The 144,179-nt window shown below is 44.1% G+C and overlaps 3 protein-coding genes, 1 long non-coding RNA gene and 1 pseudogene across 5 annotated transcripts; 2 read left to right on the top strand and 3 right to left on the bottom strand.

Annotated features, from left to right (window-relative positions):
- Positions 1-38,931: 38,931 nt before the first annotated feature.
- On the top strand, positions 38,932-61,689 carry LOC147885939 (rhamnogalacturonan I rhamnosyltransferase 1-like). Its single transcript, XM_087396072.1, has 8 exons — positions 38,932-40,638; positions 40,964-41,031; positions 41,130-41,218; positions 48,455-48,620; positions 48,711-49,000; positions 49,079-49,283; positions 60,323-60,480; positions 60,598-61,689. Exons 1-8 carry the CDS (start codon positions 40,221-40,223, stop codon positions 60,815-60,817), a joined length of 1,614 nt encoding a protein of 537 aa, XP_087252198.1. The 5' UTR covers positions 38,932-40,220; the 3' UTR covers positions 60,818-61,689.
- Positions 61,690-74,746: 13,057 nt separating this feature from the next.
- LOC147885937 (uncharacterized) lies at positions 74,747-112,952 on the bottom strand. 2 transcript variants are annotated; one of them, XM_087396648.1, is made up of 4 exons: positions 112,191-112,952; positions 109,427-111,921; positions 92,073-92,230; positions 74,747-74,870 (listed from the first exon to the last, which is right to left on the bottom strand). In XM_087396648.1, exons 1-4 carry the CDS (start codon positions 112,194-112,196, stop codon positions 74,776-74,778), a joined length of 2,754 nt encoding a protein of 917 aa, XP_087252774.1. In that variant the 5' UTR covers positions 112,197-112,952; the 3' UTR covers positions 74,747-74,775. The 2 variants fall into 2 exon arrangements, with proteins under 2 accessions (XP_087252774.1, XP_087252773.1); XM_087396647.1 differs by having other exon boundaries at positions 109,427-112,952.
- Positions 77,512-88,961, bottom strand: LOC147885938 (uncharacterized; annotated as a pseudogene).
- A 14,177-nt stretch (positions 112,953-127,129) lies between the features above and the next one.
- Positions 127,130-128,050, top strand: LOC147885936 (uncharacterized). The gene is made up of 2 exons (XR_015543453.1): positions 127,130-127,460; positions 127,544-128,050. It is a non-coding gene; the product is annotated as an uncharacterized LOC147885936 (long non-coding RNA).
- A 5,731-nt stretch (positions 128,051-133,781) lies between these two features.
- On the bottom strand, positions 133,782-134,180 carry LOC147885935 (uncharacterized). Its single transcript, XM_087396251.1, has one exon. It carries the CDS (start codon positions 134,178-134,180, stop codon positions 133,782-133,784), a length of 399 nt encoding a protein of 132 aa, XP_087252377.1.
- Between the last annotated feature and the right edge of the window lie 9,999 nt (positions 134,181-144,179).

Raw genomic sequence — 144,179 nt, 5'->3', positions numbered from 1 at the left:
ATATGTCTGCGCAAAACCTTTGGCAACCAATCTTGCCTTGTACCTGCTAACAGACCCATCAGCATTGTGCTTTACTTTGTAAACCCACTTGCAGCCAATAGCCTTCTTATCATGAGGCAAAGGCATCAAATCCCAAGTGTGGTTTGCATCCAAGGCAGCCATCTCTTCATCCATAGCTGCTTCCCAATTTTTATGCCCTGCTGCATCCTCAAAACATGTGGGCTCTGGCTCCTCTAGAACCTTGACCATATAAGCATAGTGATGTGCTGTATACCCATCATATCTCAGCCTGTCAACTGGATACTTAATACGAGTGGACCTCCGTACAACTGGATCAGTTGTAGGAGTCTTTAAATCATGCCTGCTTTTCCTTGCACCAGGTGTAACAACAGAAGGAATCCCAAGTTCCTCATCAAGGCTCATTTCAGAGCCGCTTGACTCTCCATCAACATGAGAGCTACCAGCAGACACATCAAACACTGGAGCATGGTCTACTTTTTCTTTTCCCTTATGTGATACCTGCACAACACTATCAGGGCTGCCATGTGACGATTCACTAGATCTCAATCTCCCTGTCCATGCATTAGATCCACTAGTAGAGGACTCTCTGGGTCCACTCAAGGCTTGAGATTGCTGCTCTGCATTTATTGCAGCATTCCCATTTCCTGCATCTGCATCTCCTACCATAACAGTTGGTGCATACCAGTTGCTCATTTCATCAAAAACAACATCTCTGCTCACTTGCATTTTGCAGGTGGAAGGGTTATAACAGCGATACCCTTTCTGGTGCAGAGCATATCCAATAAAGATGCATTTTTCTGCCTTTGGATCCAGCTTTGTTCTCTTCTCATCAGGAACATGAACATAAGCTATGCAACCAAATACCTTCAGAAATATCAGGTTTTTGGCCTGTATACATTTCTTCAGGCGTCATGCCATGGACAGCTGCAGTGGGGGTTCTGTTCATAATATAAACAGCAGTTGCTACTGCTTCAGCCCAAAAATAATCAGGCATGTTTTTCTCATTTAGGATCGCCCGTCCTACTTCTGCAATATGCCTGTTCTTCCTGTGGGGGTTAAAGGTCACTGTGCCTTAACCCCAGTTATGTACAATACTCAAACACATATATAAATGAATGGAAAAGAAGATTAGGGTGGTTCTGCACCCACCAAAACTTGTGTGGCTCTCTGTCTCTCTCTCTCGCTCTCTCTCCTTCTTCCATTCTTGCTTCCGTTGAGAGCACTCTCAACTGGTATCAGAGCCCGGGTGATCTAGCTGAGCGTGCGTGAATGCTTGGAAGCTCAGCAGCTCTGTGGGAGGAAGGAGAAGCTCTGTGGGAAGCTTTGTGGGTGACTTTACTTGCATCCGAGTGTGTAGAGACCTTGGAGGAACCTTTGGAAAAGTCACTTTGGCTTTGCGAAGTGGTTTTGAGAGCCTGTTAAGAGCTTTCAAAGAAAAAGTCGTTTTTTGAGCTTTTCCCTGTTCCGTTCGATGACAGAGACTCCGTATTGACTTGTGGAGGCAACTATTGCTTGCTTTTGGTGTCCACATTACTTCAGGAGCTTGGAAACACCTTCATTCTTGAATCTGAGATCATTTCAGTGGATTTCTGACTCACTGTGTCAATTCCTGCGTTTTTTGCCCGGGTGTTGGAACTCAAGTTTGGAGCAACCATTTGCAGATCTGTCAGTTCCGGTGGACTCAGGAGGTCCTAAAACTTCTATGTTGCTCATCATTCGCACTCCGGTGGAGTTTACAGATAGCTCTGTTTCCAAAAACGTTTTTCAGTCCGTGTGTTGGACCCAGTGATTGAGACCACGGTTTCCAAAACCGTCTGTCCCATTGCGTTCCGGACGCCCAAAAACCCCTACCTGTCAGTTCTTGCGCGATTCGGTGGAGGATTTTCAGAGTTATAAATCTCTGTGTATTCGATTTCGTCTCTCTGTTATGCATTTTTCATACTAAGGTTTTGAAACCTTAGATTTATGCCACATGGCAGTGGATAAGTATTGACTCCCGTTTCTCACTCATCGGTTGAGATTTTGGAGTTCTGGCAGAAGAGAGATATTTGCAGATTTTCTTGCTGAGTCCGATTATGCAATGGCGCCCATGTTTTGAAGCATCTCAGGTTCTATTTTCAGTAGCGCTCATTACCGTGGGACTATGATTTCTTGAGCATACCTTATGCAGATCACTCTGGTTGCAGTTTGAGCAGTGTGCGCTCATTCGTGGTATGCATTGGGTTGCAGTGGATGATTTATAGGCCATTTGGATGCATTGCGGTCCTTGTTGGATGCGCTGATAGGCCCAAATTGCCTTGTGGGATGCTATTTTTTATGGACGCTTTGCACATGGATGCTATTTTAAGCTGAGGGACAGCTTTGACACATTGCAGGTGATGCACTGATAGTGCTATGCTCTCTTGGATGAGATATTATTGATGCATATGCCAGTGGACGGTGTTTATGCTTGAGTCATTTGGCACTTATTGGCATTTTCTTTTGGGCCAGATTTGCTCATATGGATGCATAGTATATGCACATGAGTCAGATGCATCTTTTGATGCTTTGAGCTTTGAGTCTTTTGTGATATTTCAGTCTATTGTGGCATACACATTTGGGTGCACCTGGTATTTGGTGTGATTCTCTCTTGCAGGCACTAGCATTTGGGATTTTGCTTTATTTGCATCATGGCATCCTCTTCCATGTCTGAAAAGGAGTTTTTCAGCATTAAAAAGTTTGATGGGACAAACTTTTCTTTGTGGAAAGAACAAATAAGGGATGTGCTTATTCAAAAGAAGCAGATTAAACCCTTGGCAGGGATTGAAGCTAAGCCTGCAAATATGTCTGAGGATGATTGGAATAAGTTGGATGCATTAGCAAAGTCTACTATTAGACTTCATCTTGCAGAGTCAGTTTATTTCACAGTAGTAAATGAGCAGACTACGGAAGATTTGTGGAAGAAACTGTGTGCCACTTATGAGAAGGAAACTGCCTCTAATAAAGTTTACCTCATGAAGAGGTTGTTTGAGCTGCAGATGAAGGAAGGGGTCTCCATTACTTCTCACTTGAATGAATTCAATATTATTTTCAGCCAGCTTCAGGCTCAGAAAATGAATTTTGATGCGGAGACTAAGGCAATATTTCTCTTATGTTCATTGCCATCCTCATGGGATACCTTCCGTACAGCTGTCAGTAACTCTGCACCTGGTGGAGTACTGAAATTTGATGATGTTGTGGGTAGCTTGTTGGCCGAGGAGATTAGACGGAAGTCTATGGATGGCAACAAGCAGGATGCAGCCTTAAATGTGCAAAGGGGCAGATCACAGTTCAGGGGGAAGTCCCAAGAAAGAGGGAAATCTCGTAGCAAATCCAGGGCACGGAACATTGAGTGTTACCATTGTGGCAAGAAGGGCCATATGAAAAAGGATTGCTACAAGCTGAAAAGAGAGCAAAAGGATAAGAAAAAGAATGCAAATTGGGGTGCAAATCAAAAGGAAGAGAGTCCAAGGGAGGACAAAGGAAAAGTGAAGATCGAGGAGATCAATGCAGTCACACATGATAGTGACAATGATGTTCTCTTCATGTCTAGTTTATCTGCAGAGTTGCTTACCACTTCAGATGATGCATATTCCCAGGATTGGATTTTGGATTCTGGTGCTTCATTCCATGTTACTCCCCATAGGGAATGGTTCTCCACTTATGATAGTGGAAAGACAGGTTGTGTGCATCTTGGAAATGACTATGCATGTGACATAGTGGGAGCAGGTGACATAAAGTTTTCTTTTGCAAATGGGTCTGCATTTGTTTTGAAACATGTGAGACATGTGCCTAAGCTGACCCAGAGTCTTATTTCAGTGGGTCAGCTAGATGATGCTGGTTTTCACACCACTTTTGGCTTTCAAAGTTGGAAAATTCAAAAGGGCTCTATGCTTTTGGCCAGGGGTGCCAAGTGTGGGACTTTGTATCCCTTACATGTATCAGGGGTATTTGATCATGTTGTTGCAATAACCGAGCAGCCAAGCACTTCTTTGTGGCATTGCAGGTTGGGGCACATGAGCCAGAATGGAATGAAACTCTTATGCCGTTTGGGTTATGTATCGCATTTGAGTTTCTCTGATTTTGAATTTTGTGAGCACTGTCTCTATGGGAAGCAGACTAAATCAGCCCATAAAAGAAGGGGAAAGAAAGAGTTTGAAAAGATTGATTTGATGCATTCAGACGGATCTGTGTGGCACACAGTTTCCTTCTCATATGTGACATTCATTGATGATGCAACTAGGAAAGTGTGGGCTTATGCTATAGCTCGGAAGAGTGATGTGTTCCAGGTATTTCAGAAATGGCTGGCCTTGGTTGAGAATCAGTCAGGTAGAACGCTTAAATGCCTACGGACTGACAATGGTGGAGAGTATCTCTCTCATGACTTTCAGCATTTCTGTGATACACGTGGGATTAAGAGGGAGCTCACATCCCCTCGTACTCCAGAGCAAAATCCAGTTGCAGAAAAGATGAACCGTACCATTCAAGAAAGGTTGCAATGCATGCTTTCCAATGCAAGTCTTTCTGGTGGTTTTTGGGCTGAGGCAATGAAGACTGCAGTGCATGTGATCAATAGATCACCTAGTAAGAGTTTGGATGGTGGTATTCCTGAAGAGGCATGGAGTGGCAAGAAGCCCTCTTACTCTCATTTGCGTATATTTGGGTGTGAGGCATATGCACATGTGCCAAAAGAGCTTCGAAAGAAGCTAGATCCTAAGTCTAGGAAATGCATCTTTCTGGGTTATGGTGAAAGTGGAGAGATGGGCTATCGTCTCTGGGATCCGGAAGCAAAGAAGATCATACGCAGCCATGATGTGGTCTTCAATGAGAAGAAGATGCATAAGGCACCCATGAGGGATGTGGAAATGAGGAGAATCACTTTCCAGGATGTGAATCCACCTGCATATGTTGATAGACAGCAAGCTGTCCATGCACCAAATGTGCAAGAAATGGTACAACCAAGTACTCCCACAGGTATACAATCAAGGGTAGATGATGGATCATCTATTGGTGGAAATGATGAGCCAAATGTGGCTGATATGCAAGTGGGACAGCAAGCTGAAATGCCCTTGAGAAGATCATCTAGAGTGTCTAGACCGCCTGATAGGTTTGTTCCAGGGGTAGACTATGTGATGCTTATTGATTGCGGGGAGCCTTCTTGCTACAGAGAGGCTATGATGCGTGAGGATCAACGCAAGTGGGAGTATGCTATGCAATCAGAGATGAGTTCACTTATGAAGAATAAGACTTGGGACTTGGTTTCTTTGCCACATGGAAAGAAAGCATTGCCATGTAAATGGGTCTACAAAATGAAGGGCACAGGTGATGATGTGCCTAGATACAAGGCCCGTTTGGTTGCTAAAGGATTCAAGCAAGAGAAGGGTGTGGACTTTGATGAGATATTCTCTCCGGTTGTGAAGATGACCACACTTAGATGCATGCTTGGACTAGTGGCAGTAGAGGATATGGAGCTTATGCAAATGGATGTCAAGACAGCTTTCTTGCATGGGGATTTGCATGAGGAAATTTACATGGTGCAGCCGAAAGGCTTTGAAGAAAAGGGCAAAGAGCATTTAGTTTGCAAGCTGAAGAAGAGTCTCTATGGTCTTAAGCAAGCACCTAGAGAATAATATCAGAAGTTTGATGCTTTCATTCGGTCCCAGAGTTTTAGAAGGAGTGAAATTGATCACTGCCTCTACACTAAAAGGGCTAAGGATAATAGCCTGATAATCTTGGCACTATATGTGGATGATATGCTATTGGCTAGCAAGAATACTTATGAGCTAGATGCATTAAAGGCCAAGTTGCATGAGGCCTTTGATATGAAGGATTTGGGATTTGCAGGTCATATTCTTGGTATGCGCATCACGCGTGATCGGAGTAGGAAACTCCTTTGGCTTTCACAAAAAGAGTATGTTACAAAAGTATTGCAGCGTTTCAATATGGAGGGGGGGAAGGCAGTGAGTACTCCATTGCCTCCATATGTGAAACTAAGTCATACAGATAGTCCCAAATCAGATGAGGAGAGGGCCATGATGGCCAAGGTTCCTTATGCATCAGCAGTTGGGAGTCTTATGTATGCTATGATAGCTACTAGACCAAACATTGCATTTGCAGTGGGAGTTGTTAGCCGGTATATGGCTAATCCAGGAAAGAGGCATTGGGAGGCAGTTAAGTGCATCATGAGGTACATGAAGGGTACCAAGGAGATGTGCATTTGCTTTGGTAAAGGATACATGCGTGTACTTGGGTACACAGATTCAAACTATGCAGGGCATGTGGATAGTAGGAGATCCACTTCTGGTTATGTGTTCACCTTTGTAGGTGGTGCAGTGTCGTGGATGTCTCGCGCACAGAAGTGCGTGGCTTTGTCTACCACAGAGGCTGAGTATGTTGCAGCCACAGAGGGTTGCAAGGAGGCTATATGGCTTGATCGGCTAGTGGGAGATTTGGGGATTCATACAGGTGTACCGACATTGCATAGTGATTCCATGAGTGCTATTCAGCTAGCACGGAATCCGATCTTTCATGCAAAGACCAAACACATTGAGGTCAGGTACCATTTCATCAGGGAGGTACTTGAGGACAAGCGCATAGAGCTTGTCAAGGTTCATACAGATGATAACCCTGCAGATATGCTGATGAAGAGTCTACCCAGTCAGCGGTTTGAGTATTGTCGTGTATTGATGGGCATTGGATAGTATGCTCACTAGTTGTTCTCTCTTAAAGGCACATTGTCCTTTAAGTGGGAGGTTGTGGGGGTTAAAGGTCACTGTGCCTTAACCCCAGTTATGTACAATACTCAAACACATATATAAATGAATGAAAAAGAAGATTAGGGTGGTTCTGCACCCACCAAAACTTGTGTGGCTCTCTGTCTCTCTCTCTCGCTCTCTCTCCTTCTTCCATTCTTGCTTCCGTTGAGAGCACTCTCACTTCCTTTCTGCAACCCCATTCTGTTGAGGGGTAGACCTGCATGAGTACTTCCTTTGAATTCCCTGTTCTTTCAGATATTCACAAAATTCTTCTGAAAAGTACTCTCCCCCTCCATCAAATCTTAGCACTTTAATATGCACACCTTTCTCTTTTTCAACCATGGCCTTAAAAGCCTTGAAATGGCTGAACACTTCACTTTTGTGCTTCATAAAATAAATCCACACCTTCCTAGTGTAGTCATCAATAAACGTCACATAATAATGGCATCCACCAATAGAAGCAGCTTTGGTTGTCCAAACATCTGAATGGATCACTTCCAAAGGTCTTCTGCTCACCTTAGCATTTTTGGGAAATGCATGTCTGGCCTGCTTACCCATTTGGCATGCTTCACATACCTTTTGCATTCCCTCAACTCTGAATTTAGGCAAACCTGCAACAATGTTTTTCGTTTGCATAGATTTCAGCCTTTGTATATTCACATGCCCAATGCGCTTGTGCCATATCTCAGTATCTGCAATGACACCTCTCCCATGCGCAAACATAGCAGCTTTCACCTCAGGCATATCAACATCCAAGGTGAACATTCTGCCATTTTTGTTGCCTTTCGCAACCAAGCGGCACTTATTTTTCAAGTCCTCAACAAAGCATCCATCAGGATTAAATCTAACCTGCAGACTTTGCTCAACCATCTGGCCAACTGAAACCAGGTTCTTAGTGATTTTTGGAACATGAAGTACATCTGCCAAGTACTTCATTTTGCCATCCTGCATAGGCAATGGCACTTTACCAACCTGCGTAATTGGGTGCGCAGTATCATCACCTGTTTCAACATAACCTGGCTTATCCAAATTTCTAACATCATGAAACCACTCACCATGACTGGTCATGTGGTTAGAGGCACCTGAATCAACATACCAAACATCATTGCAAGCTGCAGCATCTCCTGACATGGAGTTAACCATATGCTGCATCACAAAAAGGTGCTCATTTCTGTCGTCACCATGCCCACTTGATGATGCATAGTTGCTTTGCTGCAACTTCCCACTTTTGATGTCATTCTGCTTTTTATAGCATGTATTCTCCTTGTGTCCAGGCTTTCCACAATAATAGCATTCTGTGCTGCTATTTCCTTTGCCATGAACCACGGCCTCTTTGGCTCCCCTGCCTCTAGAACTACCACGTCCTCCTCCATAGGACTGGTTTTCTTGTTGTTCCTGTTGGTTCTGATTTCCTGCACGGCCACCAAAACGGCCTCTTCCTCTACCCCTGCCTCTACCTGTATTCGAGTAGAAAGCAGTCTCTTGAGAAGTTGAGGTGGCTGAACCACCATTCCTTTGCTCTTCACTCAGCAAGAGAGCAATAAGTTCCTGAAAATCAGGAAATGTTTCACGGACTCCAATGGATGTCCGAAACTGTGCATAATCTTTCCCAAGACCATTCAAGGTCACGGACACTAAGTCCTCATCATCAACAGGTGCTCCAATGGAGGCAAGAGAATCTGCAAGGCCTTTCACTTTCAAGGAATACTCATTTATATTCAGATTTTTCCTTTGCACATTGTGCAACTCCTGCTTTAGCTGCATCTTTCGTGCTTTGGTATTTGTGCTATACAGCTTCACCAATGTATCCCATGCCTCCTTAGGTGTCTCTACATCCTGTATATGCACAATCATAGAATCTGAAATGCTAACAGACAGCCAATACAGGCATTTTCTGGCTTTTTCATGCCATTCTTTAAAGGCCTTCAATTCAGTAGGAGTGGGAGCAGCACCCAAAACTGGTTCTGCAGTTTCACCACTGATGTACTCCCAAACTCCCTTTCCCATAAGGAAGTTTGTCATCCTGAACTTCCATGCTTGGAAGTTTTTCTTGTCAAGCTTCTCACTGACAATGGTAGACAGATTCTCAGACATTTTACAAATCACGAATTGCAACAGCAACCTGTAAACACAGCAAATGCCTCACAGGGGCAGATCTGCAACACTGACGAAAGTGGTATTTCACCACACACTCACTTCCTAGTGACGATTTTGCATCAACAGGCAACAGGCATGAATCTGCAACTCCCAATATCTCTGCACACAGGCATACGATGCAATTTTTGTGGCACCTTTCCACCGACTAGCCGCGTGGTGGTCGCACGACAAAAATAGGGCCTTTTTCTGAGTGCCTGCGAAGAACTTCCGCCTTCAAAACGGGCCCCGAAACGGCCTCAAATCAAAAAAATAAAGTCACTGAGGGCTTCGCCCAATCCCGCAGCATATACTGCGCTCTCGCCACACCGCGAAGGGCCTCTCAATCTGAAACAGTGCACTCCTGCACTTCTGACTGTGCTACCTGCAGAGATTTGCTCCCAAACTCGAAATAGGAAAGCAACACTGGTCCTCTTACCAGGACACCACAAACTTGGCTTGCTTTCTTGAGCTCCTTACCACGAACAAGGCTCTGATAGCATGTAAAGAATAAGGGAGAGAGATAGGAGACTCAAGTTCAGCTTTCTTCACAACACACAAAAGAGAGAGGACACAAGGTTGGAGGGTGAAGCCTTTCTTCACTTTTGCATACAACAACAATACAATAGAAGAGGGAAATACCCTATATGTCAAAACCTAGAATACGTGGTTCATATGTGAACCCAAACCAAAAACATACGTGGTAGTCTAACTACACCACGAGTACAACTAACATAGGCGGTGACATAAATGATAGTCATCCAGGAGATATATCGGGGGTAGAGCTTGATATCTCAACAATTTTTGCATACAGATTTATGCCATTCGGCTGATGCAATGCCCCATCTACTTTTCAAAGGGTCATGTACGCCACCTTCAAGGAATTTCTCAACAACTTCCTACAAGTCTTCCTCAATGACTTGTGTGTACACTAAAGAAAAAAGAACCACTTGAAATGCTTTAAAAAAGTACTAAAAAAATGCAAGGAGTATGGAATCTTTTTGAATCCTCTAAAATGCCAATTCTCGATCACATAAGGAGTAGTCTTGGGACACATAGGCTCTCAACATGGGAGTCCAAGTCTTCATGGGCCATGTTGGATACTATAGAAGGTTCATACTGAGGTATGCCATGATTGCAAGACCACTATAGAAGCTCCTAGTCAGCTTCATTTGGACAGACGAATGTGAACAAGCATTCGAAACCCTCAAGTAGATATTGATCACAGCCCTTGTTCTAATGGCACCAAATTGGGATATGGAATTTCATGTATATACTGATGGTTCCAATTATGCAGTAGGGAGTGTGTTATGTCAACCTGGCAAACACAACAAAGACTACCCAATATACTTTGCAAGAAGACAGCTAAATGATGCATAGGTGAATTACACCACAATAGAAAGAGAAGCCTTGGCAATGATCTACAACGTGAATAAATTTTGACACTATCTATTGGCTACTGACTTTATCTTCTACACAGATCATCAAGCCTTATTATATCTTGTGAATCGGCCATGTACTACAAGCCGGATCACTCGATGGATTCTACTACTACAAGAATTCAATTTCAAAATTGTGGTGAGAAAAGGAGCTCGACATTTCATTGCCAATCACATGTCACAACTAAGGACATGAGAAGAGCAGGAAGGAATAGAAGTTGACTACCAGATGCCACATTATTTCACATAGATGTTGTGTGGATAAAAATGAAAAAATGTTTTTCACTTGTTGCATGTTGATGGGTGAGTGCATAGCTATGTACATAGCTATTTGGTAGTAGAAATGAGCTATGGATACTCTCATGAAGGACTCCACATTGATGATATACTTTCTTGAGATGGTAGATACTTCCACAGGGACTTCTGGGAGATAATGAAGTGTAGTGTAGGATCACCAGATAATCCAAAGCATGATATTCAGAGTGTGATGGGGTTTTTTTATGGGATGACATATGCCTTTCATGGTTGTCCCGAGTCCTTTTTGTATGAAGGCATGAGCATTTTTTTGTCATGGCTGTCTTGTAAATCCATTGTGTCAAGATGGTGTTCACCATATGTGGTAGTATGGGCAATATGGCACTAAATGCTGGTGGCATTCATTTGTGTGCACATAGTCAATGATTTGAGCATTAAGGGCCTTGGTATAAAGTTTGAAGGAAGGGTGGGAGAGTGGTGAAAAGGCAAAGATGATGTGGCTGTAATTAAAAAAGCATGCATGAGTTGTGGCTACGTGAGAATGAAGGAGGCGCTTCTGGATGGCAAGGTGGCGGCTGGGCGTCAAAGGACGGGACTGTTGCTAAAAGAGGAGGGTCGTGACTACAGAAGGAGGAGGAGTGGAGTTGAAGAGAGGGAGGGAAGCTTCGCATCGATGAGCGAGCATGGTACGTGGAGCTTGGGCTTCCAGGAGCATTGAAGAAGTGATCATGGGCTCACAAAGAAGGAGGGGGAGCTCAGAGGTAGTGAGGGGGGGAAACCATAGCAGGTGAGCTTGTAGAGGGATTCCGGGCTGACATAGAGGTGTTGCTACTATAGGGCGAGGTGGCAACGGAGGATCTCGCTACTTGGCTGCCTCTCTCTCTGCCTAGAGGAGGTGAAGGAAGGAAGGAGGACAGTTTTGGAGGGAGAGTGTGGACTTCATGTGGAAGAGTTTGAGTCAGTCGGGAGCCAAAAGAAGCCGAGAATGGGAGAAGAAGAGAAAAAGAATGTAGAGGGGCTAGCGCGAGGTCTATGACGGATGTGGAGGCTCGTAGTGGAGAGGAGGGAGCTTTCGGGAGGGCGTTGCTACAAAGCAAGTTGGAGAGCCTTGGACAAGGCAGGTGCTCTGTGAGACAAGAGGGAAGCTGTGATGCCATTGTGCAATCGGGAGTGCCTTGGAGATGGAGGGCATGCTCCATGAGCAAGGGAGAAGTTGCGGTGATGGCTATGATTACTTGATGGGCGACGAGGCTACTGCTTTGCTGGGAATTACGAGAAGTGGCTGGGAAGGATCACGGACAAGGTGGGAGGTAGAAGGTTTGGGAAGGAGCTTGGCAATCATGCAAGGGAGTTACAAAAGAGAGAGGGATACTGGTGACCTTGGAGGGCTCATGAAGCATGGGGCACAGATCTTGCTCGTTGGGGGTGATTACGAGAGGAGAACAAGCTGGAAGTGGAGCCTATGCACGAAAAAAGCACCAAAGCTTTTAACGTGGACAAGAAGGAAGGATTGCGAATTGCAGGAAGGTGGCTTGTAAATGATGGCACAGAAAAAGAGAGAGGGGGGATCTCTACGAAGGAGGTGGAGCGCAGGGAGGATATGGGCAGGCAGGGGTATGAAGTTGATCATGGGGACTGCAGATTGGTAAAAAAGGAGCTCGATGAGCAGGAGAACCAGGGGAGGAGAACCGTAAGCTGGGGGACTTAATGGAGGGTCGCTACTACAGAGAAGGAGAGCTCGGGGGAATATCTTGGGCGACAAAGACCATGAGCTCCATGAACTCCATGAGCAAGAGAGGAGTAGCTACACTTATGATCATCCCATGAAAGAGAAGCGCAACTGCGAGCTGCTTGAAGAAGATCATGAGCTGAAAGCTTGGGAGGTTACTGGCTGTGGCGTGGTTATTGTGTGGTGGGGTGAACCTTGGGTAATAGGATTCCGATAGGAGCTTTGTGAGCTCAGTGAAGGCAGCAAAAGGAGAGCTGCTATGAAGAAGAAGAAGACTGTGATGTAGGGAGCTTGGCTCACCCAAAACTCAAAGAATTCCATTGAGAAGCTCATGGAGAACAGACAGCTTGTATATGAAATTCATAAAATCCTTAAATGGTGGTGCATAGTGAATAGAAGTAGTTGTGGAGAATGCTTGCACAGTTGGTTTCTAAGCCCTAATGAAGTATGGAAAGAGCTGTGCAAAGTGAGGAGGAGGAGCAGGAGGTTGACTAGTACTTGATTCAGTTTGGGAGGTTATGGAGTTTATGGTGTGAAGCTCTTGTGCCAGAGGTGCCTCCTCAGATGATTAAGAAAGACCGCTTCATTTCAGGCCTGAAGCCTTCACTCCGTTTGAAGGTGGAGCTGAGGAATATTCATAGTTTTGAGGATGCAGTCAGAGTGACCAGGGAGGAGTGGAAAGTCAAGAAGTTGAGGCAGCTTGGCATGCAAGAGGAGCCTAAGAATCTGATTGGAAGTCCAGAAATAATAAAGGCTTATGTAGAGAGAGAGCCGGTGTCTGTTCCTGTGCAGGATGATTCCATGAAAAAGGATTTGCATGAAGTTGTGGAGCTGATGAAAACACTCAGCCTAAATTGGATGGAGACTGTAGGAAGAGGCAAAGGCCAGAATAACAGGAAAGAAGTTATGGTTGGAGGAGAAGGAAGTTCAGCTAGTGGAGGGAGAGTACCAGGTTATATGAGCAATGTCCAATGCTGGAATTGTGGGGAGTGGGGACATATCAGCCCTCACTGTGTAAGCCAACCAGAGCAGAGGGAGATGTCTATCCTGTGCAGCAGAGAACAAATGATAGACCAAGTGATTACAGTATGGAGGTGAAAGATCTAAATCAGCTCTGTACCAGTGGTATGAAATGGGAGGATAAGGGGAAAGGAAAGGCAATTAGCCTGATCAGAATGGAGACCACATCAGAGATTATGTCTGCACCCATGCAATGCAATATGAGCTGTAGGTCGGAATTAGAAGAGGAACCTGAGGAGACAGTCACAGACGAAGAGACAGAGAGTGAGACAGAGGAAGAGAGCATCTCATCAGATGAAGAGAGTCATTTGTCTTCACTGTTGAAGAAACCAGATGTTGATGATGTAAGGGAGCTAGAAATCATTACACTTATGAATGGAGTCTTGTCAGTTGCTATGGAGGAGGGTGTTGCTCAACCAGTTCTGTGTGAGGTGGTAGAGGAGAGCTCGAGAGAAGGGGTTGCTACCATAGATGGCAGAAAGGTTGAATGGCAGCTAAGGATAAGTCTATGTGTGTAGTGGTAGATGATGATCATGCTCCAGTGTTGTGTGATGATGTGCATATGATGGCTGAATGTAATCAGTTTGTGGTTGACACTATGATTGTGCATACCAAAGGGGTTGAGATTTTAGGTTCAGCAAGTGAGGAAGAGAGAGGTGAAACTAGCAATGAGGATGAGAGCTCAATCATGTCTGATAGTGATGAAGTTGATGTGGCTATTACTAATAAAGTAAAAGACTTGCAGTTAAAACTTTTAGTTTGGGTGGGACCAGCAAGTGTTGATTGTGTGCATGTGGACTTTGGTGTGTATGATGAAGTTAAGATTCAGTGTTTATAGGATGATGGTGATTCAGATGATGAGCTGGATTGCATTCTTGATGATGCACTGGATGATATATTAGCATTGATCTTTTCGAAAAAGAATGTAAACACCAGTATGCATGTTGAGCTGGATGGCAGTGATAGTGTGGTTGATGATCAGCTGGATGCTTTACTTGATAATACCCTTGTGGATTTTGCACCTGTGGCTGGTAATGACAAGAAAATATGTACTTCTTATGACTGTTCAGAAAATGAGGATATCAGTGAGGACAGGATGCCTAGCAAAGAGTGTGCTGATATGTTTGAGCATTCTTCAGATGGTAATGATGTTTGTTTGCTTCTTGATGATCTTGATAATTCATGTGATGGATTAAGTTTTGTAGCTTCCAAGGTTGAGGAAATAGGGTATGCTGAGAAGTCCCTAACCACATATTATGAGCTGGTTGTGCCCGTGAGATCCATGTGTGAGGTAGTGACCTCAAAAGATATGGCTCATGAGAAGCTGAGCAAGACTCATGGTATAAGTGTGATGGCTAATAGCTAGTGGACTTGTGTGATGTCTTGGAAGGATAAGCTATGGGATCCTAGAGGCTTAGTGAGGATGTGGGTATATGGAAGGAGCTGGTGGCTATATCGATTTGGTATGTTGTTGATTCCTTTTGATCCAGGGGGATGGTGGATTATGCATATCTGGCAATGGAGGGTTCAAAGTTTTCCTTTTGATCTAGGAAAAGAAAAGCAGAGGCATAGTCTACAAGCTTGCTTTGTTTTTGATCCAGGTGGTTTGCTGATGTTTTTCTTTAGCTGCTGGACATGAATGTCACAGCAGAAGAGAAGGGGTTGCTAGAGATGTGTGGATAAAAATGAAAAAATGTTTTTCACTTGCTGCATGTTGATGGGTGAGTGCATAGCTATATACATAGCTAGTTGGTAGTAGAAATGAGCTATGGATACTCTCATGAAGGACTCCACACTGATGATATACTTTCTTGAGATGGTAGATACTTTCACAGGGACTTCTGGGAGAGAATGAAGTGTAGTGTAGGATCACCAGATAATCCAAAGCATGATATTTAGAGTGTGACGGGGTTTTGTTGTGGGATGACGTACGCCTTTCATGGTTGTCCCGAGTCCTTTTTGTATGAAGGCATGAGCATTTTTTTGTCATGGTTGTCTTGTAAATCCATTGTGTCAGGATGGTGTTCACCATATGTGGTAGTATGGGCAGCTGGTGGCATGCATTTGTGTGCACATAGTCAATGATTTGAGCATTAAGGGCCTTGGTATAAAGTTTGAAGGAAGGGTGGGAGAGTGGTGAAAAGGCAAAGATGACATGGCTGTAATTAAAAAAGCATGCATGAGTTGTGGCTACGTGAGAATGAAGGAGGCACTTCTGGATGGCGAGGTGGCAGCTGGGCATCGAAGGACGGGACTGTTACTAAAAGAGGAGGGTCGCAACTACAGAAGGAATAGGAGTGGAGTTGAAGAGAGGGAGGGAAGATTCTTGTCGATGAGCAAGCATGGTACGTGGAGCTTGGGCTTGCAAGAGCATTGAAGAGGTGATCATGGGCTCACAAAGAAGGACGGGAAGCTTAGAGGCAGCGAGGGGGGGAACCATAAGCAGGTGAGCTCATAGAGGGATTCCGGGCTAGCATAGAGGTGTCGCTACTATAGGGCGAGGTGGCAACGGAGGATCTCGCTACTTGGCTGCCTCTCTCTCCGCCGCCTAGAGGAGGTGAAGGAAGGAAGGAGGACAGTTTTGGAGGGAGAGTGTGGACTTCACGTGGAAGAGGATGAGCCAGTCGGGAGGTAGGAGAAGTCGAGAATGGGAGAAGAAGAGAAAAAGAATGTAGAGGGGCTGGTGCGAGGTCTTTGACGGATGTGGAGACTCGTAGTGGAGAGGAGGGAGCTTTCGGGAGGGCATTGCTACAAAGCAAGTTGGAGAGCCTTGGACAAGGCAGGTGCTCTGTGAGACAAGAGGGAAGCTATGATGCTATTGTGCAACCGGGAGTGCCTTGGAGACGGAGGGCATGCTCCATGAGCAAGGGAGATGCTACGATGCTGGCTATGATTACTTGACAGGCAACGAGGCTGTTGCTTTATTGGGAGTTACAAGAAGTGGCTGGGAAGGATCACAGACGAGGTGGGAGGTAGAAGGTTTGGGAAGGAGATTGGCAATCATGCAAGGGAGTTGCAAAAGAGAGAGGGATACTGGTGACCTTGGAGGGCTCATGAAGCGTGGGGCATAGATCTTGCTCGTTGGGGGTGATTACGAGAGGAGAACAAGCTGGAAGTGGGAGCCTATGCACGAAAAAAGCACTAAAGCATTTAATGTGGACAAGAAGGAAGGATTGTGAATTGCAAGAAGGTGGCCTGGTAAATGATGGCACAGAAAAATATAGAGGGGGGATCTCTACGAAGGAGGTGGAGCGCAGGGAGGATATGGGCAGGCGGGGGTATGAAGTTGATCACGGGGACTGCAGATTGGTAAAAAAGGAGCTCGATGAGCAGGAGAACCAGGGGAGGAGAACCGTAAGCTGGGGGACTTAATGGAGGGTTGCTACTATAGAGAAGGAGAGCTCGGGGGAATATCTTGGGCGACAGAGACCATGAGCTCCATGAACTCCGTGAGCAAGAGAGGAGTAGCTACACTTATGATCATCCCATGAAAGAGAAGTGCAACTGCGAGCTGCTTGAAGAAGATGGTGAGCTGAAAGCTTGGGAGGTCACCAGCCAGTAAGGCCTGCTCAGCGCCCAAAGCTCACGGGAAACCAACGACTCGAAGCATTCCTCGCAAGCGATGAAGAAGTAGCAGCAACAACAAGCGACCTCACTGTCAACGAGCTCCAGCCGTGCTCTCCAACAAGCTCCAACGAAGAAGGAGACAGAATCTTCTTAGATTTTGTCAGAATCTACAAGATTTCGGCTGCCCAGGAAGCGACACGTGGTAGCTTTCTCATCCTCACCACAACCTCACCTCAAGAGGGTTGGATAAGGTTGGTCAAGCCAACCCAGGTAAGGTTAAACTGCGATTCACCTAACCTAGTCTAGGTTAGCCAAGGTATGATCAACAAGTTTGCCATGTGGCCACCTTATCTCTGAAGCTGGCACATCATCATCTTATCCAAAGTGCCACATCAGCAGTCCACATTAGCACAGACACATCATTTGCCACATCATCATCTTATCCACAGTGCCACATCAGTAGTCCACATCAGTACTGACATGTCATCAACCACATCAGCAATCCATGTCAGCACAGACACGTCATTTGCCACATTAGTAGTCCATGTCACCTGTGCCATGTCATTAGTGCCATGTCATCAGTGCCACATCACCTTGCTGACATCATCATCTTTGCCACCTCAGTAGTGCCACCTCAGCTATCCAGTCAGCACTGACCTCTGCAAGCATACACAGTGCTCCACAGTCACTACATGTGACCACTCCTGCCACCTCAACACAGGGCTCCACTCGCACACCTCTTGCTAGGCACAATGCCACATCATCACTGCATGTGACTCACAATGACACATCATCATTGAGCACATTTGCACTCCTTTTGCCCCTCCACCTAGATCAAGTTGTATCTCTTGATCTAGGAAGAATTTGAGGGCGCTCCAAAAAGGAAAGTCGCTCATTTTTTTGTGCTCTACATGCTCGTTACATCACGTGCATATTTCGGTGCAAGTTACACTCACATTTGAGCCTCGTCGACAAAACCACTTCCTTCATGCACATTTGCCTCTACATCGACGCATCTAACCCAGCACTTAAAAAGAACAAAAGAAAAGGAATTATTTGATGTTCTTTCATCGATCAACGGTTGGTTTAGATCTAGATCAGAGTAGACTAGATCGCCATAGAGGGGACGCTTTGAATTTCCCCAAGTTGCCAATCTAAGCCATGCCCGAAATTCTCGACTAGTACCTACTCCCATACGCTCACATACGGTTTCACATCATTACATTACCTGAAACCTCACGTTCATCAGTTCAGTGAGCAGACTTTCGAGTTCAGAGGCATTGCAGATTGTTTCAGTGGGCAGATAGCATTTGATTTCACACACACATGCCACCATTGTAAAGCCTATTCGGCTATCTCACGGCATCGTGCACATCATTTCAACCTTGTAAAGCCTCTTGGCTATTCCCGGCATCATTGCCACAAGCCTTGTAATACAGATCAGATTTTATATACTGCAGTTCTATCTTCACCGACGGTATAGAGATTTCACTTGGCATAGTCAGTGTATTTGCAGTTGATTCATACAGAGATTTTCACGACACTTTTGAGTACATTTCTTGCACCATGTCGACTAGCAACCTCAATCTGGAGGCATCTGCTAAGTTAGACAACTCCAATTACAGTACATGGAAATACCGAATGGAGACCATTCTTGTGCTTCAAGACAAATGGGAGTATGTCGATGGGTCTACACCTAGAGCATTGGCCGATCCAGCCACAGGTAGCTCTACTCCATCTATTGTCACAACACCAGCAACGGGATCTACATCTACACAAACAGTTTTCGCACCAGTAGCAGATCCTGCCATTGCCGGAGCTTAAGGAGAATGGGATAAGAAAGACAAGTATGCCTATCATCTAATCAAGTAGAATGTGCAAGATGTCATGCTAGGACAGCTCAACACAGTCAAGACATCAAAAGAAGCATGGGATATGTTCGCAGCTCTCTAGAGTCCAAGAACACATCCAGGATTCTCACCCTGAGAAACCAGATCAACCAGAGTTTTCGCAACAACAGTGAAACTGGTCATGCTTATGTACTCCACATAAAAGACTACAACAATCAACTTGCAGCAGCAGGAGAGACTATGAACCCCGCAGAAATGGTTCAAGTCATTCTGAATGGACTAGGAGAGGGATATGAGAATCTAGTCCAGAGTATTGCCATCCAATGGCAAATTTCGACACTGGAAGAACTTCAGTCAGTTCTACTTGGTGAAGAACTCAAGACTCAGGCAATTCAAGCACGTAAAGGGCATTCTAATGATCAGGCATTCACAGCTTCAAATAGAAGTAGAGGCAGAGGCAGAGGTAGATCATACCAGAAAAGTCATCATCAGCAACAAAATCAAAGTCAGCATCAACATCAGCATTAGCATCATCCTCAGCAACATCAGAATCAGCAAAGAGGAAATCATTCCAACTGAGGAAGATTTCAAGGATGAGGGAATGCATCCACCAATGTGTCAAACATTCAGTGCAACTATTGTCACAAGTTTGGACACTATGAAAGAGATTGCCGCAAGAAGCAGTATGACCAAGGCTGTCAATCGAGGGAATTCCCGAGGTAGAGGAAATCATCATGGTGGACATTCTAGTCACAGTCATTTTGCAATTGAACATAAGAATATGTTTCTTGCAAGCGAGAAATTGCATCAACTGATACAGTGTACCTAGACACTGATTTCAATCCCAAAGAGGATTATAGCTATCAAGTCGACCAAGTGGAACAGGATCCTTGGTACATTGACAGTGGTGCATCATCTCACATGACAAATCATCAGGAATGGTTCACAGAGATGAAACCATTAGAAGGACAGAAAAATGTCATCTACACAACAGACAATACACTGAATCTAGTTCAAGGGACAGGTGTTATCCCTATGAACAATTTCACTGGTACAAAAGGATTAGTGAAAGATGTGCTCTATGTTCCGAAGCTCAGCAAGAACCTTTTGTCAGTAGGTCAAATGACGGAACACAATTACAAAGTCATCTTCGACGATGATGAATGCACTATCAGAGACAAATCCAAAAGATGTAAGCTAGTAGCAAAAGGTGTGAAGGAAGGACGCTTATACAGAATGCTAGCTACAGTACCAGATAAGCATGCCATGTTAGCTCAACCGCAACAGATGCCACCATCTGCAAAACGGCACAAGAGATATGGTCATGTCAACTTCAAGTACTTGTTAGATCTCAAGAATCAGAATATGGCAATTGGGATTCCGAAGCTACAGTTTCTTGGAAAAGTTTGCAAAGCATGCTGCTTTGGCAAACAAAAGCGAACCAACTTTGTCAGAAGTACCTCTCGTGCACGAGGTATTCTTGATTTGATACATATAGATGTATGGGGTTATGCCCAGATCCGTAGCATCAATGGTTCACTTTACTACTTTCAAGAATTCAAAGCCATGGTAGAAAATTAGACAGGCAGAAAGATCAAATTCATGAGATCAAATAGAGGAGGTGAATACATGTCTTTAGCATTCATGAACTTTTGCAAAAATCACGGCATTCAAAGACAATTCACATGTGCAGATACTCCTCAGCAGAATGCAAGAGCTGTAAGGAAGAATGGGACTTCAGCAGACAGTGCTAGAGCAATGCTTAGTGAAAAGCATCTTCCAAATCAGTATTGGGCAGAAGCAATAGCTACAGCAAACTACTTGCTTAATCGGCTTCCTACTGAACCGATACACGGTATGACTCCTTATTCACTGGACACAAGCCACACGTTGGGCATCTCTGCATATTTGGTTGCATAGCATATGCTCACATACATGATGATCATCACAAGAAATTGGATGCGAAGTCACGCAAATGCATCATGGTTGGCTACAGTGAAGAAAGCAAAGCATACAAATTGTATGATCCCATCAACCGCAAAGTCATTGAGATGTAATTTTTGATGAGGAATCAGAATGGAAAACCTCACCTACACAGGATATAGAAGCATCAACTTCACAGTCATGTACAGAACAAGTTGATGAAAAAGAGCAAGAATTGCCAGAAACACCCCAAGCAGAGCCACAGCAGCTCAGAAAGTCTACTAGGGAAAGCAAACCTCTAGCCAGATTGACATATGCTCAGAAAGGCAAAGCAATTCAGGTGGAAACCACCAACTATGCTCTTATGACTACCATCATGGCTACAGAAGAGCCAGTCTATTTTGAAGACACAGTAGACCAGCCAAAATGGCAAACTGCTATGAATGAAGAAATGGATGCTTTGTATAAGAATAATACTTGGGAATTATGCGACCTTCCACCAGGAAAGAAGGCCATAGCAAACAAATGGGTATACAAAGTGAAGTACAATCCAAATGGAAGTATTCAGAGATACAAAGCCAGATTAGTTGCAAAAGGATTTGCACAACAATATGGTCAAGACTATGATGAGACTTATGCTCCAGTAGCAAAGATGGATTCCATACGGTTCTTGATATCACTAGCGACACTCAACAAATGGAATGTGTATCAGCTTAATGTCAAGAATGCATTTCTCAATGGTTATCTAGATGAGGAAGTCTACATGCAACAACCAACAGGTTATGTTGAACCAGGAAAGGAGAATAAGGTTTGCCATCTCAAGAAAAGTCTCTACGGCTTAAAGCAAGCACCCAGAAGTTGGTACAGCAGAATCGACAAGTATTTTGCTGATCTGGGATACATGAAGTCCAATGCAGATCATACTCTCTACTAGAAAGTTCAAGGGGAAGACATTACTATTGCACTTTTGTACGTAGATGATTTGATTGTGACAGGAAGCAAGGATAGCTTCATTAGAAAACTGAAACAAGACTTATCTATAGAGTTCGACATGAAAGATCTTGGACTTATGCACTATTGTCTTGGAATTGATTTCTGGAGAGATTCAGATGGCACATTCTTGAGTCAGCTCAAGTATGTTGATAGTCTCCTGAAGAAGTTTCATATGGAAGATTGCAAAATTGCAGCCACTCCCATGGAACAGAGTTTGAAACTTACTAAAGATTCAAAAAAGCCTATAGTCAATGACAAATACTACAGGCAACTCATTAGATCTCTTATATATGACAATCACACGGCTAGATATTTGTTATGCAGTAAGCTCACTAGCACAATTTATGGCAAATCCAAAACAATCTCATTGGAATGTAGCCAAAAGAGTCTTGAGCTAGCATGAAAAGCTCTCTCTATGATAAATTATTCAAGAATTAGTATTTACATCAAGATTTTCATCTTCAACCAAGTTCATCATTCCAAATAAGTCTATCTCTAGTCCTATCCCTAGGTCTCCTATATCATTCAAATCTATATTTTCCAAAACTAATACCAAATATGGTGATGAAGATGGACTATCTGTGGATCATTCAGAAGATTATGAATCTGTAATTCGAACCTCTTCTCCAATGTTTATGGATCAATCAAAAGGTCTGGTGCCACTAGCATCTTTGTATCAGCTTATTTGTCTTCACAAGTTGATTTACTTTAGGTAGCCACTTGGACCACATGCCACCAAATTGGATTAGAACGGTTGACATGAAAGACCTCCAATATTCAACATTAGCAGGCCATTATTAATTAACATAAAATAAATTCTTCAAAATGAGGTCATGAGCATAATTCATTTCTACACACTTGCTCACATTGTTCAAGAAGAACAAAACTCACTTTCACCTATCTAAAGTTTTGTAAAGTCTATGGCCAAAAGTTCAATTTCTTCTTTCCTCAACATAGCATTGGGACCATTATAGATAACTCCAAACCATTTTACATAAGAAATAAAAATGTTAAATTGTCAAAACCCAATTTCTAAGATATCTTGTATGGTCCCACAATAATCTAACGGTGAGGAAAGAAGACTAGCATGTTAAGTAGTCACGTGACTTTCTTGTATGAAGCTAGCCATGACCCCACAATAAAATGTGGTCCTTCTTGAATCAATGCTTTCCATGTGAAAGTGCCACCCATATGACCACAATTCACTATAGTTCTTCTACTACAATTAAAAAGCTATAAAACAAAGAGCATGCACATTCTAGTGATTCTGGCCATATATGGTCCTTAAGAAACTCACAAAGAGTAAAAACAAAGAGTATGCACATTATAGTAATTGTGGCCATATATGCTCCTTAAGAAAGTCGCAAGTATGGGGGAAATTATAAAGTAAGAAGAGGAAATAGAGATAAAACTCCCTTGCAAACTTCACTCATGATCACTTGCTCTATCCCTATTGTCCACGGCCTATTGTCCATGGCCTGACAAAGAGTTGAATTTTTAGCCAATTATGTGACCTGTCTTTGGGAAGAAGATCAAGGTCCTTTGGGTATTATTGTATTTTTTATCTCATCAAAGTCTATGTCTTGCCATTGCTCTCTTTGTTTTGGCCTCCTCTTCACGTCTTTGAATCACCTTTTGCTAGGGAAAATTCTTGCAATGGCTACTTCATCCATGGAAAGATGCACAATAAAACCTCATCTATACTTAAAATTTCATAGGGTATGCCCCATAAACGCTTGGTTGTGCAAACTAATAAGCCAACTTACAGCCCACAAAGCCCCTTTGGTCTAATCGTTTGATTTATTCCAAGTCAGTAAAAGATGTGCACAAGCAAGTGCACTTGGATTGTCATAATACTTGAGACAAATTGTTTCTTTAGCAAGCCTATAGCTTTGATAGAGTCCACCCTAACTTTTTTGATGCTCGGTTGGGAGAGATCCTTCAAAGAGATTCATTGTTTTCACGTGACAAAATAAGATTGCAACATCATTCATTAAATGCATACCAATATCTCATAAAGGTATATGATGATGGATATGTGGATACCTCATGAGGCCATCTATCTTGTAGATGCCTTTTTTTATGTCTTATAATAAGCATCCTTTCACCACAATTGGAAGTATAAACTATATCCATAAAGGTATGTTCCAATAAAATAAACTATATGTAATCATCAATACGCCATCAATAAGTATTAAGAAAAAAAGAGATCACACCTATAAGAATTTGAAACAGATTATAGTGTTTAGTTCTTTAGGTTTTGGTGAATTTTTCATATTGTAGTCTCTCTTTTTTGGTCCGGAGTATGATTTGTATACCCTTTTGGTGGTTTCTTGTAATACATCTTGCCTTGTACAATCATGCCTCTTCAATGGAATATTCTTAAAACATCTAGCATTATATATTCATGCCCCTTTGTAATACATCTCACATTGTACTATGTTGACTTATAATGGGGTAGAATAGGGTGTTGACTTATAATGGGGTAGAACAGGCCCTTACAAACCCTATTTTCCCCAAAAAAAAACTAGTCACACACATAAGGTTGGTGTCCACTACTTTCACTGACACTCTTAAATGCCCAAATACCAGGCGACCATTGAGGTTGATACTGAGGACTTTAAAAATGTCAAACTTCCTCTCTTTTTCCTATTATTACCATTTCACTTTTGGAAAGGTCACCTCCCCATCTATAAGCCCCATATGAGGAGAGCGTGGGGGAGGGAGACCTAGGGCATGTGCCCAAAAGAAAAGAGAGAGGGAGGGGGCTGCTGCATGGGTAGCACCTCATAGCCCAGAGAGAGGAAAAGGGGTTGCCACATGTGCAGCATATGAGCTGCCACATGGGCAACATAGTAGCCTAGCAGAAGGCTAACAGAGGCGCAACATGTATAGGCTAGAACAGGCCTCTGACAGAGGCGCACGGGGGATGGAATAAAGCTGGCACATGGCATAGCATGGTGGGCCAAAGGGTGCCTACAAAGGGCTGCAAAGGTGGGGGTATTGGGAAGGAAAAGGGCCTGCATGAGGCTCCTACAATGGCAGAAGCAGTAGCCCAAAAGGGCCTGGCAAAGGCCCTTTTATAGCACTGGTTGGACTAGCCAACCTAGTCTGTTTGGCCAGACTCATTGGTACTAGTCAGTAGCCCTTGGGGGCTATAAAAGGAGAGGCCCCACGCCTCATTTCATCATCCAACAAGTCAGCAAACATAGGAGCAGCAAAAACCTGGTCTTTGGGCCTATATCTAGGAGGCAAAGCAGGGCCAAAGTTGCTATAGACTGAGCTCACTTGGGGTTTTAGCCTAGGCTATCTACTAGGGCAGCAAGGCGCTGAGATCTTTAGGCGAAAAGTCTACTTACGCTCTTGGTGGAGCACGTGGGCTTGAGTCTAGAGATAATCGACAGATAGGAGAAGGACCTTGTGGTAAGATCAAAGGACCACACCATCAGTGGGACTCTGGATCTATCTCTTTTGTATTGTGTTCATAGCTTTGGATGAAAATATATTATTTTGGTGTCTTCTATATCTTGATGGTTCATTGTCTATTGATGAGTCTACATAAGTTTAAGAAGTTTGTGATTCCACACCTCACACCACACTGTGTGAGCTCCTAAGCTATTCTATGAGTTTTTCGTTGTGCGTACCCTCTGTTGGTCGATTTCTAACATGGTATCAGAGCCCAAGTAGGAGGCTCACATGTGTGCGAGCCTAAAGGTAGGGACCTTGCTGAAGGACGACCCTGATTCAGCTCTTGGGAATCGACTTCCACTACTGGACAGTGCCCTTGCGAGAAAGAAGGTTACTTAGGTCCAGTTAGGTGCATTCAGAGTACTGGTCTATTAAAGGTTGAGTTTGTTCGACTTTGTTGTGTGGTTTAGCAGTAGTAGAGGTCGATCTCTTCATCCTCTTCAACCATTTCTCTCCCTTCCTCCTCCCCCAAATTTATTTCTTTCACTATCCCTAACATTGGAAAGTCTAGGAAACTGGATGGGTCAAATTACCAGTTTTGGAAGGTGAAGATCTTGAGTCTCGGAAGTTGTGGAAACTGACAATCAGAGTGGAGGCGAAACCAGAGGATATGGTGAACAAGGAGGGGAAAATACTCATGCCTGTAGATGGAGAGGAGCTTGAAGCTTGGGAAGACAAAGATGCTCATGCCCTGGCATTGATCATAAGGACTACAGTGGACTCTGTACTTCCTCACATTCAAATGGCCGACACGTCTGTAGAGGCGTGGACCATTCTAAAGGATTTATACGAGACAGACAACACATCTCGGATCTTGCTTCTTCAGCATCAACTCTACAACCTTGATATGGATGAGGGAGATTTGGTACATGATGATAAAATATGAAGAGGAGAGAGAAGAAGAGTGGAGATGAGGAGAGAGGGCATAGCTAGAGAGCACACCACAAATGACTAAATGTACACTAGATTTTGTTGAAAATGTAGAATATATACAAACCCATTTAGGGTTAGGGTTATGGTTAGGGGATCTAACCCTTTCCTTTATAGCACTTTATTGGGTTAGTGCTATGCACATATGATCACATGATGGTGCTATGCACACATGATCACATGATGTTGAGCGTGAACTCTCAACACCTTCCCTCAAGATCAATATCATGAAGTAGGCCTTCCCTCAAGATGATGATTCTGGGGAATCGAAGAAGGACTGAACATTACATTCCATCACACCCCTTTAATGAGAATGTCCTTCCTCTGCATCAAACCAAGAGCTAGTTGGTGTTTCTCAAAAAGCTCTTTACTGAGTGGTTTGGTAAAGATATCTGCAACATTCTCTTTACTATCACAATGCTACAGTGTGATGTCACCAAGTAACACTCTTTCTCTGATGAAGTTCTCTCTAACATCAATGTGCTTTTTCTTGGAGTGATATACTAGATTCTTGGCCAATGCTTGAGTTGACGATTGATTATCAGAGTATATTGTTGTTAGCTTTGACTCATCAAAGTAATCTGTTTTTGACAATAGTCTTTTGAGCCATATAGCCTCACATGCACCTGTAGTGAGTGCCCTATATTCTGCTTCAGTCGAAGACAAAGAAACTATTGGTTGTTTGTTTGACAACCATGATATCCAAGGAAAAATGCACATCCTTATGTCGATCTCCTAGTCTCATGATCTCCGGCATAGTCACTATCATAGTATCCATGCAACCATGGATGACTTCCTCTATATTCTATCCCAAATTGTCTTATACCTCTGATGTATCTCAAACTCTGTTCCATGGGAGTGGCTGCAATCTTGCAATCTGCCATATGAAACTTCTTCAAGAGACTGTCAATATATTTGAGCTGACTCATAAATGTGCTATTTGAATCTCTCCAGAACTCAATTCCAAGACAATAGTGCATAAGTCCAAGATCTTTCATGTCGAACTCTACAGTTAAGTCTTGTTTTAGTTTTCTGATAAATCTATCCTTGCTTCTTGTCACAATCAGATCATCTACGTACAAAAGTGCAATAGTAATGTCTTCCCCTTGAACTTTGTAGTAGAGAGTATGATCTGCATTGGATTTCATGTATCCCAGATCAGCAAAATTACTTGTCGATTCTGCTGTACCAAATTTTGGGTGCTTGCTTTAAGCCGTAGAGACTCTTCTTGAGATGGCAAACCTTATTCTCTTTTCCTGGTTCAACATAACCTGCTGGTTGTTGCATGTAGACTTCCTTGTCTAGATAACCATTGAGAAATGCATTCTTGACATCCAGCTGGTACACATTCCATCTGCTGAGTGTCACTAGTGATATCAAGAACCATATGGAATCCATCTTTACTATTGGAGCATAAGTCTCATCATAGTCCTGACCATATTGCTGTGTAAATCTTTTTGCAACTAGTCTAGCTTTGTATCTGTGAATACTTCCATCTGGATCGTACTTCACTTTGTATACCCATTTGTTTGCTATGGCCTTATTTCTTGGTGGAAGGTTGCATAATTCCCAAGTATTATTCTTATACAAAGCATCCATTTCTTCATTCATAGCAGTTTGCCATTCTGGCTTGTCTACTGCATCTTTGAAGTACACTAGCTCTTTTGTAGCCATGATGGTAGTCATAAGAGCATAGTTGGTGGTTTCAACCTGAATTGCTTTACCTTTCTAGCATATGTCGATTTGGCTGGAGGTCTGCTTTCCCTAGTAGACCATTTGAGCTACTGTGGCTCTGCTTGGGGTGTTGCTGGCAATTCTTGCTCTTCTTCATCAACCTATTTTGTAGATGACTATGAAATCGGTGCATCTATCTCCTGTGTGTTTGAGGTTTTCCATTTTAATTTTTCATCGAAGGTTACATCTCTAGAGATAATGGCCTTGTGGTTGATGGGATCATACAACTTGTATGCTTTGCTTTCTTCACTGTAGCCAAACATGATGCATTTGCGTGACTTCGCATCCGATTTCCTGCGATGATCATCATGTATGTGGGCATATGCTATGCAACCAAATATGCGGAGATGCTCAATGTATGGCTTGTGTCCAGTGAATGCTTCATAAGGTGTCATACCCTGTATCGGTTCGGTAGGAAGCTGATTAAGCAAATAGTTTACAGTGGCTATTGCTTCTGCCCAATACTGATTCATAAGATGATTTTCACTAAGCGTTGCTCTAGCACTATCTACTAAAGTACCATTCTTCCTTTCAGCTCTTGCATTTTGTTGAGGAGTATCTGCACAAGTGATTTGTCTTCAAATGCCATGACTTCTGCAAAAGTTCATGTATGTTGAAGACACGTATTCACCTCCTCTGTCTAATCTCATGACTTTGATCTTTCTGCCTGTCTGGTTTTCTACCATGCCTTTGAATTCTTGAAATCTGGAAAACACTTCAGATTTCTCTTTCAAAAAGTAGACCCAACAATATCTACTATAGTCATCAATGAAAATCAAGTAGTAAAGTGAACCGTTGATGCTGCGGGTTTGGGCATAATCCCATACATTTGTATGTATCAAATCAAGAATACCTCGTGCATGAGAGGTACTTCTGCCAAAGTTGGTTCACTTTTGTTTACCGAAGTAGCATGCTTTGCAAACTTTTCCAAGGAACTGTAGCTTGGGAATCCCAATTGCCATATTCTGATCCCTGAGATCTAACAAGTACTTGAAATTGACATGACCATATCTCTTGTGCCATTTTGCAAATAGTGGCATTTGTTGTGGTTGAGCTAACATGGCATGCTTCTCTGGTACTGTAGCTAGCATTCTGTACAAACGTCCTTCCTTGACACCTTTTGCTACTAGTTGACATCTTTTGGATTTATCTCTAATAGTGCATTCATCTCTGTCGAAGATGACTCGATAGTTGTGTTGCATGATTTGACCAACTGACAAGAGGTTCTTGCTGAGCTTCAGAACATAGAGTACATCTTTCACCAATCCTTTCATACTAGTGAAATTGTTCATAGGGATAAGACCTGTTTCTTGCACTGGATTCGGTGTATTATCTGTTGTGTAGATGACATTTTTTTGACCTTCTAATGGTTTCATCTCTGTGAACCATTCCTGATGATTTGTCATGTGAGATGATTCACCGCTGTCGATATACCAAGGGTCCTGTTCTACTTGGTTGACTTGATAGCTGAAATCCTCTTTTGGATTGTAATCAGTGTCTAGGTACACTCAGTCTGCATTTCCTCGTTTGCAAGAAACATATTCCCATGTTCATTTGCAAAATGACTGAGACTAGAATGTCCACCACAATGATTTCCTCTGCCATGGAAATTCCCTCGATTACTTTTGGATTGACCGCCTTGGTCATACTGCTTATTGCGGCAATCTCTTTCATAGTGTCCCAACTTATGATAGTAGTTGCACTGGATGTTTGACACATTGATGGATGCATTCCCTCGTCCTTGGAATCTGGCTCGATTGGAATGATTTCCTCTTTGTTGATTCTAATGTTGCTGAGGATGATGCTGATGCTGATGTTGACTTTGTTGATTATGTTGCCTAATGATGACCACTTTTCTGGAATGATCTACCTCTGCCTCTGCTTCTATCTAAAGCTGTGAATGCCTTATCATTAGAATGACCTTTGCATGCTTGAATGGCCTGAGTCCTGAGTTCTTCACCAAGTAAGACACTGGAGCTCTTCCAGTGTCGAAATTTCTCGTTGAATGGCAATACTCTGGACTAGATTCTTGTATCCCTCTCCTAGTCCATTTAGGATGACTTGAACCATTTCTGCTGGATTCACGGTCTCTCCTGCTGCTGCAAGTTTATTGTTGTAGTCTTTAATCCAGAGTACATAAGCATGACCGATTTCGCTGCTGTTGTAGAAACTCTGGTTGATTTGGTTTCTCAGTGTGAGAATCCTAGATGTGTTCTTAGACTCATAGAGAGCTGTGAACATATCCCATGCTTCTTTCGATGTCTTGACGGTGTTGACTGTCCTAGCATGACATCTTGCACATTCTGCTTGATCAAATGATATGCGTACTTATCTTTCTTATCCCATTCTACCTGAGCTCGGGCAATGGCAGGATCTGCTAGAGGTGCGAAAACTGTTTGTGTAGCTAGAGATGCCATTGTAGATCCCATTGCTGGTGCTATGACAACAAGTGGAGTAGAGCTACTAGTGGCTAGATCATCCAATGCTCTAGGTGTAGATCCATCAACATACTCCCATTTGTCATGAAGTATAAGAATGGTCTCCATTCAGTATTTCCATGTGCTGTAATTGGAGTTGTCTAGCTTAGCAAATGCCTCCAGATTGAGGTTGCTAGTCGTAGACATGGTGCAAGAAATGTACTCAAAGTGTTGTGAAAATCACTGTATGAATCGAATACAAAACATGGACTGTGCCAAGTGAAATCTGAACTGTCGGTGAAGATAGAACTGCAATACATAAATGCGATTTGAATTACAAGACTTGTGGCAAATAATGCCGGGAATAGCCAAGAGGCTTTACAAGGCTGAAATGATGTGCACAATGCGGTGAAATAGCCGAATAGGCTTTACAATGATGGCATGTGTGTGTGAAATCAAATGATGTGCTATCTGCCCATTGAACAATCAGCAATGCCTCTGAACACTCTGAAGTCTGCTCACTAAACTGATGAATGTGAGGTTTCATGTAATGTGATGATATGAAACCGTATGTGAGTGTAGGGACTGACTCCGAGTAGGTACTAGTAGAGAATTTCAGGCATGGCTGAGATTGGCAACTTGGGGAGATTCAAAGAGTCCCCTCTACGATGATCTAGTCTACTATGATCTATATCTATACCAACCATCGATCGATGAAAGAACAGCAAATAATTTCTTTTCTTTGGTTCTTTTTAAGTGATGGGTCAGATGCGTCGATGTAGAGGCGGATGTGTGTGTAGGAAGTGGATTTGTCGATGGCAAAGCTCAAAAGTGAGTGATACTTGTGCCAAAATGTGTGCGTGATGTGGATGAGCACGTAGAGCACAAAAAATCGATTGATTTTCCTTTTTAGAGCACCCTCAAATTCTTCTTGGATCAAGAGATACGGCTTGATTTAGGTGGAGGGGCAAAAGGAGTGCAAATGTGCTCAATGATGATGTGGCAATCAAAGGGTCACATGCAGTGACTGTGCTTGGCAAGGGATGTGCCACTGGAGCCCTGTGCCTAGGTGGCACCTGTGTTCACATAAACTGCCTGTGGAGCACTGTGTGCTTGCAAAGGTTCAGTGCCACTTGGTAGATGAGGTGGCAGTGATTGACCTAACCCAGGGTCATGCTGACCCAACCATGGTCAGACTACTAACCTAGGTCTAGTTGACTAACCCAAGGTTAGGTTGACTGGTTGACTTGGTCAATGATGATGTGACTGATGAGTTGGTAGGATGATGTGGCAGGTGATGTGTCATGTATGATGTGGCATGTTCCACATGGATGCTGATGTGGCGTGATGATGTGGACCTGATGATATGGTTGCCACTATGTCAGATGACATGACACGTGGACTTTGATTGATGATGTGGCAAGAGGATAAGGTATGCTGATGTGGGAGTCGACTGCCATGTGGTAGATAAGGTTGTACACATGGCAAAGGATAAGATAGGTGAGGTGGCAGGCTCACAGGGCTGTTGATGTGGCAACTGGATAGGGTTGCCTTGACGTGCCACGTGTACCTAGAGGTTGGAGTGACGAAATCTTTTGGATTCTGTCAGAATCTAGTGAGATTTTATTGATAGAATCTTTTGTAGTGCTGCTGCAGATGTCGACGGGAGCTGTGAGCTCTGTGTGTTGGTCGTTTGCAGAGAAGGCATGAAAGCATTGTGAGCAGGTCGAAGGTCAAGGTGGTGAGGGATCAACTCGCATTAGTTGGTCAGAAGGTGGACTTATGCCATTTGGCCTTGATGGTATTGAGAAGGCTACCTCAAAGTTTCAAAAGCTTTGTAATGACTGTGACAGTAGGATGGAGGACCAAAAGTCTGACTTTTGAGGAGTTGGGTCCAATACTACCATAGGAAGAAGCTAGGGAGAAGCTCTACAATGACAAAGATGACAAGGAGCTACTACTGAAGGATTACGCTAGCAAAGGGAAGGGCAAGCCTAATGGTGGCAAGTCCAAGAAGGATGGCTCTAATGGTGAGGACACTTCCAAGAGGAAGTAGAAGAAGAAGTGCTTCTATTGTGACATGCCAGGTCATTTTGCGAAGGAGTGCAAAAAGAAGAAGGCGGATCAGAAAAACAAGACGAAGGAGTCCGACTCAAATTCAGAGGGTGACACAAAAGCCAAAGCCAATGTGGTAATCAAACAGTTGTTCTTGGTAACATCTCCGTGTGTTACTGAGGTCAGATATGTCAACCTAGAAACCACAGTGATGATGTATGACATTGAGATGTGGGTCGACGAGGAGTCAGATGCCTTTGTGAAGGTGAAGGACAACATGGAGTGCTTGGTATCTTTCTAGGTGCATGGCTATTGATATTGACACGAGGGTGGATTCCATGGAGTGCCCTGGGGTTTCATGTTCAGATGGATGATGTACTTCAGAAGGGGACAATATAGGACACAGGCTATTGGTATATGCCTTGATGAGGTGCATGGTTTGCTTTCAAAGCAAGCACACAAGCAATACGACGATCTGGTATGTACTTGATGTTCTTCATTTGAGCCTTTATAGCATGCTGTTGAGAGAATCTGCTCTTCATTTGTCTCAGGTAATGCGAGATTGGAAGGAATTGGCCTTCTTCGAAGGCAAAAGGGGAAGTGTGGGTGCTTCTTCAAATCTCAGACACAGATTGTTGAAGGTGATGGACAAGGTGTACTGAAGCCAGAAGAGTACCTGCTTGAGAGCTCAGTGAGAGTGCATGGTCCAAGTTATCTAGAGATATTCATTCGTTGCAGACCTTGCCAAAGGAAGGACGGGTTGAAACAGACCCTCAGAGCATGGTGCGTGGAAGACTCCAGGTTGTTCACTCATTATGAGGGGGACAATTGGAAGATCGTTGGTAGCTAGATTGCTTAGTTCAAAGGCAGGAACATGACTAAAGGTGGTGGTGCCAAGGGGTGCTACCAGAGAGTAGAACCAGACCTGGAGGAGCAAGAGCCACTGGATGAAAAGCAAGGAAAAGATTTCGACATCGAATTGTTCCAGATGACTACGACCAAGGAGTTACTGGAGCATCATCATCGACGTGTTGGCATTGGATTGACACGTGTTAGTGAGAGCGGGTGTTGAAAATGTCACCTCCCCATTTGTAAGCCCCCATATGAGGAGAGCGTGGGGGAGGGAGACCTAGGGCATGTGACCAAAAGAAAAGAGAGACGGAGGGGGCTGCCACATGGGCAGCACCTCACAGCCAAGAGAGAGGAAAAGGGGCTGCCATGTGGGTAGCACAACAGCCTAGCAGAAATTGACAAAGGTGCAACATGTACAGGCTAGAATAGGCCTCTAACAGAGGCGCACAGGGGATGGAATAAAGCTGGCACATGGCATAGCATGATGGGCCAAACAGTGCCTACAGAGGGCTGCAAAAGGCAAGGGTATTGGGCAGGCAAAGGGCCTGCAAGAGGTTCCTATAGTGGCATAAGAAGTAGCCCAAAAGGCCCTGGCAAAGGCCCTTTTATAGGGCTGGTTGGACCAGCCAACCTAGTCTATTTTTATAGACCAGTCTGGTTGGCTCTAGTCAACAACCCTTGGGGGCTATAAAAGGAGAGGCCCCAGGCCTCATTTCTTCATCCAGCAAGTCAGCAAACATAGGAGCAGCAGGAGCAACAGAAGCCTGATGTTTGGGCCTACATCCAGGAGGCAAAGGTTGCTGCAAATTGAGCTCACTTGGGGCTGAAGCCTAGGCTGTCTACTAGGGCAGCAAGGTGCTGAGATCTTTGGATGAAAAGTCTACTTATGCTTGTGGTGGAGGATCTACTCTTTTGTATTGTGTCCATAGCTTTGGATGGAAATATATTATTTTGGTGTCTTCTATATCTGGCGGGTTCATTGTCTATTGATGAGTCTGCACATCTATCCTATGCACATAAGTTTAAGAAGTTTGTGATTCCACACCTCACACACCACACTGTGTGAGCTGTTGGGCTATTCTATCAGTCTTCCGCTATGTGTACCCTCTGTTGGTTGATTTCTAACATGTACACCAACGAGTATAGTGAGGATCCCTTTCCAATGTAATTTCGAGCAATATAATGAGGCTTTCACACTTAGAAAAAGAACTCATTTCTATCAAAATTCATATTAAAAAGTGGCTAATACCTCGTAGTGATCTCAAACCTTGTTTTAATTATTTAATCTAAGTTGTGATCTCATGGACTTCTCATGCGTAATAAAAGCAAGGAACCATGTAACCTCGCCATAGATTTGTTATCCGTAAGAGTAAACGGAGGCAGCCTGGGGAGTGCAACTAAAATATACAATTAAAGGATATGGGTTCTCAACATAAGGGATTTTTCGATCTAGTAAATTCACATAAATAAGTATAACTAAATTGGTTTCCTTAATTCATTAAAAAGAATATAAAGGGATAGACCCTGCATATAAGTAGGACTTTAAATATTACCCCTTCAATGCATTTTTATTGTAGGTTTTCGTAGTAATGCTTAACTTATCAAGGAGGCATATGAAAGGGAAATTTCCTAAATATATATTTGAATTTCTAATAATCTAATGCTAAATATGTATTAAATCAATCACCAAACGCTAGTTCTAACCAATGTTGAAAACTTCCCATCATAGTTTATCCTTTCGATATCCTTTCATCTAGTTTTCCATTTTTTTATGATTGGTTTCATTCTTATATTATGACAATGATGCATCACATTAACAAGCTTGGGCTCATATTGATGGAAATGTTAAGTTGCCTAGTACTTGGAACCTAAGGTCAACATTTCCCTCATTTTCAAAATAAGTATGTGCATCATAGTTTGATTTTTGTTCATAAGTGAAACTTTATATGTACAACCAGATGTTGTGGTCTATTTCTTTCTCATCAAAGCGCATATAGGAAATAGAGAAAGTTTGTTTTTTATTTTGGAAAAGTTTCCTAGCAAAGCCACATACACATGTATATATTGGCATGCACATACATGTGAATATGCATGTATATGGCTGTGTTCTTGTACTTTCCTTGCATTTATGGACAAACATATATGGACAAGCAAATTCAAGAACATGTGTAGACATCTAGCACACATACACATTAAATATAGTAGAGCGAACTAATAAAAAATATTGCATTAAGGTACATGTTTGTTAAAGTGATTTGGTTGTATCATTATATAATATGTGCACCGATGACCCCCACTATTCTAATGTATGGTCAACAACCTTACTTATGGCCCTAGATCTCAGCCTTGAGAGACTAGAATGGCCTTACACATAATATGAATGATTGAGGAGAAATATATGAATGATTGAGGAGAAATAGTACCTAGCTATGAAGCTACTACCATCAACATTGGAGAGGGTCAACATGATTAATTCAAGGCATCCAAGGGACTAAGCTCCCTTTTGGATAGAAACATCCTATACATCTGAAGGTGGAAATAATAAAACTGACCACAGCCAATGATTGTGGTTATACATGACTCTCTCAAGTAAGAACATACCACAATCTCTCCACCTCTCAACTTTAGGTAAATAGTGAAAGCTTGGCTAGGAAGTGTAGGAGCATGTTTAAATAGATGCATATGTGTTTGCAAAGCACACAAGTATATCTATCTCATGATAAATAACATACATGCTTTATGTCTTTCATCAATGCTTTATGTCTATTTCATGATATACAGCATACATCCTTTATGTCTTTTGTACTTGTATGAAAGTTGGAGGGAATGATAGTCATAATCAACACTTTGCTTAAAGGAATATACAATCTTAATCAAGTATCAAAATTCATAAGAAGTACATGCTTTTCATGTCTGAGACATGAGATTCTTTAAATGTGAAGATAAGGCTAAGGAAAAACTTGCTTTTATATCTTGAAAAGGAAGGATAATAATATGTATTCAAAGGTGCTTTAGTGATCCATCAATGACAAAGAGCTCATAAGGATAATCGAAATGATACGCGGATTAGCTTGAAGCAAATGCAAATATCAAGCTAGCTCACCTCATTAAAGTGTGTAAATGAATTCACACTTTGAAACGTGGGCAAAAAAGAACAAAGAAGTACAGAAATATACTATAAGGCACTACATACGGACACAAACCTATGCATAAACAATGTGATCCTAAAAGAAGACTTTGGGTATGCCATACTTTTAATTCATAGGAGGAATCTTGTTCTCAAAAGTGACTAATTAATTTGAGGCGAGCTTGTTTGGTTCCTTTGACCCTCGTGATTCACGACAAAGAGGTTTCTGTTGGTATACATAATGATCATTGTGCCTAAGATGTACTTAAAGGCTACAATGAACGCAACCTTTTTTGTTTCTTTTTCCCACACCTCCAAGTGTCTTTCTTTGATGTTCTCATAGGAGAGATCCTAAATAATAGTGATGGTGTTAAAAACTCCCCTTCTACCCATTGGGCTACAAAAGCCCCAATGACATGGTGGGAAAAGGGTTTATATAGGAAAAACTAATTCCCCATGCTAAGTATCATAATGTTTGGTGAAAATGCTAAATACCATAACAATTCAGAAAAAAAGTGGAATTTAAGTTTCAACTCTCAAATGCTTCACAAAGTCCCGTTTCCCACAAAACCATTGACCCTAAGAGCTCACTAAGGTGGGGGCCCACATGCCATCTTACCATTAAATTTTCCATTTCCCACAAAACTACCTTTATTCATAAGGCCTTAAGGGGGGTTTAAGCTTGGCAAGGGCATTGAAAGCGACCAGTAAGTTTATTAAAGAAGTTTGAGATAAGTGAGAGCAAAGGTGGTTCATGGCAAGGTAAGAAATGATGAGGTTAAAGGGGCCACTAAAGAGGTGGGTGCCTTTATAATGTCATCAACCCCCCCAAGGTAAGGCATGTGCCACCTAGTCCTCTTCATGGAAAAAGATGATGTGCCAAGCTCTCATTTTTTGGATGAACAGTGGCACTCACCTGACCTTAGCATTAGCTCTTATATTTTTCTATGTTCCACAAATTTTTCAGAAAGTAAAAAATAAATAAAAATTGGCTCCCTATTACTACTTGATGAACGTGATGGCTTTGGATTTGAATTCCAAATTCGTGAAAGCCATTTTCACCATGGATTAGTGCTAAAAAGTTAGCCCCCTACAATCCAAAGCATGAAAAGGCCACATGCATGTGAATATTATATAAGTTAAAAATATCACTTGAAGGATATATACTGGGGATTTATGACACTCACTATGTAAGAAGTTGAGAGGGCAAAGTCAGAGAAACACTCACGGAGGTAAAGGAAGGATACAAGTATGAGACGATGACCAACGAGAAGAATGTGAAAGTGATGGAAATAGAATTTGAGGGAATCCCACTTTTCCTTTGGTATGTGAGTGGACTGAGTGTGGTGGACAACCAAGAGGTTCCACAAAGATATAGCTAGTTAGGCCATAGCTTATAAAGATATATATAGCTAGTTAGGCCATAGCTTACAAAGAGAGAGAGAGACAGAGATTTTCCATGGCGTAGAAGCATGTTTGGGAATTCGGGAAGGTTTCTGGGTACATGTAAAGGCGTAGAATTTGCCTAGAGTTGTACTTGTGACAGAAGATATATCGATTTGAGTCGCACCGGCTAAGCTTCCAGCGACATTGTCGGCAGGCCCATAGATGCGGCAGAATTAGACTAAGACGAATTCTGTTTCTACAAACTGGTTGATGCACGTCGAAATGCAAATTATGGCAGAACGGATGGTGAGCCTGTCTCAACAACGAATGTGGCCCATGTGAGCGATGAAAGGGGTGAACACTCGAGAGGCAAATTTGCAGAATCCGAAAAGAACTGAAAACCGTGGGCTCAACAGTCAAAGAGCAGCGCAGATCCTTCATTTTCATGTGAACAGCAACCGTCGGACATCAAAATGAAAGCCGTGCGAAGCCGGTGACAATGCGGCAGACAATAGCTTTTTGCTCGAAACGACTACTTAGCACTTTATCACGTCATCAGCATTGAGGAGGGGAAGGGGGTGTTGTGGTAGAATAGAGTGTGCGAGCTCGCCTTCGGTTAAAGTTGGCTGATATAAGAATGATGCAAGAATAGCAGCAAGCAAGAAGAGAGGGGATTCTGGGATGATTCTAACGAATGCTTCATCCGATCTTCTGGGTAGGTGAATTGTAGAGATGATCACGTGGGGGAAAAACCGATTATGAAAGGGAGACGGTGGTAGAAAATCTAGGTAATAAGGAGGAATGAAGCATGCGGATGAAGATTCACGGGAAAGGTCAGAGGTGGTGGAGCGTAATAAGAATAAGAATGCTGTTTCTAGAGGGGGGGTGCTATCTTGTAACGGTGTAGTGAGGAGGGTGTGAAAAGGGACGGGATGGTGGAACGGTTCCAACGGAGAGACCGTAGGCCTGGTCTCTGTATGTAGTGGAATCTGCACGACGAGATTGAAGAGGCTGGGGTTGCTCGGGGGCCAGTGGAGGAGGGGTTGAAGCTTTTCGGTGTGACATCCATAATGAGAGAGGTGCGAAGGCATTCACAACTGGATCCCTACTGTACTGGGCAAATCATGAACGTTGCGGCCTAAAAGCAGAGCCTCAAATTGAACATGCGTCCAGTGGGAAAACAGGAGCAGCAACGACATATTGTCACATATATATAATATAGGAACCGCGTTCAGTCACTTCAGTGGGAAGAAGGAAGAGCCAAGTCAGAGGTGAGCGAGAGAGAGAGAGAAAGAAAAGCAAGCCGGGTCTGGACTCTGGAGATTGCCCTTGCGGAGAAGCAGGGCGTTGCTGGGGGAGGGGGCAAATGGAGGAGAGATGCAGAGAGAGGAGAGTGATCTCTTCAAAGAGAGGCAATTTTCCTGCAATATAGCGAGCAAGCAGCCTTGGCTCTGGCGTAGGGAGCAATAGCAAGCAAGCAGACTTTCTGAGAGAGAGAGAGAGAGAGAGAGAGTTGCCTCGGGTGGCGAGAAAAAGCTCAATGAGCCTAGGAAACACGCATACCCAGATCATTGCTGCAAGAGCGTAGAGAAGGCTACTTTCTTAGAAGGTGAACTGCTTCGCACGCCATCGCCATCGCCATTGCCATCGCATCGCCATACCCCCTGATTGCCATAGCCGGAGCTAGAGTCATCGCCATAGCGAGAGCTGGAGAGGGCTCTCACCATCTCTCTCCCTGGAGCTCTCTACACTCCGTGGAACGTGAAACGCTGCATCGCCATAGGCAGAGCGAAATAGCCAGAGAGCTAGAGCCATCGCCATAGCCAGAGAGCTAGAGTCATCGCCATAGCCAGAGGCTAGAGCTCTACAAGACTAACGACCCCGGTCTGTAGCGCTGCACTACCTGGGGAGTGGACGGCTGCATCCACATTCAAGGAGGGGAGAGGAGGGTTCCCATGAGGGGGTGAATTCTGGCTCAGATTGTGAGAATTGAGGTCTGTGGGGAGAAGAGGGAAGGGCAAGAAGGAAGAGGGGGGGAAGCGGGAGGATGGGGTAACTGAATGTTTGTTATTTGTTAGGGGGAGATGATGATGTAACTGAAAGGGAAGGGGGCGGATCCATCGAAAACGAGAAGCGGAAGTTGATTCATCCTGGCTATGGCGGATCGTCATCCTCATCACAGCACCATGGGAGCTTGGTTCATCCTGGCTATGGCGGACAGATGAAAGCAGCAAAGCTTCCTTCGTCCTCTTCCTTCGTCCTCCTCGTCCTAGCGAAATCTCTGTACAATCTCTGTATGACATCGATAGATTGGACGGAGATTCATCGCCCCAACTACAGAGCAATTCTTTCTTCTCCCGGACCATTATGATGAATCAGGCCAAACCATCTCCGCTCCCAATCACGGAATGGCTCTAGATTGCAGCGATTGATCGCCAAACAATTGCAGAAGAGCAACAAAGCAATAGAGAAGCTTCCTGATCGCCAAAAAATTGGCAGAGCAACAGAACAAATTCGTTGTCGTCGACTTTTTCTTCAAAGGACCACGATGATGAATCAGGCCAAACCATCTCCTCTCCCAACCTGCAAAGCTTCTTCCTGGGAATGGCTCCAGGATGTGGACCTCCATTGCCTGGAAGGCCAACTTTCCGTCGCTGCCACCCGCTCTCGTCCCCCTCTTCCTCCTCCTCCTCCTCCTCGCTCTCGCTTGCACGTCTGGCTCGTCCGTTTGAGCACCAGTATCCTCCTCTGGACTTGCCTCATCCAACTCATGGCCCTTGGCCAACTCTGGCACCCCCGCCTCCTCAAAGCTTGGCCTCCTTGCTTCGATGGCCGTGACTTCTCCTCCCACACCACCACCTCCTCCTCCTCCTCCTCCTCCTCCTCCTCCTCTTCTTCTTCTTCTGATCCCTCCCAACCTCCTCCCTCCCTCCTCTCCTCCCATCTCGCCCCCATTCGCCTTCCCAGTAAGTCATCTCTTTACCATCCTTCCCCGCTTTTTATGAAACCCATTTCAGTACAGCGATCGCACTGCATTTCATTTATCTCCACCAACTTGTTCAGCGATCGCACTGCATTTCGCATCTCCACCAGGTTTTGATATTATCGATGAATTAATCGACGCGCTTAATATCCACCGATATGCTTCGTCCCCAATTATCGCTTCGTCCTCAATTGGCACATGAAGTCAGGGCTCTCCTTAATATTGCAATTGTTAGAACTTGATAATGAAGTTTCATAAAATGGGTTGCGACGCTCATTTTATACCTACATTGTGGTAAATGCACGCAGGGCTTTACAAGAATAACGGCTATCTCTTGGTATCTTGTAATGGAGGGCTCAACCAAATGCGTGCTGCCGTAAGATTCTCGCAGCCAGATTTCGCTGTTGTTGCACGCCAAGCAGCGCTTTGAGATTCTTACTATTCCGTCATCTCATTCTCTGCTTTCCATGGCAGATCTGTGATATGGTTTCAATAGCAAGGCATCTCAATTTGACTCTGGTGATACCGGAGCTTGACAAAACTTCTTTTTGGGCAGACCCAAGGTAACCACTCGAGAGCGGAGATCTCTTTTCTTTCATTGAAGGTTATGTTTACGTTTTCCACTTTGTAAGAGAGTGCATACATCGCTACAATTTGTGATGTTTTGTTTGGGCAACTGGCTTCCTTCTGTTTTGCTGTTACGGTTTTTAATTACACCCTTCGAAAAGAGCCATGGTTGACTAAGGTCCTGCCACGTAAGGGTCAGTTTTCTTACATTCAGTTTATTCATACTTCGCTCTCACACTGTCTAATTTCTTTTCATATTTATCTGGTCGCATACAATCAAACTCCCTTGCGATTGCTTTAGTTTCCTTTATTTTGGATCAAAGGTTCTATTTCTGCTTGAAAATTCAGTCGGTTTTGACCTTTGATGCTTTCTATATGATAAAACTTTTGAGACTGGACATTTAAACTAACAACTCCCATGCTTGTTTGTCTTATCATCAAGTATTGTGGTGCGAAACTCTTTCAAATGTTTATCAGACGTATAATTACAAACATTCTCCACGATCTTGGCATGTTGTAAGTGCCTGTGCTGTGCTGCCAAATGCTTCCAGCTCATGAATGCATTCCAACCAGAAACCAGAAAGGATCGCAAGGCCGCTGAGCTTTCTTTTGCTGGCAATGCTAAATCCCCCGCTGGGAGCTATAATGCTCTTTGATGCATTGCATAACCATACAAGCGTCTATTTACAGTCCTCCACCCTATTTACAGGTTCCCGTCTTGGCAGCACCATCAAAACTCCGAGACTTTCTTAAAGAGTTGCCAACACCCAACAGCAAAATCACCCTGTGCAGATAGGCAAAACAAGTAGGTGTCTTAGACAGACATATTCCCTGCTAACTGTACCATTGGGGCGTTTGGAATATTCAGTGCAATACCATGGCGAAATGTGTGGCTACAGCTAGTTGAACTGGTTTGTATTTTACTTCTATGTGAGGCACAGTCCTTTGAGTCATAGTCATGAAGTATTCATGCCCCTACCAAGGCTGCAAACTCCCGGTCCCTTCTGAGGCATCAAAGGTCTCTGCTTGCAACCTTCACCAAGAGCGGTGTGCTTTCATGCGGAAGCAAAGAACTTGCACAATGTTGAAGGAAAGAACTGAGTATAGCTGAATGTTGCAAGTACAGAAGCTACTACTTTCTTCCAATAGGTATCCTCGTTTATGTTCAGTGTGGCAAGGGGATGCTGAATTTTTGGAGTTTTACAGAGTCTATTTGGCCGATTGGTTGGCTCTCTGTCTGCAAGGAGGCTCTCAATGTCCAGAGATAAATGGCAGCCTAGAGATCGGCACATACAGTCAACTTTTGCTTGACCTACCAGGCTACCAAATGACAATCGAATTAGCAGCTGGTAAGTCAAGTCTAGTTTGTCCCCTTAATATATATTGTGGGCTGAATGTGATCAGGTATGTCATAGATGAGCATAATGTGTGCTTCACTATATTGCTGCCCCAAGCTAGAGGGTGATGTGCCCTAGGAGGAAGGTCAATCAGGCCTTAGGGCCCTCGATAACAGGGATAGTCTTTAGTGACCCCCTCGAGTCGTGTGAAATCAACTGTGGAATGTTCACATCACATTTAAATCTCCCACTAGAAAATGCCATGCTTTTCAATGGAGAAATTCAAATGATCTCTTGGGTGAAAAGGTGGGGATAACCCAATTAAGCTATGGTCAAAGAGGTACCTTTAAAATTGCCTTTCCACTAGGCTACATGAAGATGTTGTAAAAAACATATAATGAAAGGGTTTTTAATACGTATCCTCATAATAAATAGAGGGATGTCCTAATCACTCTTTCCCCCCTCCCCCCTTGCCCTTTCCCACCCCTCCTCTCCTCCCTTTTCCACTAATCAAACATTTTTGAATTCTTTTCATTATGGGGAACCCATCGTGGCCCTCTTCTATGTTTGTCACAAATACTCTCTCTATTAGAAGTATTGGCTGCCAAATGACTTCTAGATCGGTTGCAAGGCAAAACAAGGTTGATAGGTTTGTAGACTCACTATTCTTATTGTGTTTGTAGATTGCTAAATTTGTACAGGTTTCATACAACACACATATGTTTTGCATGCACTCCTTAGATTCCAATGACATGCTTGTGAGTTCTTGTTCCACACATATCTTTGTCCTTATGACACTTTGAAGGGGTCCCAGTCGGGCTAGTTACATTCCATGGTCACTTAAACCTTCATGTAAGAAGAATACCCATAGATAAATCAATAAGAGGAGGGCCCTTTTTGTTTTTAGGGCCTAGTTTCTTCTCTTAATTAATTATTTACTCTCCTCCTCAATTTATCATGTGTCCCTTTTATAGGGCCTTGATGTTTTTCTTTACAACCCCAACTTTGGCTTTCTTTCCGGTAGTGTTTACAATCCAAATGAGCCCTTTTATCGGCTCCTTATTTTCATGCATAAGTACATGCAACTCATCCTCATCTATTGCACTTGGTCCTATTGCCTCCATCAGTACAAAGGGGCCTTGTGCTCTCTCTCTCTCTCTCTCTCTCTCTCTCTTTGTTCATAGCATAGTGAGTGACCTTGTGCTCTCTCTCTCTCTCTCTCTCTCTCTCTCTCTCTCTCTTTGTTCATAGCATAGTGAGTGACTCGAATATAAACATAAGTCCCTGCTAGCCTCTTTTTGGCTAGTTGTGATGACCTAGGCTGCCATGGCTAGGCTGGATTTGTTTGTTGATGGGGGTCTTGAAGGAATGCTGATGGAGCCTCCACTCCAAGCTACTCCTTTTGAGAGCAATGCAAAGCACGAGCCATCCGCAAGTGTCACTCAAGCGGCTCCTAGATTGTTGCAATGTGTTTCCACAAGAGGAAGAGGGAAGGGGGAGAGGAAGAGGGAAGGGGGAGAGGGGAGAAGAGAGGGAGAGGGAGAGGGAAGAGAGAGAGAGAGAGAGAGACAGAGAGAGAGAGGGGAAGGGAAGAGTGAAGGGGGATGGAGTGGCAAACACAAATGCACTACAAGGGAAACAAGAGAACACCCAAATACACTCTTGGAAGAGAAGAGGGAGCTTGGATTCCAAACTTGTGCATACAACAATGAAGACCGAAGTCAACTATTTGGCCTTTTATACAAGTCACCTTTTGAAGGGAGGGCCAATCCTTTTTCTTATACCACTCTCTCTTGAGAGAGCCACCTCTCGACTTAAAGAAACCTCTAACATTCTTAAGGACTTGAAACCACCCATTTTTAATGAGGAAGAGAAAGAACGCAACAAGGATGCAATAAACAAATTCTTGTAAAATATTAAGACTTACATCGACTCGAGAATACCCCTCTTGAAAATCAAGTCATGGAAGCGAGTGTTTCCCTTGGAAATAAGGCTTAGAAATTGTGGATGAGCCTTAGGGAAAATGATAGGATCCCTAGGTATTGGGTTGAATTTGACAAGCCTTCTTAAAGGACTTCAATTATGCCCTATGTTAAACAAGTATCAGTCACTCCCTTCAGCCGTTCTCTAATCTGGTGAGCATGGAGGGAAGGTCTCATAGTCTGATATGTGCCTCAATGAGTTGACGAGTATGCTGTGTCTTGCGCTCTGGTCCTTAGACAACATCTTTTGTGGCCCAGCTGGTCGGTGTTGTCCGACTGGAAAAATTCAATAATCATGCTCTGAGTGAGTCTGGCTGTATACCTGATCATATCTGTGTGTCCTGAGCAAATGCTCTCTTCGTCGGGCAGCCTCATGGATGAAGGTCGCAGGCATGTCTTATCTAGACTGGACAAGAAGCTAGATAGGGTCCAAAACCATCCCTAAAGATATAGTGATAGCGACCTCAAATCTCATAGTATATAGGGCATTTGAAAGTGACCGACTTGATCTCCTGCTGATCACATAAAGTGCAACTGTGACCCTCTCTGGGTATGCGCTCAGCCTGTCCACTCTGAATGTGAGGTCGGTGTGATGAAATACAAAACTGCCTGATTGATATTGCCAAGGGAGTGAGCCTTCTGAGTTTCTTAAAAACTACCCCTCATTAGCAACAATAGCCACATAGAGTGCACATGAGTTCAACCAATGTGTGTGTGTGTGTGAGAGAGAGAGACAGAGAGAGACAGAGAGAGAGAGTATTATGTTAATAGTGTATAGGACAAAACCCCATCAGTCCTAAGGATAGCAAAATGCAGCATGAAAGCAAGGCTAGTAGACTGTAGTGTCTTTTGTTGATGTACCTGATCTTTGACTCTCCCTATGCTAATGTCTTGGCTCAATCTTAAATAGCACGACTACTTAATTTATGTGTGGGACTTAAGCACTATGGCAGCCCTTGCTTAGCAAAGAAACTGACCTTCCATGGTGGGCAATACATGTGTCTTTGGTGAGGGTTTCGCCTTTGATCCTTGAAACTCACATTCGCTGTAGGACTATGCACTTAACCATCTTGTCCTTTTGAAATTGGTCTTCTAAACCTTGCGAGGAGGCTTGTTGGCAAGCATGTCTTGCATGTGGGAGATGTAGCTGGCCACTTCTAAATCCCAAGCAATTTCAGAGGCAACTATTTAGTCTCCAAGAGGAGAATGAGTATGGCATTGCTTCATTGACTCCAGGAAGCTAGCCAAGACTTTTTCTAACAAATTTCCACTTCATTTTCAGTCTCTCATGAGAGGCTGCCCTCTGAAATGGCAAGGGTATAGCAAGTGCATTTAGGATGCATTTCTTTAAACTCGTGTTGTTTGCTTATCTGCATGTATTCTCAAATGCATAGAAAGTGCATCGGCATGCCTTTTATTCCTTTTCCACATCTTTAGACCTTGAAACCCTAACCTACTCATTTTAATAAATGTAGACATCATCTTGAGTTCAATAATTGGACATGCATAGCTCCTCATTGCTACAAGATAGTATAGTCTGTGTTTTACCAAACTTCGGCCACACTATGAACCCGGATCATAATGAAACACCCAACACTAAGTTATTAGTTGGATTTATTGCAATCTTGGGGCAAAATTCACCCTACATTTTGTCAATGTTGCACATGTTGCAGAAGCATAAACTTCAGAGAGAGAGAGAGAGAGAGGCAAGATAACTTCGTTTATAGCATGGAAATGCAGTGCCAACCAGAGGTGTGGGTGAGGATGAAATGGAACACCACGCCCAGCTAGCAAAACCACTGACTAGGTCTGTGACCTGGTTGACTAACCTAGCCAGATCTAGTTGGGTTGACCCAACCTGCTCAGGTTGATTGAGCCGACCCTATTCCGAATCCTGAGTTGGGCATGCTAACTCAGTGAGAAAGAACTAGTTGACTATACCTCTCTCCAGACATGCACTCACATAGAAGCCCTCACTCACCACATGTGAGATGCAATATATTCTAACACCCTCTTTGCACTCATAGTGTGCAAATAGTCTGAAGAAGAAAGCTGAAGAAGATGCAACCATGGACTCTTCAGCACTGCGTGGATCCTCCAAACACAATGCCACCACGAATAGCAAAGAGATTTGTTTGGCTTTGATTTCCCATAAAGGTGCCAAGGTGTTGACCCAACCTGCTCAGGTTGATTGAGCCGACCCTATTCCGAATCCTGAGTTGGGCATGCTAACTCAGTGAGAAAGAACTAGTTGACTATACCTCTCTCCAGACATGCACTCACATAGAAGCCCTCACTCACCACATGTGAGATGCAATATATTCTAACACCCTCTTTGCACTCATAGTGTGCAAATAGTCTGAAGAAGAAAGCTGAAGAAGATGCAACCATGGACTCTTCAGCATTGCGTGGATCCTCCAAACACAATGCCACCACGAATAGCAAAGAGATTTGTTTGGCTTTGATTTCCCATAAAGGTGCCAAGGTGAGCAACATGGTATTAGCCATAACTAAAGATTTTGCCTCAGCCCATGGATTTGTATGTGTGGGTGTGTGGATTTGTATGTGTGAGAGCATATGTTTATACTATGGTCTACACCATTGTTGGGCGCTGATGATGTCGGTGGGGATGTCATAGTAGCTGGTCCCTGCTATGCGTGATGGAGTTTATGGTTTCAACCTTATGAGTGACTATCATGAGATGGAACTGCACTATGTGTTGTGTTTTAGAGGATGAGTTTGGGCATATATAATTAACTGGCCCTCCCGGTATGTCCTCGGCCCGTCTCTTCCCAATGCGTAGTCAGTGTGAGAAAACACAAAACTGAGAGCTTCAGAGAGTGGGAGAGGTGTATTTGTGTGTAGCTTGGTGGATCAATGAAGCCTTTCTCTGACATCTGTAAGATAAGCAATGATCTGTGTAGAAGATGAGCTTTACAAGAAGCTCACTAGCTGTATGAGATTCTCTTGGATAACCTGGTTGGCCTTGAGATAAGTGAGCGCTATACTGAAAGGGTGGCAATCTATCCATACAAGTCCCAGGCTTTGAAGCATCTACATATACGGGCATACCAACACCTCTGATCACCCCCAGCTACTAATGTCAATGATGCAGATAGGGCAAGCTCATTATAGCCTGCGGGGACTAGCTGTGTGGAAAATACGATGAAATGTAAAGGAAGAACTCAAGCATGAGATACACCAGATATCTTCCTAATTATAGTACACGTTTATTTATACTGATGGCATAACCTGACTATTGTTATACATGAATGCCAAATAGGCATACAAAACTGAGCTGAGACTACGCTCTTAACTGCAACTAAGGGAGATGGAGTTACGCTGCTGAGATAGAACACCAAACCTCGTCCATATGCTGCCTGAAATATGCTGCTGGATGCTGGTAGCTGAGTACCCAAGGGAGCCAGGCCCCCTTTTAATAGGGGCTGGAAGGGCCTGTTTTGGCTGACCCAACCAGCCCAAACTGGCCAACCAGCCAGTCGGCTGGTTGGCTGGCTGGTTAACCTCAAACCCCAGACCAATGGACCGACTGGGAGGGGCAAAGGTGTCTTCCTCAGCCATAATCCCTTGCTTGGACATGCCTTTGGGGGCGCCACAAAACCTTGCAAAGACGCTGCGTGGGGTGCTGCAATTTGCTGACAAGGCAGCCAGCTGTCATTGCAACCTGGGCTTGACCCTGGTGTGTGTGCGTGTGTGTGCACGTGAGAGAGAGAGAGCACTAAGTGCACTGTGCAAGTGCTTGATTTATCGGGTGCTTTTCCAATGTAGTTTTATCAAAGATAATAATTGGTTTACCTTCACATTTTAAAGTTTCTTTTGTTATTTGATAGTTTTTTCAAAGATAATAATTGGTTTACCTTCACATTATAAAGTTTCTTTTGTTATTTGACAGCGATTTTGGAGACATTTTTGATGTCAAGCATTTCATAGCATCGTTGCAAGATGAAGTAAGGATAGTGAAGGAGGTTCCAGCAAAGTATCATGAAAAGGTTAGGAAAGGTGAAATAATGTCCATGCCTCCAGTTAGCTGGTCAAATGAATCCTACTATCTAAATCAGGTTAGTATATGCCTTCTTTCATTGTACTTTTGTGAATCGTATGAAATATGGCTCAATTAAATTAATCTAAATTGCTTAAATTCTTTGCAGATATTGCCATTGATAAAAAAGCATAAAGTACTACATTTCAGCAAAACGGATACACGTTTGGCGAACAGTGGTTTACCATTGGAGATGCAGAAGCTACGATGTCACGTCAATTATGAGGCACTTAGATTTACTTCCCAGATTGAAGAGCTAGGTCGAAAATTAGTGAAGATGCTTCAAACAAACGGCCCATTTTTGGTACTTCATTTGAGATATGAAATGGACATGTTGGCATTTTCTGGCTGTACTCATGGGTGTACTGATGCAGAGGCAGAAGAACTTACAAAAATGAGGTTGGATGATGTGTATATCTAATGCTAACTGCAAAGGTCTTCAGCAATGTACCTAGACTGACATGGTTTTATTTCCAGGTATGCGTATCCATGGTGGAAAGAGAAGATTATTGATTCTGAACAGAAGAGATTGGAAGGGTTGTGTCCTCTCACCCCGGAGGAAACTGTTCTTGTTCTAAAAGCATTGGGGTTTGATGAGAAGACACAGATATACATTGCAGCAGGAGAGATTTATGGTAGTGAGAGAAGGATGGCTCCATTGTATGCAGCTTATCCAAATATTGTATGTTCTATCTTCCAACCACCCATAGATGTGTGTGTGTGTGGGAGGTGGGGGGGGGAGGGAAGAGAGAGAGAGAGAGGATATGGTCTGATTTTAAATGATTTACAGTTACAGCAGTGATGCTCCACTAGGATGACATGTTCTCTAGAATAACATGATGGTAGAGTTTGGGGTGGAGAAGGGACCGAGAACTGGCCTATCACCAAATATTGGGGCAAACCAGCCGTGCCCATAATTATAGCTCCCATGAACATTCAATCGATCACCTCAAGGTTTTGTTGCTGCATAGATTTTGCAATGCAGCACATTTCAGCATTGATCAAATGGAAAGGTGAATGCCCAAGTTTCATACTGCCCTTGTTAGAAATGACCCAACAGAGGGTACACACAGCGGAGGACTGACAGTAATGCCCAGGAGCTGACACAATGTGCGTGTGGGGTGTGGAATCACAAACTTCTTTACTTAATGTGCATCACATAGATGTGCAGACTCATCAATAGACAATGAACCAGCCAAATAGAGAAACCACCAAGTCTATATATTTCCGTCCAAAACTATGGACACAATACAAAAGAAATAGATCTAGAGTCCCACCAATGATGTGGTCCTCTGATCTTACCACAAGGTCCTCCTATCTGGTGGCTATCTCTAGACTCGAGCCCGTGTGCTCCACCTCGAGCGTATGTAGACTTTCCGTCTAGTGTTTTCTTCTCCACCTTACTGCCTATGAATCAGCCTAGGTGGGCAGCCCCTGCCAAGCTTTGTTTGCAACACACAGGTCCCTGTTCCACTGCTCCAACCTGCTTGTGAATGGCTGCTCCAGAAGGTATGATGATCTCAGCACCTTGCTGCCCGAGAAGACAGCCAAGGTCCAGCCTCTCCCTAGAGCTAAGTCTGCAGCACCTGTTGCACTCTCTCACCTCCTGTAGATAGGCCCAGAGAGTAGGCTTCCTGCTGCTCCTTTCTGCCCTGGAACTGCTGGCTGCTGGATGATGAATGAGGCCAAGAGCCTCTCCTTAGATAGGCCCTAAGGCCTGCTGAGAAAACCGACTAGTCTGTCCCAATCCTGTAGATAGGCCCAGAGAGTAGGCTTCCTGCTGCTCCTTTCTGCCCTGGAACTGCTGGCTGCTGGATGATGAATGAGGCCAAGAGCCTCTCCTTATATAGGCCCTAAGGCCTGCTGAGAAAACTGACCAGTCTGTCCCAATCTGGGCCGACTGGACAGACCAGGTTGGCTGGCCCAACCAACCTAATTGGCTCAGCCCAACCAGCCCCAATAGGGCCCTTTACTGACCCCACAAAATCGCCCTCCTGGGCTCTCTTTTCCAGGGCTTGCTGGCCCACGATTCTATGCAGGGGCTGAGCCCTTGGCCAGCCCTAGATAGGGCCTGGTTGGCTGGCTTTGCCCAGCCCAACCAGCCCTCCATATGGGCTGCCATGTGCTGCCCCATCCCCCGCCATGTCAGTGCCTGTTCTCTTTGCTGGTTCTGCCCTCTGCCAGGCTCTCTCCAGCCACATATGCAGCGCCGTACTGTTCCGTACATTGCTGATGTCATCGCGCCTTTTACGTGGGACACCCTGCCAACCATGAATGCTCCAGATCTGTCCCAGATCCACACATCCAGGTAATCTCTCTTTGGGCACATCCTGCCCTAGGTCTCCCTCCCCCACGCTCTCCTCATTTGGGGGCTTACAGATGGGGAGGTGACCTTTCCAACACCCCCTCTCACCGACACATCTGGGCTCAATGCCAACACGTTGATGAAGATGCTCCAGTAACACCCTGGTCGTAGTGCTTTGGAATCTTTCGGTGTCGAAATCTTTTCCTGGCTTTTCATCCAGTGGCTCCTACTCCACCAGGTTTGGTTCCGCTTCCGCACACCATCCTGGTACACAGGTCCATCTTTGGTAGCACCTCTTGGCACCACCATCTCCCGTCACATTCCTACCTTCGAACTCGAGCAATCCAGCCGTCATGATCTTCTAGTTGTCCCCCTCATAATGAGTGAACAACCTGGAGTCTTCCAGGCAACCCGTCCTTCTTTTGGCAAGGTCTGCAACAAAAGTACATTTCCAGATAACCTGGACTGCGAACTTTAAATGCACATGACTGAACCTGAGTCACCCTCCTCCTCGCAAGGGCACAATCCTCCAGTCGTGGAAGTTGATTCCCAAGAGCTGTCGTCCTTCAGCAAGGTCCCTGCCTTCAGGCTCCCACACCTGTGAGCCTCCTACTTGGGCTCTGATACCATGTTAGAAATGACCCAACAGAGGGTACACACAGCGGAAGACTGACAGTAATGCCCAGGAGCTCACACAATGTGTGTGTGGGGTGTGGAATCACAAACTTCTTTACTTAATGTGCATCACATAGATGTGCAGACTTATCAATAGACAATGAACCAGCCAAATAGAGAAACCACCAAGTCTATATATTTCCGTCCAAAACTATGGACACAATACAAAAGAAATAGATCCAGAGTCCCACCAATGATGTGGTCCTCTGATCTTACCAAAAGGTCCTCCTCCTATCTGGTGGCTATCTCTAGACTCGAGCCCGCGTGCTCCACCTCGAGTGTCTGTAGACTTTCCGTCTAGTGTGTTCTTCTCCACCTTACTGCCTGTGAATCAGCCTAGGTGGGCAGCCCCTGCCAAGCTTTGTCTGCAGCACACAGGTCTCTGTTCCACTGCTCCAACCTGCTTGTTGCAGCACCTGTTGCACTCTCTCACCTCCTGTAGATAGGCCCAGAGAGTAGGCTTCCTGCTGCTCCTTTCTGCCCTGGAACTGCTGGCTGCTGGATGATGAATGAGGCCAAGAGCCTCTCCTTATCTAGGCCCTAAGGCCTGCTGAGAAAACCGACCAGTCTGTCCCAATCTGGGCCAACTGGACAGACCAGGTTGGCTGGCCCAACCGACCTGGTTGGCTCAGCCCAACCAGCCCCAATAGGGCCCTTTACTGGCCCCACAAAATCGCCCTCCTGGGCTCTCTTTTCCAGGGCTTGCTGGCCCACGATTCTATGTAGGGGCTGAGCCCTTGGCCAGCCCTAGATAGGGCCTGGTTGGCTGGCTTTGCCCAGCCCAACCAGCCCTCCATATGGGCTACCATGTGCTGCCCCATCCCCCGCCATGTCAGCGCCTGTTCTCCCTGCTGGTTCTGCCCTCTGCCAGGCTCTCTCCAGCCACGTATGCAGCACCGTACTGTTCCATACATTGCTGATGTCATCGCGCCTTTTACCAGGGACACCCCGCCAACCATGGATGCTCCAGATCTGTCCCAGATCCACACATCCAGGTAATCTTTCTTTGGGCACATCCTGCCCTAGGTCTCCCTCCCCCACACTCTCCTCATTTGGGGGCTTACAAATGGGGAGGTGACCTTTCCAACAGCCCTTATAGATGTATAGAACTTTATCTGTCAATCGTAGATGTGTTTGCCATCAAAAGGCTATTATACATCTAGGCTACCATCAATTATGAAATTACACATGGTTGTGATAGCTCTCCAAGTGCGAGTTGAACTAAGTGCGGGATCAAATTTGTATAAGCAATTACCTGCCTCAATCAAATTGACACAACCACATCTTTAAATTTGGTCCCTGGCTAATTAGCCCTTCATGTGAGTAATATGGGAAGGCTTTGCTAGTGCACTGTCTTTCCAAGAATTTTGGTAACAGCTTCATTCCATGGATTGCGGTAGGAGAATAGTATCCAATGGTGGGATCATGCACTCCTTGTGGTGATGAGCATGTACCATCTAATGGGATCTTGAGTAACCGTCATGCAATTACACACCACTATGCCTAGTCAGCAGCTCAGTTCAGCTATACGCCTTGTTCATGACCAGCTTCTCACATTGCTAATTTCCTATTTTCTGCCTCACACTCTCAGTTTTCTACTCTTCTCTTTCACACCTCCACATCCTCAGCTTTTCTCTCGCCTGCAACACCTCCTTTCTACTCCCCCTTCTATTATCGCCCTATTCTAGATGCAATAGATCCCTTTGTAGGATGGATGCAATCTTCCCATTTGATATAGAGACTAAAAATGCTAGGCTGTAGGTGTCAGCAGGGAGCTGCTTGCTGTAACCAACTCCCACACAGCGGAAAGAAATAGATTGAGATCACACAATGTCACTCCAGGAACCAAGTTAATCCGTGTGCATGCATACATGAAAAGGCCCTTCAGATCTAGAGAGAGAATACGGTCAAGGGAATATGCACTGATATGAAGAACCAAGTACAATGCATGTACCAACACCTTCAGCACATTGCTGAGATAAGATACCAAATCCGGCTTGGTATGCTGTCCTACTGAGGTAGACTCATCCTTCTCTTTGGCCCCTCTTGTAGGCTCCAGTAGCTACAAAAGTGAGTCCTCCTTCTCAGCCATCCTTGCAGTACCATAGCCTCTTGTACCTTGATGTTGATGTGCCTCATGGGTGTGCTTCTGGAAGGCCCATGCTGATGGCAGAATTAACTGCCTAGGCAGGTGCCTCTCCTTTCATAGGGGCTGGATGCCCTAGTCTCACAGACTGCTAATCTGGTAGTCTGTTGTACTACCGACCTGCAGCTATACCTGACTCAAGACTACAGTCTGCTGCTGCTGCTGAGCTGCTGCCGACCAGTACCAGGGCCTATATATGGCCTCATCCCTGCTACTTCGTGTGCTGGACTTTTCCAGCCCATTGGCCCTGCATGTGGGCTCATGGCTGGCCTGTTCCAGCTCGTGTCAGCCCTAGGGCAAGAGCCAAAAATGCTGACCATTGTGGCCCATCTGGCTGCCCTAAAATGAATCTCAGGACATGTATTTGTGCCCATGTGGCAGCCAGATTGCTGCCCACATGGCAGCCCTAACTTTGTCCTCTTTCTCCCATCCCATGCTACATGTCAACCTCTGCCATCCTCCTCATATGCAAGGTGTCACCATACGTTATGTAATACACATAGAGAGGGGGAAGAGATAGGGAGGCATAGAGACGGAGAGGGAGAGGACCGACATACTATTGACTAAATTCCATAGAATGCAATGATCAATCACCACCATCAACAATCAAGTAGACTCTACCATCATTGACTATTAATGTATGTAGATTCATCACACACTTTACAGTAGATCGAGGTTGTAGAACATACTAGAGCTGACTTAGAGTCTACACTCTACAGTATAGGGGGTTGTATGTATCATGGGAGTGACTACAGCTTGGAAGAGGAGAAGGGGTTGTGTGGGCTAAAGGAAGGGACAGCAACCAGCCTTAAGATGGGATGACAAGGGAGGAGGTGGCTAGTGCCCACAAATAATGCCAAATCGATATAAAAGCAGGGAAGGGATTTTTTGGTACATTTGATAATCACGACAAAGGGAAGGGGGACACGTCTGAACCTCACCCCTTTTTAAATTTTAAATATTAAAATGAAAATGCACCCCTACAAGAAACACACTAAAAAAGAACCAAAAGGTAAAAAAGGGGGGGCACAATTTTTTTCATAAGCGTACTGTACAATAGTACGGTATGCCCTACTATACCAACAAAAGGGCCAACAAATCTGAAGTACCCCCTCAATTATAAGAGTTGCCTATTGTGCTAAAGAATTTCTTCTCTACAACTTCATAATAATGGCCTATTTGAGTTGCAATCAAGAGGTCCATTTCTCAGCTTGTATTGCAGGTTCATACCTAAGCCTTTCTGCACATAAGCTTCTTCATCACTAGTGCTTATTCATGGTGAGTTAACAAGCAATGTGTTAGAAGTAGGCAGTGCCATATCTGTGAGCCCCCATATGAGGACATCAGGGCAGCAGGGTAGGTTTGTGCGGAGGCTGCACATGCCCATAGAAGGTTTTGTAGAAGTGCCCTTCTATGGGCTGTTTTGCCAGGAAATGTCTGGCACTGAATACCTGGCTACGGCCAGGTAGACATAGTGGGAGGTATGGTAGCATTGGGACCAGCCTAGGGCTGGACCTTGACCTTACTTGGGACTTCAGACACAACCAGGGCAGGCTTATGCAGGTCTGATCGGCATGGTTGGCTGGCCAGATTTGGCCCTTCTCCAAGTTGGCTCTTTGGCTTTGCCATTTGCGTTGTTACTCCTCATTCCACCCAAGCTTCATAGGTCTGCAGGGAGAGTATTTACAGCAGACTAAGAGGATCCTAGCTGTCAGTTTTCCTGTCCCTTGGCTGTGTTTTGTGCTCCCAAAAGCACAGCAAAGTGCTGACTAGCCTTTTTGGTACCGTCAGCCCATGCCTTCGTGGATCTCTACAATAGTTGTGTCTTTCTGTCTATCTATTGGGATAGACATGTCACATCCCAACATGTGAGCCCCCAGGGATATGAGGACAAAGGGGAGGATGATTGTCATGTGCATGGTGTACCTAGGGTTGGATAGCAGGTTAACGTGGGTTACGGGATAGCATAGGGCTGGATGGCTATTTTTAGCTGAGATTGCTATATATAGAGATTGATTCATATATAGTGCTCGCTTTATATGGAGGGAGCTATTCATAGCATTGTGCTATCTATAGCGGGTTTCCTTCTATATAGAGGGAGGGCCAGTGCTATTGTGTAGATCAGTTGAGCGCTCCTCAACTGATGGATGGGACTTGGACCCAGGCCGGGACTCTGGCCATCTACATGGCGGATCATAGGTGGTGTATCGAAGGTCCTCTGGACGGGCTCAGGTGGTATGGGACGCATGGGTTAGATACGGGCCTATGGATGAGTTGAGCTGTAGCCCATGTGCTCGGGGGTGGTCGGGAGGATCGAGGCACTTGCGCTATGATTTTGGTTGTATTGAGGACAAGATTCTAGGTCAGTGATAGGGTCAGATCCTGCGGGGTCGTGCCATTTGGTATCAGAGCCATTCTATCACAATTGAATTCAATGCGAGGTATGCAGAAAAGATGTCTTCCAGGTATGCTTTTTGAGATTGCTTTTGCAAATTTGAATTTTCGCTCATGTATGGGCTGAATCGTTGGCTGATGATGTGCGCTCATGATTGGGAGAGTTGTGGAAGAAATAGAAGTCCATAGGCTGTGTGCTCTCTCGGTTGCTACGTGTTTGGAAATCGTGATTCCCTGAGAAGGGTAGGTGATGAGAAGACTTGATGCTTTCAGCAAGAGATATGAGGATGGATCGTTTTTTACCTATAACTTCCCACGCTTGGGTTGTTAATGTGATTGGCTATGTGGGGAAGAGTAGGCTGGTTAAGGAAAAAATTTGCTCTACGTTCTCAAGGATGAGATTCCTACCCTAGAGACCTAGATCTGCTATAGTTGAGAGGTAGGAGGAAAGAGAGAGCGTTCATAAGCCTAGAAAGCGGCTTGTCTAGGATATTCGGCATCAGAGACAGGGGCGATATGATTGGGGGCAGGCGCTTGGCTTTGGGAAGGAGCGTATGGCCTGATTTTAGCGTGTTTTGGCTATTTTTGGCTGGCTGGAGAAAAGCAGGACAGAATCTATTAAAAGCGAGACTGTTTTTTGGTTAAAAAGCAGGTTGCTTTTTTGTTTTTCTCTGGCAAGGAAAGCACTTGCTCTAAATCAAGCACCCACCCTAAATTCGCCTAGCTTTTGATGGCCCTTCCTGCCTATTTATATACCCGGGATTTCTCTCTCTTTCTCACTTCAGCACTTCAGCGCATGAAGGCGAATTTCTCACCCTCTTTCCGCAGCCTATCAGATTCTGCCATCTTTCTTGCTGTCCTCTACTCGCCTTCTTCCTTGATGCCACGCAGCACCAAATTCTCTTTTGTTAGTGTGAAGAGCACGTGTTTGGACACAGTTGTTTTTCTTCTAGTCCCTCTCCCGTGCAAGATATTTTCCAGCCATGGAAGGACATCAAATTAATGAGACACCTAGGTTGGATTACTGTTTTATTGAGATGGAGGATGAGGCTACATCAGAGGCTATTCCTCGTAGACCTCATGACCTGCTACGAGAGATGGATTCCTTGATGGATGAACTTTAGGCAGCTCTTCACTACTATAAAACCCCTCAGTACCATAAATATATTGAAGAAGGCTCATGCTATTCTAAATGTAGACAGCTTGTTTTAGAGTCTTTATACCGCTTCCGAGTTATTGAGAAGTGATGAAGAAGTTGAAATCCTCAGTTTTGACCGACACCTAATTATTTTTTGCTCGTCTGGATCTTTTGAACCACTCTTGGTTTAAGAAGCTCCCCAATTTTGTATGAATTATGTTCTAAATTGTCTTGTTATTAAATTGACAGAGTTTTGGTTAATTTGGTTATGATTTGTAACTAGTGGCATCTATAATTTGATGGGTTTTTTTCAAATTATATAACATGTGCTTTTGTTCCATATATCTTGCAGTTTTTTAGGTCTATGGTACATTGAGGATGCCTGAGACTTTGTTACATCTTAAACTGAACTTAACTAAGACAATTGGATTTCCCTTTCTCGAATCTTGGTGCGCAGATTCCTGTTTGGTTTCTATTTGAAGTTTTGACCTCGATGTGATTGTGAGTTATGGCGTTTCTTCGAGTTACCGTTTGGACATATGAAGATTCTTATTGATTTGTCTTGTTGGATACCTTCTTTGAATCATGTCCAAAGGCGGGGTCATTCTGATTCTCACTCTTTCAGCCCGAGGTCATGGATAGTCAGGATTCAAGAGTTGTTAGGGATGCTACCTACTGGTTTTTCTTCTTTGACCTATTGGTTGGGATGTTGTAACACAAGGGGGTGATATAATCACATTAAGAAAAGAATTGAGAACGGATTTGCCACCCTGACTCAATCTGGGATCATCTGAGTTGAAGAGGGATTGGCTACCCTGACTTCCAGGCCGGGACTCTGGCCATCTACATGGCGGATCATAGGTAGTGTATCGAAGGTCCTCTGGATGGGCTCAGGTGGTATGGGACGCATGGGTTAGATACGGGCCTATGGACGAGTTGAGCTGTAGCCCACGTGCTCGGGGGTGGTCGGGAGGATCGAGGCACCTGCGCTATGATTTTGGTTGTATTGAGGACAAGATTCTAGGTCAGTGATAGGATCAGATCCTGCGGGGTTGTGTCAATGATGTGCAGTAGGGAATGGCTTGAGGGAGGAGCCACGCGGGCAGAGGAAAAGGCTGCCATGGGGGTAGATCTGAGAGCAAAAAAAGGGATACCACATGGCCAGCATGCAAGCTGCAAGGTGGGTAGCAGCACTGTATAAATGGCTGCATGAAAGAGATGCACATGCTCTGCACAGGCTCTGGAAGAGGGAAGAAGTCTGGCAGCAGCAGCAGCAGTGCATGGAGCGAATGAGCAGCCTACAAGGGCTGCTACAAGGACCATTTAGAGGCCCTGTTACTGGTTGGTAGGGACAGAAGACAGTTGGCAGTCTGCAAGGACTGCAGGATGGATCAGTTGTACAGGTGCCACGTGGCATGGGCAACTGGTCAGAAGATACACAAACTAGGTCAGCCCAGTTTGTTCTGGTCGGCTGCAGGAGCAGTCTGGTTGGCTCGACTAGGGGATATTTAGCCCTATATAAACGCCCCATTGGGGTGGCACTTGGGGTTATTCACTGGTGCCTTCAGTTGTGCTGCAGTCCAAGCAGTAGGGCGATCCAGGGATCGTCGTGTTGAGCACTCTAGGCTGCAGGTTTCCACCAGGGAGAAGAGCTGGGAGAAGAGCTAGAAAGCATCATTACAGCCAGCCCACTGAAGCTCTTGGTGAGAATGCAATCTTGTGAAGGTGCCAGATGGAGATAGAAGGCAGCACTGCAAGGTGCTAGGGGTCAACATTGGCTGCTAGATTGTGGCACACTGAGCAGACTTTTGTGTCAGGTTTTGTTGTTTTGGAGGAGTCTCGATACATGTTGGCTACGTGTGCAGAGAGGAACAGGAGCTGTGGGTTCATGGATTGAAGATCGATGACGGTTTGGACTTCTTCTTGAGTGCATCTCTATAGAAGCTGATAGAGCATTTGCATCGACCAGTGGGGATAGGCCCATGGTGGGTCGGTGAAGGGGTGTGTTGGGATAGGGATGTCACACAAGCAAGCTGCCATGTGGGCAGAAGTACTGTATATGTGGCTGCGTGCAAGGGCTGCACAGGCTCAGCAGAGGCCTGGAAAAGGGCAGAGGTGCTGGGAGCAACAGCAGCACATGGAGCAAAAGAGCAGCCTACAATGGCCATTTGAAGCCCCTGTTACTGGTTGGCATAGAACAAGGTTTGCCATCTCAAGAAAAGTCTCTATGGCTTAAAGCAAGCACCCAGAAGTTGGTACAGCAGAATTGACAAGTATTTTGCTGATCTGGGATACATGAAGTCCAATGCAGATCATACTCTCTACTACAAAGTTCAAGGGGAAGATATTACTATTGCACTTTTGTACGTAGATGATCTGATAGGTCAGTGGCAAAAGTGAGTTTCTTCTTCTTGTGAACGAAGGATACAATTGTTTCTTTGGTCACCCCAGAACCAGAAGGGTGATTATAAGGAATGCACTTGTGTCCATTGTCTAAATACTTGGAAGGTGTGGGCCATTGGAAAACGCCTTCAGGTTCTGGTATAAAAGCAGGACATAGTAGTCCATTGGGATGCAGTCAAATGACATCCATCATAGGCTTATTTGTGAGAAATAATGAAATTGCCAACTAAAGATCATTTAGGCAAATTGTTATTCTCTCTTAAAAGATCCCAAAAGAGACCAAGGTAGAAGCTCTTTCACAGGATAGCATAATTCAAAGAGGCGGACAAAGCAAATGCCTGTTTTTTGCAGCATTCTTGTAAGTGCCATGTAGGAAGATTTAACTTCGTCAATACTGCTGTAGTGAGGCCAGTCTTACTTCATGACCTGCCCAAAATTCATTTTGGCCCTTGACAGGCAACTATAATGGCCTCTAAAGTATTTAAAAGTAAATTTGGAACTGATAATCCTCTTATTTCTTTTTGTGCTTCTGGTGACATCTACAACTTGGTTGTGTCACTCATTGACATATATCTGCACATTTGATTTAGGTTTGAAGCTTCCGTTTTCTGATTAATGAAATTCCTCACTTTTTGCAGTTTTATGTTTTGCTTTTTGCAGGTACGGAAGGAAATGCTTTTGACTCAGGGAGAGTTGAAGCCCTTCCAAAACCATTCATCTCAAATGGCAGCTCTTGATTATTTGGTTGCAATAGAAAGTAACGTGTTTATACCCACTTATGATGGAAACATGGCCAAGGTTGTGGAAGGGCATCGGAGGTATTTATCATTTGTGTCCTGATGTAATCTGCCTTTAACACTGTTCGAACTTGTTTTTTGCACAGAATTTGTATCAAAACCCTGTAGATTTCCTAACTCACATGTGCTTGATTACAGATTCTTGGGCTATCGGAAAACTGTTCTTTTGGATCGCAAAAGGGTTGTTGAGCTGCTTGATCAGCATCATAATGGTTCCTTGAAATGGGATGAGTTCTCTTTGGCTGTGCGGCAAGTGCATGATGATCATATGGGTGCACATACTAGAAGAAAAATAATTCCAGACAGACCAAAAGAGGAAGATTACTTCTATGCAAATCCTGAGGAATGCCTTTTATAGCATTTCTCCCCATCATGCTATCATTCTCTCCAAACTGACGATAACTGCTTGGAGGTCATGCAGCATCAGACATACATTGCATACATAGCTCATCAGCTTGAGGCCGAAGGGCTGCTGGATACACTCTGGGTCCTGTTCAGCACGGCAGCCTTTCAATCAATGCAAAGGGGCTTTTTGTGAGTATGAAGGTTTTCGATTTGCACCTCTGTGAGTGCATGCTCATCATCAGAAATTCTTGCTGTATGGTTTCTTGCCATGTCCTATGTTTTGAGCTCAGTTATGTTCCAGGTGGTGAGAAGAGTGATTGTTTCCAGATCTTAAATTCATTGAATTGATTCACTTGGGAGATGCTACCTGGCTGTTTACATCTTGCCAGAATATAGGCATTGTCACAATTGTGACACCATCTGTGCTGTATGCAATATTTTCATGATGGCCCATCGGCTTTATTTTTGTACATGCAAATAATTGCCTGATTCCAAGAGGTCAAGCTGTACACAATGTCCTCTTAAAGCAGCTGTTTCCAGCTCACTTTTGTATTTATGGTGTACTCTGAATGCTCTGACCAATGTTGACTCGGGGATAGCATTCAGAATAGGACTGGCAGACAATTAGGGCTGCTGTTTCATCAATAAGGCAGCAACCCCAAAACTCCAGATCTTTTAGATTCATTCTACCTACACAGCAATAAAGCGGAGCTTTTCATTGGTATCTGGACTCAAACTAAGTCTTGTTCTATGCAGGGCTGGGTTTTTTATGACATCGAGTTTGAGTGTATCATTATTTATGAATGTGTTACAGACTCATAAATCTATGTTTACTGTGGTAGTCTTATTCAAAGTCAAGGGAAGTATTCTGACTAAAGCTTTTTCCTATGTAGATATGAAGCATCAGGCCTATATTTTAATTTCTTTACCTTCGATCACCTTGCTTGGCAAACAGCTCACTTCGTATTCCTGGGGAAGGAATGAAGCAGATTCAGCTGGGGGTTTTCAAAGGTTTCTTTCATACGAGTTTACTAGATAGTATTGAGAAATTTGTGTTGGAATAGATTGGTCATCTCCCCACCTGTGAGCCCCCATATTGGGAGGACATGGGGACGATGATTTTAGCCACATAGGCTACCCTGGTCAGCACTTAGGATCGATAGTAAGCCCACCTTTAGGGCTGGCTCTGGGTTGAAAGATGCGCAACCATAGGCCCATGTATTGTGCATAAGGGCTGGGCAATACCCGGCAAAGAGGCACCTGATCATTATTAAGTGCCTTCATCCCTTACCCTAAATGGCTGAGGTGGTTTATGAGTCACAATCAAAGGTGGATTTGAGATCAGGTTATTGTTAAATAAAATAAGAATGGAGATCGATTGATGATAACATTCAAGAGAAAGAATGGCTTATACAAGTGGATGTTAATGTTAGTTAGTCACTCTGATACACTTCCACTTATGTTGATGAATCTTGCGTTGAGACCCTTTTTGGGTAAGTTTGGTATTGTTTACTTTTAATTAAGTCATTCAAAGAGGATCTTGTGCATATGGAAAGGCTGCTGCAAAATCCAGAGAAAACCAGTTATACATCAACCTAAACAAAGCAAAAGCTTGTATACCTTGATTTTGTGATATCCAAGGAAGGCCTAGAACTGGACCAATACTATAGTGTCATGAATTGTACCTCAAGCAATGATGAAAGTGAGAAGCTTCTGTGATATGGTGAATGTGTAATTGAAATTTGTGAAGGACATTTTGAGAATTGTGGAGCTCCATTGACAACAAGCATGACCATGGAAACTCCAAAATTAACCCATACATTTCAGCAAATGACAGAGATGATGACAAATGATGTACAGTGGCTTTACCAAAAGTTTCCAAGATCTTTGAGATACAATGTGATGCATTAGATATAGTCATAAGTGGAGTTGTACTTGTGCAGGCTTTGAAGCAATGGAGACTATTATTTGTCTTAAGAGCTTGTTTGTGCATATGTATCATCAAGTATTTGTAAAGCCTAGAGAAGTTGTTTAAGGCATGACAAAGGGGTGACTTTTTTGCAAGAAGACCCATTTATGGTTGAGCATAAATCAAGAGTCACAAATAAAGTGGGTGATGCTGAAGTAAAATAAGGGCATTAGTGGTCACCATGAAATTTAAAGTGACAAGCTCCTAGCAAAGGAAGAACTACGCTCAAGATGAAGAATTCAGTGAAGCTTACTGAGATGATGACAAAGGATCTACATTTGATATTTATCGTGTTTTTCCAAGACCTTTGAGATGCAATGTGGTGTTTCAAGTATAGCCTAAATGCAGTGTAACTGGGCAAGCTTTGAAGTTGTAGAGAGAAACTAGTTTGTATATACAGTTTTTTGTGCCTATGTACCATCAAGTATCTGTAAAGCCAAGAGACGTGGCAGTCAAGGCATGCCAAATGGGTGAGTTTTTTGCAAGAGTATGTATTTTGTTGAGCATAAATCAAGGGTCACAAATGAGAGTACAGTAAGAAAACTAGGCAGCTTTGAAGCTAGAGAACTCTGCGCAACCGAAACGCCCAAATGGCAAGAGAATCCCAAGGAGCCTTGTACCCCGAGTCAAATGTGGTATGTTAACCTCCTGCTCAAAGGAAAGACCCCTACGAGTCAATAGCGTTAGATCCGTCCCTACACGATTCACCCAGCCTCTCAGATCAATAACCATTGCAAAACCTAACTAGTTGGCCACAACAAATAAAAATAAAACATCAAGGGTCACAAATAAAGTGGCTGATGCTTTGAGTAAAATAAGGAAACCATGAAATTTAAAATGATAAGTTTCTAGTAAATGAAGTTGTATGCTGAAGATGAAGACTTCGGTAAAGCTTACAGAGAGCTTGAGGGAATTTAAGCATGGTAGATGCAAAACCATAGCTCAAGTGGATTCGTTGTTCAAATCGAAGCACGTATTCATGCCCAGATGGTCAATCTAGAAGTAGATCATTATGTATCGTGAGGTAGAGTTACTATTGGGTTAAAAAATCAAATCGATCGTTAATTTTATAGATTTATACGACTACTATGGGGAGAACGATAGCTCAAGACAAAATGCTTATGGTTGTTGTGTGGCCTCACTAATGCATAGAGTTGCATAACATGGAGATCACATATTCAACAAGAATGTACAATGTATTGCTTCACAAGAATGTACGGAGAAATGATATCAAGAAGGGGTCATCAATGAACCCAAAAGATAAAGGAAAGCATGACATTGACAACAAAAAAGAAAAATAAGATGATCTGGCTACCGAAAAAAACACCAAGATAGAAAAGAGGAGTTGAAAAAGCTTCTACTTATTAAGTTGGGAATACTAGGATCTCTAGAAAATTGAGAAGTATTGTTCCACAAGTGCAAAAAAATACAACAATGAATGAGTGTCAGTCTCAAAAGTATTGCAACATATGTAATCATTCATGCCATATGACTAAAGAATGCTAGTTCAACAAATGCAAGCACACTGCAATGGTCCACTAGTTGGAAAGGGAGGAAAAACCTTGCTATCAAGAAGAGAGATAAAAAAAGATAGTTGAAATAGTTAGTTCATAATTTGTTTGTGTAGTTGTGTTGCTTTCTTTCAGTACATGGTTTTGAAAATATTGAAAGATTTGTTTGTTTTGAAGGAAATTTTATGAAAAGTGAGCTTATGGAGTCTTTCTTACAAGATGGAGTAGTGCAACAGTAAAAAGGCAATCACTTTTGATATCTTTTCAAGAAAATAAATAATTTCAAGCTCTTACACTCTTAATATATGTACTTTTCTATAAAATATTGTTTGAAATAGGAAAAGGATGAGTTGGATCACATTTTCCCTTCAAGTCCTTCAAGGGTCCCAGTTCCAAGAATCTGGTACAGTTCATTCACAAGTTTTTTATTTATTTTACATTCAATAGTTTACCTATGATTGTGGTTTTAAATGTTATTTGTGTTATTTTATTGTAATTTACTAAGTCAAGTGAGCGTATGAAATTTCCAAGTGCAAGTGTTTTTAATGTGTTATCTTTGTATGTGATATTAGTTTTGTTTTCTATTATTTTACCATGTATATGTGCTAATGTGATTGGCATTCATATATTTTTTATGCCTAATATCATCAATAGATAGTGTGTTTTAAATTATACTTTGTTTTACATATGTAATAGTTAAGAATGCTTGTGCTCTTCAAATGTATTATGTGTTGTTTCTTTGTAATTTACCAAGTCAAGCGTGTATCTATATTTTTTTAATGCAAGGTCATTTTAATTTTTATTTATGTGGTTTGTGTATATGATATTAGTTTTTGTATGTTGCCATTTTACCATGTTACATGCGTTGATTTTATTGACATTTGTATCTTATGTTAAATTTGGTTAACAATCATTAGATAGTCATGAGCTTTTTTAATTTTTGTTTCTATTAACACTTCCCATTACTTTTTGCAAGTATATGTGTTTTTGAATCTGTAGAGATCAACCATTAGATTTTGTGTGCAATTGAGATTTTCTTTTTGCTTGATTTGATACTTCTTGGAAACATGTCATGTTTCTATGTTGTTTGCTAATGTCAATGTTAATTTATATTAGGTGGAAAGTGTATGAAACCATGGAGTCCCTTAGGAAAAAGAAAAAGGTGAAAATCCATTTTGAAATTGATGCAAGAATGCACCGTCTCTAAAGAGGAGTGAATACTCTTTAGCAAGGGAAAGTTATTTAGTAACTGTTCAAATCAAGGAGAAATGCATATGTTAGATGGCAAGATATATCCATTAGGTCCACAATGTTTTCAGGCTTGACAATATGGGTTGACTAGCTTCATAAAGTTTCCATGTAAAGGTGAGAATGGTTTGTTAGGATATAGTCAAAGGTTGATTGGTCATGGAGCAGGTATCCTTCACACCCAATATCAAACTTTGTTTAATGAAAAATCCAAAAGGATTGCAATGTCAGAGATTGAAATCAACATTTACTATCAGCTATGCAAGCTACAATGGTTTAGATGGTTGCAAAAGAAACATGTTATGTGGGCATAGAGAAGAAAATTTAGGAATTATAGGTAAGTTGAAACATAATTTGCTCAGTTGGGAGAGAGCACTGTGAATGCAATTTACTTACAAATGCAAAATGCATCTTTGAAAGATGAGATTGGGAAATTTGGAAAAAATTTAGCATTCATGAAAGATACTCCTATGGTCCTAAAATCTTGCAAGAGGAATTTGCATCCAATGCATGAAATAACCAAGAAAAGTGGTCTCACTGGAAACATCAAGTGAGAGCTCGTATGACCATTCCAGAACCCATGTCTATCCATGATGAACACTCTAGTACTATGGGTGAATTGTTTACAAAACAAATGTTAGATTATGCTATATAACATCCCAAATTCAAAAGTCTAAATCAAAGATAACATCTATGATACTAAAAGGGTAAGTACAAGGTCATATCAGCTTGACAAAATATGAAGAGGGGAGACGAGAAGAGTGGAGATGAGGAGAGAGGGCACAGCTAGAGAGCACACCACAAATGACTAACTGTACACTAGATTTAGTTGAAAAAATGGAATATATACAAACCCTTTTAGGGTTAGGGTTGGGGGATCTAACCATTTCCTTTATAGTACTCTATAAGGTTAGTGCTATGCACATATGATCACGTTATGGTGCTATGCACACATGATCACATGATGTTGAGCATGAATTCTCAACACCTACCCTCAAGATCAACATCATGAAGTAGGGCTTCCCTCAAGATGATGATTATGGGGAATCGAAGAAGGACTGAGCATTACATTCCATCACACCCCTTTAATGGGAATGTCCTTCCTCTGCGTCAAACCAAGAGCTAGTCGGTGTTTCTCGAATAGCTTTTTACCGAGTGGTTTGGTAAAGATGTCTGCAACATTCTCTTTGCTATTACAATGTTGCAGTGCGATGCCACCAAGTAACACTCTTTCTCTAATGAAGTGCTCTCTGACATCAATGTGCTTTGTCTTGGAGTGATATACTGGAATTTTGGCCAATGCTTGAGCCGATTGATTATCACAGTATATTGTTGTTGGCTTTGACTCATCAAAGAAATCTGTTTCTGACAATAATCTTTTAATCCATATAGCCTCACATGCACCTGTAGTGAGCGCCCTATATTTTGCTTCAGTCGAAGACAAAGAAACAGTTGGATGTTTATTTGACAACCATGATATAGCACCTTGACCAAGGAAAAATGCATATCCATGTGTCGATCTCCTGGTCTCATTATCTCCAGCATGGTCACTGTCACAGTATCCATGCAACCGTGGATGACTTCCTCTGTATTCTATCCCAAACTGTCTTGTACCTCTGATGTATCTCAAGACTCTTTTGGCTGCATTCCAGTGAGACTGTTTTGGATTTGCCATAAACTGTGATAGTGAGCTTATTGCATAACAAATATCTGGCCGAGTCATAGTCAGATATATAAGAGATCCGATGAGTTGCCTGTAGTATCTATCATTGATTGTAGGCTTTTTTGAATCTTTAGTAAGTTTCAAACTCTGTTCCATGGGAGTGGCTGCAATCTTGCAATCTGCCATATGAAACTTCTTCAAGAGACTGTCAACATACTTGAGCTGACTCATGAATGTGGCTTTGCCTTTCTAAGCATATGTCAATCTGGCTGGTGGTCTACTTTCCCTAGTAGACCATCTGAGCTGCTGTGGCTCTGCTTGGGGTGTTGCTAGCAATTCTTGCTCTTCTTCATCAACCTGTTCTGTAGATGATTATGAAGTCGATGCTTCTATCTCGTGTGTTTGTGAGGTTTTCCATTCTGATTCCTCATCAAAGATTACATCTCTGGAGATAATGACTTTGTGGTTGATGGGATCATACAATTTGTATGCTTTGCTTTCTTCACTGTATCCAACCATGATGCATTTGCGTGACTTTGCATCCAATTTTCTGCCATGGTCATCATGTATGTGGGCATATACTATGCAACCAAATATGCGGAGATGCCCAATGTGTGGCTTGTGTCCAGTGAATGCTTCATAAGGAGTCATACCCTGTATCGGTTCGGTAGGAAGCCGATTAAGCAAGTAGTTTGATGTAGCTATTGCTTTTGCCCAATACTGATTTGGAAGATGCTTTTCACTAAGCATTGCTCTAGCACTGTTTGCTAAAGTCCCATTCTTCCTTTCAGCTCTTGCATTGTACTGAGGAGTATCGACACATGTGAATTGTCTTCGTATGCTGTGACTTTTGCAAAAGTTCATGAATGCTGAAGACATGTATTCACCTCCTCTGTCTGATCTCATGACCTTGATCTTTCTGCCTATCTGGTTTTCTACCATGGCTTTGAATTCTTAAAATCTGAAAACACTTGAGATTTCTCTTTCAGAAAGTAGACCCAACAATATCTGCTGTAGTCATCGATAAAAATCAAGTAGTGAAGTGAACCATTGATGCTGCGGGTCCGAGCATAACCCCATACATCTGTATGTATCAAATCAAGAATACCTCATGCACGAGAGGTAATTCTGACAAAGTTGGTTCGCTTTTGTTTGCGAAGCAGCATGCTTCACAAACTTTTCCAAGAAACTGTAGCTTCGGAATCCCAATTGCCACATTCTGATTCTTGAGATCTAACAAGTACTTGAAGTTGACATGACCATATCTCTTATGCCATTTTGTAGATAGTGGCATCTGTTGCGGTTGAGCTGACATGGCATGCTTATCTGGTACTGTAGCTAGCATTCTGCATAAGCATCCTACCTTGACACCTTTTTGCTACTAGCTGACATCTTTTGGATTTGTCTCTGATAGTGCATTCATCACCGTCAAAGATGACTTTGTAATTGTGTTCCGTCATTTGACCTACTGACAAGAGGTCCTTGTTGAGCTTCGGAACATAGAGCACATCTTTCACTCTTTCGTACCAATGAAATTGTTCATAGGGATAACACCTGTCCCTTGAACTGGATTTGGTGTATTCTCTGCTGTGTAGATGACATTTTTTTGACCTTCTAATGGTTTCATCTCTGTGAACTATTCCTGATGATTTGTCATATGAGATGATGCACTGCTATCGATGTACCAAGGATCCTATTCCACTTGGTCGACTTGATAGCTGTAATCCTCTTTGGGATTGAAATCAGTGTCTAGGTACAATGTATTTCTCACTTGCAAGAAACATATTCCCATGTTCATTTGCAAAATGACTGTGACTAGAATGTCCACCACGATGATTTCCTCTGCCTCGGGAATTCCCTTGATTACTGCTGGATTGACCGCCTTGGTCGTATTGCTTCTTGTGGCAATCTCTTTCATAGTGTCCAAACTTGTGACAGTAGTTACACTGAATGTTTGACACATTGGTGGATGCATTCCCTCGTCCTTGGAATCTTCCTCGATTGGAATGATTTCCTCTTTGCTGATTCGAATGTTGCTGAGGATGATGCTGATGCTGACTTTGATTTTGTTACTGATGATGACTTCTCTGGTATGATCTATCTCTGCCTCTGCCTCTGCCTCCGCTTCTGTCTGAAGCTATGAATGCCTGATCATTAGAATGATCTTTACGTGCTTGAATGGCCTGAGTCCTGAGTTCTTCACCAAGTAGGACTGATTGAGGTTCTTCTAGTGTTGGAATTTGCCGTTGGATGGCAATACTCTGGACTAGATTCTCGTATCCCTCTCCTAGTCCATTCAGAATGACTTGAATCATAGTCTCTCTGCTGCTGCAAGTTGATTGTTGTAGTCTTTTATGCGGAGTACATAAGCATGACCGGTTTCACTGCTGTTGCGGAAACTCTGGTTTATCTGGTTTCTCAGGGTGAGAATCCTGGATGTGTTCTTGGACTCATAGAGAGCTGCGAACATATCCCATGCTTCTTTTGATGTCTTGACTCTGTTGAGCTGTCCTAGCATGACATCTTGCACATTCTGCTTGATCAGGTGATAGGCATACTTGTCTTTCTTATCCCATTCTGCATGAGCTCGGGCAATGGTAGGATCTGCTACTGGTCCAGAAACTATTTGTGTAGATGTAGATCCCGTTGCTGGTACTGTGACAATAGATGGAGTAGAGCTACTGGTAGCTGGATCGTCCAATGGTCTAGATCTAATTACAGTACATGGAAATACCGAATGGAGACCATTCTTGTGCTTCAGGACAAATGGGAGTATGTCGATGGGTCTACACTGTGTTATTCTTATCTAGCAAGTGAGAACATACAAGATACAAGCAATGTATCCATTGCTCTCTTGCTAGGCGTGCCACACCCTTTGAATCTTCCATTGTTCACGTTTCATTGTTATCTTCCTTTGTGTTCAATTGATAGTGTCTTGGACAATTCCATGATGTTGGAAGTGTGCAATAAATTGTAATGTTTGATGGTTCTCCATGTAAACATGAGTCTAGTGATAAATCAATAGAAGATTTCGTTGAACTATAGAATGATAATAGATGATGAATCGATCAAGTTGGTGGAAGATGAAATTAATTTTCATTGTACTGAACTTATGGTAACTCCAATCAAGTTGGTGGAAGATGAAATTCATTTTCATTGTACTGAACTTATGGTAACTCCAATCATCTCAAGAGAAAATGGGATTAGATGGAATGATGCATCAATGATTGGTCATGATGTTGATGCTGACTATGCTATCTTCATTGTATTTAAGTATCTTGATGTCCATGTAAATAGATTTGAGAATTTGAGTGATGCATGGGTAGATCTATCCCTATAAGAGCATTCAATATCTCATATGCCTAAAGGACATATTCTTGTTTTTTAGTTGTATTTTAGGCTTCTAGGCCTTTATAATATCAGCTCAACCTTGAGCCTATGAAAATGCTATACATTCTATGCCAATGGATATCTATCCATGCACATAGTAGATGACCATCAACTCATGATAGCTAAGCATATAGATTCAACAAGTAGCCATGTCTTGTCAAATTTTTTTAAGAGTTAGCAAATTGTTCCTCTTACAACTATTCCAAGTGCCCATTGCCAGATGGTTATGATATCACCTATGTGGACTAACATTTAGTCGAGTGGGGGGATAGAGCTTGATACTAGCCTTAAGAGGGGGGTTTGGGGGGAATTAGCCCCCCCAAGCAGCGAGGGGTTGGGGAGTGGTAGCCCCCACAACCAAGGTTCTAGGGCTACTCGGAGGTCCCTGGCCTGATGGTACAACTTCTATACAATATATATTTGGCTTGATAGTATGACTTCTAAAGGATTTGTAGTAATGGCACAATATATAATAGTTCCCCCTCTTGTCTTGAGTCAATCCAATCTTCAATGCTCATAGTCCTCTATCTAGCATCTATCCAAGTAACCATCTAAGCTCTCATGTGAGAGCACATGGGTGGATAGCACTACCCAGCAGTTGTATCACTAGTTTTGGTATATCAAAAAATTTTATTCTCCCCATTTTTGCATTGTGTACTCATGTTTCATTGTTATCTTCCTTTGTGTTCCATGGTATCGAAACTTAGGCGCTCTGAGTAACAATGTTAGTGCAAGTTCAACAAGCTTTCTATAGTAGAAAACATCAATATTGGATTATACAAGCTCTTGGATATTATTCTAAGATTGGATCCAAAACCAATTGCAACACCATACCCAAGAAACCTTGGCAACATGATCCCTCCTAATGCAAATCTTCTACATACTTAGAGACTTAGAAACAAAGATGCACTATGCATTATTGTTACTTGTGTAACTGATTATATCTTGATGCTTCTTTAACATACATCCAAGGAAAATAAGGCTTGGAACATATCAAAAGGTTAGGATGATATTGAAAATCAAAATACGATTTAAAGCCTAGAGGACCAGAGATGTTCTCAAAAGGAGAAGTAGCTAAGACCTTCATCCCATAGATGAAGGAACTTTATGATCAGATGCTAGGAGTAGGGATAGCGAAGAGTAGTGTGATTTGGCTTGCAAAGAGCATGGCAACCAAATTCTTCCTTAAAAGGATGATGCACTAGTTATAGCACTTAATACATAGTTGAGAACTCCAACCCTCACATTTGAAGAATTTGGTGCCATGCTTCTAAAGGAAGACATGCAATCGAGGACCCACAATAATGGAATCGATGCAGCATTCTCAGCCACACTAAAGGAGAGGGTGGTGAGAAGAAGAGGAAAAGGAAGTTAAAGGGTACATGCCACTTCTGTAGCAAGAGTGATCACATGGTCAAGGACTATAGAAAGAAGTAGGATGAGAAGACTTCAAAGTCTTCTCAAATGGCCATGAATATGCCAATTTCACGGCTGGAGCTTTGGATTGCAATTGAAGAAGTCTGATCCTCAACTCAATTTAGTAACAAATGATTCATGGCTCCTTAACAATGGAGCATCTTGTCGCGTGACTAGCAAGAAAGAATGGTATCACTCTTTGATACCTCTCAAAGATCCTATCAATGTGATAGTCGGCAATAATGCAAAATGTCATGTTGAATGTATATGTATTGTTTGTTTTGTGAAGCTAAAGATTTTTTTGATGTCTTATTAGTACCTCAGCTTATGAAGTGTTGGATATCAATTGTGTTGTGATAACTAATCACAACTTAGAAGAGAATTGGAACAAAAATTCTTAATGCAGTTGAAAAGGTTGTTACCAAAGCAGTGAGGAGCAATAATTTGTATGAGATGACTACTCTAACAAGCACTAGAGAGGTGGACATTAGTAGGCTATGGCACAAAAGATTCACACACTTCAATTATATTATTCTTGAGGAGAAGCAAAAGACAAGGATGTGTACACTTCGTGCATTCATTGTAGACATACTAAACGCGTGACTAGACAAATGAATCTACATGTTAGCTAAATCTAAAAAATAATGAAGGTAATAACTCGTTTATCACATGAAAGGACATACCACCGTTGAAATATTTCATAGTCTTATGTCATGTGTCGATTTGTCCCTACTCAATTTTGTGTGTTGTGTATATATTCACACTAGTGTGGTTGCAATTATGGAATTATAAACGGAGATATTAATACTCTTTTAATTATGTTCATGTGAAACATTATGAATGAAATAACTCAATGCAATCATTTTTTTACATATATTAGGCATTGTACATATGTCTATTCACAAAAGAAGTACATTTAATAAAAAGTATATTACTAGAGCAAGGGAGGGTGGAGAAGAGAGAGAGAGAGAGAGAGAGAGAGAGAGAGAGTGTGTGTGTGTGGGAAAGATAGGTTGCCAGTTCATTGTAGTCGTCTCAAGTCTCCAAGCAAGGATGTCAACACTCGCCTCGCATTATGCTCACCATTTTCCCTCACACTTGCAGTGAGATGCTCACCAATAGATTATGTTCCATTGATTGCATGCATCTTCTTATTAAGTCATGTAATAATCTTACTCCTTTGACGGAACTATGCTTTTGCCTTTTTAAATTTAGAGAAGAGCCAAGTGGGATACTATAAGCTTCACCCACAACTATTAATTTCCTATCTTAGTATCTATTAAATTTAGACAATTGAAGATTCTTAGTCTTCAAGACATGTCATACTCATCCAAGCATGTTATTTTGGTGGCTACCTTACAAATTTGAATTAGCCTTTCAAACCCTAATAGATATTTGCAATTTTTATCTATAATTTTTAAAAATATATTTAATTGAAGATCCAACTTATAGAGCAAATCATGATATCCTCACTTTGGGAATGAAAGGCGCAAAGCAAGGACTTATTTGGTTGAACACACTTGTACAAAATCTTTGTTTCTTATATTGGTATTTGCACGAGAGAGTAACAATTTGGCTACAACTTAATCATGGATAGCCTTTTAAACTAGATGTCAAAATATCATAGGTCAAATAAGCAATGAATGATGTAAACAAAGCTAGAGTTCAAAATATGTATGGTAATCACTAGTAATGTCCACACTTAGTTTGTCTTGTTCAATTAAAATATAACCTCTAAAAACTTAATTAACAGTTTGCTCCAAAGCCTGCATGTTTGCATTAATGGGTTCCTTAAATGGGTTTGCTTGAATGCATCAATTTTACGAGCAAAAACCTATGAGCAAGTTTATGACAGCATGTTTTTTAAGAGATTTAAAAAATTATATTTCTTTAGGAAACATGGTTTTTACACTTTTACTTTCACTAGAAGTAGATCCCTTTATCATAAAAATATACAAAATTGTCACTCATTCAATCTTACATAACATGAATTTTCTTATTCATAAACATCCTTTGTAGCCCTGTTATTACCTTAAAAAAGTTTTCAAAAACATCCCTCATTCTTGTTCAATTAAAATATAGCCTTTAAAAACTTCCCATACATTTTTCAAATCCGATAATGATAAGATAGGTTTGAAGTGTTCACACATTGCTTGTTTTGTGCTTCACAATGTATAATTTGGTCTCATCATTCAATGTCTTAATCTTGTCAAAGTGGCACACTAGTTTGAAGATGAGAGCTACTTCTTACTATAGGGAGATTTGACAAAATTGATTCCCAGGAGGAGGTCAAGCATTAACGAAGTAATATTTTGGTGGATTCCATTTGGGTTGTGGATTTTATTTGCACTTGCAAATTTTGAAAATATGTTCGCACTTATTAATATATTCACTTTTATGAACCTGATTGTTTATTTTGGAAATATGTTGGCAGTTATTAATATATTTACTTTTATGAACCTGACTGTTTATCAACTGAGACCCACAATGCAACCTTGGATTAGGACATAAGGAGTTCTCTATTTAAAAGTGACTATCAAATATGCATCAAAGGGAAGTCCTCACCTTAGACAGAACCAGAGCCAAAAAAAATATTTGAGATCCTAAAATTATCAAGTGATGATGACAATGCCGCTCCTAAGGACCATGAATGTCTAGACCTCAAACTCTTAACTCAAGTGGTGGGACAAGAAACCCTCTACTCCAAAGTCGAAATGTAGAAGCTCAAGTTGTTGCAAACCAGATCCATGCGTTATAGGACAAGAGTCCCTCAACTACCTCCAAAGTCGAAATGAGAAGCTCAAGTTGTTGCAAACAAGATCTATGCATTGAGAGAGAGAGGCTACAAGGGCAATAGACTCCATCAACTCTACAAGTCAACCATCACCTCAAAATTAAATTACTTGGATAAGCATTGCCACTTAACCCAACGACTAAGGTATAACACCATACAAATTTGTGCATCGCAAAACGTGGGAGCATAGCATATGTGATAACATTGGTCATAGAAGAAAAATATCAATGAAGTGCAAAACAATAGGTTACAACAATCAACACAAAGCTTATAGTTTGTATGCCTAGCAAACATAAAAATTATTATTTCATTGATGCAATTGATGAGATCATAAGAAAAGAAGACAAAAACATTCCATATGAAGGTTAATGTTTGTTGCAACAAACTAAGCACCTTGAAAAGACATAACCTCGGAATACATGTTGGTCCAAGAAAAATTTCTAGCACCTTGAAAAGCGATGACCTTAGTCAAGAAAAGTCTAGCACTTTTACTCTAGTATGAGAATCAAAGCAATTTGTTGAACTAGAGTCACGCCAAAGTCTATCACAACTAGTTGCAAAGCAAAACATCCCCAAGCCAATGTCATTTTCGTGGAAACTAAATCTTACTAAAGGTACAAGGACATGGGTTTTTTAAGCCCGAAATGAAATAATCAATACACTCGAGTTTCTTCGGTTGCCCTTTTAAACTAGTAGTTTGAAGTACATGCTTATATGATGGTATACTCACATGTATTTCAGTTATTGCATATCCTTGTAACATCTAGATGCAATCAAGGTCACTTGCCATGTTTGGTGTCACGAGGGCGCGAGTTTTGTACTTGCATGTGGACAAGACCTTGGAAAACTAAGTGGGCAAGGTGGGTTTGCAAAGTTCCCTCTAGGGAATTGTGCCTTGGGGATGAATTTGGGATTTGCGTCCAAGAGCGAGGCAAAGTGCCCTTAGAACCCAAGTGGGTCATTGGTTAGGAAAAATGACAAGGGAATGCCACGTGGCATTTTCCCATGCCTTGAATGAATTTGGCAAGGAAGCTTGTAAATTCACGTAAGACGGAGGCAAAGAAGGAAATCCACGACATGAAAGGGCCGCACACTTTGGTACGAATTGAGGGGTACGAGATTGCCTGTGCGAGCTTGGTGTGTGGCTAGGTACGGATCACGAGATTGTGTACTTGCGTGCTATATGGACAACAAGACATAGTACAACAATACAGGATCTTACGAGCTATATGGACTACAAGTTAGCTATGATTGTACAAGATTTGCAAGCTTGTGTATGGTTTCCCTGCTATGTACGGATTGCGTACAGGTTGCAGGGTACTGAACGACTATACGATCGCCCAAAATTCTTCAAACTGCTTGAGAGCTTGAATAGGCAAAGCTCTTAGTCACATGGACAACTGCCAGAGTGACAGTTTGCAAAGGGTGTCCTTTCGTTAATATGCCTTAGGTTGTGTATGAGCTGAGTTGGTGGCACCTAAGTTGATGCCTTTGGGACTTTGAGCACATCATTGGTCTTGTGTGCATTTGTCGGTAGGCAAGGGACCAGGATGGATTACTAGTAACAACTACGTGTTGTTATGCAAATGCTTGGGACAGATATGGATGCTTTAGTTTACCTGGTGAAGGCACAAGGCTGCATTGATGCCTACAAAATTTTGGAATGTTGTGAGTACACGAGGATTTGTAACCATTGTGTAATCCTACTTAAGGACTTCCAAGTAATAAAGAAATACCGAAAGGGGTGCCAAGGGTGTGGGGCCAATCTATGTCCTTATTCTTGAGCAGAAGCATTCTAGCTCCCAATTTGTGTTTTGAGTTATTTGTTGAATCTTTTAATGTGCTGATTTCCAAGAGAGAGAGTAGGCTATATGGAGGAGAAGGAAGAAGAGTAGAAATGATTAGATAGTCACATAAAAAATGTTACAAGAGTGGAGGGCTTGGACTAATATAGTCCCCTCCATTGTCCCCTCTAACCCTCACTAAAGCACCCCCTAAATTAACCTCTTTTTCCCCTTCATTACAGCCATCCCTTGATGATAAATATGCCAAAATTTGTGGCCAACACTCCATTAGGACTACAATCATTCCAGCTAAAATTCGAGGCTTGTCTTGCTGGCTTATGTCTGCAACTTGCTAACAAGTAAGACTTTTTTACATATTTCTGTATTTCTAGCCAATAGTCCAGTGATATTTGCATGTTACTAGCAGTCCACCTTGATGAACTATACTTAAAGTCCTGGCATCACCCTCATAGTTTTGTTTAGCATCATCATGTGCACGGATTTGCATTTGCAAGTGCCAAAAGATGGTAGCCAATATTTCTCATGTGTTGTACACAGCATGAGGACACCATTCTGAAGTTCTGCCCTTGCATTTACAGCACTCCATGAGATGCCATTGTTTTTATTATGGCTCCCAAGTGTAGAAGGCAAGACTCCCAAGTATACTCACCGCCACCTCGGAAACTTGGTCCTCAAAGTTTTGCATGCTCAAAGTATCAAGTGTAAGTGCATCCAAGTCCTTACCGTGTTGGTCAACATCTCCATCTGGTTTTCTTTCCTATACTTGCTCATCATTGCTCGGCTCATGATCTACCCATCAGCTGTGCTTCATTGTCACTCTTATCTAGTCTTGTTCCATCACTCTGCACATAGGTATTCCTTCCATTAGTATGCTAAACTGCCAGGGTAATCTATTGTTCCCGCAAACTAATTTAACAGCCATCTTTCTCTTGCTGGTTGCTGTTGTTACTTGAGCAGCTATCCCCACAAAATCCTTTTGCAGTTGCAGCTGTAATCGCCTGAAAATAACCAGATATTTGTCCTACATACAGAGGCATCTTCAATGGCTTTGAAACATGATTTGGCTGCGTACTAGGGAGAGGCGTAGCATGGCTAGGCTGCATTGCCTGCATTACCAGCATTGGCATATCTGCATTTTCCTCAGATGTTGGGTGTCTACTTTTATAGGCTTGCATAGCCTTTGGCATAACTCCCCTCGGTATCATAGCTCCAACAACAGGTGGCTGCTCTATGGCATTTGTATCTCCACATTGAGCATAGGACATCTCTCTCAAAGCTAACAGCTGAATATGTAAGGTACAACAACCGTCGTAAATATCCCGACCATGCAAGTTGTTTCGTGCTTGTAATGCACAAGCTTAAAGTGCATTTCAGCTTGGAGTCCACCTGGAATCTGATGCACGACAATCTTCTCAATAAGACCGAAAGGAGAAAATACTTGATGCAATACATCCAATGTACTGGGGTACAACAGATTACGGATGGTAGTCAAAAGGATTCCATTCATGTTGAAGGTGCCCTAAGCTTTTTGCAAGCTGCTCAAATCCCTTTATAAGCTGCCCAAAACTTCCTCATAGGCATCTGATTGCACCATGGTTTGTGATAAGCTTAGTTGCTATCCCACTGTGCCAAATGCATGCACGGGAGTTGGATTGCTGTCAATTCCTATCTCACCTCTAAATGCAATGGAGACGCTCGGAAGAAAGGTTGATGAAAAGGTTGCAATGCACTAGTCTAGCTCCCTGTAGGACAATCTGATAGATATAGCTCGAGAGAAAGGTCGATGAGGAGGCTTCAAAATGGAGCCCAAATAAGCCCAAACGGGCCGCAAAAGGCCCTGAAAATAGGCTGGAAAAACATTCTTTCTTGCTTCTTTCTTCTTCTTCTTCTTCTTTTGGGGGAGGGGGGGGGGGGGGGGGGGATTTATCTAAATCACCTAAGGACACTTAGTACACTAGCCTAGGACTGCTAAGCCACTTAAGACTCTTAAGCCACCCCTAAACTCAACCTAGAACTTAACTCAACTCAGCCTTGGTTAACTACCTAACCCAAATTGAGTGAACCTGATCCTAGTTAGTTTGACCTAGCCGAACCCCAACTAACTAAGCCTAACCCACGCTAACCTACAACTAGATTGACCTTAAAAAATTAACCCAATCTAGGCGGCGCGACGGATTTGGGCGAAGGGCAGCTGACTTGGCGACACGATGAATTGATGGCTCCTACTGTTTGTCGCTATTGCAAGGTCGTTGACACAACAATCGTTCATAGCAGGTCATGCATGGAAGGTCGGTTAGCATACACAGCAGTAGATGTTGGGGTTGCAATCGGCAACAGAAATGACATAATACCAATGGCGAGGACTCTCGAGTCTGGCATTGAAGACGGCGAGCAGAATCAAAACCAGGAAACGCTTTTGTGTGTCCGCACTAGTGCTCTGATCTAGTGCTACCCCCTTCGAAGAGCTAGGCTAGTATTGCATAGGGCCAGTCGACAATCACAATAGAGATCTGTGAACCATGTTAGTCGACAACCACAACAAGGATCACAGCCTATGCCTATCCATGTAGTGAGGGACAAAGGCAAACGATGCAGAACGTGCGACTAATGGCGTGGAGCGTCAGCGTCAAGACCAGCTGAAAACCATGGACAATGGAATGTATATAGTGACAAACAGGTCGAACGACGAAGAATAGGAGCTGTGGAGCAAACATGTGGGTTTCACCATTTGTGATCGTCTAGTCGCCTGCTATGGAACACTAATGGCTGTGCTAGCCTTTGGCTCTCAGCTAGATGTCTGATTCGTTCTTTGGACTAGGCTGTCCCTTTCATATGGACTAGGCAATCCAAGTTTGAGCTGCTATGAGACTTGTTTGTTCGTCATATTTGCTCACTTCAGTGCAATCTGGAAAGCCTTCGAGGGACCTATTCAAATTCAGGGTCAACGCTCATTCATGCTCTAGATTCATATCTTCTACTGCAAGTCTCAACGACGTGGTGTGTTCTGTCCTCAAGCATAGGCGATTGCCTACAGATTTGCTTGCCGCTCTGCCCACCACTTGGTCACCTCTATTCAAGATTCGCATGCTGGCAAATCTTGCTGTGCAAAGCTCATTTACTCTTGCATAGGGGTTGATTGCTGCTGGAGTCTGACAAAAAGTCGAGCAAAGAAGCTTTGATCAAGGAGGGGGGAAAGGGAAAACAAAGGTGCCAGGTCAGAGCTCTAATACCAATGTAGAAAAGCAAGTAGGGGTAGATTAGAGGAGGGGGATAGAAGAACGCAAGGGAGAGAGAATGAGGGGAAGTAGGAAGGACAAGGGGTAGGAGAGAGAGAAGAAGAGGTAGGAAGGAGAGAGAGAGAGAGAGAGAGAGAGTAGGCTGCAAGGAGAAGAAAGGAGGGTGAGTAGATAGCATTAGATGTCACATCAAAAAGTGTGAGAGTGGAGGGCTTGGACTTACATAGTCCCCTCCATTATCCCCTCTAACCCTCACTAAGCAACCCTAAACTAACCCCTTTTTCCCCTTTATTACAGATATTACAGGTAGGGCCGCAGGACCTCCTTCAGCCCGAGCAAGACTCCCAAGGTGATGAGGCTTTACACTTGATTGACTGGCAAAGGGTCAAGGTTGTGGGCCAGTTGGACAGATGGACTGTCGGAGTGTTGGAGACGAGATCCCTCATTGTCTTTGAGGCTGCCCTACAGTGCAGAGGATGTCGTCAGTACCTCTCAAGATTGTGGCCAACACATAGAGGATGCCACGGCGAGGACTTCACATGGGGGATGGTCATGTGGCCCAACATACGGTACGCACAGCACAAGACTGATAGAATTGCCTAGGAGCTAACACAGTGTGGTGTGGGGTGCGGAATCACAAACTTCTTAACTTAATGTTCATAGAATAGATGTGCAGACTCATCAATAGACAATGAACCAGCCAGATAGAGAAACCACCAAAATAATATATTTCCATCCAAAGCTATGGACACAATACAAAAGAGATAGATCTAGAGTCCCACCAATGGTGTGGTCCTCTGATCTTACCACAAGGTCCTTCTCCTATCTGCCGGCTATCTCTAGACTCGATCCCACGTCGTGCTCCACCTCGAGCGTAAGTAGACTTCCCGTCCAAAGATCTTCTCCACCTTGCTGTCTGGAAACCAGCCTAGGTGGGCTGCCACTCAAGCTCAGTCTGCAGCTCCTTCAAGGTCACCTTCACCTCCTGTGGATTGGCCCAAGGCTAGCCTGCTTGTTGCTCCTGTCTGCTGTCAGAGGGCTAGTCTGCTTGCTGGCCGACTTGGTTGGCTGGTCCAACCAGCCCTATATAAGGGCCTCTGCCAGGCCCTTTTGGGCTGCTGGCTTTGTCCCTGTCTGCGCCTATTGCAGGCCCATGTGCTGCTGCTCCAGGTCTCCCATGCAGGTTCCTATTGGCCCTGCTCATACTGCCACCTGTACACCTCTGCCAGCCCATGCGCTGCTCTGTGCAGTCGCCTTTTGCTGCACTACAAGCGGCCTCTGTCCTGCCACCTGTGCGCCTCTTTTAGGGGCCTGTTCCACCCCGTACACACACGCTTTGCTGCGCCTCTTCCAGGCTGTTGTGATGCCCACATGGCAGCCCATGTGCTGCTCATGTGGAAGCCCCTTTTGCCCTTTCCTGTGAGGTGCTGCCCATGTGGCAGCCCCTTCTCCACCATGAGTCTCCTGCCCACATGATAGCCAAGATGCTGTCCATGTGGCAGGCCATTCCACCTATGGTTCACCCCCCCGATGCACTCCTCATTTGGGGGCTCACAAATGGGGAGGTGACCATTCCAACAGACCATGCTTTCTCAATTGATCCTAGCACTCCTATCTACCAGATCTAGGGTTAGCATGTGACTAGGATTGAGACGTATGACGTGGTGCCTCCCTCCCATGTACCAGCCGTGCCCTCGCCAAAGGATAGTGAACGGGAGACGGTGTCCACCATCACGGCTTGGAACATTTGGGTTGCCCATTGTAGTTTGGTGATGGGAGGACAACAGGTTCTAGTGGCTACTCGTTGCCATCTGGCACGATATTATTTACACCTTGGTTTAAACTCTGCGCACAGGACTCTGAGTTGTAGAGTGACCGCTGAAAGGAAGAAACGTTTCTGTAGGGCATGGCCAGCAAGAATTTTTAATGTACTCACCACGAGAGGTATTCGCTAGATGTATATGTTGGGATATGTGTGATCAAGGGCTTGCTAGGTGCATGTGTGCATCCACTAGCAGTCATATGGTTGTGCGAGTGTGTAGGAGAGGCACACTTAGTGCCATAGACCATGACACAGGTGATGATGTAATGCAAAGGCCCCCACATGGGGTGGTGCCTATGATTGTGGAGTTACCTCCATTGATGTAGGAGAGGTGCCACTGATTTAGGACACCCTCTCTCCATTTCTATAAAAGAGGGACTTCCCTCTCAAATCAATAGAACACCCATTGCTACATCTTTTGTGTTCTCACTCCTCTTGCCACAATGCATCTATTCTTCCCCACGTTCCAGCATGTGGTATCCGACCTCCATGAGCATCTAGAGCTTCCAAAACTGCCATGTCATCATCTTCCCCATCTCTCGCCTTCCTCATGCTTTCTTAAACCTCTTTTCCCAAATTTTCCAAGTGCTTGTTCTCCCTCTGTAGGCGATCATTTCCCGAGCCCTCTGAGCTGTAGCTTCCTTAGGTTAGGGCAAATCTTCATGTCTAAGCAATTAAGGAAATACTGCTCCAGTCGCACATGCCGATAGCTACTCTGTGCGTAATTCGGCCTGTAGAAGTATCCATCGCTCAAATGCTCCTAACACAAGCTGGGCGACATTACAAGAAAGGTGCTTACTGAAGTAAGGAGAAAATGCGAAAAAAACCAGTCAGGTTTGGTGCTATTGTTCCACGTGACTTGACGTAACATTGCACCTATCCTTGTGTAAGAAATCCTAGATTTACTATATTCAGAAATGTGCTAAGGAACATAAAGGAGACTGAAATAGCAGAGAACAAGAAATAATAGTATTGCTTGAGAGTCCGTAGTGTATCTCTAGTGCGTCATCCATACAATTGGGCCTCTCTTATAAAGAGAGTGAAGAGTCACACATGAAAAGGTGTGTACTCCAAAGTGTATGTACATGAAGAGGTGTGTACCCCTTGTGAAGGATGTGACCCTTGATGAGAGGGTACATTACAATAGGAGTGTCTCTTCCATAGAATGTCTCTTGTGAAGGGTTGTGCCTCATAGGAAGTGTCCCATCGAAAGGACATACCCTTCCACAAGTGTCCATTCATCAAACCATCCATAAGTCTAGAAATAGAGAAAGAAATACATCACAGATCGTGACATCCCCTCCCACTCAAAATAAGACCCTGGTGGAGATAATGAACTGATGCAGAAAATATCACGGTAAATTCTGAAACTACTGCTGTAAAATGTCAGGATACTGCTGTAAGTCTTCATCACATTGCCAAGTAGCATCGGAGTCGTCCAAATCTCGCCAAAGAACAAGGAATTCTGTGATAAGTGGATGTCGAGTCTCTCGCTGTCGATGGTCCAAAATACGCTCAGGAATAAGGAGAACATAATCGTCTTCGATTTCTGGGACATAATCACCTGCAGGAGAAACTGCTTCATCGCCTGGAATGTACGTCTTTAGCCAAGAAATATGAAATGTCGGATGGATTTTACCCCATGATGGTGGTAATTCCAATTTGTAACTTAAAGGTGAATTTTTCTTGACGATCCGGAAAGGTCCATAGTATCTTGGTCTTGCGTCTGAATGGAAATGCTTTACAACAAGGGTTCAACCTTGCACTGTTCCTCTCTGCAAATCCTCTACTTGTCTTCAAGGTCTCTAATCCCAATGCACCACTAGAATTCCCACTGGCAAGGCATAATTAGGCATTCACTTCTGATCTGACACAACTTAGAGGCATTGAGGCATCCAAACCACTCGCAAACTGAGCTCAACGCAGCCTCAAGGCTATCACATGCATCCACACTGTCCTTAGGTCTTCCATAGGATCACCATGGCCTTTGGGTGCTTACTAGAACCTGCTGGAGTCAATTGAACACGTCTGTGCGAACGTCCGTATAGTCCATACAAAAATTTTCCAAAAGTTCAAAAATGAGTTCTAGCACTTCCTAGAAGTGCGTACTAGCTTTGGAACAGTCAAAACAGTGTTAAAACGGCTGAAAACAGGCTTGAAACAGCTCAAACAGCTCAAAAACTGCACAAGAACAACTGAAAAACGTCCTACACCTCTGGGAGAGTGAGGGGAGAGAGATGGAAGGTGGGGGAAGGGCATGCATACACATGCTTGACAAATGGCACCTCCTCCTTGCCATTTGCCCCTTCATTAAAGTCCTAACCCCTATACCAAGGACAACATTGGTTGTCCTTGGGCCTAACTTTTAGACCCCTCTTTTAAAGCCTTTGCCTTGCCCCTAGGACCTAGTGGTGCACCTAGACTTTGCCCTTAGGAACTTCTAGGAAGTGTGCACTTCCTCTATCCAGTCCCTCACGGCCAAACCATTACAACACTTAACTATGGTTAACCCCGGGTTAAGCGTAGGTTGAGTTACGAAGATACTTTACATCACTTTTCACGTCCTCTTTTCACATCCTCGTGACATACCCTCCTCTTAAAACAGCACACTACCTAGGTTGCTATTGAAAAAGTACAAATAGGCAAAAATAGCCCATACCAGAATATACATCATCTGTAAGATACAACCTGCAATGATAATATGGGCTAGGAGAGCTCGACAGTCCATCCATACATCAATGCATCTTCTATGTCGAGTGTCGCGAACACCCATCATGGAGACCTCACGATAGAAATACTGTCAGCAAGCAGCATCTCGAGTGAGACAATCCGTGCCACCAAGCGATCTCCAGTTATATGAGCAGTCTGAATCAAGGAAGGGGAGGTGCTACCCTCCTCTTGAGCACCAGGCAATGCTCCAGATCTCTGCTCTGCTGAACCTATAGGAGCCTGAGTTGGCGCAAGCTGAAACACGTCGAGGTAGAGCTGCAAAAACAGGTGAGTCTGCCACGTCACCCTCCTCCATCCACCTCACATCCAGTGCAGAAGAATTCCTGAACTTCACCAGATAGCGACCGGAAACTCTACTTTTTACTTTTCTTTCCATATGTGCCAAAATCTGTTCCGGAACCAAGATTTCATCCAACTCTTCCACCTCGGGCTGATCCTCATGCAATAGGTCAACAAGCACATCACCCTGGAAAGGCTTCAATAAACTCACATGAAAGGCATTGTGTATGCTCCAAGTGGCAGGTAGCTTCAGCCTGTAAGCTACGTCATTAATGCATTCAAAAATCTGAAGAGGATCATAATACCGCATCTTCAGCTTTGTGTACAGTTTCGTCTTGCCTTTCATCTTCCTGAGTCGTGCTTTTTGAAAACGCAGCAGCACCCAATCGCCCTCTTTCAAGAGCAACTCGCGGCGATGCTTATTGGCTGCTCGTTTGTGCTTCTCTTGGCTTTTCTGGAGGGCTGTTTTGACCTTCTAGTAAGCAACATCCAAACTTTCCACAAATCTGTCCGCTTCAAAAATCTTCTCTTTCGTATGCAGAATGGGAGGCACCTTCCGTTCTTCTACCACAATATCAAGGGGGCTTTCCCCATGGATGAGTGTATAGTGTTGTTGTACGCGAACTCAACAAGTGGCAGAAATTGCTCCCATTTCGATTGCTGATCCGAAACATAGCATTTGAGAAGATCAAGGGCAGTGGAATTGGCTTCTTCGGACTGCCCATCAGATTCAGGATGAAAAGAGGATGAGAAATTCAGCGTGGTACCCATATTCTCAAAGATACCTCTTCAGAAAAGACTTGTCATCCGCGGGTCTCTATCACTCACAATTGATCGAGGCATCCCGTGATGTTTAAACACATGAGACATAAAGAGTCTCCCCATCTGGTCTGCTGTAATTTTCTTTCTGACGGGAATGAAGTGGGCCTGCTTGCTGAATCTGCAAATAATGGTCCATAACCCATCATGTCCAGATGGTGTACTAGGAAGATCAAAGATAAAATCCATGGCAATGCTCTGCCAAGGTCGATCGAGAATAGGTAGAGGCTGCAGCAGTCCAGCCGGCTTCTGCCTGTCATATTTCACCTTTTGGCAGGTGATGCATGTCCTGACATATGCCTCGAATCTTTCCTCAATGATGGCCAAAAGAAATAGTGCTCCACAGCTTTGATGGTGGCATCAATGCCTCTGCGTCCTACATAGGGTGGAGCATGACTCTCTGTCAACACTTTGGGCCTCAACTGTTTCGTGACACACAATCTGCCATGCATCATCAGAAATCCGTCTTTGAGAGTATAGTGCTCATGCCTCTGTCCATCAACCAACTGATCATAAATCCGTGAAAAATCAGCATCATTGGCATATTGATCCTTCATGGCATCAAGCTCATCATGATATGCAATGGTCACTGTTGAAACTTGTGGCTTAACAGACACTGCATCTAGAGTGGGCTTGCGTGAGAGTGCATCTACAACAACATTCTTCTTCCCATGCACATGCACAATCTGAAAATGAAACATAGAAAGAAAATTTGCCCACCTCATATGCTTCTCAGACAACTTTCTCTGAGTGAGAAAGTACCGCAGTGATTGACGATCGGTCTGAACATGAAAATCAGCACCCAAAAGATAATGCTTCCAGGTCGAAAGAGCATGTATGACAGCCAACATCTCTTTCCCATAGATGCCAAAATTCATTTCAGCATCGTGGAGCACTCTACTCTCGTATGCCACAACTCGTCCATCCTGCATAAGTACCCCTCCTACGCTGTTCCCACATGCATCTACTTGGACAGCGAACGGTTAGCGAAGATCTAGCAAAATAATCACAGGATCTGAGCAGAGTCGCTCCTTTAGTAGGTCAAAAACTGCAATTTCTTTGGGACCCCATCTGAAAGTGACCCCTTTCTTCTGTAAGACATGTAAAGGAGATGCAATCTCTGCAAAATACCGAATGAACCTCCTGTAGTACGAGCACAAGCCCAGAAAGCTACGTACTTCATGGATGTTCTTCAAGTATGGCCAATTCCTGATGGCCTCTACCTTGGCAAGGTCCATCCTAACTCCGTCCTTGGAAACAATGTGCCCGAGAAAATGGAACTCATGCATGAAGAATTCACTTTTCTTGGCATTGACGAGCAGCTTATGCTTCCGTAGCTCCTCGAGAACAATTGCCACGTGCTTCCTATGTTCAGCCTCATCCCGAGAGAACACGATGATATCATCGAAGAAAGTGCCAACAAAGGTTCGGTGCTCTCTAAAAATCCTGTCCATCATTCTATTGAAGGTGGCAGGTGCATTAGTTAACCCAAATGGCATGACAAGAAACTCGTACAGACCAAATGTGGTACGAAATGCTGTTTTGTGAACATCCTCTGGCTGAATTCTGATCTGGTGATAACCACTCTTCAGATCAATGCGGCTGAACATTCTAGAACCCTGTAACCTATCCAAAATATCATCTATCCGAGGTATAGGGAATCTGTTCTTAATGGTAATCTTATTGAGGGCTCTATAGTCAATACACATCCGCTAGGATCCATCCTTCTTCTGGACCAAGAGCACGCGTGAGCAGTAAGGTGAAGAGCTGGGCTGAATCAGCCCCTTCTCCAGCAGGTCCTTGACCTGGTTCATAATTTCCTCTTGCTGGGTTGCACTGACCCTATAAGGAGGTCGGTTAGGAGGACTGCTACCAGGGATTATATCTATCGTGTGGTCTTCTGGCCTTTCAAAGGGCAACTCCGGTGGAAGTGAGTCAGAAAAACAGTCCCTAAACTGAAAAAGAAAATCTGTCCGCTGTTTTTCCAGCTTAGAAAAATGAGTCTTCTTCTACTGACTTCTTTTCAAATGCAAACACTAAGTACGCTGAAAGATGCTTTTTCATTACATTGCCAATGGCAGAAGCAGATACAACAGGGATGGATTCTCCCTTCAATTTAGCATCCAGAATGTGGGTCTTGCCACGGTGAGTGATTGTGATTGTTTTTTTCTTTGTATCCAAAACAGCCCCAACACGAAAGTGCCAAGGTATCCCCAGTAACACATCACAACCATTCAACGGCATAATATAGAACTCTTCTGTGTCCACATAGCTCTGAATATGCATCTGCAGCTTGCCTATCACCGGAGTAACTGACTGGCTGAGTCCCGGACACGCCATATCTACATCACACAAAGGACCCATCTCTTCTGCCCTTATTCCTAACTTTCCAGCCAGCTCTGGAGAGATGAAATTGGCCTTGGCTCCCGGATCGAAAAACATCAGAGCTGTCTGGTCTCTTATCTTGCCCCATGCCCGGCATAACTCTGTAGCATCTGTATTCTGAACAGCCCCAATCAAGTCTCGCAAAAGACCAACAGTGGGCTTGGGCTTTTTATTCCTCTGATCAGTCCTCTTTTCCTCCTTGTGCTCACTCTGCTCAGAAGGAGGGAACTTCTGCTTCTTATGTGGGCATTCAAAAGCCCTGTGGCCTTCCTCCTTGCAAATATAACACTTGTTGGCATCATAGAGAATTTGCTTTTCCTCATCAGACATGCGGGTCGGTACTCGCATCTGTCCTCCAACAAACTTTGCCTTCATGGGCTACGAAAACTTTCAGAACTTCTTAGGGGATTCCATCTTGCTGCCCTTTGGCCTTGATGTCTCCTGTGAGCTTCCTTTGAACCCAGAAACTTTCCCTTGCATTAGTGCATAAGCTGTAGTAGCATTCTCAACCAACTGAGACATATTTGGAAACCCTTGTCTTCGTGCAATAGTCCCGAATCTCCTTTGGCAACCCGCAGCAATATCTTTCAATTTGCTCGGACAGCGGCACATGTCTGTAAGAATTCACTGGCAGTAGGGCTTCCCAAAACTTTTTATTGTAGTCCTCCAAATTTCTGCAATTTGCAGCATCCAACCTGTACCAGGCGGTCATGATATCCACCTCAAAAGTGGTAGTGAGCCATGCTGCTGAGAAGACCTGCTTAAATTCGACCCAAGTGGTAGGTGCTCTGCCTTGCAAGAGGAGGTTGGTCCACCATTGGAGCGCATTGCCCTTCAAAAAGGTGGCTGCCTTTCGGCCTTTGGAGGATTTTGTGAAGTGTCCACCTGAGTAGGCAGCATCAAACTGTTGCACGAATGTCAAATCCTTCAATCTGTCCTGCATCCCATTGAAAGTCTCAAACTTGACAGTTGCCCCTCCCTCCTTGTAATTCAATTTGCCTTTAGGGGTGAGATTGTCATAAATGGGGGCCTGTAAAAACGGTGGGGGCATCACTGCTCCCGCATTTTGAGCCATTCCAACCTTACCCATGGTGGGGTTTGGCATTCCAGGTCCCACTCCCTGCATCTGTGGCATAATCCAAGTATTGCCCATTGTCCCAGGCATTCCTGTCTGCATTCCAGGCTGCATCCCAATGTTTGAGTACATCATATTGGCATTTGCAAGGGGCATTCCACCCATCATAGGTTGCTGGAAATTCTGCATTCCCGGCTGCGTGCTGCCCATAAAGCTACCTGGCATTCCGGGTGCCTCTGCGGATGGTGCCACCATTGCCTGAAAAACTGATCCCCCTCCGAAATATCCTGGATGCATCGTGGCCTGAGGAAGGGCTTGCTGTCCCTGATTGACTGAATCGAAGTTATTGGCATTACCCGCTACAAGGGTGATCGAGGGCATCTCTGACGGCTGTCCACTGAAAGAAACATGCCTAGGGGTCTTCTTACGCTTCTTATGTTTCTTTTGAGATGACTTTTTGCTTCCAGGGGAAGCAACCATAGGGGAAGGAGCTTGCATAATCTCCGTGACAGCATGTTGCAACTGTGACAGGGCTCCCGCTACACTTTGCATTCGTAGCTGAAAAAGTGCATTGGGATCAAGCTCCTCTACCTCATCCTATGAGTCCTCCGTGGCATGCTCAGGAGAGACTGGATGAGTCCCACTGTCCTGTTGGTCATCACCCCAGCTGGTACTGTGCTCCTCTTAAAAGCTCTCTGATGCTTTGTCTTCGTCTTGCCCCTCTTGCTCTAAAATGGTCAATGACCTCTCACGGTGTGACATGCTTGCTAAGATTGATGGCTATAGCAACAATTGCACTGAAGGTGTCCTTCACCCAACACTACCAGGGCCCACCTCTGTAGGAAGATGGTGACTATCCCGGCAATGGAACCACTGAAACCGGCCTTCGATAAACAAAAGGGCAGTGATCTTCTTCTACTCTGTCATAAACTTCATAAATAGCCACAATGCAAGCTTCATTCACTTAAATCACTTAGCACAACTTAGGAACAAGCTTCAACAACAACAAAGGTGAGGCTAGAATGCCCCTACTCAATGAAAATAGTACACAGTGCACCCACTGGCCCCAAATGCCTTGGCGCCCCTTATGATATTTATTTAATGCTTCTGAATGGAAATGCTTTACAACAAGGGTTCAACCTTGCACTGTTCCTCTCTGCAAATCCTCTACTTGTCTTCAAGGCATCTAATCCCAGTGCACCACTAGAATTCCCACTGGCAAGGCATACTCAGGCATTCACTTCTGATCTGACACAACTTAGAGGCATTCATGAATCCAAACCACTGGCAAACTGAGCTCAAGGCAGCCTCAAGGCTATCACATGCATCCACACTGTCCTTAGGCCATCCACAGGATCACCCTGGCCTTTGGGTGCTTACTAGAACCTGTTGGAGTCCTGAAAGGACTGCATACAACACGCATGCACTGCAAAAAACTACAAAGCAAGAAAGAACAAGGAAAAACCGAACCTAGAACCAACTCCCGCTGTCTATGGCAAAGGGGTGAGCTCCTTCCTCGCATCTATCCTCTGTCCAAGCTCCCCGGAGGGTGCAGGTGTCTTCCAGCAATCAGGAGAAGAGAGAAATGAAGGTAGAGAGCCGAGGGTGAACAAGAAAGAGCTGTAGAGGAAAGATGGTTCACAGATCTGCCCCCAAATGATTGCCTCGGGATCTGTGCCCGAGTCCTCCTAAGAGAAGGTGCCAAAAGCAACAGGGAAAGTTCCTCCTGCAGCCTGCACTGGTCCAAAACAGCTCCAGAAACCACCACGCAGCCAAAAACATGTGCACATAGGTCCAGCACAGCAAAAGACAACCCCTGGCACCTCCTGGAGGCAGCTAAACACGTCCGTACGGACGTCCATACAGTCCATACGAAAATTTTCCAAAAGTTCAAAAATGAGTTCTGGCACTTTCTAGAAGTGCGTACTAGCCTTGGAACAGTCAAAACAGTGTTAAAACGGCTGAAAACAGGCCTTAAACAGCTCAAACAGCTCAAAAACTGCACAAGAACAACTGAAAAACGTCCTATACCTCTGGGAGCGTGAGGGGAGAGAGATGGAAGGTGGGGGAAGGGCATGCATACACATGCTTGACAAATGGCACCTCCTCCTTGCCATTTGCCCCTTCATTAAAGTCCTAACCCCCATACCAAGGACAACGTTGGTTGTCCTTGGGCCCAACTTTTAGACCCCTCCTTTAAAGCCTTTGCCTTGCCCCTAGGACCTAGTGGTGCACCTAGACTTTGCCCTTAGGAACTTCTAGGAACTGTGCACTTCCTCTAGCCAGTCCCTCACGGCCAAACCATTACAACACTTAACCATGGTTAACCTCGGGTTAAGCATAGGTTGAGTTACGAAGATACTTTACATCACTTTCACGTCCTCGTGACAGTATGTGGGTGTAGGAGAGGCACACTTAGTGCCATAGACCATGACACAGGTGATGATGTAATGCAAAGGTTCCCACATGGGATGGTGCCTATGATTGTGGAGTTCCTATGATTTAGGAGTTACCTCCATTGATGTAGGAGAGGTGCCACTAATTTAGGACACCCTCTCTCCATTTCTATAAAAGAGGGACTCCCTCTCAAATCAATAGAACACCCATTGCTACTTCTTTTATGTTCTCACTCCTCTTGCCACAATGCATCTATTCTTCCCCATGTTCCAATAGTATAGTCCGCCACCTTGGTTGTTAGCCTCTATTTTGGAGATTCCCTAAGTAGTGTGTTGGGTTCTTGTAGAAAAAACCGAAGAATTAATACAAGCATTAATGTTTTTTCTACAAGCATTAATAGAAGTTTCTTTTCTCTAGAAAAAAAAAAAGAATTCTTACTTGTCTCTCTCTTCGTGAAGCATGCATACATTACATAGTTTGATGCTTACTTCATTCGTGTCCACAATACAAGCTTTGGCCAACACACTGTATGTGAGATGAAACACCATGCTCAAGATCACATAGTACAAACATTCCACAAAATGTGGATCACCGTTGTCTCCATTAAGTGCAAGAGAACCACTCAATAACAGTTGATATAAATTGAACACCTTTTCATTGCATGCTACATTTTGCCATAGACCATGAATACCAAGAAAATTTATTGCCATGGAAAATGATTGTCCTCACCATTTTTATAGATTTCAAAAAGCTGCTTTGAGTGCTTGAAAGCAAGCTTCCTACAAAAATCCACTCCATTGGGATCATACTTTTCCAAGTCAACCACAGACTTGATCATTGGCCCTGCTGCATTTCCATCAGTCAAGAACTCTGCAAGATAAGAAGCCCTGCACACGTAAACAAAATTAGCACCCTGCAACCTAAGTATCATATAGAAGTGACATTTCAATCTTGAGATTCAACTTGCATAATTGAAAATGCAAATCTAGATTACAGTGAACATATCATACATTCTGGAACTGAGAGGCACAGATATGTGTGTAAATGCTTGATAGTAATTGGATCATCGACGATACAGTGAACATATCATACAAAACAATAGGCCTGATAGTGATTGCAATTTAGATATGCTATGCTACACTCAAGTGTATGTGTGTTTTCCAACATGGCAACAAAACCAAGGAGGTGAACATCCTTAGTGGCAAAGCTAGGTAGCTTACTCCACACGTCCGTTTGAAGTGAAGATGGACGTCTTTGGTCCAAAAAAAAAAGTTGACTTCAATTCAAGACGGGTGCATTGATCGAGAGACTTGCAATGAGTGCAAGGTCGACGAAAATTTAAACGAATCTATAGAAGTACTTGTTGTGACTCAGATGCCTATTCTGGATTTCAAGGAGAAGGGGATGCTACATGAGAATGATTACCCAATCCGGAAGATAAAGCTAAGGATCACTAGTGATGAGAAACCTCTGGCAAATTACGGGGGGGATGTCAGGGTCAAATGCCGAGGACCTTGAAGAAGCGACCACGAAGGCAAATCCAAATGAGGTCAAAGACTGAGAGCTTGCTGAGGTGCTGTCAAATTATTATCAAGACAACCGCAGATTCTTCCACGCATTCAATTATCGGAGACTACAAGTGAAGCCCTAGATCTATATGAGACCAACAATGCAATGTGTATAGTTAGAATCAATTATTCTCCATGACCTTGGGAGGGGGAGAATCTTCATTGCCCATTTGGTTGGGGTGAAGATTCTCAAGGATGGGTGAAGATGAACTTGGAATGGTGGGCCAAAAGGTTGGTAACAATCAGCTTAGCAAGCTTCCATGCAGCTTTAACGGACTCATGACTGCCCTAACGATTAGAGCACCTCGGCAGAGGGCAGAGGGAAAAGAGTAGAAGAGGAGAGAGGAGAAACGTCGAGGCCCATCACGTTTGAGGTCGTCTATCCTCTGTGCTCTAGGAGGAAGCTAGGCTGAAGTCATAGGAAACAAGTCACTAACACATGAAAATTTCTCCAAAGGATTAGCTTCAAAGAGATGCTGAAATCGATGGTTCTTTTTCAAGTGCTCATACTCTTGGATCTTAGCTTTTACAAACTCTTCATGGAGATCATCATTTGGCTCCTCAGATCTCCTCTTGATGGGTCGGTTGGTGCTTGAACTTCCATGTTTTGTTAGATCTACTTGTTGGTCCAGAAGCGATATTGGTTGATATGAATTCAGCGGATCTTTAGCGGGGATTTCACTGTTTTGACACATAGAAATCACTAGATCAAGCTTTCCTCAATTCGCTAGTCTGACAGTTTCAAAACTTGTGCAAAAAGCTCACCATTTTGTCCAAGCAGAGAAGAGCCTAACAAGCAAATCGTCCACATGGAGTCTGCTTCAAATCTGCAAACAGCAATCAGGCCTTTGTGACAGCACAATTCATAGCACACCACAATCTGCCACATCAAATCATCCTGTACTGGTGTTGGAATCGTAGATCTGTGAGCCCCCAAATGCGGAGTGCATCGGGGGTATGGACCATAGGACAATAGAAAAAGATACAGGGTGCCATGTAAGCAGCACAAAAGAGGGAATACCTAGCAATGGAGAGCCACCATGGAGGGCATATCTGGTAGAGCTATGTCCAGAGGATGTCCACGATTGGAAAGGGCAGACCTGTGCAGGGTTTACAGGCACAAACGGCTGCAATGAGTCAGCGATGATATCAACAGGAGTACGGGCAGGTAGGGCAGGCCGTACGGACTGTTTTGGAGCAGCTCTAGAAGCTGGAAGGGGCCTGGCAAGAGGCGGAACTACAATCAGCATGGAGGCGCACTGTTCGCAGCAATTCTGGAGGGCCAGGGGACCCTAAAATAGGCTGGGTTAGGGCTGGACAGGCCTGGGCCAGTGGCAGCCTGCCACATGGCCAGGCTAGGCCAGCCAGCCCTCGAACTGTGTGTTGGGTTATGCACATATGGAAAGTTGGGTGGGGGAGGGCTGTTTGGGTTGGCCCAAATTCCCCTACCTGGTCGGTTTTGTTGGAGGGGTTGGTTTGGAGCCCTATATAAGGGGCCATGTGGGGCCTCACTTGGTGTAATGAAGGCCAAAAGTTGGGCAAGTTAGTAGTACTTGGGGGTGTTTGCAAGACAAAGAGGTCAAAGGGGATAAGGAGTACTATATAAGCACCCTCCCCTCATGTGCAATGTACTTTGGATGTGATATCTAATCTCTCTCTCTCTCTCTCTCTCTCTCTCTCTCTCTCTCTCTCTCTCTCTCGGAGGATGATGGCAGATTTTCGGAGGAGATTGCTTCATGGAGACTTGGCACCGCCAGCAGCCCATTTGACACTTGCCCAGATCTTCACACTCATGGCAGGAGGCATGGTCGATGGCCATGACTTCCATCATTTCTTTGGATCACAGACCCCTTAGGGAAGACGATGTTCCTCATATTCCATATTTTACATTTTGTATCTAGGCAATTTTGGTACTCTATTTCATTTCATTTTGTATCTAGGATTTTTGTAGCCATTTTTGGCATCTTAGCGGTATTACGATGAGGCCACCTAGTTGGCGCATCGTTGATGATGTATTTTCCTTTCGGATGATTTTGTGTCCCATAGGCCATGTATGGCCTTCCGTGGACCTTTAATAAAATTTCTTTCTTTCTTTCTTTCTCTCTCTCAGCTTCTCCCGCCTAGCTTCTCTGCTCATAGATCCTCTGATTCGCCTATCTTCAAGGTTGTAGGCAGGCGTTGATCTAGGAACGCCCAGCTGAACTAGGGGGTTAGCTTAGCCAAGAGTATAGTAGATATGGCCAGCAAAGAATGGCCTAGCTTATCCTCTTCGTCAAAAACCCCCTCTACTCCAACAACCTCCAACAGCAAAGCTCGATACACCTCAATTGAAGCCAGGACTCCTTCCCCATATGCGCACATATATGAACAAGGTTGTCGTTTTGACCGACCCATTATTGGGTATCACGAACAGAAATTGCTTCCTACAGGATCAAGTGCGAAAATTGCGGATGCAACTGGTAGCTGTCGTAGCTCGAATCCGAGTTTTGGAAGGACTTGGTAAGAAGGATTATTGAAGAGGTTGTAAAGTGCCAAGAGGGTGTGATTTCTGGCGCATGCACATTGGCCTGCATGTGGGCAAGACCGTGGGAAAACAAGGAGCGAGGTCAAGGGTTACTCGATGTGCTAGAACCCCTAGCATTTGTGCCTTGGGGGAAAATGAAAGGTCTAGGGCCAAGAGGGGCCCAAAGAACCTTTTGGACCTACCACATGGCAAGCCTATGTAGCCCCTTTTGGACCAAGGAAGGCCTTGGGCAAGAAAATGGCGCACGAAAATTCACAGGAGAGAGAGCCCGCGGGAGTTGGTGCCTACGAAAAATAGCTACAGCACACACGGGAGCTAAGACTTCACGGTGTAAAAGACGATGCTGGCTGTGTGTACCTTGAGTAAGTACGGGCTGAGTACGGTTGATATCCACACACTTGTACAGACTGGTTGCATACCATTGAGCATGGGTACACGGATGCAAGGATTGAAGGCTGGTACAGCCTTTGTACGAGCTGGTCACGGGTAATAATTAATGCTGGCGTAGTCTCGTACGGTCTTTGTACGGCCTGTGTACCGTTGTACTCATCTGCTGTGTACGGATGATGTACAGTTCTATACAGACAGCTCGTTGTTTGGTACGGACGGTACACAGGATGTATAGTACGGACTGCGAGTACTAGCAATTAATAGGTGGTACGGATGCTGTTGTACGGCATGGCTGTACGTCACTAGTGTACGGGGCAGTTGTGTACAGAGCCACTGTACGGCTGTGCAAGTTGACTGTACGGAATTATAGGCATAGGGGCTGCAGGAAACATACAACTGTTCGGTACTCATGCCAATTACAGGCTGTGCGGACGCTCAGGTCTGTACAGATTGCTGCAGTATAGCATACATGCAAGAAAGCAAGGGCAGGTTCCCTTCACTTGTATGGACTGTGGCCTGGTAAGGCTACTAGAAACACTCTTGGGCTGAGTGCCTTTTACAGGTCATAATTAAATGCTTACTGTTAAGCCTGGTGAGAGCAATGCATAACAAAGTGTAAGCATGGGGGATTGATGCCTACCAGAGTATGAAGCATTGCCAATGGATGCTAGTTGTATATCCTTGCTTTATCCTTTTCCTGACAGGTGAATAGCTAAGAGGGCACTCAAGGCAGCTAAGGGAGTCTGTGTGACCAAGTATTGGTTGCTAGGAACAGGACTAAGCTGAAATGGATGCTCCAATAGCTATACTTGATGGAGGTCACATTCAGTAGAGAGAATGCTTTGGTTTCTTTAAGTCATGGGTCACATGCAAGCAGTGGTTGCTAGGCAGACGGCACATCTTTGGTACAGCCTCATTGCTGAGTAGGCAGGGGGTCAGGAATCCACGCTTGGAATGAGAAGTATCCTTAGAACCCCGAGAGGGATGGTACAGGTGTGACTGCCATAGTGTTTGCTGTATTGTGATGCTAGATCTCTTTTGGGAAACAAGTTATTGTATCAAGATATGTGCAACCCATAGGTGGACAGTGGAGAGAACTCTGGTATGCTTTCTTTCCCTGCTTTGAGCAGATGGATGACTAATTGGGCACTGGTAACAGCTATGGGGAACTGTATGGCCAAGTGTGGTTACTACTGACAATTCCGGCCTGTGTGCAAGCTTTTTGGACTAGGGATGAAGATCTACTGCCAGGAGTGATGAGAGCAGTGAGCTGTAAAGGCTATGCAAGGTCTGTGGATGCCCAATGGGATGTGGAATGCCCCAATTGTAAGAAGGAATGTATCCTTTATGCCTATGTGGATGCCCAATAGGATGTGGGATGCCCCAGTTGTAACAAGGAATGTATCCTTTATGTAGCCTGGAATTCTGGCTCTCTCACTTATTTAAAGAAATACTGAAAGGGGCGCCAAGGTTTGGGGCCAATCTGTGTCTTTGTCTTGGTGCAGGGCTACTCTTTTTTTTTTTTTTTCCAAGAAAAAGACTTCTATTAAGTAAGAGAAAAAACCCGCGAGAGCAAGCTCAAAGCGGAATACATCATGAAATCATGAGGATAAATAAAAAACCCCCTCAGAGTGAGGTGGAAAACAACCAAGGCTGAGGCTGAAGGTGCCACCTCAACCCTGTAGTAGTTTCAGAGAAGAAAGGAGAATCCTTCCATTCCCTGAAGAAAGAAGCCCTCCTAGCTGAGGCTGCACAGGAGTCCCCCTGCATACCCGTCCATACGGCCATTAAAGTATGTACGATGTCTGTCCAGATACTAGCCAATGTGTGCGAGGGATGAACCTGAGTACCCTCCAAAGCCTCTGTGCATCTGGCTCTCCAGATATGCCAGGATGCTATGCTCGCTAGAATCTCCCAAGAAGTATCCATAGAGGCATGCACTTCCCGATGATCCGTAAACAAGGCATTTCCCAGATTGGGTAGAAGTGTAAACCGATACAGCTGTAAAAGGAAGGTGTGGTACCACATCCAACGAACAGGACTCAATCCGATGACGTCGAACCGAAATGGCCCGAGAGGAGTCAACTCCCTCATAGAAAACCTGAGGTCCTGTAAGAGAAAGCCAAGCTACCGAGCCCCATGTCATAAAAAATGGTGAATGGGCAAAGTGACTGAAAATCCTGGCTACCCCCATCCAAATCATCCTCGCCTATCTGCAATCCCATAAGCAATGCTGAATAGACTCCGAAGCAGAAAGACATCCCTCCATGGATAGAAAGCCAAAAGAAGATAGTGATCTTTCTATTCCTGTGGGATTTCCAGAGTCTCCTCCAGAAGCACCTCTGCTGATCCGCAGTAATACCAAAAGCCTCCCAATGAGGAACTCTGGAGGGTCTCCAACCTCTAGTACTGAGCTGATATCTCTTGGCATTACTGACCGTGTAACAAAAGAAGGGGATGCTCTTCTCTCGATGCCCTGCGTCAATCCACTCCCACTCTCCGGGGTCCCACTGCAAAAACCTGATGGGAACTCCCCCATAGAGCCATAGCCTCCAAGACCCGGTGGAGAGTAGCCGGGGGTCTGGGTCTAGGAACCACTCTGAATCTGATCCCTGCATCAAAAGACCTACAACCCTGATAGGCTGAAAAGCAGACTCAAGCAAGATGTCCTCTGTGGACCTGAGCAATCTGCCACCATCCTGGACACTAAAAACCAAAGCATCCTCCTGTGCATCTCGAAAGGCCAAAACCTGAAGCGGAACCCCGTCTCTCGAAAAAGTACCTGCCTAAGTGGAGGAATTGAGTGGCATATCATCTGTGTCCACCCAAACCTCTGGAAGGGCTGCCTTAATCTGCAAGATCCTCCCTGCACTCCCTCTGAGATGTCCTGTCAACCTTGATTTGGTCTCCTCTGGAAGCCTGCGGAAAGCTTTCCAAGACCCCATAGAAGATGCAGGTCCCCTCTCCCACCTGGACCAATGCATGTAGAGTGAGGCACCCAGTGGTCTGCCATGATCATCTAAAATACTGTCATTCCACATGATGGGTTGCCTATCAATCTCTTCCCGAGAGGAAGGAGGAATCCTCCGAAGAGTGCTTCTGAAACTGGCCCAAGCTTTCAAGATGGCAACCATGAGAGGGGGCGAAGGTGACCTGAGGTGTGCTGTGGTGAAGATCCATCTAACACTGCTCATCCAGTCTCCTCCTGAAGAAGGTGTGCACCTCTGTATGCTACTGATAAGAAAGTCCTTCCACGGTTCTTGCCCTGGCATAAGTCCCCGCACCACCATCTTGCAAAGTAAAGCTCTGCACTGTCAATCTGGATCAATAATATTGAGACCCCCTTCCTGTGTAGGGAGGATGAGGGTCTCCCAAGCCACCCTAGCTAAGGCATCTGCTGTGCCATCAAGCCCACTCCAGAGAAAGTTTCTGATCGGTCTTCTGAGCTGAATGATGCAGTCCCTAGAACGGCACCAACATGAACAAACAAACCAGGCTGTGGCCAAGAGGACCTGGTTGACCACCACAACTCTAGAGGCAAGATCCAACTTGGCTGAGCTCCAAAAAAGAAGCTTCCTTTCGATGCTCTCCAAAACGGGAGCAAACTGCTGCGTGGTAGAAATATCCAAGCCGACCTGGCAGCCCAAACATCTGATAGGCACACCCCTCTGAACCCAAGTGAATCCTATGTCAAGCCTCCAAACTGGAGTGTCCTCATCACTGATCCAAAAGCCATTGGATTTATGCCAATTTATTTGCGCCCCTGCCGCCAAGCAAAATAAATCCAATGCTGTCCTGAAAGAAGTGAGCGTCTGTGGAGTGGCATCCAAGTAAACTGCTGTGTCATCAGCCAACTCACTGTCAAGTAGCTCCTCTTCCCTTCTGATGGGAAGTCTCAGCGGAAAGATGTCAGCTTGAGATCTAACATAGATACTCATAGCTTCGGCCACGAACAAAAAAAGGAAAGGAGCAAGGGGGCATCCCTGACAGACTCATCTCGAAATCTGAAATCTCTCACCCCTTACCCCACCAATAAGTACCTCGCTGTGGGCTGATCTGTACAAAGAGGAAACACCTTTGATCCAAGCATCAGTAAAGCCAAAGCGTAGAAGGGTGCCCTCCAAAAAACCCCAATCTACTCTGTCATAAGCTTTTTCAAAATCCAAAGGTAGAATGGCAAGATTCTGGCCACTCTGCATGGCCCACTCTGAAGCTTCCCAGAAAGAAAAAATGTTATCAAAAATGCTTCTGCCATGCACAAATTCCGTCTGAGTGTCGTGAATGAGATCAGGGAGAAGTGGCTGCAATCGGAGGCTGATAGCCTTGGCCAGAATCTTGTAACAAGTCCCCAGAAGTGTGATAGGCCTCCACTGGGACACTAAATTTCTGCTACCTCCTTTTGGGATAAGGTGGATGAGACCCTTTGTAAGTGACCCAGGCATCTCGCCAGAGTCCCAAATGGCCTGCGGGCTGAAGTAATATAGTTTCCAATCATATCCCAAAATGCAATGAAAAAAGACGGGGTGAGGCCATCTGAACCTAGGCACTTGCCCTTGTGAAGGGCTGAAAGTGCAGTCCTGAACTCTGTGTTGGTGAAAGGTGCGTCGAGTAGAACATGCATACCCGGATTCACCAACACAGGGATGCTCTGCCAAATAGCCTGTCTAGCATCCTCTCTATCGTGTGTCTCAGGATCAGCAGTAAGAAGGGTGGCATAGAAATCTGAAGCTATGCGTAAGACATCATCAGGCTCTGTCTGTAAAAACCCATGTGAGTCAATAAGCTGGGATACACTCTCTCTACTATGTCTAGGGCCAAGAGTAGAGAAAAAGTGTTTATTGACTCTACCACCCATCTGAATCCAGAAGGACTCCCGTGCATGAAAGGCAAACTCTGCTCTCTGATCAAGCAATAACTGCAGATGAGCCCTTGTTGCAGCAAGGCGGTCCTGAATCCAAGCATCTGAAGGCCGTTTCTGCTCTTCCCTCTGCAAAGCTGCCAACTGCTCGCGAACACCAATCTCACGTCTGAGAATATCTCGTCTCCTGGTATAAGCAACTGAGCGGTAGAAGTCGCTAATACCAGAAAGGGCAGCGGCTACATGTGATGGATATGGCTGCCCACCCTGGACATGAGCAAACCATCTCTGCAGGGCTGCCTCTGTAAGGTCCTCCCCTGTGTAAAAGGCATCTGGAATCCTGATGCTGGCAGACCGGCCTCTCAAGTGAGGCTCTAAGATAGCCAGCACAACAGGGAAGTGGTCTGAAGTGGAAACCCCAGCAGCAATGCATACCGATCCACCTCTGTCTAGTGCCCAGTCATCTACATAGAATCTGTCAATGCGTGCATGAATAGGCATCTATTGCCTCCTGTTCGACCAAGAGAACAGGAGGGACTGTGGCTGAATAAGAAAGGCATCATCACACCAAGTATCTCTGCCACAGAAGTGGAAAAGGAAGGCATCCCAAGCTGCTCTCTCCAAAGAGTGAAGTCCGCCTTCTCTACCCCCTTTTTTGTCTGACGGTAACTCGACCATGTTAAAGTCACCTCCAATCACCCATGACTCCACAATGGGGGCCCAGGAGAGCAAAGTCTTCCACATAAGGACACGTTCCCCTCTAATGTTGGAGGCATACAGGTTAAGGAAACCAACCTTACGCCCTCCAATCAAAAGAATAATCCACTGAGCTCTAGAGGGAATAATGACTCCGTGCCCAACAACTAAGGGGAGAACCGACTGCGAAACTGAAATAGAAGTGCCCCCCCTGGTGCCCAGGGGGTTCCATTGATATATTATTTATTCAAGAATACAAGTTGGATTCTAGAGATTGTGCCAAGTCAGGCAAGTTGCTTTTTGGCCATACTTTTTGATCGCCTGCCTAGGAACACCTGGATGAAGCTAATCCCGGATCAGTTGTCTACGGCGGCGATGTGGGACGCCACCTAGGCCCTGTATGTTCCAACTAATAATCCTCATCGACGGGAGGATGTAGAGTGGAACACCTTACCCGACCTAGTGGCGGAAACAAACCCCTCAACAGGGGAAGACCTCCTGCTCGAGGAGGGAGGGATGGAACCAAGTGGTGGAAAATCAACAGGGGAAAGAATCCTGGCACCTGAAGAAGAAGCCCTGTCAACAGGAAACCCAATCACTGGCTCCCCAAAAGTAGCGGGCACAAACTCCTCCACTGGGAAATCTGAACCCTCTGCCAAGGCTGAAAACGAGTTCCTGTGGAGCAAGCCAGACACCGGAGTGCGAAGGATCCCTTGTGAGGGAAGAGGATCAATAGTGTAAGCTGTCCCCTTCCCCCTATCCAAGGGAGGAAGTGAGGAATGCTCTCTATCCTGTGTCTGCCCAGCCACGGAGACCTCTCCTGCCTCAAGAAGAGCATCTGGCACCGCTGGATCTAGGGAAGAAGCTGCAACCGGGGAGGAGGTCGAAGCTTCAGCGTCTCGGATTGTGCATGGTGAGACTGGAGGGACAGCTCGAGGTCAAGCAGAGTCCACTAAAGTACCCTCGTGAACTGAAGGAGGGATCCGCACACGTACCGGAACCCACTGAAAAGCATCGCGTGTTCCTGAGGTAGGAGGGGATCGAGGAGCAGGTGAAGGACCTGTACCACCCCCCTGTCGAGACCGAGGAGCAGGTGCTGGACCTGTACCATCACCAATCTGAGGAGGACCGCCATGCGAAGGTCGAGGAGCAGGTGCTGGACCTGTACCACCCCTCTGTCGAGGCCGAGGAGCAAGTGCTGGACCTATACCACCCCCCTGTCGAGGCCATGGGGCAGTAGCTGTACCAGAGGGCTTCTTGGGCCTTTTCTTCTTCCTGGGGCAATCCCTGGCAAAGTGTCCAGAGATCCTGCACTGGTCCTGTCTGCCTGAAATCTCTACTCTCTGGCGAAAAAAGGAACCATCCGGGCGTTGGATCATAACATGATCCATCTTAAGGTTAGGATCCTTGCAAAGGACCCTAACTGTAGGAACCCCATTAGCCTTGGTTGCCTCTGCTGCAGTCAATGGCAACCCAGGGAGGGGTGGGATCTCAGCAACTGCACTAAAATGCTCCCCAATAACAGAAAGAAGTCGATGGTAAACCTGGGGAAGCCCGGGGAATCGGATGAATAGCGAGAAGATTTTCTTATCTGCCTTCATTGGGTCGAAACCAATATGAAAGGCTTCAAAGAAGATCTTCCTGTGTCCCAGGTGTAAAAACTCAGCCTTGAGCACAGTGCTCGCAGCCTCTGGAGTGTCAAAAACAACCTGGAAAAAACCTCGTCCCAGAAGACGGACATCTAACAATCGTGGAGTGAGGTCTGGGGGGAGAGCCGCAAGCATCCAGTCTCTGGCTTGGGATCTAGAGGGGTGAGACCCGAAGATGCATGCTAGCAACGTGGTAGAGCATTCAATCTCTACATCCTTCTTGAGCTGCTGCAACTCGTCTTTAGAAAAGGTAATAGTTTTCGCGGCCGGTGGAGGTGGAGTAGGATTGGCTGACGGAGTATCCATCGCCAATCGAGGTGAGGAGGCCGACTCTAACAAATTAAAGGCTCCTTCCGCTCCAAAAAAAGCTGCGGGAGAAAGGGGGGCAGAAAAAAGGAAAAGGAGGCGAGGAGGGAGCAGGGGGAAGGGGAGAGAAGGGGAGGGGTGAAGGGGAGAGGCTGAGAGGCTGAATGGGAAAGGGGCAGGCTGAGAGGGAGGGAGGGAGGGGGCAGGCTAGGAATAGGAAAGGGAGAGGAAGGAGAAGCTGGAAGGGGGCGGGCTGGGAGGGGGAGGGCTGAGAGGGAGAGGAGAGGAAGGAGAGGGAGAGGAAGGAGAGGGAGGGGCAGGGAGGGGGCGAGGCAGGCTGAGAGGGGGAGGAGAGGGAGCGGGGAGTGAAGGGGGAGGAGAGGGAGAGGAGGGTGCGGGCTGAGGGGCAGAGAGGGGGTGGAGAGGCAGGGAGGGGGCGGGGGAGCAAGCAGGGAGGGGGCGGAGAGGCAGGGAGGGGGCGGGGGAGCAGGGGGCAGGCTGAGAGGCAGGGAGGGGGCAGGGGAGCAGCAGGCAGGGAGGGGGCGGAGAGGCAGGGAGGGGGCGGGGGAGCAGGGGGGCAGGCTGAGAGGCAGGGAGAGGGCAGAGAGGCAGAGAGGGGGCGGGGGAGCAGGCAGGGAGGGGGCGAGGGAGCAGGCAGGGGGAGGGGGCGGGGGAGCAGGCTGAAAGGAGAGGAAGCGAGCAGGAAGGGGGCGGGCTGAAGGGGAGGAGGGGAAGGGAGGGAGTGGCTGAGGGAGAGGGAGGGGCTGAGGGCAAGGGAGAGAGGGAGGGACGGGCTGAGGGAGAGCGTGCAGCAAGGGAGCGGGGAGGAGCAGCAGCTTCGTTGCTTGATCAGAGGAGGTTTGAAAAGGTCTTGCTGAGTGAGTTTTGCATCGGGCAACTCTAGCTCCCAATCTGCTGGTAATACTTTTGCTGAATTGTTAATGTAACAGTGTTGACTAGTTACTTGTTCATTTTACTACCCTTTGATTTATTGAAGGCCGGTTTCATAAAGTCTTGCAAATCTTCCCCCCCTACTCCCCAACTCGTATCTACAGTCAAGAATCTAGTCCATATACCTAGATGAATCCAGCAACATTCCCAAACTCATCCTCTAAAAACACAACATAGTGCAGTTTCAATCTCATGATAGTCACTCACAAGGTTGAAAACCATAAACTCCATCACACATAGTAGGGACTAGCTACTATGACATCCCCACTGACGTCATCAACACCCAACAGTGGGGGTAGAACATAGTTGATAGGGCAACGCACCATTTAAGATGGAAAGAATTATCGCAATACCAACAGTCCACAACATGGACGAAAACTTCACACGGTGAAATTTGCATGTCTGCTAATACGGCAGAAGCGTATACCTATATGAATCCAGGAACATTCGCAAACTCATCCTCTAAAAACACAACATAGTGCAGTTTCAATCTCATGATAGTCACTCACAAGGTTGAAAACCATAAACTCCATCACACATAGCAGGGACTAGCTACAATGGCATCCCCACTGATGTCATCAGCACCCAACAGTGGGGGTAGACCATAGTATAAAAACATGCTCTCACGCATACAAATCCACACACCCACACATACTTGAGCATCCATTTATACAAAGTCTGAGTTTCTGTCGGCAACTCCTAAGGTGAAGGGCAGACTCAGCCATGACGAAAGCTAGCACTAAAGGAGAAGGCTAATCAAAAAGTAGTCCAAAATCTCTTCATTCAAGCTACAACTGCTTGTGAAGTCTAAACAATTTCATTTTAGTCTCTCCCAAACGAGCATCTAAATCTAGCTGATAGGGCAACACACCATTTAAGATAGAAAGAATTATCACAATACCAGCAGGCCGCAACAAGGACAAAAACTTCACACGGTGAAATTTGCATGTCCGCTAATACGGCAAAAGCATATACCTAGATGAATCCAGGAACATTCCCAAACTTATCCTCTAAAAACACAACATGGTGCAGTTTCAATCTCATGATAGTCACTCACAAGGTTGAAAACCATAAACTCCATCACAAATAGCAGGGACTAGCTACTATGACATCCCCACTGACATCATCAGCGCCCAACAGTGGGGGTAGACCATAGTATAAAAACATGCTCTCACACATACCAATCCACACACCCACACATACTTGAGCCCAAGCAAGAAGTGATTGTGGAGTTTGATGCAAAGGCAAACAAAGCTAATATTCAAGAAGAGATTAAAGAACATGTAGCTAGAAAGGATAATGCTCTGAAAATTAGAATTGGGGGGCTCCCAGATGGATGGTATAAAGAAGAGGATTCATTCAATGATACCTTTACATGTGTCAAAGCAACCATGCCTACTATTGATTGGACAGCTGACGCAGATGACAATCCTAATGATCCAAATGATGGTGGTGAAACTACAGCAGTCTGGATCAGTCATCGTAATGGTCATGCCTATTGGAGATATCATAGCCAAAAAGTGTGGTGATGTGATGTGTTAGTGTGAAGTACTAGGTGACCTAGTACTAGTCTATGTGAGTGAGTTGTTAGGAGGTCACTGCCCCACCTATGAGCCCCCGACTCGAGGGGACAAGGGGGTAGGGGAGGTGAAAAGGCAGAAGACCTACATGTCAGGGAACCCGCGCTGCAGCTTGAAAATGGTGCGACATCCTAGGCGCTCCTAGACCTGCACACGCTCGAAGTTGGCAGCTGCAACAGCAGCCCATAAGCAGGGCTTATGGGCCCTTAAATAGGGCTGGCCTAAGCCAGCCTGACCAGCCAGCAAAGGCCGACCAATCAGGTCAGTTGGTAGGCTGGCAGGTCGGTGCCTTGGGTAGGGAGCCGACTCCCTGGTCGGCCAAAATGAGGGGGCCTATCCCCTTCTATAAAAAGCCCCCCCCCTTCCCCCCTCATTCCTCATCACCTGCACTTACAGCCTTGCACACAGGCGCTTAAGCGCACAAGGAGAGGAAGAGGCTCAGCATCATTGACAGCACTCGGGCTGTTTGTACACGCTCACCCTTTAGCTTTTGTTGCCCACAATTGTGGAGGAATATATCTGAGTTTTGTCCTATCTCTCTTTCAGTTTTTCTGAGTGTTGTATGAGCTAGAAAGGAAGTGAGGTGTGAGTGATTATATCCTCTATTTCCAACATGGTATCAGAGCTAGGTTCACAACTCTAGATCGGAGTATCTCTGCTAGAAGGCGACTCCAATCGACACTCGGGTTTGCTGCGTGGTCAAGTTCTCTGCTGTATATTCGGTTTACTGTTGTTTATTATAGCAAGGATGGAGGACAAAGATTCTACTGTTGCCTCTTCAGCCCCTTCTCTTCCTTCCTCCTCCAGATTCCTCTCATTTACAATCCCGAACTTCGGAGAGCCAGGGAAGCTAGATGGGTCGAACTACCCGATCTGGAAAATGAAGATCCGGAGCCATCTTGTGGCCTAGAAGTTATGGAAGCTAGCAACGGGGGTGGAGGCAAAACCGGAAGACTTATTGGACAGCAAGGGGAAGATTCTCATTCCATTGGATGGTGAAGAGCTTGAGAATTGGGAAGAGAACCAGCTCACGGCAATTGGTCAGAAGCTGCTCGAGTTGGTTCACGCCGACATCTGCAGCCCAATGTCGACAAATTCATTCGCAGGTTCATGGTATTCTCTCTTACTTGTTGATGATTTCAGTCGCATGACATGGGTATTCTGCCTAGCCAAGAAATCTCAAGCTTTTGAGAAATTCAAAGACTGGAAGGCCCAAGTAGAGAAGGACAGCGGGGAGGTAATCAAAGCCTTCCACGCCGACAGAGGGGGAGAGTTCACTTCTACTGAGTTCAATGGATTCTGCAAGAAGCAAGGGATTAAGAGACAGCTCACGACAACTCGCACATCTGAGCAGAATGGAGTTGTTGAGAGGAAGCACAGGACCGTCACAGAGACAAGGTTGACATTGTTACGAGGGAGGAATCTCTCCTAAGTCTACTGGGGTGAAGCCATGAGCACTGCCGTTTACATCCTCAACAGAACCAAGACCAAGGCAGTTGATGGCAAGACTCCATATGAAGCTTATTATGGTAAGAAGCCCATCATATCTCATCTGAGGGTTTTTGGTTCTAAAGCATTTGTGCATGTACACAAAGATGAGCGAACAAAGCTGGATCCCCATAGCCGAAGCTGTATCTTTGTGGGATATAGCGAAGAGTCCAAGGCCTACCACCTATTCGACCCGGACAAGAAGAAGATCCTTATCAGCAGGGATGTGATCTTTGAAGAGACCGAGCCACAGCATGCCAAAGAGGTTTCAAAACTCCCAGCGTTACCCCCACCCAAAGTCACCATCCACGAGATGGAGCCAACTGAAGACCCCGAGGAGGAGGAGGAGGAGGAGCATGCCATTCCAGAGCCAGCTCCCAAGTCAACTTCATCCAAAGTACCTCCATCTGAGAAGAAGCTACCTCAATGGTATTTGAAGATGTTAGCAGACTCATGGGTCACGGACATACCCGAGAGCAGTTCCGGAGCGCGGCGGTCTAAAAGAAACATGAAGACTCCCTCCGTGAACTTCGCTTTGGTAGCTCAACTTACAGAGCCCCGTTCCAAGAAGAAGTGAAGGATATACTAGAATGGCAGGAGGCTATGAAGGCAGAGATGGATGCCATTTTGAAAAATGACACCTAGGATTTAGTGCCCAAACCAACCAGGCGGAAGGTCATCAGGACTAAATGGGTGTATAAGCTTAAGTTCAAGTCAGATGGGAGCTTGGACAAGTACAAAGCAAGATTGGTAGTGAAAGGCTATGCACAGTCAAAAGGACTTGACTTCGACGAGACCTTTGTCCCCACAGCTAGGATGGTGACTATTTGGATAGTCACTGCCTTGGCTACTCATCACAGTTGGCCTAAAACTCTACAAGCTGAAGAAGGCCTTATATGGGATGAAACACGCCCCCAGAGCTTGGTACTAGCAGATAGATGTTTTCTTTTAGAAGATCGAGCTTCAGCGGAGTCCATCAAAGGAAAATCTCTACCTCGACATAGAGGGGAATTTGTGTCTGGTATTGATTCTATATGTGGATGACTCATTTTTACTAGGGATCATACGAAGAAGATTGCTCAAGTCAAAGAGACTTCCTATGGAGGAGTTCGAGATGACTGACTTAGGCATACTTCACTACTTTCGAGGTGAAGCAGGGAAAGAGCAATATCTTTATTTCACAGGAGAAGTATTGCAGGGAACTACTCAAACGCTTTGAGATGGAAAATTGCAAAGCAGCAGTGACTCCCATGGAAACTGGTCTGAAGCTAAGTGTGTGTGATCCATCTCAGCCGGTTGATTCATCACTATATCGCCGCTTGGTGGGGAGTTTGCTTTACCTCACCAAAACTTGACCAGACATTTCCTTCGCAGTTGGATTTCTCTGTCAATTTTCCGCCACACCCAAGAAGGCTCATTGGGACGTAGGTATGAGGGTGCTAAGGTACTTGAGGGGTACCTGCACCTACGGCATCACTTATACCAGAGACATTGAGTTGGGAGGTTTCTGTGATAGTGATTGGGCAGGTGACATTGATACCCAAAGATCGACCTCTGGATATTGCTTCTTACTCTCATGCCGTGTCATGGCTGAGTAAGAAACAACCTACTGTTTCCCTTTCATCTACAGAGACAGAGTATAGGGCTGCCAGTACAGCCGCATGTGAAGCATTGTGGCTCAGGTGGATCTTGGAGGACATGAATGTGGCCAAAGAAGATGCGACAACAGTTATGTGCGACAACCAGAGTTTATTGAAAGCATGTCTGAGCCTGGAATTGACAACAGATCCACGTGGTTACAACTACTTGCAAACATTAGATAGGTGAGTCCCCTCCACAAAAGGCCAGGGTCCTGACAAAGGCCCTCCGCCAAACGTGTCCCATCCACGGAAGCACTAGTCTAAACGATGTCTCGTGCTAGAAGTCTTTCTTAGGAGATTAAAGCACAAGCTACTCTGACCCCTATTTGATAGAAACTTTTCCATTTGCTATCATTTCTAGATGACTATGTGAATGGCTGTACATATATACAGAGAGAACCACAAACAACTTTTTACCTCAGTAGAGACTTACCGTTCTGCATGCAGCTTATCAAAACCACGCCCGTTTAAATAAATAGCACCTTTTTCTATCTTTTCTTCTTCAGTTTGCTGCCTGTAGAGTGCACAAACAGCCCTTAGACAAAGCTCATTGTCTTTTCCCAGCACAGCTAACATATCAGCCTCAAAGTCCCAGGCAAAGTTCTTCCGCCTCTGGTATCTAATCTTTCTGTATTCACAGGAGGGAAGTATCGATGAGCTTGACATATCCTCAGAACTGGAGGCCTGAGCTCCATCACTGTTATGAGAAGTCTCTGAATCCTCATTGTCGCTGCTTTCTGTCTCTGACAAATCATCAGACAACCTTTTCCTTGACATATCCTCTGAACTGGAGGCCTGAGATCCATCCATACTTTTTTTCTCACCGGTATTGTCTTGAACATCACTCTTATGAGAAGTCTCTGAATCCTCCATATCTTCGGAGTCTTCACCGTCTGTTATAAAGTCATCAAGGCTATTACCTTCACTGCTCTCATCTTCTTCTTCCCGACTGTCAGAGGTATATTCTCTTTGCAAATCAGCATATTTTCTTTTGTCGCTACTTTCTGTCTCTGACAAATCATCAAACAACCTTTTCCTTGCTCTGGAAGATACATTCCTGGTCACGTGAGCCTTAGTGCAGCTACTGTCCCTGGATGTTGACCTTTCTCTCTCAGAAAAGATCTTATTAACGGGGTCAACATTCATCTTGGCTTTCAGTCTCTTACTTCTTCGCACCGAGGTACAGTCTCCATGTGCTTTAGGTGCCATACTGCAGCTTCTATCCCTGGATGTTGACCTTTCTCTCTCAGAAGAGATCTTAATGGCGTCAATGTTCCTCAATCTCTTACTTCTTCGCACAACCGTACTGTCTCCTGCGCGGTTGTCCCCATCATCCTCATCCACAGGGGTCTGAGTTTCCTTTGCTTTAATTTCTGCATTGAAACAGTCACCTTCTCCACCTTTTCTTCCCTTCTGAAACCACTTCGGACCTTTGTGCAATCTAGCTCTTGGCTTATTGGGAGACTTGCTGAATGCTCTCAAGTACTTTACATCTTCACTAGCACTCCGTAATTCAGCATCTGTCTCTAAAGACTCCACTCTTCCCATAGGTGTACCACTGTCAACCTTTCTAGGGTCACTGTTAACCAAGCTAATTGAAATTGATCTACAATTCTCTTCATCTAACATGGAGTCAGCATTCTGCCTCCCACCACTGTCACTCTCTGAATCACTAGGGATGACACAGCGGCGCACTCTGTCTTTCTTGCTGATAAAATCAGTCTCGTCACTTGAAGACATGTGCAACCGGTTGCCCACATGGGTCCGTGACAAAGAAAAACCACCCTGCTCTTGAGTACTAGGACATATAGGCTCCTCAGGGTGAGTTTCCTTTGGGCGTGTCTGATGTTCGCCCTCTGGCAAAATGGACTTTTCTGTATTGGTATTGTCCTGGCCAACGTTTGCATTGACAAGTTGGTCTGTCGGACAAACATCTTTTCCCACCATTGTACAATAATTTATGTCTGATTGTGCCACTGCTTGAACTTCTGTATTACAGTCCAATGCCCTCAGAGACACTCTTTCTGTAGATTGCTGCTCTGGCACCACAATCTGTGAATCTTCCATCCCAAAAGAGCTTTGTGGCTTATCTAGACCATGAATAGGAGCACAAGGATTTCCAAGATCTCTGTGCTCGTCTACACCATTTTTCATCATAGAAGAAGCTGACGGTTCAATGGATGGGGCCTGACTGCCTTGTGCAAGGATAAGCTCACCAGACTTCTCCCCAGTAAGATCAGGATTGCTCAAAGCAATCTGTCCTGACGTGTCTTCAGCTTGACAAATCTGTGCCTCCAAATTCCCTATTATTTTCTGAAGCTCAGAGTTAAGAGTGCCTTCATCCGCTTCCGTCTCACAATGACTACTACAACTCGCAGCACCAACGTTGATGGGCTCTCCAAGTTCGGCATTGGAGTCCGACCCCTTTGGAGCATCACACACTGGCGAAGCAAAATCAGGCAAGCAGTCAACTTCTCTACCCGCAATATCAAGTGTTTTCTCCAAACCAGGAGACACCCACCTTGCGACCAAGCAATCACTTTCACAGCCTCCCTCCAGATCATCAGACACTTTCCCTCGGTTGTAGTCAGGAAGAGCTCGTCCTAGGCCTTCCTTCTCGTTAAGTTTTGCCCTTAAAGATTCAACCAAACCTATGGCGTCCTTCTCGGCTGCTTTGGATAGCGTCAGTTGCCTTTGGAGCTCTTCCTCTTTCTTCAAAAGGTCACTACACTTCATTTCCAATTCGTTTATTCTGTGTAACGATTCGTCATAATCTCTCCTCAAATTCGACAAGGCAGTCGTCAAGTTTTGCGTTTCCATATAGTCACTCTGTGTCTGAGCCTCTCTATTGTCAACAGCGGGCAGGCCAACAGCGCCTTGAACGCCCTCTAGATTCGAATGTGAATCCTCTTGCGCCTGAACCTGAGTCTGCAACGTAGCCGTGAAGCCATCAGCGGGTGGAAGTGGAATGGAGGTCTCAAAAGAAGAAGAGAGAAGCTTCCTGTCAGCGCGTGGAGTATCCTCCCTCATTCCTTCCTTGTTTGCTATTTTGATAGGAGTGTGAGGAGCGAGGTCAGCAGGAATACAATCCTGGGCAGGTTTCTTGGTGGCGGGACATACGTCGTGGTGCCAAGGAAGGAAAGCAGTGGCGATCATAGCAAAACAAGATGGACAAGCGGCAAGGGATGTCGCGGCACCTGCATTGCCAAGGATGGCCTTGGAGCGTTTCTTCATGGCTCCTTGGAGATCGACAAAAACTATCTGGAAGATGTCATCGCCATGGATGTTCGGCTCGAACTGTATCTGCTCGAAGATCACAGACTGCTCCCATCTACGTGCTGTTGGCTTTTGCTATGGCTTCTCGCCAAATCCTTGCTGCTTCTTGCTTCTTCTTCAAGCCCTCTACCCCTTCGACCTTTCCTCCGATTGACTGATTACTGTTGCTCCCGCTTGCCCTTCCAAATCCTTGCCGCTTCCTCCCAATCCAAGCTATTTGTCAATTGGCTCCTGTCTCCCCTTCCAAACCCTCGTTGCTGCTTGCTTACCGCCTTCCAACCTCACAAAACGAAACCCTGCATGACAAAGCTACCTCCTCCTCTCTTCTCCTCTTGTTGATTTGATACTGCTGCTCGCTTTTGGCTACGCGCTCCTACTTCTTCTTAGGCACTGAATCTCCCTTCATGACAAAGCCTCCTCGTCTGCACAGTCTGAGACGTGATTGATGCTATCTGCTGCTATCCCCTCCTCCGTTCCCAAAACCGTCAAATCCTCGCCGTCTTCCGGCTCTTCCCCTGTTGTCTCGAGAAAACCAGAACGTCATCTCGTGCCGAATTCTCTCAGAAAGCAAAGAAACGCTGCACTTCTACTGAATGAGTGATCAAAGTGCGATTGTGCAAGAAATCAATTCGCTGCGCTGCCATAAACTTGTGCACCGCTTTGACAACGAAAAATCGTCTTGATTCTCGACTGTATAAATGTTTATTCAATGTCATCGGCTGCTCCATACTATTTGTACTCCATGCAGTCCACGTGTCCAGGATATGGAATCCTAGATTTGCTCCGGACGGTGGAGCACTTAGAGCGCATTCCCACGAGGGGCTCAGCTCCACCGAGTGGGCGGTGAAATGCTATGCCAGCACAGATGGATTTCACGTTCTCGCGTCTCCACTGCTCTCCAGATTTGCCTGCTCTTCTGTCCACTGTGAGAACACCAGCGAAGGGGAAACTTGCAATCGAAGGTTTCCCATAGGACTGTGAACCTTCCAGAAGCTGCGACCCGCAATCATAGAGGTTGGTGAGCAGATTGAAACCGTCGGCTGAGGTAGGTCGAGTTGAAGGTGGCACCGCAATGCTCGCTTGGAGAGACGAAAATCCCATCTCTAGCAGAGCCTTGAAATGCCAGATCTGAGCAGAGTGGTGATCGTGGGGACTGTGCACCTTGCAGGCATTTTCGCCCATTGATGGCATTCCCTGGCATTTTTGCCCTTGTGGAAATGCCCTCTTAGAGGGAGTTCCCGCGTTGGCAGATTTGCTAGGATATGCCAACGCCTCTCAATGCTCGTCATGTTCCTGCGAGGAGCCCTGTAAACTATGCTGCCAATTCATGGCATTGTAATGCTAGGGTGGAGAGCCCAAATTCTGCTCTCCACCCTAGCATTACGGGGCCAAGGTCCATTCTAACACTTTCATTTGCTGAAGCATCTAAAAACCCTGTCACTCCTTCTGAAAGCCGTGCGAGTTTTGCTGTGGCATCAACGTTTGCCTTCATGGGAACCTTCGTTGTGCATTGCCAGGTTTGCTTGCGATTGTAGCATTTTTGCTGGGTTTGCCCGTCGTGGGAAAGCGCTCTTAGAGGAGCTCCCCGCGCAGGCCAGTAGGACTGGTGCAGCCCTACTAGCATGATGAAATGGTAGCCCCACTTTGCCATAATGCTGAGGCACCCCCCTCTCCCTTGCAGTGAACTACTTGGCATGAGGGAATTCCTCAATTCCAGCCCAGCATTGGAATGCTGGACTAGCTAGACCGGTTCAAGCGCCCTCCACTCCTCTCAATCATTGTGGAATTTCCCACTCCCGCCATTGCACTTGCCCTCCATGCTACAAAGACCCTCCATTCAGCATGTCCTTCACCTCATGCAGAGCTCCCTTGTTGGCCTGCCTTTGGGTAGGCCTTATTGAAGGTTCGTCTTGGAAATGGGCAAAATTCCAAATTTTTTAAGTTTTTATTCTTGAATTGTTTATTGGTCCACTTGTGTGTTTTTTGTTTCTTATGATTGATTATCTTCACCTCTTCCTCTCTCTTTCTATTTCAAGGCAAGCCTCCCCCTTCTCTCTCTCTCTCTCTCTCTCTCTCTCTCTCTCTCTCTCTTCCAAGCTGCACATCTGAGGCATGCCTTTTGAATGCTTTATGAGCATTCATCTTGTTTCTTTCTCCTTTCATGTCTCCTTCAGCCTCCTTCCAATGTACGTGTTTCGTCTCTTTCCAACGTTTTTGTTGTTGCACCTCCTTTCCAACGTATGTTTTTCCTGTTGCGCCTCCTTTCCAACGTACGTGTTTGCACAGCATCTACGTTCGTTGGCGCTCTCGTGGGCCGTGGCCTTGTCATACGAGGCAATGAACGTACATTTCGTTGAGATCCATGTTTGCTTGACTGTTGCGAGGTTAGGAGACGAGCTTTGGCAGCAGCGTGAAAGGCACTCCTACATGCAGAACTGTCTATGCCTTGCAACAATAGTCTACAAGCCTCGTCCATGTTATATGCAAGTCCTTGCACTTCTGCATGCAGCCTTAGCTACTTTCGATTGACTCGCACACCCCCTGATCACATGCGACGCAAAACATCTTTTGTGATCGACGTTGAACATCTTGTGTTGCCTACAAGTGGAGAAATGCTTCAGAAAGCAATCCGCTTCATGGAACATAACGCAAATGGAGATCAAAGGTGTTTCAGCAACGTTTAATTGGAGAAACATCTCCATATCAGTCTTTTGTGAAAGCGTCTTCCATCTGTTGTCGCGCATCTTTCATGGAACATCGTCACATACTAGCAATTAATGAATACAAGAGTGTGAAAATAAACAAGTGGTGTTTAGGCCAATGCATCGGTAGTGGAAAGGATAAACGTTGTCTTTACGATTGATTGGAGCAGACGGTCTGACGTGGAAAGAGAAGTTCTTCTCATGCCAAAAAGCACAGACAAAAGGACCCCTGCAAAATCGGACAAAATAAGTTGATTAATAGCAGAGATAGATAAGCATCCATGATGTGAAAATCGTAATCTGAGCTAGGAACACAAACCTGGCTTTGGCTTTGTATTTTTCTAGAAGGAACGTTGTGCATGGATGAATCAATACGTCTCTCCATTCGAAAACTTTTCTCTGTATAATCCTTTTCGAAAACTTTTATGTGTATAATCCTTGTCGGTTCTATAATCCTTTTATGTGTATTAGGTTATATCATTTTCTGTGTCTTAGGTTATGTTTATTCATTGGATTCAATTAACATTATAGTTGTTTTATGTTTCTATTGTCAATTAACATTATAATTACTAAGTGTAGATTGTTATGAGTTGCTTGTTCATGCTTTATGCTTTCTTGCATGGGGGGAGAGGCATGGGTGGAAAGGGAGAGAGGGGGAGAGAGAGAGAGTGTGTGTGTGTGTGTGTTTTTTAAGATTAAATATGCTTACTTATATGCTTTATTGTTGTGCACGCAGCTAACGATGGCCTATCACCTTCCATTTGGCTTCTCAAGTTCCCCACCATCTCAAGCTCCTCGTTCCCAACACCCCCTGCATCCCTCTTTTCCAAATCCCTCTCCTTTACATATTGCCCCTAACCCTCCTCACAACCAACACCCCCCCCACCATTCTTTTTCAAATTTCTCTCCTTTGCATGTCCCTACTATGCAACGCAATGATGCACAGGTGATTGGCAATGTGCCTAGTTCATATCCTCCTCATATGAATCCGTAAGCCACCCATCATGCACGCCCATCCTTCACCCCTATGCGTGTTACAACTATGGATCTTAAAAGCAATTTGGGTGTGGTCGTTCCACACCTTCTAGGTTTGTGTTGCAATTTGTGAAAGCCATTCGATAGCATTGTTCACGCGCCATTCGTTGGCCGGCGACAAAATCGGAAATGGAGGAGGTGAAGAGTGGATTTGAGGCACTTCGAGGTCTTCCCAATGTGTGTGGATCTATTGATTGTACAAATATTCTCCTTGAATTGCCCGTAAAGGAAGATAGCACTCATTGGTATGACAAGGATAAGAATTATAGCATGATTGTGCAAGGAGTTGTGGATTCCAACATGAGGTTCATGGATGTAAACATCGGATGGCCGGGCTCTTGCAATGACAAACAAGTGCTTTGGAGCACAGGTTTCTATTGCAAGTATCAAGGTGGAGAGTGATTGACATGTCCTACAGAGGAGAGAGGGATCCATAGCTTTAGGGAGTACATAGTTGGGGATGGACGTTTTCCATTACTTCCTTGGTTGATGATCCCCTTTCGACGCGATGTGCTTGGAGGCTCCCCAAAGCTTAAAGATTACAACTACAATCTATCATCCACTCGCATTGTTGTTGAGAGAACTTTTGGACGACTGAAGGTTGCATGGGGTATCCTTGCTCAACCCATAAAGAATCCAAATTCACACCATCTTCCACGACTTATCCATGTGCATTGTATCTTACACAACATGGCCCTTGACTATGATGACAGTAGGGATAATGATGAGGACATTAACATAAATGATCGCTTGATTGAGAACCCTGTCGCCAGGTATGGTGGAGAGGAGGACATGCCAGAGGCAACAGAACTAAGAGACACAATGGTGCAATATTTGAGGACTATTTGAGGACGCTGGATCCAAATCGTTGATTTATCAAATTGTAGAGGCTTTGTAACTTTGAAGTAGGGCCTTTGCAACTTTGGGTTTTGAAATTTCGAATTTGGAATGAGCCTAACATCTCACTTTTTAAATTTTCTTTCTTGTTTTTAATAAATTCCCCTACTTTTCCGTTGCATTAAGCTTGAATTCGAGGATATCCTGCTTAAATTATTTGGAATGTATATGTGGTTTTAATTAATTGGAAAGGGGGGGGGGGTGGAAAATCGGGGTTTTGGTGGTGGATGATGGTTTTAATGTATTTGAAAGGAAGGGGGGGGGGGGGGGGGGGGGGGGGGGTTGGGGCGAGAGGGGGGTAGATATGTTATAAAACATTAATTGGAGGAGGGGGCCAAGTCAAACGCGAGTGAATGCAACGTGGCGTGCTAGTCAATGCAACTTGGCGCGCATGCAATAAACGGGACTTCCGGTTGCACACAGTGCAACCGGTATCGTCTCACTGATCTTCTGATCTACAGACACGCGGGGATGCGAATCCCCCAGCAGAGCTTGTCACTGACTGAGCGATCTCCCCGCTAAGTCCCTAGCGTCTGGAGCAATTCAAGGAGCTCCTCTTAACTACTATACACTTGTGAGCAGACCATGGATGACCTGTGGGTGAGCAATCTTGCCTGTCCATGAGCCTTGGGCATGCCCACGTCGTGCATGTGCGTAAACACCCTAACCGAAATTGAACCACACTCCTCATATTTTATCGAATTTTTAAAGGAAACAAGGTGAATGATATTAAATCATTCAAAAGGCCTACCCAAGATCAAAAAAGCAAACAAAAAAGAATCCACTGGAGATGGTGTGGAGGAAGACTGCAGGAGAAGAGAGAGAGAGAGAGAGAGAGAGAGAGAGAGAGAGAGAGAGAGAGAGAGAGGGGGGGGGGGGGGAGTGAGAAAAGGTATGGGGAGAGAGAGAGAGAGAGAGAGAGAGAGATAAAGTCAACCACTTGAAAGTTTGCATTCAAGTCCATACTGGAGCTAATGAAGAGAAGCCAAGTCACTATTCACACAACATTTTTCTCAACAAATCACAAAACATGGGATTTCACATTTTGAAGGTTTTTCTTGAAAATTTGCCGATGTTTTAGCTAAAATATAACAAAATTGCCTAAAATTTCGGAGATTTTACAAACTCGATAAAATATTTTTTACGAGTGAGTGAAAAATGTTGCAAGTTCATCTATATCTACATACTATCTAATAGGCAAGACTGACACGTGGCAATCAGAGGTGAGCTTGGCTCTTCGCCCTCCACACGCACACATGCACACACACGCACACGCATGCATAAAAAGAAGGACCAACCTAGAGTAATGGAGTGTGAGAGGGAGGTACTATTGCTATGAAACGTGCATATGGAGATGAATTGGACGGGAGTCCCTACAATACAGCATGCAAAGAATTTTTTAAAGAACTCTCTCTCTCCCTCTCTCTCTCTCTCTCCACCCCTCACACCCCTCCCCCCTCTCAAGTGCTTTTGTCTTGGGTCGGTGCAGGGCTCAGGTGGCAATCAAGTGGTGGAGGATTCTTCGAATGGCTCAGGTACTACTTGGATACACCTCAAGCATCGAGTTATGCCCTCGAATGGGCTTTTATCATGTTCGTTGAAGCTTTTTCCATTGATCGAATGGGGAACGAGCACTTGTGATGAAGATAAGCTATGAGCATCCTTCCATGAAATTACAAGGAAGAGATTGGTGTTGAGTTGTTAATGGTTTGGTGGTGCCAATTGAGTTTGTTTGAGCTTCCCTTCAATTTGTCAATTGTCATGGTGCTGTTAAATTTTTATGGATAGAAGGTTGGAAATCAATAGCAAGTGAGTCGGACATGAGGTGGCTAGCGATCGAGTGGGTATACTATATGGAGCCTAAACCGAGAAACACCAGTTATGAGCTTGATCGAGTTCCAACTTCCCCTTCAATATGTGCGGGCACTGTTATATTTTTATTGGACAATTCTAAAGTTGCTCCATTATTTCCACCCTTCCAACATAGCAAGTGCTTCTATAGATTGACGAAACACCAACCAACACAGCAGTTGGCCTGATTTAGGATGCTAGCATCTAAGTTCCTGTCCTCAAGGCTAGTGCCAAAGACCGTGTTTTGAGAAGTTTGTGCCTAGCCATTTGCTACAAAAGAATTAAGGAATGGGCGATCATTAGATCTCCAAGCAAGCCTTCTACGTGATTCTTACGCTATTATACTCCCAAGAAATCTGTTAGTGAAGGCTACACCTTCTAATTTCGTGCACAAATTCATAGAATCTCTCACTGCTGCTCACTGTCACTTGAGCGTTCCCCGATCATGCTTAAGGCTATTCTTAAAATTTCTATCTTCATGCTTTGGGTGCTCTAACACTACTAATGAGTGCGCACTCAATTGATCTCAAGGTACCATCTCTCAAAAGTGTACTATAATTATACTCGGAACGGAGTAATGCCCATAACGCTTTCTTAACAGTCCTCCAGGAAGAAAGGCCGTGCTTTGAATCAAGCAAGGCTGAGGCTCATCTGCTATGAGGTGCATGACTGATGTGCCCTTGGGTAGCACACAGAAACTACTTCGTGGAGCGAAACGCCCATGATGGTGTGAAGGAGCTGCTGAAGAGCCTGAAAAAGAGATGGTCGAAGGTAGAGATGCTGCGTCAGAAGAAAACATCTAGCTAGCAAATGAGCGTGACACGCTGAGCAAGAATCAAGAGGGGGATCAGCCACGCATCAAATCCAACCCCCATCTTTTGCGCACGCCCTTGCAAAAAAGTTGTCAGGCGGGTTCACCGATATAGACGATGCGCTAGCCGAGAAGGTGCTAGGTGAGGAATTCGAGCGGCGTGCGAGGGAGCAAATGAGCATGACACGCTGAGCAAGGATCAGGAGGGGGATGAGCCACGCATCAAATCCAACCCCCCATCTTTTGTGCACGCCCTTGCAAAGAAGCTGTCAGGCAGGTTCACCAATATAGACGATGCGCTAGCCGAGAAGGTGCTAGGTGAGGAATTCGAGCGGCATGCGAGGGAAAATGTCAAAAAGCCCTGGTTTGAAACCAAGAAAAAGCACCCTGTTTCTGTAAAGTTGAGCTCGCAGACCTCAAGTTGGAGCTCACACGCTTGGTCAAGGGGGGCGTTTACCTGTTCTTCACAAGAAAGACACCGTCGATGCGTGAACTAGAGGAGCTTCTTCTGTATGAATGTGATCTACCATCGGTTGGGTACACTGCAAGGTTCCTGGGAAAGGGAATTTTCCTGCTCTGGATGGCCTCGAAACAGTTGCGAGATGAGTTGGTTGCTAAATCTCTTGCATTCGCTGGGACTGCCGTTCTCGTCATTCCTTGGAGCCTTGCCTTCATTCTAGAGTTGGTCTATTGTGAACCGATGGCTGCATTCTAGAGTTGGTCTATTGGGTAAACAAGAAGATGGTGCATAGAAAATGGACAGAGAGATTTCGAATGCTTGTTGGTAGGGCTTGTATGGCCATTCCTTCTTGGCTTGCGTTTTATTGGAGGAGCTTTGCTAGTCCGAGGTGTTGGTGAAGTTTCCACTTTTCGACAATCAGTGCTAGTGCAACGTTTGTGTGGCCTTTCGATCATTTCTTGGAACATGTTGCTATGCATAAGATGGGGGTCAGACAAAATTTATAAGAGCATGCTACATGCACAGACCACCATCTACTATCTTTTGTTGATCTCCTTGCTATTTGAACCCTTCGTTGTTGCTATCGTCGTCATTTATTCTGCTCTTGCAGCCATGGCCTCTCCCTCCCACGTCTCTGCTTCTGAATCCATGGGGTCTATTGGTGGAAGCGATACATTTGGAAGAGGTTGTGGTGTGGATGGTGTTCGATTGATGTAGATTTGTCGTTGCTTCCTTCCTTCCTTCAATTTTTTTGCACTTCCTTTCATTGAAAAACGTTGCATGGCCGTCCTTTTTAGAGCTGGAACGATTTGCAACAAGCACTTACGTTGACGCTGTTCTAGAAAATAGAGAAGATTCCTCATGGTTTTTACTGTAATTAAATGGAGATTCATTTGCAACTGGTAGTAGTTTTTCGTTGTAGAGAATGGAAGTCTGCGCAACCTTGTCAGCATGAAGCAAGAATTGGAGGAGTGTAACTGGAGTATGGAAGGTAGTGTGGGGGTTAAAGGTCACTGTGCCTTTACCCCGGTTATGTACAATACTTAAACACATATATAAATGACTGAAAAAGAAGATTAGGGTGGTTCAGCACCCACCAAAACTTGTGTGGCTCTCTGTCTCTCTCTCTCTCCTTCTTCCGTTCTTGCTTTTGTTGAGAGCACTCTCAACTGGTATCAGAGCCCGGGTGATCTACCTGAGCATGCATGAATGCTTGAAGCTCAGCAGCTCTATGGAAGGAAGGAGAAGCTCTGTGGGAAGCTTTGTGGGTGACTTTACTTGCATTCGAGTGTGTAGAGACCTTGGAGGAACCTTTGGAAAAGTCATTTTGGTTTTGCGAAGTGGTTTTGAGAGCCTGTTAAGAGTTTTTAAAGAAAAAGTCGTTTTTTGAGCTTTTACCTCTTCCCTTCGATGGCAGAGGCTCCGTATTGACTTGTAGAGGCAACTATTGCTTGCTTTTGGTGTCCACTTCACTTCAAGAGCTTGGAAACACCTTCATTCTTGAATCTGGGATCATTTCATTGGATTTCTGACTCACTGTGTCACTTTCTACGTTTTTTGCCCGGGTGTTAGAACTCAAGTTTGGAGCAACCATTTGCAGATCTGTTAGTTCCGGTGGACTCAGGAGGTCCTAAAACTTCTATGTTGCTCATCATTCGCACTCCGGTGGAGTTTACAAATAGCTCTGTTTCCAAAAACGTTTTTCAATCCGTGTGTTGAACCTAGTGATTGAGACCACGGTTTCCAAAACCGTCTGTCCCATTACGTTTCGGACACCCAAAAACCCCTACTTATCAGTTCTTGTGCGATTCGATGGAGGATTTTCAGAGTTATAGATCTCTGTGTATTCGATTTCGTATCTCTGTTATGCATTTTTCATTCTAAGGTTTTGAAACCTTAGATTTATGCCACATGGCAATGGATAAGTGTTGACTCCCATTTCTCACTCATCGGTTGGGATTTTGGAGTTCTGGCAGAAGAGAGATATCTGCAAATTTTCTTGCTGAGTCCGATTATGCAATGGTGCCCATGTTTTGAGGCATCTCAGGTTCTATTTTCAGTAGCGGTCATTACCGTGGGACTATGATTTCTTGAGCATACCTTATGCAGATCACTCTGGTTGTAGTTTGAGCACTGTGCACTCATTCGTGGTATGCATTGGGTTGTAGTGGATGATTTATAGGCCATTTGGATGCATTACGGTCCTTATTGGATGCGCTGATAGGCCCAAATTGCCTTGTGGGATGCTATTTTTTATGGACGCTTTGCACATGGATGCTATTTTATGCTAAGGGACAGCTTTGACACATTGCAGGTGATGCACTGATAGTGCTATGCTCTCTTGGATGAGATATTATTGATGCATATGCCAGTGGATGGTGTTTATGCTTGAGTCATTTGGCACTTATTGGCATTTTCTTTTGGGCCAGATTTGCTCATATGGATGCATAGTATATGCACATGAGTCAGATGCATCTTTTGATGCTTTGAGCTTTGAGTTTTGGTGATATTTCACTCTATTGTGGCATACACATTTGGGTGCACCTAGTATTTGGTGTGATTCTCTCTTGCAGGCACTAGCATTTGGGATTTTGTTTCATTTGCATCATGGCATCCTCTTCCATGTCTGAAAAGGAGTTTTTCAGCATTAAAAGTTTGATGGGACAAACTTTTCTTGTGGAAAGAACAAATAAGGGATGTGCTTATTCAAAAGAAGCAGATTAAACCCTTGGTAGGGATTGAAGCTAAGCCTGCAAATATGTCTTAGGATGATTGGAATGAGTTGGATGCATTAGCAAAGTCTACTATTAGACTTCATCTTGCAGAGTCAGTTTATTTCACAATAGTAAATGAGCAGACTACGGAAGATTTGTGGAAGAAACTGTGTGCCACTTATGAGAAGGAAACTGCCTCTAATAAAGTTTACCTCATGAAGAGGTTGTTTGAGCTGCAGATGAAGGAAGGGGTCTCCATTGCTTCTCACTTGAATGAATTCAATATTATTTTCAGCCAGCTTTAGGCTCAGAAGATGAATTTTGATGTGGAGCCTAAGGCAATATTTCTCTTATTTCATTGCCATCCTCATGGGATACCTTCCGTACAGCTGTCAGTAACTCTGCACCTAGTGGAGTACTAAAATTTGATGATGTTGTGGGTAGCTTGTTGGCCGAGGAGATTAGACAGAAGTCTATGGATGGCAACAAGCAGGATGCAGCCTTAAATGTGCAAAGGGGCAGATCACAGTTCAGGGGGAAGTCCCAAGAAAGAGGGAAGTCACGTAGCAAATCCAGGGCACAGAACATTGAGTGTTACTACTGTGGCAAGTAGGGCCATATGAAAAAGGATTGCGACAAGCTAAAAAGAGAGCAAAAGGATAAGAAAAAAAATGCAAATTGGGGTGCAAATCAAAAGGAAGAGAGTCCAAGGGAGGACAAAGGAAAAGTGAAGATCGAGGAGATCAATGCAGTCACACATGATAGTGACAATGACGTTCTCTTCATGTCTAGTTTATCTGCAGAGTTGCTTACCACTTCAGATGATGCATATTCCCAGGATTGGATTTTGGATTTTGGTGCTTCATTCCATGTTACTCCCCATAGGGAATGGTTCTCCACTTATGACAGTGGAAAGACAGGTTGTGTGCATCTTGAAAATGACTATGCATGTGACATAGTGGGAGTAGGTGACATAAAGTTTTCTTTTGCAAATGGGTCTGCATTTGTTTTGAAACATGTGAGACATGTGCCTAAGCTGACCAAGAGTCTTATTTCAGTGGGTCAGCTAGATGATACTGGTTTTCACACCACTTTTGGCTCTCTGTCTCTCTCTCTCTCTCCTTCTTCCATTCTTGCTTCCGTTGAGAGCACTCTCAACTGGTATCAGAGCTTTCAGAGTTGGAAAATTCAGAAGGGCTCCATGCTTTTGGCCAGGGGTGCCAAGTGTGGGACTTTGTATCCCTTACATGTATCAGGGGTATTTGATCATGTTGTTGCAATAACCGAGAGCCAAGCACTTCTTTGTGGCATTGCAGGTTGGGGCACATGAGCCAGAATGGAATGAAACTCTTATGTCATTTGGGTTATGTATCGTATTTGAGTTTCTCTTATTTTGAATTTTGTGAGCATTGTCTCTATGGGAAGCAGACTAAATCAGCCCATAGAAGAAGGGGAAAGAAAGAGTTTGAAATGCTTGATTTGGTGCATTCAGATGTATGTGGTCCCATGCCTACACGGTCATTAGGCGAGGCTGAATACTATGTGACATTCATTGATGATGCAACTAGGAAAGTGTGGGCTTATGCTATAGCTCGGAAGAGTGATGTGCTCCAGGTATTTCAGAAATGGCTGGCCTTGGTTGAGAATCAATCAGGTAGAACGCTTAAATGCCTACGGACTGACAATGGTGGAGAGTATCTCTCTCATGACTTTCAGCATTTCTATGATACACGTGGGATTAAGAGGGAGCTCACATCCCCTCGTACAGAGCAAAATCCAATTACAAAAAAGATGAACCATACCATTCAAGAAAGGTTGCAATGCATGCTTTCCAATGCAAGTCTTTCTGGTGGTTTTTGGGCTGAGGCAATGAAGACTGCAGTGCATGTGATCAATAGATCACCTAGTAAGAGTTTGGATGGTGGTATTCCTGAAGAGGCATGGAGTGGCAAGAGCCCTCTTACTCTCATTTGCGTATATTTGGGTGTAAGGCATATGCACATGTGCCAAAAGAGCTTCGAAAGAAGCTGGATCCTAAGTCTAGGAAATGCATCTTTCTGGGTTATGGTAAAAGTGGAGAGATGGGCTATCGTCTCTGGGATCCAGAAGCAAAGAAGATCATACGCAGCCATGATGTGGTCTTCAATGAGAAGAAGATGCATAAGGCACCCATGAGGGATGTGGAAATGAGGAGAATCACTTTCCAGGATGTGAATCCACCTGCATATGTTGATAGACAGCAAGCTGTCGATGCACCAAATGTGCAAGAAATAGTACCACCAAGTAGTCCCACAGGTATACAATCAAGGGTACATGATGGATCATCTATTGGTGGAAATGATGAGCCAAATGTGGCTGATATGAAGGTGGGACAGCAAGCTGAAATGCCCTTGAGAAGATCATCTAGAGTGTCTAGACCGCCTGATAAGTTTGTTCCAGGGGTAGACTATGTGATGCTTACTGAATGCGGGGAGCCTTCTTGCTACAAAGAGGCTATGATGCATGAGGATCAACGCAAGTGGGAGTATGCTATGCAATCAGAGATGAGTTCACTTATGAAGAATAAGACTTGGGACTTGGTTTCTTTGCCACATGGAAAGAAAGCATTGCCATGCAAATGGGTCTACAAAATGAAGGTCACAGGTGATGATGTGCCTAGGTACAAGGCCCGTTTGGTTGCTAAAAGGTTCAAGCAAGAGAAGGGTGTGAACTTTGATGAGATATTCTCTCCGGTTGTGAAGATGACCACACTTAGATGCATGCTTGGACTAGTGGCAGTAGAGGATATGGAGCTTATGCAGATGGATGTCAAGACAGCTTTCTTGCATGGGGATTTGCATGAGGAAATTAACATGGTGCAGCCGGAAGGCTTTGAAGAAAAGGGCAAAGAGCATTTAGTTTGCAAGCGAAAGAAGAGTCTCTATGGTCTTAAGCAAGCCCCTAGAGAATGGTATCAAAAGTTTGATGCTTTCATTCGGTCTCAGGGTTTTAGAAGGAGTGAAATTGATCACTGCCTCTATACTAAAAGGGCTAAGGATAATAGCCTGATAATCTTGGCACTATATGTGGATGATATGCTATTGGCTAGCAAGAATACTTATGAGCTAGATGCATTAAAGGCCAAGTTGCATGAGGCCTTTGATATGAAGGATTTGGGACTTGCAGGTCATATTCTTGGTATGCGCATCACGCGTGATCGGAGTAGGAAACTTCATTGGCTTTCACAGAAGGAGTATGTTACAAAAGTATTGCAGTGTTTCAATATGGAGGGGGGGAAGGCAGTGAGTACTCCATTGCCTCCATATGTGAAACTGAGTCATACAGATAATCCCAAATCAGACGAGGAAAGGGCCATGATGGCCAAAGTTCCTTATGCGTCAACGGTTGGGAGTCTTATGTATGCTATGATAGCTACTAGACCAGACATTGCATTTGCAGTGGGAGTTGTTAGCCGGTATATGGCTAATCCAGGAAAGAGGCATTGGGAGGTCGTTAAGTGCATCATGAGGTACATGAAGGGTACCAAGGAGATGTGTATCTGCTTTGGTAAAGGAGACATGTGTGTACTCGGGTACACAGATTCAGACTATGCAGGGCATGTGGATAGTAGGAGATCCACTTCTGGTTATGTGTTCACCTTTGCACGTGATGCAGTGTCGTGGATGTCTCGCGCACAGAAGTGCGTTGCTTTTTCTACCACAGAGGCTGAGTATGTTGCAGCCACAGAGGGTTGCAAGGAGGCTATATGGCTTGATTAGCTAGCTTGATTAGCTAGTGGGAGATTTGGGGATTCATACAAGTGTACCGACATTGCATAGTGATTCCATGAGTGCTATTCAGGTAGCACGGAATCTGGTCTTTCATGTAAAGACCAAACACATTGAGGTCAGGTACCATTTCATCAGGGAGGTACTTGAGGACAAGTGCATAGAGCTTGTCAAGGTTCATACAGATGATAACCCTGCAGATATGCTGACGAAGAGTCTACCTAGTCAGCGGTTTGAGTATTGTCGTGTATTGATGGGCATTGGATAGTATGCCCACTGGTTGTTCTCCCTTAAAGGCACATTGTCCTTTAAGTGGGAGGTTGTGGGGGTTAAAGGTCATTGTGCCTTTACCCCGGTTATGTACAATACTTAAACACATATATAAATGAATGAAAAAGAAGATTAGGGTGGTTCTGCACCCACCAAAACTTGTGTGGCTCTCTGGCTCTCTCTCTCTTTCTTCCGTTCTTGCTTCCGTTGAGAGCACTCTTAGGTAGTCCTCCTGCTTGCCCATATTTGCAAGTTATTACCCTGCATCAACCGTCTATGTAGCACCATAAGAATTTTTTTTTCCATGTGTGAAAGTATGACTCTAACAACCTGATTTTCTGCACCAAATGAATCAAGAAATAATAAAAATAGCGTGGAGATACCGTGCCAAACAGAATACAAAGGATCTCTTCTGGATGTGAAGCAGGAAACAAACGAATCTGATTTTGTAATGCAAGACAGTAGTTACGTTCTTCAACCCAGCACCGAATGTGAGGGTACTTCCAAGGAAAACGTATGCTATAAACTTTCTGTATTTTTCATTATTGGTGTCTGTTTTTTTTTAGTGCATGTTGCCCTGACACTTTTCCTCATTGTGTCTTGTGTGAATGACAGGGTTGTGCTCAGACAGCCCTATAGTTAATCCTAATGTTCATGATCCTATTGTTCATGCTGCAGCAACTAGTAATGTATTGCACCTTCTGTCTTTCATTTCATCGTTTCTCTTGGTGGACGGTTTTTATGGACATTGTTTTCATATGTTACAGGGTCTACTGTGGGTGCTACACCTAATGCTTACAAAGGTCATGTTGGCTGCTGCCATGATGCGCCAGTGTAGTGAAACCTTTGGCTGTTGGAAGCACTGGGAAGAAGTCATTTCATGTTGCAGCCAAATATGCATATGAAGAAGGTATGTTTATTTCTGATTGCATTTCCTTACTAGCAGCATAACAAACATATTGACAATGTCGATGCTTTCCATAAATTGTATTGCATGATATTTTTTTAGGAACCCCCGGTTATGCACATATTGCACCACCTACGGTGGTTGTGTGTGGACACTGTCTCTCTAGCTTACTCCACCTACATGCAACCCATATGTGTTCAAGATAAAGCTTTCTATTGTGGTGTGTGTTTGTAGGTGTAGTCAAGGTTACTTTTGGTTTATGTAGAGATTTCCACAGACAGTGAATTTCCATTTTGACAGTGCTATCTTGTGATAGTTGTAGCTATGTTACTGATTGGAAATAGTTCATCAATTTCTATTTCATATACACTTTACGGAATTCATTGCTAGTTGTTTGTCATTACTGTTGTTGTGACAGAATTCACAAAGCAATCCTGAGAGATAGTGTAAACATGTTATCAACTGTGTTCATTTTGTTTCATCTCCTGTGCCATTCTAATCATTACAATTTGTAATCTATTTACATGTGCAATTCTCGCATGTCATAAATTTATTCGCTACGCTTTGGATATTTTGAACATACCGGCCCACAAACTTAAATTTCCATTTTGACCCAAGCCCAATATGTTTCATTTGACATTATATGCTTAGAAAATGAATTTGTATATGATATAATTTCGCATGTTGAAATGTTTTTGCTCCGTTTTCAGCAACAAGGCAATCATCAATCAAAAGGGAATATGAAGATGATGCTACATCAAATGCATCACTCCGAGATAGGCATACTGAACCAACCGCAGTTATTCGTGGGGAACCATTTGATGGTACCATTTCCTTCTTTCCTGAATCTACCATTGCATTATACTTTCCTTGGGTAGTGGAAACAATGAAGTCAGGCTTGGGTAACATATCCACAGTGGCTAGAACACTTGCTTTCGTGATCATAAAGGTGGACTGTAAGGGCGGATCAAATGATCAAGTTATTATTGCTGATGGGCCTTGCAATGAGGACCGTGCTGTGGTAAGTTTGCTCTCACAACCCATTTTGAATCAATCATTTGACAAAGTGCATGCACTGACATTTGTCTTTACCACGGCTGACCTTTGTGAACGAGCGTAGGAATGTCCAAGCACAATTAATTCAAGAGTTCCACGAGAATGGAATTGTGATGCATAGTTTGAGAAACGTTTCATACATGCGTGCATGAGACTGTCTGTGTATGTTTGATTTCACAATCCTTGGAGAGGTTCCAGAGGGTGCACAGAGGGAAGAGCTGAAGCAAGTCTTCATCGACCAAGTATCTGGATTGGGATATGGATGAAAGGTGAGCACACATGCTTTCTGATTTTACACAATTGCCACGCTGAATTATGTCTTTACCATGGGATTCTTCACTTTACTGGATTGAATGGTCATCTTTTAGAGTATCATTGCTCAATATGTTCTGGCACACGAGTTAATAGAGGCCCAACCCGCCCATTCCACTTTACTTTGTGAGGCAACACATCCAGTGATCCCCGTGGCATCTCTTAAGGGCAGAATTCTGATGCAAGATGGCAGTGACATTTTTGTTCAGATTACAGGTTCCCATGTTGATGCTGTCCTTTTTGTACAAACTCCTTTTATTATCTTGCATAATGATAGTATTGTACATGTGCATTCAATGCTGTTAGAGCTGAAACCCACTGGTCAATTTACAGTAACCAGTTATGGGCATGTGATTGCATTCAATCATCGATGCAGAGTGACTCGATTAGTTTATGGACATGTATAGTCCTTCATAGTTTCATTTCTGTTCCTAAGGACAGCAGTAGCTTTTTTGGCTTGCAGTTTTACTATGGTTTGACTGGAGAGGACTGTTACGTCCAATTTTGGGTTGTGTTCTTTTACTATTATTGAGTCCTTGATTGGCTTGCACAACAGTGCAGCCTCTCATTTTGGATTTCTGCATTTTAATGTATTGACTCAGACTGAATTTGATGTATCCTTTTGGATTGCAGTAACTCCACTTTTTGGTTCATTAGTGCTGTCTATGTTATTCTCTGGCACAAGAAGAATATATTAATGCAAATGGACATTTCTTTGAATTACATTGTCATGCTTTAATTTGTCTTTAATTATAAGCGATAAGTATGTTCATTATATTTGAAGGAAGCATTTGCTACACTTAATAAGTTGGATATCATTTTTTGGGATGCATTCTTATTATGCAGTGACACAGTGAAAATAGATTGTCCATTTTGTTTCTGGTTGCGACGTTCTTTTATGGAAAAAACTGTCAAATAAAAACATGTCTGCTTTCTTTCAGTTCCACTCATGTTGTTGAGGTCTCTTTGATTATAGTCACGCTGCAAGTGGTGGTCAATTCATTAGCTTTGTAAGACATACTTGGCTGTTACTGGAACTGTGATGACAACAACTACGCTTATAGCAAACATCATGTACTTCCGCTGCCAGACATCTTAAACAAATGAGCACACGCTTGCTTACAACGATCATTCACTATTATGCTGAAAACTAATTAGCCTTTGTTTATTGTTGAGCAAATGTAACGCACATTAACATTTTGTAAATGGGATGTTTGTGAGCACATAAACAGATATGACATAGGTAGAAGCAAAGACTTTCTTCACCAAAATCCTAACAACACAGACATCATTAAGCCCATTGTCCTTTTGATCGAAAATCTATCATATGCAAAGTTGACACACACTCTGGATATCCATAAGAAAGTCCATAATGATTCACGTATCCCCATGGTATTTGATTGCAAGAAATTTGCAAAAGATGGATTATAATGAAGTCAAAGAAGAGCATGTGTCATTCTATGTCCGAAATGGGTCATCCTCAAGGCTAATAATCCATGATTGCCTCAACCGCTTGTCTGTAGAATTGAAACATGCATTCAAAATTCTATTGTTTGATGGTACGCCTGTGCGTACATTGATGAGCATTGGGACTAGTGCATATCCCAATCACAAAGTGGTGATGGTTGACAAGACAACACAACCGCCATCCATCTTCCCATTGTTTCCTCCCACTCGTAAAAGGAAGTACACAGACTCGACAAGGCAAGATGAGCATGAATTGTGTCTTTTTATGTCCACCTTTCCGAAGCAATCTTCAGCAAAGGATATTGGCACATCCTTCGCATGCGCAGGCCACCAGGTTGCAAACAAGTTCAGAGCGGATGAGGTAGTGACGAATATTTACCGTATCCGAAAGCGGCGACACAATTCAAGCACGTCCATCAATAATTTTTAGTCTTTAAATGTAGCATTACAATAGCAACAACTACTAGATATTGATGTGCGAGCACATGCAAATCTCGGTTAACGAAACAAGATTACTGAAAAAACAAGCGCGAAAAAATTCGACTCTCCAATGAGGAATTGTACCAGCACAAAATAACAGATACACCCCAATATCCATGTGGGTGTTGCGGCATTCTAACATTTGGAAGAAAGCTAAGAAGACTTAGTAAGAAGAAGAACATCTTTGTGCAAGAACAACAGATACTTTCTTTGAAAAATGCACCTAAAGACGCGCTATCGCCTAGCTTGGTTCGATTAACATTGATAAGAGAGTCTTTGACATGCTACTTCATTGTAGGTAGGATGCGAGATGCGGGCGCCCTTTTTTTAAGGAAGTCTGAACACGAATGAGCTGCTGTGCGGTTTGAATTTAAACAGTTCGATGCTACTAATTCTGCCACCATAGAGAAGATTGAGTGAAGGCTATGGACGAGGAGCGAGAGTCTATGGCAGGGATGCTGCATTTAAGACAAAAGAATGGTTCTTATTTCCAACCGTAGAAACCTCAATCCGCAAGCTGATCACTTTCAATGATGAGCCTAAGATTCATACTTCTAGTGACAGAGCATGAAAGAACGCACACTACAAGCGGACAAATAAGTAGAGAACGCCGCTAGAACAAGCTACACTTAGCTACTTCTTCCCTGAGGATTTGCCACGGTCTTTATACACTCTGCAAGAAAGTTTTTCCAAAGTTTGGTTCTTCTCCTCCAAAAAAAATCGTCCTGCCATGGCCTTTTTCGATGACACTCTGCATAGACGTTTTTTTAAAGTTTGGTTCTTCAAAAAAAAAATCGCCCGAAAAAAGTTTGGTTCTTCAAGGGAGGACAGGTGCTGGTTCCTTGTTACGGGTATGTTGAAGTTCCTTCCTCACATAAAGGAGGCTACACTCGAGGCTCACCAGCCTTTAGTGCTAAGCTCGCAGCTTCCCTGCTTACATCTCCAAAACTATCTCCTTACAAAAGTTGTACTTGCAAGTGCATGCCCACCTGCACGAAAGAAAGATGCTATGTCAGGTCATACCTTGACAAAGAATTGAAAATTAAATGGAACTCTAGATAAGAATATCCCTCAAAGGAAGTTATCATGGAGATTACACATGCCATAGGAGCAAGTAATCATTTTGTTGTATTGTATGGTAGGCTCGTTGAAGGAGGCATCATGATGGCAGGAGTAGTATTTTTGCAACTGCAAGTCCAAGCATCGTTCACATAAGATCGCCACCAAGCTTGAGACTTACATCCTGCAAGTCCAAAGTTACCTTTTGCCACTCGAGCCAAGGTGCTATGCACCAATGAAGAACAAAACATCTGGAATGGCTTTGTAGAAAGAGCTCAAGACCTACCTTTGAGAGTATCAGTGTGCTCATGAGCAAGCTCTTCTACGATGATGGTGGCCATTTTGATATACTCCGTGAAGGCTTACATGGGGCTCCTACTTCTTACTCTGTATCAGTGGCCAAGTTGGGTTCTTTGTCCCATAGAGGGGCCACAAAGGAATCGCTTGAGGCTTCTTCAACAGATGCAAATAGTTATTGAATCCCTTCATTCTCTATCAACAGCACACGTTAGGATTAAGAGAGGGCCTACGTACACAGATATTTGGACTCAAACTATTCCCACAGTGATCGGAAGGGTTGAGGCTTGCTGCTGTGGATTTTCCAATAGGCAAAGTAGTTTCATCAAATAGAAGAGAAGAACTCGACCAAGTGATTTTTTTCCTTATGGTATGATATCTTTGGATCTCGGATTGTAAACCAATGGAGCTAAAGGTTATTTGTCTTAATGGAGCTAAAGGTTATTCGTCTTCAAGGAGATTGGATGAAACAAGCCTCGAGGAGAAAAGGCAAAGCCACATGCAAGGGAAATACTGAGCATAATTGAGGATGTCTCAAGGTTCCTAAGAACAACTTAGGCTACTTTGAAATAATTTGGCAAAAATTAACAAGCCTATAGTAATGAGCCTTAGAAGCAATCAATAAATCGGTAGAAATGGGTTACATAGTTTGTTCTTATTGTTTAAAATGTGGGAAAGTTCCCTTTATTTTAGTACTTTGAAACATTAATACTTGGTGTTCCTGACAGGCATGGTTCTAAATCCCACCCATAGAAGTTGTTCATCTCAAGAATGTCAACCAATAGCTGTGCAAACGCACGGCACTCCCATCGAGGGGGATCTGTTATAGCAAAGAAAGTCAATAATCATAATGTTGTTTGTTCAATATAATACTCAAACATCGCTTCAAAGCAATCATGCACCTGGCACTACCGCACTAGAGCGAGTGACAAATCTAAAGCTCCTGTCCATCATATTTAGTTGCATGCAAGAGCATGTCAGTGGGTTAAATAAAAACTCTTCATCAATACATGAGCTATAATGAAACTAATGTACAAACAATGAAACATATGTTTACATACTTGATTTCATTACTGCACTTACAGGACTTCCTTATACACAATGTTTGTAGTATATGGTACCCTTGAATCCTCGACGCTGGCCTCATCGGCTTTGTCTTGAACAAATACTTTGATATGACCTTGGGCCTTATTAATTGTCATGCCAAATGCTAATCGAATGGGGAACTGCCTCCTTCTCATATCAAATGATAGTTGCAAATTTCTTGGAATGAAGTTATCCTCGGAATAAAACCCTATCACTAATATGTGTACCAGTGATGATCTCGGCCTCCAACACCCTGGTGTGGAACTCTTTACATATCAATCGAGTGCCATTGCATAGTCCCTTCCTTGGGTCTAGGTTGTGTAGCAAAATGATTGGAGCATTTATCTTAAGAACCAATCGGCAAGGTCGAGGCTATTGAGGTACTCTGTTGCATACAGGAATGAATCTGCATCTGTACTATTCACTGAATCTGCACTTAAATACTCCTTTCTCTCCCTTACCATTGCATTTAGTGCTACATTATTGATTGCATCAACTTCAAGGTTCCAAGGTGCACGAATCACACACTCTCCAAAGTACGATGTAAAGTTGACAACTCGTGAAAGTCCATTATACACCCACTCAATCATGTCCTCCATGGAGTTGTTCTGCAAAAGCATTTTCTCCGGAATTACAACAACACTTTCTTTTGTGCCCATGCTTTTCCCATTTCCAATGTCAAGAACCCACTGCATGAACTCATGTTCTGACGTTCCATCACCACCTTGTAGCATGTGCATGTTTTGTGTGAGCTTTAAGATCTTTGTGTGTCTCTAGATTATTGACCGACATAAAGCAACATTTACGATGTCTTCTCATCCAGCCTTTGGAACCACTAGCAAAATCTGTGAGAATTCCCCTCCCAACAGCACTACCTTGCTACCAAACAGCTGATTGAGGGACATGATATCTTGTAAAGTCCTGTCTAGTGCTTCAAAGGCATGTCGATGAGCCATGGGAGCCTCGTCCCATATTATTAACTTTGCCATCCTCAAAACATCAGCAAGGTTATTGTTCACACTAATATTGCAAGTGCTAGTGGCATGTAGGTCCAATGGTATCTTGAATCATGAGTGTGTTGTATGTCCATTGGAGAGCAACAATGCCGCAATACCAGAAGATGCACATGCCAACGTAATGTGTCCCTCCCTACGTGACCAAGAAAGTAAACAATTATAAAGAAATGTCTTTTTAGATCCTCCGGGGCTGTCTAGAAAGAACATGTCACCCATGTTTGAATGAATACCTGCTAAAACCTGATCGTAAGTGACTAGCTATCAGGGTACTAGGCTTGCTTCCATCGTACAGTTGATTTTTGCTTGTCGCTAAACATCAAACATCCTCTTCCTTGCAACAAAACATCCACAACAAAATCATTTGCTCTATCCACGATAGGAAAACCACCAAAATCTACCAATGCTCATCCATGCAACCAAAGAAAATGCTCCAAGTGTGCAAGGCATTGCTCTATCGCCATTGTGCGATGATAAACTAGATTTTCCACACATACTTCCAATGCATGAAAAAAATGACATGAAAGCTCCGAACAGAATGTTTCCCATAAAAGCCGAGGAGCTGCTGGCTCACAGAAGAGCAAAATTGTCACAAAGAGTTGTCTCAACTATGCACTATTCTAAACAAACGTGGCCTCTTGCATACACACAAACCACTCCTCATCACTTTCCATGAATCCTCTAGCAATGCATGCTGCCCACTGAATGTGTGGAGGTCATTAAAAGACTTACAACCCCTGCAAATGTTAAGCAACATGTGCATGAAGTATTTCTTGCCTATAGATGGTGAAACATTGTATATGCGGCCAATGGTATTTCCCAACTTTCTCTGAGTCCATGCCTTCCTATTTTTGTTCCAAACCCATGTGGTTGGAAAGTCCCCATAGAGCATACTGTTTGCATTAGGATGCAATGCATTGCATTTGAACCACTCTGTCAGCCTAGTTTATCTATTTTGCTCCATTTCCACTATATCTTGTAAGTTATCATCAATCACACTATTCATCACCGGGAGATGAACTTGCAACCGCTGCACATCAAGCTTTTTAACATGCATGGAGTATTCATAAATCCTCCAACACGCTTCTGAAGCAGACACATAACGTGCATCCAAGTATTGTGTGATATCATCAATAATACCATCATGCATCCTTATTGTGACTCTGTCATGACCCTTGTACACATATTTATATAGATGCTTAACTACAGTGATCGTGGAACAAACCTCGACGTTTATATGTGCCTTGTATTTCATGGAAAGAAGAGGATTAAATGGCACAATCCATTGGTTGTCCACAACACCATGTTTCACTCGTATCTTTTTACCATCGTCCTGACACATGTAGATAGGATAACCATCATTCCCTACGACAGTATATTGAGAGAAGGCACATGGCAATGACAAAAACATTTACCATCAGTCGTGCAAATGGTAGAGGGATTCAATTCCCCACATGGACCATGAACATTACAGTGACTAATGACGTCATGCAACTCAGGAAACAATGCTACATTGGGTAGCTCTACGCATACCATTCTCTCATAGTGCACAGTCTCTACTGATTTGAAGGCACTTTCTAGAATTAGCAATATGTGCAAGTGTGGCAAGCCTCTCTTCTAAAACTCAATCACAGAAACATACCCCACTACCTTACCAAACAAGTCATTCTTTGTTAATGATTTCATCATATCCTTGTGCTTTTCATGAAACACACGGGCGGTCCAAGTTGGGGCGGTCTTATGGACTTTGCCTAGGTATCAATGCTTTAGATATTTCAAGCCATTTCAGATTGCACATGAATGTAATGAACAAATTTGGTTTACCCCTTTTTTGTACAATTGCCATAGCATCCTGATATAACTAACACATATATCAGGGTCCTCCTATAAAGGAAGATGGCAACACAACCCTGCACTTTGCAGCATTGCCAAATAAGGTGTTCACCCCATCAACTGCATTTGCAATGTCCGTCAATCCGGTAAACTTCTACATGCAAAGATGCTTGATTATTATGTATCCATAGCAATCTTGATTCCTCCATACTACTGTATGCATCAACCATGTACTGTTGTAGTAATCTCCCCCTGTGCAGAAGGCATGTGTTTGTATCAGACCTCGCTAAGCATAGTATTGCCTTTGAGTCACGTACTTCTGTCTTTGTACCCCTCGATGACCAAGATCGTCAGCATATGGGATACATATATGCCATCCATCCTCCCCTAGAGGAAACAGAAGAACATACATGCCTCTTCACAACTAGCTACCGTCACCTTCGCCATGTGACTGCCATAGAGCACAAAATAGAGCTGAAGCATGATGCGAAGCTTATGGCTCAGAAGTATTAAAGATTAGGGCCCCTACAGACCGATGCTTTGCGGTCAGAGTTGTAAAAACTTTTAGAAGCTGGGTTTATTGTTCCGGTTCACAATACTGAATGGGTTTCACCAGTGGTAGTCACCCTAAAGAAAAACAACAAGTGGCAAGTCTACATCGACTATAAGAAACTCAATGCAACCACCAAGAGGGACCATCATCCTCTTCCCTTTCAAGACCTCATTGTTGAGAAGGTAAGTGGTCATGAGATGTATACTTTCTGTGATGGTTACTTCGGGTTTTATTAAATTAGAATTGTTGAGGAGGATGTGCTTAAAACCACATTTCCCACACCTTGGGGGACATTTGCATTCCAAAGGGTCAATGATGCGAATGGCAGTCTCAACCCTGATAAATGCACCAAGGGAGGTTATTGGGACATTGTCTCATCTAAGGGCGTCAAGCCTGACCCCGAGAAGGTAGAAGCTATCCTCAAGCTCTCCCCGCCAACAACCAAACATCAGATACACTCATTTGTCAATCTAACAGGATACTATTGCCACTTCATTGATCAATATGCTACTTTGACATGACCCATGACTATGCTATTAAAAGATGGAGTTGATTTCTCTTGGGATGAAGATTGTGATCATGGGTTTGTATAAATCAAGATTGCTCTGGCTTCAGAACCCATTCTATGCAATCCTGATTGGTCAAAGACTTTCTATATCAATCCTAGGTTTAGTGAGCACACTCTAGCAGGTATTCTTCTCCAGCAAGGGGAGGATCGGTTCATGTATCCTGTTCGATTTGCTTATCAACAATTGCTCAAAACTGAACAATGCTACTTTGAGGCTGATGGTGTTTTGCATTCAGAAATTTAAGCATTATGTTGCTGCAAAGTCCTTCATTATAATCTGTAGCAATGGTCTTGCAAAGCAGGTTCTTCAATCACCAAATCCCATGGGCCGATTGGTCAAATGGTTGGCAGTTTTACAAGAATATGATTTTTCTTTCAAAATTGTAAAAGGGGGTTGTTCCAACTTGAAGAATGCTTTGATTGATTTAGAGGAGTGCCTCGATGTAACCCTTATAGCAGCCATAGAAGTTGGGGATCCATGGTATGGTGGAATCTATAGGTTTTTGACTGCTTTCTCCTTTCCTCCAGAAAGTACTAGCTATGAGAGAAAAAATCCGTAGAGATAGTAGGTGCTACACTCTCTTTGAAAGGGTGTTATACTGTCAAGGCCTGGATGGGGTACTAAGGCGAGCCATTGATGCAAATGAAGTACCTAAGGTATTGAAGCATTATCATGATGGACTTTGTGGAGGCGACTATGTCGGTGACTATACTGCTAAGAAGATTTTACATGCTGGGTACTATTGGCCGACCTTGTTCAAGGATGTCACTATGTATTTGAAAACTTGTGAACCATGCCAATTCTTTGGTAGGAAGGATTTGTGCTTCCATGTAAGAGGACCCATAAGGTGTGTTGTACATAATCCATGGTAGTAATAATATAAAATGATAAGATGGCGTGGGTCCTCCATGCACCACCCCTCCACCTAGGCAGTCCCACGGCTGCATTTAGTGAGATATGGCCCAAGGACCATGGGAGAAGTAATATAAAACAGGTGGAGATGGATATTATATTGGATTATTCCCTCCATGTAGGATAGGCCCATGTGGGGGGGGTGTAGAAAGTCCAAGAATGCAAGTTAAATAATGGGAAAGTAGATGAGGTGGCAAGATTCATTGTGCCAACCCTCCACTTGTCCTCCTAGATGTTTGAACATATTATAAAATTGGGAAGAGACCAAGGGAGTATCTTAGACTTGGGATATGGGGGTTGATGTATGTGGAAAAATGAGGCAAAGGGTTGTCGCACAAAATTGAGAGTGCGTAATCACCTAGCCCACATGGGACACTCTTCCACACACACCATGCATGTGGGAGGATGTATTTATTGGGAGGGAACCCCTCTCTTGGCTATAAAAGGAGGGGGCTATTCCTTGATGGAACACGCCCATTCTTATAAATCCACCTAGCTAGTACTTTGATTTCTTCCCCCCATCCTTCCTTTCAAATAAAGCATAACCTTCCTCCCTTGATGTCTCCATCTCTACATTCCTCGTCCCATTATGTACATCCTCCTCTTTCCCCTCTCCCTCTCCCCTTGTGCCATAGTCTCCCTCTTCATCCCCACCCCTCTTAATCCCTTTTCCCCACCCATGTTAACACTTCTCCCCTCATGTTTCCCTTTCCTATATGGCTCTCGAACGTCGCCATGCCTAGCATCTAGCCTCATGCATTGAATTCATTTCTAGTTAATAGTGGTCAAGTGAAATGTTTTTGGGGTCATGTAAAATCAAGTCATGAAGGGTTTTTTTTAATTTTCCTGAGTCAATGTGGTCTTGCATGTTATAGGGATTGGATATGTTCTGGTGCCCATGTCAAGGGGCTTTTCATGTGGGTGTACAAGAGTGCATGCAAGCTTTAGTGTGCAAGCTAATGAGTGTGGGAATTGTAAGACTAAAAGGTCCAAAATGTGCCTTGGGGAGTATTTTCATTTTTTTAATGAAGAGTGATAAATTCCACATGATGATGTGGCTGGAAAATTTGGAAAGGGAGCATGGGCATGCAAAGTGTCTATGTGAATCTGGACTAGAGGCTTCTGGTTGATAGAGGAGATGATGTTGACCATGGGAGGATCGAGCATGGCCAGAAAGGGAAAGCTGCATGGTAGTGGGTTGGAAGCTCCAGAACAGGGGAGGCGATGCTACTACAGGAGCCAAAGGACCTGAGAAGAAGGGGAGCTACTGGGTGAGCGCAACCATGAGTTGGGGAAGGAGTTTGTGCACACACAGGAGATCATCCAAAAAGGAAGAGGGGCTGCATGGTTCTGAGAGAGGCCGAGAAGATACATGAACTAGTAGAGGCCTTGGCAGGGGGACTATGATGGGAAGGGAGGTTGACCACTGCTGATATGCAATATTCTCTTGGAGGTGTTACATGATAAGGGAAGGTTGATGGAAGCTCAAATGAAGAGGCTTATGTAGGAGAAGGAACTAAGGGGGATCATGGTTGTAGGTTTGGAGCTTCTCGTGGAGGCGAGCTGGAGGTGCATGTTGATAGCAACTAAGGGCAGCAGAGGGCCATGAGTTTGAAGGAGGGGCAGAGGTCGAAGAGCTTGAGAAGGGGCTGAAGTATGTGGGGGGAGAGCGGCTAGGAGTGAGAGCTTTGGATCTGGCTAGAGAGGTGGGCTGTTGGCTTGGAGGGAGCTTTGGAATTTCGATGGTGGCGTGCAGATGGCTATATCGAATCTAATGCTCATTGTTGATCATGGGGAGAGGACTTGCTTGTGGCAAAAAAACTATGGACAATAGAATGGAGAAAGAAGCTTGATGCTTCGATAGGGGAGGCCCACAATGCATCAAAGAAGGCTATGGCAATGTGCGAACAAATTAGTAAGTGAGCACAATCTTGGGAAGATGCTCTCAAGGCAGAGTTTTTGTAATCAATTTTCTCACAGGAGTGCATAGCTAGGAGGCAGTGCCATCTATTGTATCAGTTTTATAGTAATCAAATTTTTTATTCTCCATACTATTTGCATTTCTCTCTTGCATATGAGATCCTATTATCTATTGAGCATAGACGTTGTATTGTTTTCTCACACATACGATGTAATTTCTGCGATAACTTTTCAGCGACCTGTAGAACAGTGGTCGCATAGCGAAAATAGGGCACTTCCTAAGAGTCTACAAAAAACTTCCGCCACCAAAATGGGCCCCTAAATGGCCTCGAATCAAAAAAATAATTTCACCAAGGGTGTCGCCTTGTCCTTGTAACATATACTACCCTCTTGCCACACCGCGAAGGGCATCCTAATCTGAGACAGTGCACTCTTGCACTTTCCGGCTATGCTACCGGCACAGATTTGCTCCCAAGCTCAAAAAAAAAAAAGGAAAGCAACACTGATCCTCTTTCTAGGACACCGCGAACTTGGTTTGCTTTCTTGAGCTCCTTACCACGAACCAAGCTTTGATACCATGTGAAGAGAGTGGGAGAGAAGGAAGGAGTCTCACTTGCAGCTTTCTCACATACACAATGGGGGAATATACACAAAGGTGGAGGCTGAAAATAGTTTTCCTCTTCTTAGTTGTGAAAGCCAAAAGAACTCTAAGTACAAAAGAATAGGTGAACCCTATATGTGGGTCTCAAACCAAACTTAGCTAACTAAGGTGGCATACTAACTGAGCCACTAGCTACAGTACATAAAGATAGCTATCCTATAGCTATTATTCATGGGCAGTGTACCAACTGCATCTATAGCTAACAAGTCGGTGACATAAATGCACAATGGTCACCCTAGCATATCACGAGTGGAGCTTGATATCTTAATAGAAAGTATCACATCTGAGGAGGAGGGGCAAGTATCATTTGTGTTGAAGGAATATGATGCATATGAAGTGCAGGGATACAAGAAGCTAAGGAGGAGAGTAAGCTTGAACACATGGATAACTTAATGCAACCCCCACCTTCCCAGACAGAGAGAGGAGATATTGCTGTCCATGTTGAATCCCAGTCTGGAAGAAGTGGAGAAGGAGGAGTATATGGTCATTCATCAGTATCCAAAGCTGTTTATTACCTCACATGAAGAGATCGGGGGTTTCAGACGTGAGCCAATGCACATTGAGCTAAAAGAAGGTAGCAGGCCTATTTTTTAGAAATTGAGGACACACAGAGAGCTTTTGCCTATGCTGAGAGAGGAGTTAAAGAAGTTGCTCAAGGTTGGGCTGATATATCCAGTGGAGCATTTGGGACAGTCCAGTGGTAATCATTCCTAAGCACACAGGAGGATGGAGAGTATGCATTGATTATACAAACCTCTCAATGCAATAAACAAAAGCAATCATTATCCCCTTCCTTTTATTGATGATATATTGGATAGAGTTGCAGGGTATGAGAAATACAGTGTGTGTGATGGATATTCTAGATACTTTTAGATTTCAATTGCAGAGGAAGATCAGATCAAAACTACATTCATCACACCCTGGGGTTGCTTTTGATACAAAGTAGTGCCATTTGGATTGAAGAATGCACCGGCATGGTATTAGGAAAATACTGATGAAGTGTTAGCCCCTTTCACTGATAAATTTGTGAGAGCATTTCTAGATGATATATGTGTGTACAGTTCCAAGAGAGAGCATGCATGGAGGCTTGATCAAGTGTTTTACAGAATGGATGAAGTAGGAGGACAATTCAATCCATGGAAGTGTCATTTGGGATGCTCCAAAGTGAAGTTATTGTGACATATAGTATCTCAAAATGGCATTGAACCTAATCCAGAGAAGTGAAAGCCCTTATCTTACTCCCAGCTCCCTCTACATCTAAACAGTTGCAGACTTTTGTGCAGAAAGTGAAGTATATGACAAGATTTATACATTTAGTCTCTCAGCTATCGTATCCTCTGCAACAAGCTATGAAAGAAGAGCCTCTGCAATGGAGTGAGGATTGTGAAGTAGGGTTCAATAGGGTGAAGGAAGTGTTGGGAGAAATTGCTTGTGTGAAAGGTCCAGATTTCTCTCAGACCTTTTATGTGAAGCCTTCATTTGGACCAGATGTTGTGGGAGCCATCTTATTGCAGAAAGGGGAGGAGTCCCATTATATGAGGCCTGTGTATTATGCTAGCAAAGTCAAGACAGAAGCAGAGAGGAGATATACAGAGGCAGAGCTGATTCTATCAAGTTTGGTGTATGCTTGCAGAATGTTTGGGGCATACCTTATCTCAAAGCCATTTGTAGTTTTGACTTGCTACCCTTTATTGCCTCAGCTTGTCAATGATTCAACACTTTCTTGAAGCATGATGAAGTGGTTGGTTGAGCTACAAGTGTATACTTTCTCATTTCTGGTGGAGAGCACTTCCAATGCCACATTGGCAGATCTATTAACATACAAAGAGGGTCCCATTTTGGTGAAGTGGAGAAGAAGATAGATAAAGAGGAGCATGCTATCATTCGAGGAGCATCTATCTTGCATTTCGATGGCTCATATAGGAAGAGTTTACATCAAGCTAATGGAGGCTATGTGATAACTGATTCAAAGAGCAAGCTAATTCAGAAGGAGGGAGTTCATCTGGAAGCCGGAAGTAATAATGAGGCAGAATATGTAGCATTATATGAGGGGTTACTAGCTGCACTTAAGATGAAGATTCACAAGATAATGATCAAGGGAGATTCTCTACTTGTCGTAAAGCATGCCTTGGGAAGCTGGCAAGCAAGAAACACGAGGTTGAGAGGGTATGTAGCCAAAGTAAAAAGATCGCTTCAACAATTTACAGCATGGAATATCCAGCATGTGTGACGGGAGGATAACCAAGTGGCACATGAATTGGCTCAAGAAATGAGTGATCAAGATCCAGTGATAGCAAGGCTTGAAGATCCACTGTACAGAAGGAGAGAATTCCTGGCTCAGATAGTGGATTTCTTACTTACTAGGCATCTGCCTTAGGAGGTTAAAAAGAGTCAGAAATATCACTTCATATGGAAGAGCAGACAATATATGATGATTGATGATGAGCTTTACATGAGAGGGTCTAATCAGATTTTGATGAGAGTGCCTTGGAGAGAAGAAATATATTATATATTGTCATCCAATCATGAAGGAGCTTGTGGAGGACACTATGCTTTTAAGATGGAGGGTTATGTGTGGCCTTCAATACAGAAGGATGTGCAGCATTGGTGCAGATCCTACCATGAATTTTAGAGAATGGGAAAAAGAATTCTTAAAATGGAGCCGAGAAATATTATGCTGGTTTATGATATTTTTGAGAGATGGGGAATAGATGCAGTTGGTCCTCTACCTAGATCTGCCAGAGGGAAATGTTATATGTTGACCGCAGTGGAGTATTTATCAAAGTGGGCAGAGGTGAAGGCAGTAGAAAGAGTGGACAACAAAGGGGTTGCTGATTTTATATATGAACACATATGCTGCAGATTTGGGATTCCCGTGGAGTTACTTTCAGATAGTGGCCCTAGATTCAAAGGAGAAGTGATAGACTACTTGTGCAGTAAGCTGAATATAAATCATGAATACATCACTCCATATTATCATCGGTGTAATGGGTTGAATGAGAATTTCAATGGAGATTTTAAATTAATGATGACTAAGATGACTAGGAGCCACACCAAGAATTGGGATTTGGAGCTGAATCAAGTTTTGTGGGCATATAGGGTAGCGATGAAGCATAGCACTCAATTCTCTTCGTTTCATTTGGTATATGGGAAAGAAGCAATTCTACCATTGAATGTGGAAATACCAACTTTGAAATTTTTGGTTGAACAAGGATATGAGCCTGTAGACAGTTACAGGGAGAGATTGCTGGCATTGCAGGTGATGCAGTTAGACAGGG

Source organism: Dipteris shenzhenensis, chromosome 25 (assembly GCF_047967505.1).
Source record: "Dipteris shenzhenensis isolate YYH24624 ecotype China chromosome 25, Dip_SZ_1.0, whole genome shotgun sequence".
In the NCBI taxonomy this organism is placed as follows: Eukaryota; Viridiplantae; Streptophyta; class Polypodiopsida; order Gleicheniales; family Dipteridaceae; genus Dipteris; species Dipteris shenzhenensis.
This window is presented reverse-complemented; position numbering and strand designations above follow the sequence as displayed.

Bases quoted from the DNA above. Each gene is read 5' to 3' on its own strand.
- LOC147885939 (XM_087396072.1), top strand. From the start codon at position 40,221: ATGATGAATCAGGCCAAACCATCTCCTCTCCCAACCTGCAAAGCTTCT. The intron at 41,032-41,129 runs GTAAGATTCTCG...TTTCCATGGCAG, and splicing joins TCAACCAAATGCGTGCTGCC to ATCTGTGATATGGTTTCAAT. The intron at 60,481-60,597 runs GTATTTATCATT...GCTTGATTACAG, and splicing joins GTTGTGGAAGGGCATCGGAG to ATTCTTGGGCTATCGGAAAA.
- LOC147885937 (XM_087396647.1), bottom strand. From the start codon at position 112,227: ATGAAGAAACGCTCCAAGGCCATCCTTGGCAATGCAGGTGCCGCGACA. The intron at 92,231-109,426 runs GTAAGTCTCTAC...TTACGTGTGCAG, and splicing joins GATAAGCTGCATGCAGAACG to GGCTTCTTATCTTGCAGAGT. The intron at 74,871-92,072 runs GTGAGGACAATC...GTTGACTTGTAG, and splicing joins TTTTGAAATCTATAAAAATG to AGTTGATGGAGTCTATTGCC.
- LOC147885935 (XM_087396251.1), bottom strand. From the start codon at position 134,180: ATGCACATGCTACAAGGTGGTGATGGAACGTCAGAACATGAGTTCATG.